Here is a 144,179-nt window from a genome sequence, read left to right on the forward strand (position 1 = left end):
TGTCTCTTATGTTACTCCATAAGAACTAAAGCAGTGGCAAACAATGCAGTATTAGAACAGGACAGCTGTTTTAATCACCAGGGACTGGGTACTGCATTCGCATATGACAAAGGTATAAGCAAGAAATCAGTAAAATATAGAAACATGTGTGGAACAGTAAAAAACACACACAATAAAGTCTTACAAAGTAGTAACCATTCGCACACTTCCCTAAGGGCGGGAGTGGTGAAGCGTTTATAAACTACAAGAAAGTATTTTGCAGGCAGCTGATATAAGATTTCTTAGAGCTGTAAAAGACTATACTAGAACAGACAGATTAAGAAACACTGACATTAGACACTAACTTAGGAAACAAAACTGAACACGGCAGGAGAAAATGACGTGATTATCATGACAGAATAACCAGTGTCGGAAATTGTATTCTTCAAGGCTGAAGAAGTCTGAGGAGGCCAAGGGAAGGTTGAATCCGTAGCTGGGAAAGCTAAAAGACTAAGTGCAGAAATAGAAGAGAACACATCTCGCAGTTCAGTACGCCGTCCGCATCGAAGTGAAAACATCAAAAGCGAAATTGGCATCGTGTACCTCCGCTCAACCTTCCAGAATTCGTTCTCCTGCATACCTTGCTGGACTGGAAGAAAGGAAAATGATGCAGCTGGTAGATGACTTACGCAGATGCTAGGAGATTGTTTCCAGAATAGGAGACATGCGCTGGCAGCAATAAATCTGTGAAGTCGAGTCACAGGTCGTGCCTGGACAGCTCAGCTGGTAACAGCAGCGCACACAAAAGGCAACGTTGCGGACAAGGTTACTGATCCTGCGCTCGATATGCTCGACAGCGCACGTCCAACTTCAGACTGAAAGATTCTTTCTGGGCAGGTCTGTGAGTCATGATAACACAACTGCACTGGATTAGAGGAGGCCTTACAGTATGTCGCAGTAGTTGTGCAATATTATTTGACCTTCGATGTACGAGGGCGCGATTGTGATCGGTAGCGTACAAACTGTTACAAAACCTACAGTAATGCCCGACCATTGATTCTGGCTGTTGTGTTTTCTTTTCCTACTAATGACTAGTTAGTCAATGTGGTACAGTGGCCCCGAATATTTGGATAAAACTAATCAGAGGACTTTATTTTCAAAACAAACGAGGTGCATCATGAGAGAGAGGCCTCAGCTAATATTGGAGCTCAAGGTCCTACTATGGATGCAGAGGGCCAGCGGGCCTCCGCTCATTAGGAGGGGCTAATTGGAAGCCATTGTTGACGAGACTCCCTTGACATGGGCAGCCGGTTCAATGAGGCAATTACGCCTCGCCTGTGAAATCGGCCGCACGTCGAAAACATGCTTCCGGTATCAGAGAATGTGTAGGTGTGGTCTCAGAAAAACCCGCGTAGGTCGAAAATGACATACTCTTCGTCCCCATTATTACCCGTCCTTCATTATTACCCGTGAATATGTTGCGGCTGCAACAAGTGGTAGCCATTACTAGCGGGCGTGCATATAAAAACACACACACACACACACACACACACACACACACACGCGCGCGCGCGCTCAAAGTAAGTAAATACACTCCTGGAAATTGAAATAAGAACACCGTGAATTCATTGTCCCAGGAAGGGGAAACTTTATTGACACATTCCTGGGGTCAGATACATCACATGATCACACTGACAGAACCACAGGCACATAGACACAGGCAACAGAGCATACACAATGTCGGCACTAGTACAGTGTATATCCACCTTTCGCAGCAATGCAGGCTGCTATTCTCCCATGGAGACGATCGTAGAGATGCTGGATGTAGTCCTGTAGAACGGCTTGCCATGCCATTTCCACCTGGCGCCTCAGTTGGACCAGCGTTCGTGCTGGACGTGCAGACCGCGTGAGACGACGCTTCATCCAGTCCCAAACATGCTCAATGGGGGACAGATCCGGAGATCTTGCTGGCCAGGGTAGTTGACTTACACCTTCTAGAGCACGTTGGGTGGCACGGAATACATGCGGACGTGCATTGTCCTGTTGGAACAGCAAGTTCCCTTGCCGGTCTAGGAATGGTAGAACGATGGGTTCGATGACGGTTTGGATGTACCGTGCACTATTCAGTGTCCCCTCGACGATCACCAGTGGTGTACGGCCAGTGTAGGAGATCGCTCCCCACACCATGATGCAGGGTGTTGGCCCTGTGTGCCTCGGTCGTATGCAGTCCTGATTGTGGCGCTCACCTGCACGGCGCCAAACACGCATACGACCATCATTGGCACCAAGGCAGAAGCGACTCTCATCGCTGAAGACGACACGTCTCCATTCGTCCCTCCATTCACGCCTGTCGCGACACCACTGGAGGCGGGCTGCACGATGTTGGGGCGTGAGCGGAAGACGGCCTAACGGTGTGCGGGACCGTAGCCCAGCTTCATGGAGACGGTTGCGAATGGTCCTCGTCGATACCCCAGGAGCAACAGTGTCCCTAATTTGCTGGGAAGTGGCGGTGCGGTCCCCTACGGCACTGCGTAGGATCCTACGGTCTTGGCGTGCATCCGTGCGTCGTTGCGGTCCGGTCCCAGGTCGACGGGCACGTGCACCTTCCGCCGACCACTGGCGACAACATCGATGTACTGTGGAGACCTCACGCCCCACGTGTTGAGCAATTCGGCGGTACGTCCACCCGGCCTCCCGCATGCCCACTATACGCCCTCGCTCAAAGTCCGTCAACTATACATACGGTTCACGTCCACGTTGTCGCGGCATGCTACCAGTGTTAAAGACTGCGATGGAGCTCCGTATGCCACGGCAAACTGGCTGACACTGACGGCGGCGGTGCACAAATGCTGCGCAGCTAGCGCCATTCGACGGCCAACACCGCGGTTCCTGGTGTGTCCGCTGTGCCGTGCGTGTGATCATTGCTTGTACAGCCCTCTCCCAGTGTCCGGAGCAAGTATGGTGGGTCTGACACGCCGGTGTCAATGTGTTCTTTTTTCCATTTCCAGGAGTGTATATTTGACCACGAAACTGGTTTTTCGTTCGAAATAATTAGAGAATTTTCCACAAAGCTTATTACTTGTCTGCAATTTCTGTGAAATTTAACAAGAGGAAGGGAATTAAGGTAACAGTAATAAATTAGAAACTTAACAATACATTTAGTTTATAATAAAAAATAGAAAGTATCTGATCAGTTTCCTGGTTGTGCATAATATGCCTTTATCTGCTTGAAACCCTTCGAATCGGACAACTTAACACGGAAAGTAGAATTTTTCAACTCTTCAGCCTTTGTTCTCGCCCCTCAGCCCTGAATTTCGCAATGTCCAAGTAATGGTATGATCTCCGATTGCAACACAATTCTTGAGCTGACTTTCAAAATATTAGAATTAGTAGGGACATACTGGTAAGTTTTGTACTATTCAACCCCACATTAGCTTCCGAGAAAAGCAGCGAACGGTAGACAGATGAGGTTTTGTTATTTACATATTTTATTTGAGTATTGATTCTACATGCCTTTAAACATATAATGCAAAAGTCTGAGGTAGTCTTGGCATTTTTCAACCTTATTTTGGTATTAAGGGAAATAATAGCAACAACAAAACGAAAATAGCTTACCTCAGAAAGTTTGCTTGGAGAGACGTTAACTGAGTAGGATGTTATAAAGCAGGTGACTGCGAGCTCCGCATTTGCTTTCCTATTTTCTGTAAAGAGAGTTATTTACGAGCACGTAGTGGAGATATACTTCAAAGAGAAAATGTTGCAATAACGTCAGACAGTATTTCGGGTAATAAACACCTTTAAAGCAGGGGCAGAACAGTGTATCCGATTGGGATACTTAGGGTCTCGTATAACTATTCAGCGCTTTCCACACGCCGTGCTGGGAAAGCATCTGCTCATCATCTGAACTACCGATTCTTTCAGTCTGTAGAATTTTGTTTCTGTTCTTATAGCAATCGTGCAGACGTGATTTTAATTTCATGTTGCCACGGATGTGCTCTTCCTTTACTGTCTGTCTGCTGCCGATGCGTTGTAGCTATCTGAGCATGCAATATAAGTTTTGAATCTGTCTAAACAAGGTAAGGAATTCAATTCCCCTTGTAGCATGTAATTACACTGGTTCTCCTCTTCATCCAGCGCTCTGTCGTACAATGAATCGCGAATCATTGTAATCTCCAGTCGATAAAGTCCAGTGCTACTTCCGGTTCCTGGCGTCGTCTACTGTTTAAAACTTTACCAATAAAATTACGTAAAACCAAAAACAAGGAAGGAAGATTAAGGTTTTAAGGCCTTGTCGACGGCGAGGTCATTAGAGATGTAGCACAAACTCGTATTGGACAAGCACTTTTCGATGGAAGCCTCTTGGTAAAGGCCTTTAATGATTTAAGCCAGGCACAGTAAACCAACAATTTAGTGCCCAATGATGTGAAACCCAGCACACATGCCCCTTCAGCGACAGGTATCTTTTGGTCTCCAACAGGATTATTTTCATTACATTGTCTGTTTTGAAGTTATATTATTTAGTTCTGTTCACTTAAATGAGGAACAAAACATGTAAGAGAAAAAAAACACATGTTACAGTTTGGGTGTTTAGTTAAAGAGCTCCGCGTAGAAACCAACCGTATTGATAAGAGAACCGGAATGAATCACCCACTAGGCAACGCTGTATGCGCTGTTACAATCCTTCTCCTCCCGAACAGGCCATGAAGGCCCAACGGTGCTGACGGCCTCCATGTCATCCTCAGCTTATAGGCGTCACAGGATGCGGATATGGAGGGGTATGTGGTCAGCACACCGCTCTCCCGGTCGTATGTCAGTTTCCGAGACCGGAGCCGCTACTTCTCAATCAAGTAGCTCCGCAGTTTGCCTCACAAGGGCTGAGAGCACCCCGCTTGCCAACAGCGCTCGGCAGACCAGATGGTCACTCATCCAAGTGCCAGCCCAGCCCGATAGCGCTTACCTTCGGTGATCTGACGGGAACCGGTGTTACCACTGTGGCAAGGCCGTTGGCTGTTGTGATCCTTACTGATAAATTAAAACTGCGCGCTGGACTAGATCTGAGTCCCAGTCCGACCCACAGTTTTAAACTGATGCGAAGTACAGTTAAATGTAGCAGTCAGAACTCCTCTTAACCCTTTAACTGCTCTGGACGTGTTAACGCGCGCGCCTTTGTACCTGTCCCTGTGTTCTGTGAACGTGTTTACGCGCGCCACCAGTCCTTCTACCTGGTACTCTGGACGTGTTAACCCGCAGACACGTTCAGAGTACCAGGTAGAAGGACTGCTAGCGAGCGTAAACACGTTCAGAGCACACAGGGACAGGTACAAAGACGCGGCGTTAACACTCCCAGAGAAGTTAAAGGGATAAATATTGGCTTTGATTTATCGGTAGGGTAGGGTGTGGCTTTTTGAATCAGGGAGGTAACGGGCTTCGGGGATAGGAATAAGGGAACATTCTACTTCTCAGTCCGCGGGTGCCGATCGGATGCCATTATGTTACAGGACGGTTGCTAGACAAGTGCACGAGCGGTAGGAAACTTTTTCCATATTTGTTTAATCCAGACAGTAGTCATTCAGAAGGAAATGGGAGAAATAAGATAGTATCGATTATAACAATCCTCCATGCAATACTGAATCTGCTTAAAACGAGAGATACCATCGAAATATACGAACGCAATTATAAATCTTTCCGTTACCAGTGATATATGATCTGCAAGGTCATCGACAGAACAGCTAGCGACATCCATTATAAATTTGAGGAACTGCTTACATTTAATAAATAATAAGAAAATGGGGCTGTGTGAATCAGTCTTCGTGAGGCGTTCTGAATCGGAATATAATAGGTATTATTTCTTCTACATTGAAGTATTCCTGTAGCCTAATTATATACAATGATCGCTCAGCCAGCATCACCAATTTGTTTTTTGTAAAATTTGCGACATCGCCTGGACACGTAAAGCTGATCATGGCAATGCTGTGAAGGGATTTCAGTGCAGGGGAATTTTCTCCTTCAAAATAACGTCGCACAAATTCATTCCTTCTTCCAAATCCCTGAATGATGAGCCCATTTTATTACCACAGAATCAAAAGTAAATCCTGGCCCCTCAACTCCTCCTAATCATCTAAGAAATTCGGGAAGTCGGAGCTTGGCAACTTCATCTCCATTATTTTCTTCCGTTTTTCCAACTCCAGCGAAAACTACCGGTACCACTCGTGCGTGGGGAGAGAAAAATTCAGTTTGCCATCTGTCTCTAGCTCATCTCAGTTCTCGCGCGACCGCTACGGTCGCAGGTTCGAATCCTGCCTGGGGCATGGATGTGTGTGATGTCCTTAGATTAGTTACGTTTAAGTAGTTCTAAGTTCTAGGGGACTGATTACCACAAATGTTAAGTCCCATAGTGCTCAGAGCCATTTGAACCTCAGTTCTACAAGGAAGAAGAGAGAACAGCATTTAGAAAACTCCAAAAGCAACAATATCAAGGGCTTGAGAAATACACTGGATGCTCAAGCGAAACCTTCAAATGCAGAAGAGGATTCATCTTCATCACCATCTGAAGCTGAGCCGGAGGAAGAAAACGTACGTTGTGGTTTCTGCAACTTAAAATAGGCATTCGTTGTGGGACACATAATCGTTCTTCAGCCCCTGTAGTTTCACGAAGGTGGTAGCGCTCTAATTAGCCTTCAAAATGGCGTCTGTAACGGAGTTAAGTTCCAAGCAGAGAGCTGTCACTGGGTTTCTTTCGGTCGAAAACCAGAGCATCACAGATACTAGTAGTCTCTTGTAGAATGTGTACGAAGACTGAGCAGTGAACAAAAGCATGGTGAGTCCGTGGGCGAGGCGACTGTCATCATCGCAACAAGGTCGAGCAAACCTGTCCGATAACCGCGTGCCGGCCGGCCACACAAAGCAGTGACTCCTGCAATATCGCAGAGTGCGGACACACTCATTCGAGGTGATTGACGGATCACAAACTAACATCCCACTGCACAACTGGACGTCTCTATTGGTAGTTCTGACACCCTAGTCCACCAATTGGGTTCTCATAGGCGTGTGCCCGCGGGGTTCCTCACCATCTAACAGAAAATCATAAAGAGCAACGAAGGGCCATCTTCGCGGAAGTGTTTGTGGGTTACTTGGCTAATCGTGGCAATTTTTTATCGAACACCGTCAGAGACGATGAAACATGGGTTCATAATGTCGGACAGTTGCCAAAATGGCAATCCATGGAGTGGCGCCAGACCACTTCTCGTCCGAATGAAAAGTTCAAAGCCGAACACTCAGCCGGTAATGTCATGGCGACGGTCTTTTGGGACTGTGAAGGGGTTATTCTGTATGATGTCCTCCCTCAAGGTGCAACGATCATCTCTGAGGAATGTCATACCTTCAGGAAAGTAAAGAAATGACTTCAGCGTGATCGTTGCCACAACAATTCACACAAACGTCTCCTTCTTCATGGCAATGCAAGTCCTCACACTAGTCTGCGCACCCGAGAGGAACTCCTAAAACTTCATTGGTCTGTTCTTCCTCACTCACCCTACAGCCCAGACGTCGCACCTTCCGACTTCCATCTGTTTGGCCCAATGAAAAATTCATTCCGTGGGAAGCAGTGCGTGGATGATAGGGAGGTTATTGATACAGCAAGAAGTTGGCTACGACGTCGACCAGTAGAGTAGAACCATGTGGGCATACAGGCCCTCCCAGTAAGGTTGCGTACGGCCGTCGCACTGAACGGAGATTATGTTGAGAAAAGAGGTCTTGCAACCAAAAGATTGGGGAATAATATGAAGTATAGGAATTCTGAAGAAAACGAACATGCTGTCAGAAAAAATGTGTTGAATTACTTGTTGAACGCCCCTCGAACATCATCCATGCACAGCCTCATTGGGCTGTCGATGCTCTCGAAACCTTGAATCACTTGAAAAGAGGCAGAATCGTGACTCGGCGAGCCACGCTACGCGCAGCTGCTATTCAGTAGTGTCCATGTTGTTGGGCCCATAGTTTACTGTACCGCTGTGAGATACGGCCATTTCAAAGGTATTCTACGCCAAATGTTCACTGTATTCAGTACCTTTCTCCATGTATTCCCGGCAGCGGGCTGAGAGGGACCTGCACACATTGGACAGCAGCATTTTTCCGTTGGGTTTGAAACAGATGGTCATTGACAATCCATGAAATTTGTCTCCAGCCGTTATAGTTCTGCTGCGTCTGAACACAAATCGAACTGTTCACGTCACAATTGGGGAAATTTCAGTTTCTGTTCGATCTTTCGATTAGTCCGTGACCTAGTCATTGTTCTTGGTACTATATCGACGACCAGTCTTAGCGTTTTTAATGCAATTTGTACTTTAATAGGAAAAATAACTGTGAAACATGGACTAAACTGCTTAGGTCATCGGTCCCTAGACTTACACACTACTTAAACTAACTTCTTCTAAGAACAACACACACAACCGTGCGCGAGGGAGGACTTGAACATTCGGCGGGAGTGGCCGTGCAGCCTGTGACAGGACGCCTCAACCGCGCGCGCACTCCGCGCGGCCCACGATCTAGTGATGTGTGATGGTACCGTCTCCAAAACTGTTTTTGTCGTAATTTATTCTCGCTATAGCAACTATAGACAGCTTACTACCATATAGCGGAAAGTGCTATGTTATCGGGTTCCGTTTTTAAATTTAGGATTAACAGTAAATTAACAGTCTTTAAATTATGGAAAATGTGCTATACTTTTACTAGGGAATATTAAAATACTACTCTTGCAAAGAATCTTGACAATAGAACAAAGTATTAATACGTGTAATTTTTATCTCCGAAAAACACGTTTCTTTATTTTTTCGGATTTCCTAATTATGACAGATGTGAAAATTACCGAACTATCAGCTTAATAAGTCACAGCTGCAAAATACTAACACGAATTCTTTACAGACGAATGGAAAAACTAGTAGAAGCCAACCTCGGGGAAGATCAGTTTGGATTCCGTAGAAACACTGGAACACGTGAGGCAATGCTGACCTTACGACTTATCTTAGAAGAAAGATTAAGGAAAGGCAAACGTACGTTTCTATCATTTGTAGACTTAGAGAAAGCTTTTGACAATGTTGACTGGAATACTCTCTTTCAAATTCTAAAGGTGGCAGGGGTAAAATACAGGGAGCGAAAGGCTATTTACAATTTGTATAGAAACCAGATGGCAGTTATAAGAGTCGAGGGACATGAAAGGGAAGCAGTGGTTGGGAAGGGAGTAAGACAGGGTTGTAGCCTCTCCCCGATGTTGTTCAATCTGTATATTGAGCAAGCAGTAAAGGAAACAAAAGAAAAATTCGGAGTAGGTATTAAAATTCATGGAGAAGAAATAAAAACTTTGAGGTTCGCTGATGACATTGTAATTCTGTCAGAGACTGCAAAGGACTTGGAAGAGCAGTTGAATGGAATGGACAGTGTCTTGAAAGGAGGATATAAGATGAACATCAACAAAAGCAAAACGAGGATAATGGAATGTAGTCAAATTAAATCGGGTGATGCTGAGGGAATTAGATTAGGAAATGAGGCACTTAAAGTAGTAAAGGAGTTTTGCTATTTGGGGAGCAAAATAACTGATGATGGTCGAAGTAGAGAGGATATAAAATGTAGGCTGGCAATGGCAAGGAAAGCGTTTCTGAAGAAGAGAAATTTGTTAACATCCAGTATTGATTTAAGTGTCAGGAAGTCACTTCTGAAAGTATTCGTATGGAGTGTAGCCATGTATGGAAGTGAAACATGGACGATAAATAGTTTGGACAAGAAGAGAATAGAAGCTTTCGAAATGTGGTGCTACAGAAGAATGCTGAAGATTAGATGGGTAGATCACATAACTAATGAGGAAGTATTGAATAGGATTGGGGAGAAGAGAAGTTTGTGGCACAACTTGACCAGAAGAAGGGATCGGTTGGTAGGGCATGTTCTGAGGCATCAAGGGATCACCAATTTAGTCTTGGAGGGCAGCGTGGAGGGTAAAAATCGTAGAGGGAGACCAAGAGATGAATACACTAAGCAGATTCAGAAGGATGTAGGTTGCAGTAGGTACTGGGAGATGAAAAAGCTTGCACAGGATAGAGTAGCATGGAGAGCTGCATCAAACCAGTCTCAGGACTGAAGACCACAACAACAACAATTATGGGTTGCAAACAAATCCTACAATTTAATAAACTCAAGACATAGCTTTTATTCGCTCCAAATGTTTCTTTCAGAATGGGAGAGTGCTGCATAATAGTCAGTAACTCTGTAGACGTTTCAGCGACAGCAAGAATGATGTTCAGTGTTTGTGCATTTTGATGCAGATGTCACAATTAAAATCTTCCAAGTATCATCATCGATACCTAAACAAACCTCATAACACCAGTGAATGTAACCTATGTATTTAATCCAGGTCTCTTTATAAAGTATCAGTTGACTACAAATGGTCGCACTCTCCGACCTCTTCATATTCAGGTGACGAGTTTTTCAACATGTTTTCATCAAGCGTGAAACGGAGTTACCGCACATGACTTGCCGTTTGTGGCTCTCTGGTTCTTTCTTACGAACACCTTCATTTGGCAACCTCAGATGTTGAAGGTATATCACATGCATCACGTGAAACTCCTGAGTAGGTTTTGTTGAAGGTGGTGTCTTTATTGTCGTCTTGGTTCAAATCAAATGGCTCTGAGCACTATGGGACTTAACTTCTGAGGTCATCAGTGCCTAGAACTTCGAACTACTTAAACCTAACTAACCTAAAGACATCACACACATCCATGGCCGAGCGGTCGCGCGGTTCCAGACTGTAGCGCCTAGAACCGGTCGGCCACTCCGGCCGGCAGTTAATGTTCACCAGTGCTTCAGGAGGTAAACTTTTTGAAGACAAACAATGTTTAAGAGGGCAGCCAAACAACGCTTCGTATGGAGATGTTTTAATTCCAAAATGTACAGTGCTATTCTTCATTAGTTGCACAAATCTTAATGCATGCTCCACTCCGCGGTGTTGTGCACCTGCTTCCATGTAGTTAGCATATTTTCTATGTCTTGATTTCCTCGCTCTACACATCCTTGGCTCTGAGTGTGTCTTGGTTTACCGTGGACGATCTTAAAACTGCGCCATAGTTCACCTAAGTTGCTCATTATTTTGTTAACGAACTCTCTACGATTGTCAAACTGTAGTACTGTCGGAGTGCCTCTTCAGCTGTTTTGGATTTCAGTGGCCTGAGAACAACGAATTTAGTGAGATGGAGCTGATAAACCATTACGAATTTGTAGTCTCCATTTGGTTGCGATTAGAAGTCGATGAGATCCACTTGACATATGGAATTTAGCTCCTTAAACAGCATTGCCTTCACTACTCTTCCTTGTTTCTGACCTTTTTGCCTTTGTAAACAAGACTCTCACAAACTAAGATAAATTTCGACATCTCTGTATGTTATTTTACAGAACATTGATTTCAAGCATTTCATCATTCGGTCGCGTCAGCTGTGGCCAATCATTACATGAGCATCATGCAGAATATCATACAGTTCTTCATCATAAACATAGTATTTAATCTTACCTTCTTCAGTTACAGATTGTATTAATTTGGTTACTCCATCCACTTCCAACGCTGCATATCTCTTCAAAAACTTCTTGTCGTTGTCGTCCCTCTTTCGTCCAGTCTTTAGTGATTTAGCCTTGCTGATAAGTGACTCGTACTTTTCTCTGTCCATGAAGACAGAATTCTGAGATTTCCCCTTTAAACTGTAATATGTTCCTATAACTTCACTGATGTAACCATAGCTGCACCGATGTGAACCGTAACTACTCTACTGTCAACCATAACTGCACTCATGTATATCATAACAATAACGAGCTGACGACAATTACATACATGCTGATGCGTGGTAGCATTGTTGGACGCACCGTTAATAGCCCGGGAGGCAACAACGATGGTACACCTTCATTACTGGATAATATGCTACTGTACACTTTCCATAGCCGAGTACAGTGATGGTTCACCTTCACTAGTGGATGTGTTTTTTCAGTTTATCGTAAGCTATCAGTATCATCGTAGTGATGGTGCACATCCAATAGGCAAGGATTACCTATCCTAATCTTCCACTTCCACTATAACAGATATATAGCGCTACTGTATTAGAACTCTCACTGCAGATTTATTCAAATACAACGGAAGTTTGTGCAGTGGTAAGATTTAATGTTATTTCCTTCTGAGTTCCACAAAACTGTCAAATTTTAAGCAGAGTCATAGCTTGTTGTTGTGGCTAGTTCGTAACTACTCGTGTGTCCCTTACACTCGCGCCTCGCGAGTCAGATGTCACGTGATTGTTCGACAAGGCTCGATTCTGCAACGAACACTTTTGGCATACAGGGAAATGTCGGACCACTTAGAACGCGTGCATCGTTTGCCAGCCCTACCTTGGAAGTTAGGCGCATCTTACGGCCACGACCCTTACGCCGCCTTAAATGGCTGCAAGTGGTACATAATTAATTGCAGGTACATTGGAGAATCTGTATCGATACATCAACAAATGGAGACACTTCATTCACGGTGTCGTCGTGGACATATCCGAACAAGAGAGCACGTTTCTGTCATTCTGTATGGCTCCACATTGATCCATCTTACTGCACTGGTTCCGTGCAATCGTCTTGCAGAAACGGAACAATTAATTACAATGAATATTAAGTTCGGGTATCTTGTTAATCGGAACGGCTGCACTAAATAGTTTCTCTCAAACGTCACAGATTTCTGAAGTTAGGACTGGATAGATAAGTACATATATACATATATGTTATACACATAAGGATGGCAAATGCCCACCTCTAGGTACTCTGCACATCAGTAACGGACTTATTCGCAAATACACTGGACAGCCAAAGAAATTGGAACAACTGTCTAATATCTTTCAGGCCCCCCCGCGAGCACGCAGAAGTGCCGCATCACGACGTGTCATAGACGCGACTAATGTCTGAAGTAGTGCTAGAAGAAAGTGACACCACGAACCCTGCAGGGCTGTCCATAAATTCGTACGAGTATGAGGGAGTGCAAATCTTCTGAACAGCACATTGCAACGCATCACAGATATGCCCAATAATGGTCATATGTGGGGAGTTTGTTGGCCAGCGGAAATGTTTAAACTCTGTAGCAATTTAGGACATGTGGGGTGTCGCATTGTCCTGCTGGGATTACCCAAGTCCGTCGGACTGCACAACGGACCTGAGTGGATGTAGGTAATCAGACAGGATGCTTACGTACTGTCACCTGTCAGTCGTATCTAGAGCTATCGGGGGTCCCATATAACTGCAACTGCACATGAGCCACTCCATTACAGAGCCTCCACCAGCTTGAACAGTCCCCTGCTGACATGCAGGGTCCATGGATTCATAAGGTTGCCTCCATACCCGTACACGTCCATCCGCTCGATAAAATTTGAAACGAGACTCGTCCGATGAGGCAACATGTTTCCAGTCATCAACAGTCCATTGTCAGTGTTGACGGACCCATGCGAGGCGTAAAGCTTTGTGTCATGCAGTCATCAAGGGTACACGCGAGTGGGCCTTCTGCCCCGAAATCCCGTATCGATGATGTTCGCTGAATGGTTCGCACGCTACCACTTGTTGATGGCCCAGCATTGAAATCCGCAGCAATTTGCGAAGGGTTGCACTTTTGTAACACTGAACGATTCTCTTCAGATGTAGTTGGTCCCGTTCTTGCAGTATCTTTTTCCGGCCGCAGCGATGTCTGAGATTTGATGTTTTACCGGATTTTTGACATTCACGGTACACTTGTGAAATTGCCGTATGGGAAAATCCCCACTTCTTCATTACCTCGGAGATGTTGTATCTCATCGCTCATGCTCCAACTATAACACAACGTTCAAACGCATTTAAATCTTCATAACCTGCCACTGTAGCAGTAATAACCGATCTAACAAGTGCGCCAGACACTTGTTGTCTTGTATAGGTGTTGTCGACCGCAGCGCCGTATTCTGCCTGTTTACATATCTCTGTATTTGAATACGCATGCGTATACCTGTTTCTTTGGCGCTTAAGTGTATATAAGGTCTTATGGTCCATCGACGACGACACTACACAGGGGACTCTGGTGTGGGTAGGGGAAGGACGGATGCCCTTTCTATGGAACCATGTAAGCATTCACCTAAAGAGACCGAAGGATGTGGCTGGACGTAGATTTGGACAGCCCTCCTCCGGAACATGACCTCATTGTCTATCTAACCTCTGCAGCACCATGCTCAGTCTGTGTGGAGGAACGTCAATAGAAAACTGAGACGGCAGATGTGCTGTAGTGGAACTAAACATCTTCCACGGTAACGCTAAACGTAAAAGATAGAATGCAGTCTCTATATTCGTTGTGAGACTAGGAGGGGAAGGGTTGCCAGGCCTTTCTCCCTGGCCATCTTTTAGCCCCGGGAAAGTTCTTCAGTACTCACTTTGGCAGCAGGGTGAATGGACCTGGGACCTTCCTGAACGAACTTTAACGAGCAAAAATGCTCCCCCTTATCTCTGAATTCGAGACTTCCAGCTCCAGAGCCTAATGCTCTGCCTGCTTTTTTTACCGAAAAATTTCGGTGGCCGACCCGGATTCTATCTAGCGACTTCAGGGTCTCCAAATCATTACTTTTTTATTTTTATTTTATTTTTTTAAGCCACAGTTAAAGAAAGCGACCTGGGCGGAATTCGCTACCACAATCTTCTGGTTACCAGTCACACTATCTACCGCTTTTTTTTTTTACTTGGATGATACAGAAAATGCTCGTACCGGCAGGAAAGAACGGACACAGTGAGCTTCACGCTGAGTGGAGCTAAGGCGAATCCCGAGGCCGAGCCACACTGGCCCCCCTCCCCCACGCTCCTGGCCACGCCTGTCATTGTGCTGGTCCGTCACAAGGTACCTGCATTTTCTATTTCTTAATTGTTATTTATTTATTTTGGATCTTTACAACTAATTACAAGAAAAATATACAACGAAGTCGGAGTTATTCCTACATGGCAAAAAGAAAAAAAGAAAAATTTCCAGTCGTTGCCTGCAACAATTTTTTGTTTATTTTGTTTTTACTAATTAAGACAGAAAACGAAGACAAACAGGGCAATACAAAAGCGATAAACTGCGCAACAACACCCCTGAAAAGGGACTATGATGAGAATACTATATGGACTGGTTAACTCAAACGATACTTTGACGACAAAATACAAGGCTCAATATACTGGCAAATAAGTCGCGAAACCGTGGCAGCCTAAAACACTTCCAATATGCAGTGGCCATATACTGATGTAAGGCGAGTGGGTCCCTGTTGTTCCTCCATCTACAAAGTAATGAACGTAGTGCTCTAACAACCATGAAATGCTGCTTTACTTTACTCTCGGAAAGTAGGATGAGTCAGGACGCAATAGGATATCAGCCGAAAAGACTGTCTCAGCGGATCGAGTTAGTGATGCTAATTATTTTTTAAGCCAATGACAGTACGCTTCGTGACTTCGTGACCATGACAAGTAAATGTACATTGTAGAGTGTCTGCGGTGGGACAAAAAATGTGTGCCACCACCACGGCCATTTATGTTTAACATAGACGCATTAAATGTCGTAATTCTCATCCCCTTATGCTTCGCTAAGAATAAAATTATAAAACTTAATAACATTCACCGAACAGCTATCATATCTTGTGCATCCCTACTTTACATAACATCAGGGAAGAATATATAAGTGCAGTGTCTGATCACACTTTCGCCAACTTAACCGGAAGATATCACCTCAGAGTTTCCTGCAGCCAGCCGCATGTGGGGCCATGCCATTATGAGCGATAAATTTTCTACCGTGGCGTGGCTCCCGTGAAATATGGAGGCAAGTAACACTGCTCGTATATTTTATTTGATCTGCCGCAACCATTCGCCATGGCGTGATGCATAAAATTTTACTGCTGAACAGTTCACACACAGAAACGCCAGGAATATTAGCTACGAGAGCTATTAAATCAACATCGAGAAAATGCATCATAGCTAAATTTATGTTATGAGTGGCTGTGATTTATTATTAAATTAGCAACATCCTTTTTTCAAGAACACATCTGGGCTTCAAGCGCTCATTACGGCACGTTTTCCAGCGTACTGTTCCCTATTTTTCATTAATGTGTTAGTTAAATGCTTCTTACTGATCTAGGTTCCCATCGTTTGATACTTGACTTTGCTGTCGGTTCGAATCTTAGTGATGGAAGATGCTCCCATTACGCAGCCAGACGTTTTGCCGATACCGCTGTTGAACAACGTCATAATCATTAATTGTCAGGTGAACTCCATAATCCATATGAATGCGGGGTGCAGATGCCATTTAGCACACCTCTATAATATAAAATTCTACGTTCTGAAAACTAACATCAGGACCAAATCTGAGGGTCCGTTCTGATGCTTGTAACACTGACTTGCACAAAGCATAAGCAAGCATAAGGCATGCTGTACGAAATCTACGAAGGGGGGCTGTTGTCACAAGCTAAGAGATTCATTTATATAAGCATGATATAAATAGTAAACACCTGACAAGAGGCCAGTACACTGATTAAAAATCGCTCTACCATCTCAATGGAATTAAGATCTGACCAGTGAGAGTCTGGTTGTCGGATTTACAACACTTTGTGTCTGTTTAATGTTGGAAAAACGTATGTATAGCTTGGCGACGTTTGTGTTGATAGGCTTGAATATTTTTAAATGGAGATTCAAACCACAGCGAATGTGATACTCTGTATGAAGCGATTCTAATAATTGATACGTATTTAATTCGGCCATGCAGTTTATTATGTTTCCCGTAGAACACTTTGCATAACGTTATAGATAGTGATACTTGCATAATTAACACTAATGGCTATATAAATATTGTTGAACATTGATTAATGCTGTCTGTATAGGTGAAGTAGCATAAAACTATTCGATTAAAATAAAACACACTCTATAACCTTCAATTCATAAACAGCGCAGGAAATGTCAGTGGCATACGTTTTGCAATCGCCGTACTATCTGCGAATGCCCTGGATTAAGCTGCTAGTCTATTCGCATACGCTAATTAATGAGGAATTGGGAGACAGTTGGTGAGAGACCGCTGACTAAGTACAAATGACGTATGAGAGTCTTTCTCTTTGTAGCTTTAATTTCATGGTGATCAAAAACATCGCCAGCAAAACATTGTACGCTATACAAGATAGATGAAAGGTCAGGTGTTTAATACTCTACACACGAATGGATCATTAGAGGCGACCGTCAAAGTACTCACCAGTGCCACCTATACAATGATATTTTGCCCCCTTCCGCATTGTGCTGGTGGAATATGTTGGACGCAAACTCAAACACAGTCCGAACGAGCAGGCGTAGTGGTGGGACTCTCGTCTCGTAAACGGGAAGACGGTCGTCCATTTCGTTGGCCAGATATTCTGATTCATTTTTTCCACGATTATCTGTGATTTACAGGCACAGGCCAATACGATTCCTTTGAAAGGGCACGGATAAATCTCTTCCATTTACTATTTTGAGGTCATCACTCCTCTGCATATTTTGATGTGGCCCGTTACGAATTAGTCAGCTGCGCTAGCTTCTTGAGCACTTGCACACAACGTCTCTAATTATTTGTTATTTGTATTCCAATCTCGATCTTCCACCACGGTTCTTGCTCTCTACAGTTCCGTATAATAACATGGAAGTTATTCCCTGATATATAGCACATGTCCTATATCCTATTCCTTACTCTTCCATATGTTCCTTTCTTCACCGATTCTGCGGAGAGCTTCCACCTAATTTTCGATATCCTTCTGCGGCTCCATTCCTAAAACAGTTCGTTTCTCTTCTTTTCCGGTTTTCCCACACTCTGATTCACTTTCATACAATGATGTGCTCCAGACTCACGTTTTCACTTCTTGCAGGCAGGAATGCCTTCTTTGTCTGTGCTAGTCTGCTTTTTGTGTCCTTGCTTCGTCCATCATGTTTTATTTTGTTTACGAGGCTGCAGGGAGCCCTTTACTTCATCTACTTAGTAGTCACCAATTTTGATGACAAGAGTCTCGTTATTCTCATTTTGCTACTCCTCATTACTTTCGTCTTTCTTCGGTTTACTCTAAATCCAGATTCTGTATTCATTAGACTGTTCATTCCATTCAACAGTTCCTGTAGTTCTTCCTCGCTTTCACTGATGATAGCAATGCCATCAGCGCATTTTATTATTGATATCCTTTCGCACTGAATTTTAATCCCACCTTTGAATCTTTCTTTTATTTCCGCCATTATTGTTCGATATGTACATTGAACAGAAGAGGCGAAAGACTGCATACTATCTTACTCCCTCTTTAATCCTAACACTTCATTCTTGGTCTTCCAATCTTATCGTTCACTCTTGGTTCTTATACATATTATATACTACATGTCATTCTCTATAACATACTTCAAATGTTCTCAGAATTTAGAAGATCTTGCACGATTTTTCAGTGTCAGAAGCTTATTTTAATTTGATAAATCATTAAGTGGTGTCCCGATTTTTCTTAAGTCTTGTTCCAATATCAAGTACAGCGCCTCAGGTACCCGTACCTTACCGAAAGCAAAACTGATCGTAATGTAGCAGACCCTCAATTTTGTTTTCCGTTCTTTTGTATATTATTCTTGTGAATAAATTGAGTGCATGTGCTGTTAATCTGATGGTGCGACAGTTCACGCACTTATCTACTCTTGCTATCTGCGGAGTTGAGTAGATGATATATTTTCGAACGTCTGACGGTATGTCTCCAGTCTCACAGATTCTAGCCACCAACTTCAATAGTAGTTTGATTGCCACTATCTCTGATGATCTGACAAATTCCGAAGGAATGTTATCAATCCCTTCTGCCATATTTCATCTCAAGTCTTCGAAGCTCTGTTGCATTTTGCCGCTGTTACTGGATCCCCTCTGTCTTCCACATGGACTCACAGTTGTTCTCGTGCCTCGTCAGCAGACAAGTCCTCCCCACTGTGGAGGCTTTAAGTGTACACCTATCCGCTCTCTCCTCTACGTCTTAAAAGTGTAATTCCCATTGCACTCTTAATGTTATTACCTTTTTGATTTCACCGAAGGCTGTTTTGACTTCTGTACACGCTGAATCAAGGATCATTTCTGTTTCGACTTTCTCGCATTTTTCCTGCACCCATTTCGTTTCGGTTTCCTTCCGTATCCTTCACGAATCTGAGCCTGAATTCGGAGAAATGCTACACCATAACCTTCTTTCCTTGCTTCCTTCGAATCCGGGACCTTGCACTGCACGGACAGTGATCCTACCGAGTGAGCTATACAGACATTTTGTCGTTTAAGCTTCAGTTCAGCCAGAAAATCTCTCCTGTTGCCTGAACTATAAGAAAACTGTCCTGTATGCCTTGCTGGACAATCGTTCCTGGAAGAAAGGATGTCAAGGAGGAAGGTTGAGTCTTTTACTCAGCAGCAGCGTCTGCGCTGTTTTGTAATCTCTAAGAATCTGAAAACTGTGTTCAGGACAGAAAATGAAACCCGACATCTTGCCGTGTACGTTTGATTCATGCCCATGGTAAGTTAATGGATAAATCAGTTTCAACGTAGTGATGTAAGCCATGCCTATTTGGCCTTTTCAGAACATCTGACGGAATCATCACTAACATTAGGGATATAGTGGTTTAAGACCCTCGTTTTAAGAAGACATCTCGCTTGATTAGTTTAATAGTATCCTGTATGGAGTTCATCATAGAAAAAAGCTTAGTGCATACTGCACTTGAGACCACAGTTCAATAATATTCGCAAAAGGACATTTAAAAGTTGCGTTTGGAAAAGCTGCAATGTAACCCGAAGTGCTTATGATCATCTTATGTGACTATAGACCAAACATGAATCAAGCATTGCTTCCCAGAGGCAAAATAGTAGTAAGACAGAAACAAGATTAATATTCCTCCTACGAAGAGGTCACTAGGTCACTAGAAACTGGACCAAACTCTCAGTGGAGGGAAGGACATCGGGCGCATCCTTTTCAAAACCAGTATCTGGAATTTTCCTTGAGTGAAATGGGGAAATACTGTGTGGGTGGATGTGAACTAAATGAAGCGAAAATACTTTTTTTGGCAGGATAAGGCCTGGTAATCCTATAGTGTTTTTCTTCTTTTTTTTACCCACTGGAACACATCCTAACATTATTTGGGAATGGGAAAAAGCCATACATTCTCCACGCACGAAAACGATCTTTGACAACTCCATTGCGATACTAACATTTTGCTCATTACGTGTTTGCTCCATTTCAGTATGGATTACAGGGCACGCCTTAAAGCACAGTAGTTACAGTGTTATTAAATGATGCGAGTAGGACAGTTTTTTATCAGTATGACTCCATTCATTTACTCATAAGAGAGGCATGTGTTGATCAGTTCACTTACATATGGTTAACTCAAGCTGAAGTTGGTGTGAGGCATAGCCGTAGGCGTGAGAACCAATGTTGACTGGGTTACTGTGGGAAAGGGCGAACGAAGTAGTCATCAAACCGCCAGTACTTACTGTTAATCAATAATGTAATCCCATAACTATCACACAGTCCTCAGGGAACCTCTGCTTAATTATTACACAAACCCAAGTACAGGGTGAGGCAAATAAAAGTGGTCCGGTCGAGTGAATACGATTGGACGTGAATGTATGCGTATAACCACATCCTGTAATGCACAGACCACATGTACGTCAGCCACGTGATCCACAGCGGTTCAGAGTGTAGTGCGGGCTGTGTCATTGTGAGTGAAGCAGTGCAAAGGGGACGATGGTACTTACAGTGGAGCAGCGGTTGGTCGTTGTGGAAAGTTGCTTGCTGATAAGTTTAGTGATGTCAAAGTGCCAACAAATAGTGCCATGCAGCGGTTGGATAGGATCTTGTATGAAAAAGTCAAAAAATATTCTGGAACGTGCCCGCACACCAGAAAACATGTCTGCAGTTGACCAGAAAATGCTTCAGAGTCCCACCAAATAAACCAAAGGTTGGTGCAAGAGACGAGCGTATCACCTCCACCTGGACACATTCTCTGGGACACTTTCATTTGCCTTCCCCTGTATATCATTATTAATGAAAACCATTTACGTTTGTAATACTAAGCCTTACCATTCAACATAGACAAAGATGTACTAACTGTTGCACAAAGTTTGAAGTACGTACGAGATTAACAGATGTGATAAGTCGGGACTTACTTATGTACTTCCTTACTTATTTACTTCTCTGGTGTTTCTCGACCTTGAAGATCGCGTTTCGACCTCACAATTTGCCTCCAGGGGCCGCGCTCTTCAGCTCTTTCTGTCCAGTTTGACTGAAGCATCGTAGATCTTTCATGACTTAACTACTTTTACGATTTGTACGACAGATTTTACCTCATACCGCTTTCGAAAGAAGTGTGTGGGATTAAACATATCGATTGGTTCTTCTAGGAACGTATGCTCTCTCAATTCTTCTGCACTTCAAGAACTGGGCCTTTGCCTGTTACGGTGCTCTCCTCTCCCTTGAACTTCCCAGACTTCTTCGGCCTACTGGTTTATGGCTTCTGACTTTTTAAGGTAGACCCTCGCAGATCATTCTGTAGAGATGTTCACACCATTTTCTCCTGGTTTCTTCAGTTTTGTTTCTTACGTTAAATGTATATAATTGCGTCGTGATGTCACTGTCTCTGGTCTGTCCACTCAGGCACAACCTTAAAAAGAGCACCATCTGAACAGACCTCGAAGACCCAACGATACCGACCGCCCGCCGTGCCCTTAGGCGTCACTGAATGTGGATACAGTGATGCATGTGGTCAGCACATAACTCTCTCGGCCGTTGTCAATTTTCGTGACTGGTGCCGCTACTTCTCAGTAATTAGGTGCTCAATTGGCCTCACAAGGGTTAAGTGCACCCCGCTTGCCAACAGCACTCGGCAGATCCGCACGGTCACCCATACAATTGATAGCCAAGCCTAACAGCAATTAACTTTGCTGATCTAATGGAAATGGTGTTGAAACTTCTTAATTTAATATTTTACTTGGACTGCAATAACTGGGAAGGTGAAACTTCTACGTCATTCAGTTCTGAAACTGTTGAGTGAAACTGATGTACTGTCACTTTGCTTGACTTCATCATTTGATTTCTGACCTACAGAATTATTCCTGACAAATACAACTCAAACGGAATCTGACTGCTCAAATAATTAACACAAAAGAATGGCCCTGAATTAGAAAAAATCCTAACAATAACCCATACATTTCATAAGTCACTTACCTCACAGAAAATCTTCATGACACGAACTACAGCGATACAGCAAGCACCAATACAGCCAGCTAAATAAAAGATTCTAACTGCTGTAGGCTCCAACTACTAATAGGCATGTGGTTAGCAAAGGAAAGATTTTGTTGCAGAGCAAACAATGTATTTAGCCAATTTTACCTTAATAATGTGACATCCAGTTCAAAAAATTATATAATCGTCCATGACATTCAGTTTCAAAAAATTATATATTCGTCAGTAATTTTAAGTCTCTATGATGGACACGTCCAGACCGTCCGCTCGCGCTAACACTTCAGCCCCCTAACCTTCATATCTGCTAACTATAAACTTCCAACCTCCATCACTGCTGGCTATTAACTTCCAACTGCCGTCACTGCTGACTATTAACCTCAATCTGCGAGTCCGACCAGCCACAGAGTCTCTTACAGAGGGCGCACAGCGCTGTCAGAGTTATTAATGTAGTCTATTGCGCTGCCAACATACAAACACATAGACAGGCTACTTACAGTTTTACCACTGCGGCAGGGCCGGTGGCTAACTAATGTCTATCACATTTCCCAGTTACTGTTCAGCAATCGTTTAATGAAACAGTAAAAGGTCTTTGTACGCTCGCCATCAACGTGGTTTACCAGTCCCTGTGCCGATAGGCCAACGCTATAGGCAACCCTTTCTTCTCATGCTTGCATATTAAAATATCAATCCTCAGTTATTTCCTATTTTTAGGTGATAATAGTATGTATGATATGAAATGTCTTTTCTTGATTACTCTTCCAATTCCTCCCTAATGAATACACATGGAGGCTGTGGAATGTATACATACACTTCAACATGCCGAAACGTTTTCAATCGGTTCTCTTTTTATCAAGGACCCCTAGTACAGGTTACTCTGAAACTGAGTGAAAAGCTTTCTCAACAGTTCTGAATCCCAAAGCATTTGGTAATTTGCACTCGTTACCCCGTTTGATTATTTACTTCATATCTCGTTAGTTGCCAATTGTACTATTGCTAAGCCAATTTCTTCTATTGCTTGATTAAAATCCAATGTCTTTTGTAAGCGGTTGGTGATCATTTTAGAGAATAGGTTTTAGTTCAAATGGTTCAAATGGCTCTGAGCACTATGGGACTCAACTGCTGAGGTCATTAGTCCCCTAGAACTTAGAACTAGTTAAACCTAACTAACCTAAGGACATCACACACATCCATGCCCGAGGCAGGATTCGAACCTGCGACCGTAGCGGTCTCGCGGTTCCAGACTGCAGCGCCAGAACCGCGCGGCCACTTCGGCCGGCTAGGTTTTAGTCTGTTATGGAGAGGAAGTCGACAACTCCACGCTTTTTGTGCATGTTGCCTCTCTCATTTCTTGTGAAATAGAATAATCGCAGCAGTGTTAGAGTTTTTCGAATTTCTATTCCACTACAGGCATTTCGTAAACAATTTTAACAACTCCATTTTCTGGTGCCTTGTATGCAGATTTAACAGTTTGTATTTCAACGTCAGCATCTCTAGGCGCCTTCTTATCTTCGCATCTCGAAGGGCTCTTGCATTACAACAGGAATATAATTATTTTCGTTAATAACCATCCGTATTTATGATTCTAAAAAGACTTACAAGGTAATATAGGAATGTTTGTATAATTTTTTCTATGTTATTAGTATATGACTTTGCATCCGAGGTGGCTAATTCACGCCTATGGGGCGGCGCTTATCTCGGAGGTAAGCCGGTTCGAATCCACGCTGTGGATGACGTTTTCATTTCATTATTTGGCTGACAAGGGGAGGGGAGGTGGTGGCGCAAAATTCCTGATCACCTGTCTTAAATTACAACCCTCTCCACAGTGCCTCATGAAGTGGTGTAATGTGACACTGTTTATGGTGATCCCTCCGTCGGATGGCGAAGCTAAACTCGACGGTCCCCTTGTTCTCTGTACCTTCTCTCATCATCTCCAACATGAACATCACACTACGCTAAATATACACCCATTACAGTCACCTACACTAACACACACGGTTTCTCAAACTTTTTGGGACCACAACCAATTACACTGAGACAGGGAAAAATGACGGGAAATGCATTTGCATTCTGATGCGGACATATACAGCGTCAATTTTTCACTGAAGCGTATCACATTATATCGAAGATATTTCTGTTTAGTTTCGTTTAACTCAGGCTGTTCTATCGCGCCGCTGTTAACGTTTGCTTCAACTTGTAGTTTTCTTAGTTACTTTGTTCCATTTGAGAATTTCTTTTGTTTTGCGCCGGTGGTCCTAGAGGAAGTTTTCACAGCAGTAAATTGTAATAATAATAGAGAATACAAGTCAATGGAACGTTTCTCAGGAAAATGAAAGGGAACTTCTACAACAAGTGGAAAAATTATATACAGGTGGTTTGGAATTACACCCAAAAAATCTGTTACCAACACATCCAAAAGAAAACTGAAAAAAATGAACTATGAGGTCATATTATTTCATGTTACTTGAGTCAGCAATGGAAATTATGAGTACTGTGTAAAATGAATTTGATACGAATTATTACTTGAAGTGCTATGAAATTTCACATAGATGATTAAGAATCCTTTCTTGTTCTGCATCTAAAATATGACTACGTGGTTGGCGCTAGGACTCTGTTCTCTTAATAGGAACAATTACGCATCGACGTACTTCATAGAGAGCTGTCATCTGAGAGTGGCACAATAGGTCGAAATCGGTCTCGTGTATGTAGCTGTTCATAACAGTCAAGGCGGCAAATACTGTCATTTCCAAAACGAAACCATAGAAGGATTTTATGTATGCCTGTCTGTAGGGCAGGCAGTGGAAGGCGATAAAACTGAGTGGGCGCAAATGAAATAAACAGTGTGCTAAAAACGGTCTGGAGTGCTTTTGGTATTGTAAATAAGAGTTTTTCAAACTAAATGTTGAATTTCTCTGAAATGGAAAGATTACAGTTAACATGAATTACTATTTCTGGCAATGAGACATGAATTTTGAATGCGAAAGCTATTCAAAAATTTACGGTTCCTTGGTGAGTAATTGAAAGAAAGCTATCTGGGAACTTCTAGCAGAACGAATGTTTGAACATACGGAATTGGTTCCCAAGTATGTGAGTCTGTCGAATACTTCTTCAGTAATAGAAACCAGTTCACTATCCTGGACGATAAGTATTCGTCATTCATCAGAGACTGGAGTGTCAGTAGGGGTGTCGCAGGGAAATGTGACAGGAGCGCTCTTGTTCTCTATACGCACAAATGATCTGATGGGTAGGGTGAGCAGCAATCTGCGACGTGTGGTGATGAGACGGTACAGTGTACGGGGAAGTGTCGTCGTTGAGTGACTGTAGGGGAATACAAGGTGACTTGGACAGATTTCTGTTCCGTGTGATGGATGGCAGCTTCCTCTAACAAGGAGACCCTCCATACTGTAAATCACGGATTTTGATGCGCTTCAAATACGTTGTAAAGGCACTTACCCTGAGTACCTGGCTATCAGGTTTCTAGCGACGGGCCTTGGTTTTTAAGAAAATCTATTTTGAAGTTCGTTGCGCTCTTTGTATACACGTAACATTACATATATTCCGAGGAAGTCAGCGTAGCGCATCGGTAAAGGTTCGCGGCCACCGCGCTGGAGGTACCGTGTTGGAATCCTGCTCGTGTACTTTCGTTTTCTTTTTTTTTTCTTTCAAAATTCACCAAATTTTTCAATTTTATTTAAAAGAATATCAACAAACAGTGTAAGGTGTGCGAAATTATAAAGATATATTCAGTTATTAATTTTTCTGTCATACAATATTACAAACTCTTATTTTTCATCGTCCACATTGCTTGATGTGCCACAACAATATTGTGGGCGATACTTATCATAGAATCAATCGAAGCTCAAATTTTCGCAGCACCACGTGCATTTTATGAAAGCAACCGTCTTGCAGGCGCATGAGCGATACCGGGAAACACAATTCTTTTGCGCTCAAAAAGATTTCTCTTTCATCCGCTAATTTTGATGCGAACCATGCGTATCTAATTAAACTCTCAAAATTAGGTGCGCTGAATTGATGTGGGATTAGCGAATGTAATTATAAATTTTATCGAATCTTCCCTAGAAGGGATCTCTTTATTGTCTTTCATCGAGTCGGGAGTATTTTGAATAATTTTCTTGAAGATTTTCACCTGTCGGTAAATATAAACATCGCAGGGCTGGCAATAAGGAGTGCACTTTGGTGGGACCACTTTTAGGGTGCAGCTGCTAGCTTTCCTTTCATCAGTGAATATCGTACAAAGTTGAATCGGTATCGCACCACACGAATCGATAATTCACAAAAAAAAAAAATTCTGTTCCATGAACGGAAGAACTACAGAACGTGAATTTCCCGGATTTCGTTCAGGACATGACTACATTTCTGTAATTCCCAGATAATTCGTGTAATAGTTTATGAACGTTAGGACCAAATATTCGGAGCTGTTCTTGTATACATAAAAAAAAAACATATGGGAGTAGGATTCGAACACGGTACCTCCAGCGCGGTAGCTGGGAACCTTTACCGCTGCTCTACGCTGACTTGCTCAGAATATATGTAATGTTACGGGTATACAAAGCGCGCAATGAACTTCAAAATAGATTTTCTCAAAAACCAAGGCTCGTCGCTAGAAAACCGAATAGCCAGGCACTCAGGATAAGTGCCTCTACAACATATTTGAAACCGATCAAAAATCCGTGATTTACACTATGGAGGGTCCCCTTGTAAGTGTAAACAAATGCAAGTGAATGCAGAAGAGTCGGAAAAACTAATCGGTCAGTGCACGACAGTGCCCGATATCGATGTGTTCCAAAAAGCTGCGTGCTAAAACTGGGTTTTTAAGGGGGTCGTACCTAGGGCTCTGTTGATCGCAATTATAAGGCGTCAAGTGTTTTCGATAGCCCTTGTTCTAGCGACCATTTATGTAACTATCGCAAGAAAGGGTATACTATAGCTATCCTACAGCAGAGTGTCAAAGCTTACAAACACTATACGCTTCCTCCAGTCCAGGCAAATTTAGAAAATCGGTTCCTCCTATTGTATTAGGTGTGGTATAGGGTGAATTTCAGGCGGCATATATAATCATGGGTTTGCTCATGGGCGTTTCCTAAGAAGGCCCGGAAAAACAAGTATTTTTGGGTACGAAAAGTATTGAGTTTGGGGTTGGGGGAGATGGCCACTTCCATAATTTCTATTCATGGTAGATCGTCTAAATGTTTGTCACGCGTTCTTAAGATGATCTCGGGGAATCCTGAAAATGTTTTAGATGTCACTATCCGTTACCGAAATCCAGAGGTTCAATATCCGTTACTGAAATCCAGAGGTTAAAATTTATTGTACTTACGCACCCAAAATATGCACTTAATATCCGGTCTGAGGCACAAATGTAATTTTAAATGACGTAGTGAACACATGGCAAGGGTTATATGGTCTTTCAAGGTTTCTGAGGTTACCGAACTATGTTTTTAATCAGCATTTTTGTCTTCATGACGTGCTGTCTACTTGGCGTCTCACGCGTATACAAATACGCACAAAGTGGTACTGCAGTGACAAAAAATAGGGCTAAAAAGGGTATTAACGTGCCTGAGAAAAACTTAAAATGACTGCCAAAAATTGGGTAAATGGTTCAAAAGGCTCTGAGCACTATGGGACTTAACATCTGAGGTCATCAGTCCCCTAGAACTTAGAACTACTTAAACATAAGTAACCTAAGGACATCACACACATCCATGCCCGAGGCAGGATTCGAACCTGCGACCGTAGTAGTCGCGCGGTTCCAGACTGAAGCGCCGAGAACCGCTCGGCCACCGCGACCGGCAAAAATTGGGTAAAACTGTAAAGACAGCAAATACAGGAAAATATTTCAAGCAATATTTTTACTCTCTTAAGACACAAACCATAAGCGGGACGTTTTCGTTGAACTGCGATCCAGAAAAATATAAAGCAATAGATTTTATGTTAGCATTATATATACGTACTTACTGGTTGCTTACATGTGTCAAAGTATATAAATGTGTCGAAGTTTATAAATACACTGTCAAAACATTACTGACGAATGGAATTCGTTTTATATAAGCAGCATGCCGTGCTGCAGCAAGAAAAATGCGAATATGTTCTTCTTTAAAAGATCTGACAGAGAAGTGGGGAATCAGCTGCATTATTCCTCAGTCCGCCATCCTCACCAAAATTACTGGCATGTGAATGTATTCCTGCTTTTTTATGCTTAAGGGGAGTAGCAGAGCTACAATGACGGTCGAAAAGAGAGAATCAGTGCCAGTAGAAGAGAGAGAAAGACTGTGATGGTGGGAGACAGAAAGTGGCAGTGAAAGAGAGAGTGTGATGGATGAAGACAATAGCACTGCAAGCGAGAGAGGGGAGAAGATATTGATGGTCAGTGAGAGACAGTGGCAGTAATAGAGAAATAGCGGTTGATGGAGACAGAAGCAGTTGGAGAAAAGAGAGGGTAGTCGGTGGAATTTAACACGAAGGTACAGGGGAGGGCGCATATTGTACCGAAATTTAACATATGCTTACAGGGGAAAATTAATTTGCTTACTCCAGAATTTATGAGATGCCGATGTATGTTGGAGATGGTGGCAATGGGAAATAAAACCAAAAGGAGGCAATACAAGTGTAGGAGCAGACAATGGCAATGATATATATAGTGTAAATGAATCGGAGAAAAATGAGACTGTGCGAGAGAGACGTAATTGTGTAGATAGTGGCAGTGGGAGGGAGATGCTGAGTGTGAAGGATTAACTACTGTTCAGTGTTAAAAGAGGGCAAGTTTGTATTTGTATTGAGCAAGGCGGACTGAAGAATGAGGCAGCTGGTTCCCCACTTTCCTGCCAATCTTTTAAAGAGGAACATAATCTACTTTTTGTGCACCGACAGGGACATTTTTTTGCTGTTCCTGTAATGTTCGAAAACAGTACTAACGGTGTGCTGCTTGACACACTCGCGTCGAATAAATATCGAGGCGTAACCTTGCAAAGCGGTATGAAATGGAACGACCAGTAAATGTCGGTAGTAGGGAAGTACGTTGACATTGGGTTGTTGGGAGAATTTTAGGATAATGTATCTCATCTATAATGGAGACCGCGTATAGAACACTAGTGCGATCCATTTCTGTGTACTGCTCCAGTGTTTAGATTATTCACCAGATAATTTTAAACGAAGACATCGAAGCAATTCAGAGATATGCTATTAGATTTGTTAGCGGTGGATTCGACCAACACGCAAGCATGAAGGAGATGCTCCGTGAACTCGAATCCTTGGAAAAAAGACGACGTTCTGGAAGCGAACAGTGCTGAAAAAATAGAGAAACTTTGAATTTGCAGCAAATTGCAGAACAATTTTGCAACGCACATTTCGTGTAACAACCGCGAGGACGAGCTTAGAGAAATTAGAACTCATACGAGCACATAATATTGTTTAATTGTGAGACCACAGCCTCTATGTATTTCATAAAACATTGTCCGTTTTAGGCTCTAACTTAATCCTTTAGATGTTTTGCTAATGGCCAGTTGCCACTAAGGCTTCATTATCAAGCACCAATACAAACCTGTCAACTGCAAAAGAGTATAATACATGGATATTAACTTCGACCTGAAGTTATACTGTACGTGGATCTCCCACATATTTTACTGTCTTTTCCGTCGTATGTGATATAAAGGACGCTGCAATCTTCACATTACAACTCATGTAACATGGTGCATAATCTTACTGCATATGTAAGTAATGGACAGTACCTTACGCCGAATTTACGACTTTGCCGTTTATTATGTTTGTAAGATCTTTTGACTGTTATGTAGTTGAAATGTTCTTATAAGTGCTGAATAATGATGCCTTAGTTAAAACTGGCCAGCAGCACAACAAGTACGAGATAAATATACAGACTCCAATGGACAACGTTTCCTTTTATGATATAGAGAGTCGATATTCCATTCGCTCCGTTTGCGAATGGAACAAGAGAGGGAATGGCTAGCCGTGGTGCAAGGGATCCTCCGCCATGCACCTTATGGTGGCTTGCAGAATGTGTGCGCAGACGTAAAAACAGGAAAATAATAAATGTATTATGGAACAGACTGGAATAAAAGACAGTAATAAAAAGGAAATGGAAGCTGCCGAGACATGCAGCCAAGAAATAGGATGATAGATGGGCCAAGGAAGTACTATGCTGGATTCCATTATATAAGAAACGACGAAGGCGACGATGAAATTGAGTGTAGATAGATGTTACTGAAAGACATGCAGGCAGCAATATACGTTCTAGGCTTTTTTGAAAACGTAGAATTTCAATACGTAGTAGTGCACACTAGTACCAGCTGCATCATGGCGATTACTTCTGTCATGTGTCATAACACATATAAAAGCTGTGCATAGCACTTTCAATAGCACTAAGGGGTACTTCCAGACAGTACAGACACTCTTAAGACCATGATAAACTCAGACGTCCCGTATGTGGCGGGGCCTACATTTTCGAAGGCGCAGAGTTCGAATTCATAGAGCAGATGTCTGAATTTTAAGGCTGCTACAAGTTGCCAGTGGAAGCAAGTATTATGACTTCAAAATCAGCAACCATTTAAGAGCTACTGAAGTGCGCAGTAGGTACTGAGCACTTATATCACCCCCCCCCCCCCACACACACACACACTCACTTCCAATATCGTCTAGTTACTCCATGTCACCTGAGAACCAAATACATTAGGGATGTTTCAAACCTTCTACAGCCGCCGCAATCGACTGTTGGTGATGTGGTTATTAGTGCAAAACTATGCGAAGAAACAATCACTATTTCTGAGGGTGGCTGTATAAAGATCAATGGAAGAAATCACACGTGAGTTCCCTATCTAAATCCTCGCACAAACGAAAAAATGGCTGACATCGAAATAAGTGTCCAACGAATAGAAAAGCAACTGGAATCACTCAACAGAGGAAAGTCCACTGGACCTGACGGGATACCAATTCGATTCTACACAGAGTACGCGAAAGAACTTGCCCCCCTCCTAACAGCCGTGTATCGCAAGTCTCCAGAGGAACGGAAGGTTCCAAATGATTGGAAAAGAGCACAGGTAGTCCCAGTCTTCAAGAAGGGTCGTCGAGCAGATGCGCAAAACTATAGACCTATATCTCTGACGTCGATCTGTTGTAGAATTTTAGAACATGTTTTTTGCTCGCGTATCATGTCGTTTTTGGAATCCCAGAATCTAATCTGTAGGAATCAACATGGATTCCGGAAACAGCGATTGTGTGAGACCGAACTGGCGTTATTTGTTCATGAGACCCAGAAAATATTAGATACAGGCTCCCAGGTAGATGCTATTTTCCTTGACTTCCGGAAGGCGTTCGATACAGTTCCGCACTGTGGCCTGATAAAGTAAGAGCCTACGGAATATCAGACCAGCTGTGTGGCTGGATTGAAGAGTTTTTAGCAAACAGAACACAGCATGTTGTTATCAATGGAGAGACGTCTACAGACGTTAAAGTAACCTCTGGCGTGCCACAGGGGAGTGTTATGGGACAATTGCTTTTCACAATATATATAAATGACCTAGTAGATAGTGTCGGAAGTTCCATGCGGCTTTTCGCGGATGATGCTGTAGTATACAGAGAAGTTGCAGCATTAGAAAATTGTAGCGAAATGCAGGAAGATCTGCAGCGGATAGGCACTTGGTGCAGGGAGTGGCAACTGTCCCTTAACATAGACAAATGTAATGTATTGCGAATACATAGAAAGAAGGATCCTTTATTGTATGATTATATGATAGCGGAACAAACACTGGTAGCAGTTACTTCTGTAAAATATCTGGGAGTATGCGTGCGGAACGATTTGAAGTGGAATGATCATATAAAATTAATTGTTGGTAAGGCGGGTGCCAGGTTGAGATTCACTGGGAGAGTGCTTAAAAAATGTAGTCCATCAACAAAGGAGGGGGCTTACAAAACACTCGTTCGACCTATACTTGAGTATTGCTCATCAGTGTGGGATCCGTACCAGATCGGGTTGACGGAGGAGATAGAGAAGATCCAAAGAAGAGCGGCACGTTTCGTCACAGGGTTATTTGGTAACCGTGATAGCCTTACGGAGATGTTTAACAAACCCAAGTGGCAGACTGTGCAAGAGAGGCGCTCTGCATCGCGGTGTAGCTTGCTCGCCAGGTTTCGAGAGGGTGCGTTGCTGGATGAGGTATCGAATATATTGCTTCCCCCTACTTATACCTCCCGAGGAGATCACGAATGTAAAATTAGAGAGATTAGAACGCGTACGGAGGCTTTCAGACAGTCGTTCTTCCCGCGAACCATACGCGACTGGAACAGAAAAGGGAGGTAATGACCGTGGCACGTAAAGTGCCCTCCGCCACACACCGTTGGGTGGCTTGCGGAGTACTGATGTAGATGTAGAGTTCCGAAGTGATACCAGCAGTCCAGCTAGCACAATTACTGTGAGAAGGGAGTTAAAAAAATGGGGTACGGTGATCGAGCAGCTCCTCACATATCTGTAGTCAGTGCTAAGAGATGCTTGAGGTGGCGTAAAGAGTGACGCCACTGGACAGCGAATGACTGAAAACGTGTGATTTGATGGATCACACAATATTCTGTGGTAGTCAACTGCGGAGTTCTTGCTGCCACTTTGCTACAGTACTGTAGCTTATCAGCGGTCGGCGATCGGTTATTGAAACAAATGTGCGCATGTGACCGAAAGCTTCCAGTTTTCAATGGATTTCTGTTCATTAAGGACTGCAACGAGTAGCCTGGGTCGGAGAAGCAAGTAAAAAATATGGAAGAGATAAGCGGTTTAACGGTCTCTCGAGGCAGCACTCATACTGCTCCCAAGTTTCGGTTGGTACTACATGTTGCGTAGATCAAAACGAATTCAAGAATAAGCAGTATATGACTGATTAAGAATACTTTGCCTATAGGCAGATACAATCTGTTCACCTAAAAATAAGTTGAAACCTCCTGCAAACAAATCTATGCTCTGTCATTGGTTATCAGCTGCAGTCCTCAAGCATCTAAGACCATTGGAAGTAGGCATTACTTACGTTTTCGTTTTTAGTCACCAATAATCTGAGTGGTTTGATGCAGCCCGCAAAGAATTCCTGTTGTGTGCCAACCTCTTCACCTCAGAACAGCACTTGCAATCTACGTCCTCATTTGTTTGTTGCATGTATTCCAATAAGTGTCTTCCTCTGCAGTTTTTACCCTCTGCAGCACCCTCTACCACTATGGAAGTTATTCCCTGATGTCTTAACACTTGTTCTAACATCATGTTTGTTGTGACTGACAATTAGTAATTTTTCACAAACACAACTTTTATTGGCGTAAGCTCACAAGATTGGTGACTGAACAACAAACCAGAGGTAACAATAACGATGCAAGTAAAAGTCTCTTAATTGAGGGAAACAAAAGTTCACTTCCAAATTTTCACACCCTATTAGGAGTCCAATTCAGAGACGAAGACGTAATCAGCAGCGGTCGAAGTACACAGGGTCGGCATCCGGAGTGAATTGAACTGGTTCTAGTCAGATTTTGGCGTAGTGATACTTCCCGCATGCCGTGACTCGAGCTCCGAGCTCCCCCTGCACGGAGTAATGCTCGGAATGTCTGTTTCCATTATCTTGTATGTAAATAGCCGGTGTTTACCATGGTGCTCTTGGTACGCCTTGGCCATAGACAACGCCGTCCTCTGTGGTGTAATATGGGTTGCCGGCCTTCATTGACTACCTTGGCTCCGGTATAACAATGTCCCTTCTTCTTGTCAGTATTTTCCATATGTTCCTTTATTCGCTGATTCTGCGAAGAAGCTCCTCATGCCTGATCTTATCAGTCTACCCAGTTTTCAACATTCTTCTGTAGCACCGTATCTCAAAAGCTTCGATTGTCTTCTGGTCCGGTTTTCATTCACTACCGTATAATGTAGTGCTCCAAACGCACGTTCTTAGAAATTTCTTCCTCAAATTATAGCCTATGTTTGATGCCAATACACTCCTCTTTGCCAGTAATGCCGTCTTTACCTGTGCTATTCTGCTTTTTATGTCTTCCTTGCATAGTCCGTTATGGGTTATTTTGCTTCGAAGGTGGCAAAATTACTTAATTTCGTCTGCTTCGCTGTCAACATTTCTGATCTTAAGTTTCTCACTATTCTCAATTCTGCTACTTGTCATTAATTTTGTCTTTTTACGGTTTACTCTCACTTCATATCCTGAACTCTTTAAGCTGTTCATTTCATTCAACAGATCCTGTAATTCTTATTAACTTCCACTGACTATAGCTATGTCATCAGCGAATATTGTCATTGATATCTTTTCACCCTGAATTTTAATTTTAAATCTGTCATTGAATTTTCGATATATAGACCGAACAGTATAAACAGAAGATTGCATCTCTGTCCTACACCCTTTTTAATTCGAGCACTTCCTTTTGATCTTGCAGTCTTATTTATGTACAAGGTATTTATAGGCATTCCAACTTGAATGAATCTGTGAACATGCTACAGCATCGAAAGTAAACATTCTTTCCTATTCACTGCGCTATACGTCGAAGCCTTGTAATCCTTAGATCAAATTTACTCGGACAGTCGTTTTCGAAGTGCGAGCCAGTCGCGCCCATATGAGCGATCATTCGTGTGCACGTCTCCGAGTGTAGAAAAAGCTACAGATTAGGTAGCATTCCAGGGAGCGGGTGGCTTGGGTGGAGGAGGGGGGGAGGGGAGGATCGTAGCTTCTGGCATGGGCTCAGGATGACGTCATTACGCTTCTGGAAGTAGCAGTTGTGCGTAATAAGTTTCCACCGTACATACTCGGAAAATCACCTACAGATTTACTAATGCGTTCTTGCCACTATGTTATATATGCACAACACATAACATTTCGTTATTTGATAGGGTAAGGTGGAACAATTTCGATACAGGTACAATTCCGATCAACATAAGGTTTCGCGCAATTTGTCAGTCTCGTAGTGTTGGTAGCACTTGCCTTTGTATGGCGTTGTAGTGCAGCGGGTTTCTACAGCTCCTCCTGTTTTTTCCAAGAATACATCACTTTATGCTGCGGAGATATAAATTTTTTCCTATTAAGAGGTAAGTGAAGCCACTTAATCTAACGCGCTCTTATACTTAATCTAACGCGCTCTTATAAATTTTCTAGTTTCCACGCGCTTGCATATTAGTGAGGTTAGAAACTTTTTTTCCTTTCGCGCGTGTTCTGAGGCACCTGCTGAGAAAGCCTCTGTGGCATGTGGTGCCACGTTTTGGGACAATTCACTACTATTTACTCGTGATTTCACTCGCGCCACGAGTACATTTTCGATCAGAAAAATGGAACAATTTTGATACCCTAGTAAAATTTCGATCAATGCAGTTTTTTACTTTAGTCCGTCATGAGTGGTTACCATAGACATATTATATACAATCATTGCAAATAAATTCTGTATATTTAAACATTTTCCTTCGCGATTTTTTAAAGCCATCTCTTATTTTCTAGATGCCACAAAAACGAGCAGAAAAGAAAATCTACAGTAAATGGTGTCCAGCTGCATTAGATGGGGCAATAAAAAGTGTAATGAGTGGACATTTGAGCCTTCGAGCTGCTTCAGAACTATATGACATTCCTTTCAGCACTTTACATGGTGAAGTGCAAATTAAAATGAAAATGAAAGCTGGATTAACTCCAACTAGTCCTATAGAAAACGGAATTTGCCAACCAACGGTACACAGTTCTTAAATGGAAGATGTTTGGTCCAGAAAGCTTTATTTCTTGATCAACGAGGATTGGGTCTGTCGCCACTCCAATTAAGAAAAGGTGCATTGCGGTTAGCTGAGAAAAATAATTTGAAATATCCATGGAACTTGGAAACCAAGGTTGCTGGAATCGATTGGTATAGAGCATTTGTTAAGAGACATACTCAATTTAGCCTGAGAAAACACGAGGCTCTTTCGCGAGCCAGAGCTGAAGGCTTAAATAAAGCAGAAGTAAGTAAATATTTTCAAAATTTAGAAGAAATCTTAAAGGAATATGATTTGTTTGATAAACCAGAGTGTATTTATAATATGGATGAATCCGGCTTTCCTCTTAACAACATATCCATAAAAATAGTAAGTCGTAAAGGAAAGCGAGTTGTTTCACTAAAAAACGTGGAAAGAGGACAAAATGTAACTGTTGCTGCGTGCATGAATGCAAGTGATACGTATTTACCACCAATGGTAATTTTTAAAGGAGTGAGGAAACGCCCTGAATTTCAAGATGGCTTACCTCCTGCTTCCATTACGGAGATGAGTGACTCGGGATACATTAATGAAGAATTATTCATGGTCTGGCTTCGACACTTCAAGAAATGCAAAACAACGGGTAACCCTATTACACTTCTTATTATTGACTACCTCGACAGCCATACCAGCTTAGATGCTGTAGAATATTGTCGGGAAAATGAGATAGAATTTTTTGGATTGCCTCCGCACAGTACACATGTACTGCAACCATTAGATAGAACTTTCCTCAAGTCCCTACAGGCTCATTATCATAGAAATGCAAGTTACTCGATTCATTGCAATTCCAATCAAAACATTACAAAACAATGATTCTGTACTATTTTCTGTGATGCCTGGAGCAAAACTGCGTCCGTTGGGTGAACAGTCAAAGGGTTCCAATGTACAGGAATAATGCCCTTTTGCAAAGACACTGTTCCCGAGGAGAAATTTGCAAAAATGGCTCTGAGCACTATGGGACTTAATTTATGAGGTCATCAGTCCCCTAGAACATAGAACTACTTAAACCTAAGTAACCTAAGGACATCACACACATCCATGCCCTAGGCAGGCCAGAGAAATTTGCACCTTCAACGTAATTCGGGGCTCCTGCTCCGTCATTATACACCAGTGAAGCTACTAACAGTATTATGGGAGAAGAACCCTTATCTTCAAAAGATGTAACTGAAAAACACGGCAAATCCGTAATGCCAGGGTCCAGTACCATTTCTCAGCACGTTGCTGTCAAGGGCATTTTGTCAAGCTGAGAGAAAAAATTGTCATCTCGGAAGGGCAAAACACAGACATCAGCTAGACTCACTTCAGATGAAAACCTGGAAAACTTCCGCAGCCAAAGAAAACTTTTTCAGTAGGACACAGGGAGAGCAATGAACAATGCAACAAGAACAATAAACAGAAATTTGCCAGCCGGAGTGACCGAGCGGTTCTAGGCGCTACAGTCTGGAACCGTGCGACCGCTACGGTTAGGTTTAAGTAGTTCTAAGTTCTAGGGGACTGATGACCTCAGATGTTAAGTGCCATAGTGCTCAGAGCCATTTGAACCATAAACAGAAATTTACGTCTGTGAGTAATGATGAAATAAGTGTACCAAGCTTCAAATCGCCAGCAAACAACGAGAATAAAAGTGCATTTTGTTTATTGAATTATTATAGTGCAGAATTAGTAGCTAAGGGTGACTGGATTCGCTGCCAAAAATGCAATGTTTGGTACTACGAAGTATGCGTTGGTACCCGAGGAAAAAAGTGCTTTTTATGTGGAGGATGCCAGTGATCAAAATTGCACCAGGAAGTGATAACAATTGAACCTAGTGTGGTACCGTGTCGATCGATTTTTCTCAATTTTTTAACTTTTTTTGTGTTTATACCAACATTTTTAACCATCTAATATCTTCATTAAACATCTAAGAACAAGTGCCAAAGATAAAATTATTTCTTTTCTGAATGAAATGAAATGTCGTGTGGCTAGGGCCTCCCGTCGGGTAGACCGTTTGCCTGGTGCAAGTCTTTCGATTTGACTTGCCCGTCGATGGGGGTGAAATGATGATGATTAGGACAACACAACACCCAGTCCCTGAGCGGAGAAAATCTCCGACCCAGCCGGGAATCGAACCCAGGCCCTTAGGGTTGACAGTCCGTCGCGCTGACCACTCAGCTACCGGAGGCGGACTCCTATCTTAATATATTTCCAGTTACAATAACATTTGTCCGAAATGATTGCAATTGTACCACCTTACCCTATAGCACGTTCTGTTGTAGTTCTAATGGCCAGAGGGTAATTCATGGTTGCAAAATACTGACATGAATTATTTACTGAACGATGGACTAATTTGTAGCATCTGACATGGGGAAGATCAGTTTGGGTTAGGGAGGAGGAAGACAGACCAGCCGAGCAGTGGAACTCCCTGGACGTGGCGCAGCGCCCTCGCCGGCGGCGTGGGGGCGTGGCGGCCGCACCATTTCCTGCGGCGGGCCAGTATAGGGGCCACGCCCATGTCTCCAGCGACCAGCAGCGGCAGTGGTCGCGGTAATTCCCAGCCGCCCGCAGGCAGCAGCCGCGTCGCGATAAATTAGTCCTCGGCCGGCCATTACCGACATGAAAGGTCGCTCTTTATTACCGCGCTTCCTCGACGCCATAATTTTGTAAATGGACCAACAACGACCGCCAGTCGCCGCACTCTGGGGACCTTCCGCCACAGACTGGCCTCCAGGCGGCTGCAGGTAGGACAGCGACTGCCCGCCTGCACGCGATCGCCAGTCAGTGCACATCACTCTTTACCTGCGCACTACTCTAAATATTTCATGGCATTAAGCTGGTCTTGTTGTTGTCTTCAGTCCGAAGTTTAGTTTGAACCAGCTCTCTATACTACTCTATCCTGTGCAAGCCTCTTCATCTCTGCATAAATGCAACATCCATTTATTTGAACCCGCATACTGTACTGAAGCTTTGGCGCAGAATTTTTAAACACCCCCCCCCCCCCCCCCCCCCACACACACACACACACAAACAAACACTCACTTCCCACTATTGCAAAATTCTACGATTCCTTGGTGTCTCAGGATGTATTTCATCAACTGAACCCTTCTTTTACGCCGGCCGGGGTGGCCGAACGGTTCTAGGCGCTACAATCTGGAACCGCGCGACCGCTACGGTCTCAGGTTCGAATCCTGCCTCGGGCATGGATGTGTGTGATGTCCTTAGGTTAGTTAGGTTTAAGTAGTTCTAAGTTCTAGGGGACTGATGACCTTAGAAGTAAAGTCCCATAGTGCTCAGAGCCATTTGAACCTTATTTTACTTAGGTTATGCCATAAACTACTTTATTCCCCCAATTCGATTCAGGACCCTGTCATTTGCCAATCGATCTCCCAATATAACTTCAACAATCGTCTATAGTACAACATTTCGCATGCTTCCTTTCTCTTCTGCTCTGAACTGTTTATTGTACATATTTCACTTCTGTAAAAGGCTGCACTAATGACAAACACTTTCATAAAAGATTCCCTAAAACTTAAACTGATATTAGATGTTGCCAAACTCCTCTTTCCCAGCAGTGCTTTTCTTACTATCGCAGTCTACATTTTATATCCTTCAGTCACTATCAATTACTTTGCTGCCCGAATATCAAACCTCATGCATTACTTTTAGAGTCGCATTTCCTACTCTAATTCACTCAGCGCCACCTGATTTGATTCCACCACATTCAGTTACCTTTGTTTTATTTTTGTTAATGTTCGTCTTATATCATCATTTCAAGACAGTGTCCATTCCGCTGAACTGCACTTCCAAGACATTTGCTTTCTCTGACAGAATTACAGTGTCGTTGGCAAACCCCAAAGTTTTAATGTCTTCTCCTTGAACTTCAAATTCCGTTCCCGAATTTCTCCTTCTTTTCTCTTACAGATTTTTCATTGTACAAGTTGAATAACGTTGGTAATAGGCTACAGCGCTTCTCTCTCCCTTCCCAACTACTGCTGCCATCCCATAACGTTCAACTCGTACAACTGCTGTTTGCTTTCTATACAAAGTCTAAATAACTTTTTCTCCCTGTATTTTATCCCTGCTAATTTCAAACTTTCAAAGAGATAGTACAGTCAACATTGTTAAAAGCTTTCTCTAAATCTACAAATGTTACAAACGGAGATTTGCCCCCCTTCGAACTATTTCTGGAGTAAGTCTTAAAGTAAGAACTGCCTTACATGATCCTACAGTTCCCCGGAATCTAAATTAATCTTCCCCTATATCGGCTTCCATCAGTTTTCCATCCTTCTGTAAATAATTTCTGTCAAAATTTTGCCGGCCGCTGTGGCCGAGTGGTTCTAGGCGCTTCAGTTCGGAACCGCGCCGCTGCTACGGTCGCAGGTTCGAATTCTGCCTCGGGCATGGATGTGTGTGATGTCCTTAGGTTAGTTAGGTTTAAGTAGCTCTAAGTCTAGGGGACTGATGACCTCAGATGTTAAGTCCCATAGTGCTCAAACCCATTTGAACCATTTTTTGTCAATATTTTGCACCCATGACTTACTAAACTGTTAGTTCATTGGTATTCACGCCTGCCAGCGCCTGCCTTCCGTGGAACTTCTTCTCTAAAGTCTGAGAGTGTTTCGCCTGTTTCATATACCTTGCACGCTAGGTGAAATAATTTTGTCATGGCTGCCTTTCCCAAGAATATCAACAATTCTGAGGGAATGTCGTCTATACCGGGAACCTTGTTTACACTTCTGTGTTTCAGTGCCATATGCTTTTCGCGGTATCATATTTCTCATCTCATCTTCACCTAATTCTTCTTTTCTTAATGTAATATTGTTCTGCAATATTATTTCCCTTATACAGGCCCTCTGTTATTTGTTCTATCTCTCAGCTTTGCCTTCTTTGCTTAGTACTAGGTTGCCATCTGAACTCTTGATATTGATAGAGGTGCTTCCCTTCACTCCAAATATTTCTTTAACTTTCCTATAGGCGGCAACTATTTCACCCCTTGTTATGCATGCTCCCATAAACTTAAATTCGTTCTCTAGCCATTCCCACTTAGCCATTTCCCACTTTCTGTCAATCTCATTTTTAGACTTCTGTATTCCTTTTCGCCCGCTTCATTTGTTGCATTTTTAATGTTCTCCTTTCAGAACTGAATTCCATACGTCTTGTGTTATTCAGGGACTTCTACTAGGCCTTGTCGTTCTACAAGGGATTTCTACTATATCATGTTCTCCACAGTAGTTGGAGGGGCAACAGTTTGTGGGACTGATTGGTCACGCATTATAACATTAGTTAATATTAGACGCAGTCTAAGCGTCGTAGCTTGAAATGTTAGATCCCTTAATCGGGTAGGTGTGTTAGAGAATTTAGAAAGGGAAATCCATAGGTTGAAGTTAAATACGGTGGGAATTAGTGAAGTTCGCTGGCAGGAAGAAAAGAGCTTCTGGTCAGGTCGGTACAGGATTATAAACACACAATCAAATAGGGGTAATGCTGTAGTAGGGGTAATAATGATTAAGATAATAGCAAATGAGGGAATGCTACTACAAATTGTACAGTGAATGTATATCTTATAGATTCTTGGTCGTGGTCCATAAATCTCTTCAGTTGCTAACGTTTCGTCCAGAGCTGATACTGGACATCGTCAGAGGTGCTCCAGGTTCCGATGACCCTTGCTGACCCAAGTGTTAACTGCATAATATATCCGGTCGTCAAAGCCTTCACTATTTGAGCATAGTGAGCGCATTATCGTAGCCAAGACATACACGAAGTCAAAACCCACCACAGTAGTAAAAGTTTGTATGAATCTACAGCCGCATGTGATTAATCGATTGAAAAAATGTGTGATAAGGTAAAGGAAATTGTTCGGATGGTTAAGAAAGACGAAAATTTAGTTGTGTTGGGTGATTAGAATTCGGTAGTGGGAAAAGGAAGAGAAGGGAAGTTAGTAAGAGACTGGAAGAAAGGGATGAAAGAGGGAGTTGCCTGGTAGAATTTTGCACGGAGCGTAACGTGGTCATCCCTAACACTTGATTTAAGAATCATGAAAGCAGGTTTTATACGTGAGAGAACATGGGGACACTGGAAGGTTTCAGATTTATTGTATAATGGTAAGACAGAGATTTCGAAACCAGGATTTAAACTGAAAGACATATCCAGAACCATATACGCACTCTGACCATTATTTATTGTTATGAAATGCAAATTAAAACTGAGTAAGTTGTTAAAAGATAATAAGTATGGATCCTGGATAAGTTCAGATTTTTGAGAGTTTTTAGAGTTTTAGAGGCAGCATTAGGTCATTAACCTATATCCTGTTATTGCGGATCTTCGCTTACCCTTTTAGATGGCATCAATAACAACGTCCGGTCACCAGTTACGTCCACGTTTCTTCCTCTAATACAGCACATTTTTGCACCCACATTCTTAGTACAAGTGTTTAGATGCACAGCAAAAAGACACAACGTACTACACGGACAGTACAACTGCGTTACAGTGGAAGTTGCGTGACTTTGGGCAGGTACTTACTCATTCCATTCGTTCCCAGCCTCAGTTAGGAAACAATACATTGCGCCACAGAAACATAGTATTATAAGTTGACATATTGAATGCTTGATCCCCTAACATCTGTCCTCCAATGGAGCGGTCCGTGTGCTAGAATGAGATTGCATACTTATGCTCAAAACCCCGCGAAAAGTGCCAACTATGCTTGTTGACGAATAGCTATAACTGATAAAGAGGAAAGTAAAATATAATACTGACAAAAACTGTTCAGTAAACAAAGGTCTGCAAATGAGATGTTCGTGAGATAACTGCGAATGTGCTTACTAGTCACCACATACTTCACACAACGCGACGAAATTTACGAGTTACGCCCTAACTAGGCTTAAAAGTCGTATTTTACGCGTATGAATATACTTGACACGGTTGTGTACATTTAAAATTACAGTATGATAAAAAAAGTCGCAACTGTGACTATTAAATACTCAGCTGTTACTTCCGAACAACTGCTGTATCTTTCTATGGAAATTGTGTCTGCCCTTATCTCCGAGCAATATTCTTTTTAATTTTTTGTGTTCTTCCATTTTATGTACATGGTAGAAATTTTATGACCTCATTTTCTCTGATTACATTTTAATTGGATTTTATAGTCATTCACAGCTTGCTTACATGCCATACCATTTTATTCCCTAGCTGGCTGACACAATCTGTTACGAGGAACGTTCGTTTGGAGAGGAATGTGTAGCTGCTAAGAGTGAATTGTAATTGTAAACTAGGGAACAGATCTGCATGACATGCGAAAGAGGTCAATGACTAATAGTGTTCCTCCTGTTACCTTGTTGGTCTAGAGATTGAACCTGAGCATAAGTTATTTAACTCAGTTCCTTCCTGTAATATTTCTTACTGCCAACAAACGCTCTTGTTTCGTTTGCTACTCAAAAATCCGGGATCGAATTTGACTTTGAAACGTGTTAACAACGGACCTTACAAATCTAATTTTTTAGCTAACTTAATAATGATAATTACACTGCACACACTCTGTAGCCTACGTTCAGTATGATATAGTTTTAGAGTGATTAGTTCTGTTTGTATGAAAGATGATAATACAGAATCCTGGTGTTTACGGAAGCAAAGATTCATCAGGGTAATAAACTGGTCATGCAGTTCCTCACAACTATTAGACATAGCTAAAGTACTACTTTGTTTTCTATTCTAGATTCAACGTTGGCTTCATTAGTTTACAAACAGTAGAGCTGCAACATCAGTATGTGTGCTGTAAATATGAGGCATACTCACTGTTTTCTTTATTTCGTTTCTTTTTTGCTAAATATTTGTTTCTTTATAAGTTACAGTGCTACATCGTCGTCAGCAACAACTCGCTCGATTCCGAGAGCGTACAGCTTCTTCCTGTATGTTATAAGCATTTCAATCAAACTTATGGATGTGTTTCAGGTGGCTAAACAGATCAGTCCTGGCATAAAACATGCGTCCACATAAATCGCAGTGAAAGTTTGGAGGAGGGCGGGGTTGTAACTGACAGAGTTTTCTTGTTTATCGGTTGGTCTCTCAGTGTCTGAGGCGTTCTCCTTCAAACCAGTTGATAGCAGCGGATGTAGTGATCTTCCACAGTGAGCGGTCCAATGCACATTCTTCTCATGTTCTTACGTTTATGTCAGTTGTCTTGATGATGTGTTTCATCTGGGCCTTAAGGCGCTTGAGAGGGGTTCTATGGGGTCCACTGCCAGAGCAGAGTTCATCGTAAAAGATTTCGCGCGGAAACCTTGTATCACTCATGCCAATAACATGGCCTAACCATCTCAGTCGATGGTCGATGGTGGTTTCCTCAATGCTGTTTAGATACGCTTTCTCGGGAACGGCTGGGTGTGTCATATGGTCCTCCCAATTAGTGTTAAAGATGTATCTAATTTTTTGTTGGTGTCAGCGTTCAAGTTTCACAACAGCTACACCGACAACCTTGAATGTAATGTTGTTAGGCTAGGAAAGTGAGTTGTCGTCTTCAGTCCAAAGACTCGTTAATACAGTTCCCCGCGCTAGTCACTCCTTTGTAAGTCTCATTATATCTACGTATTTGCTGAAATCTAAATCTACTTAATGCCGTTTCCTGTACTAAATCCTGTCTCCTTGTATAATTTATATCCCTCACACTTCGTTCCACTAATAAATTAGCTGTTCCTTGATGAATTAGGGCCCATCCTATCAAATTGTTCCTTCTTTTGGCCAGTCTGTGCTATAAAGCTCTTTCCTCCCGATTTAGTCTAGTGCAGCTCTTTTACTTATACGTCTTACCCGTCTAATCTCCAGTTACATCTCTTCTGTAACACCAATTTTCCAATGCCTCTGTTTCCTTCCTGTCTGCATTGTTTATTGTCCTTGCTTCACTTTCATATAAGGATACATTCTAGGCCATTACTTTCATTAAATAGTTCCTAAGACATAAATTTGTATTGTGTGTTAACTTACTTCCCTTTTTCAGTAGAAAATCGGGTAATAAACCGAAATCTTAATCATAACACGTGTAAGTTTAATGAATAATAGGCTGTAGACAAATAAGAACCAGTGTACTTTCTATTTGCATTGCCTGTAAATTTACTTTTCTTGTCTCTGTTGAAAAATACCCCTACATTTTCATATTATCATCTAGAGCTTTCAGTCGAGTTGGCTACGTTATAAATTGCAACCTCGGTAGGCTCTATTCATGAGATACAGCGTCACGATGTTGCTAGCGTGGAGAGAGGAGCGGTGACATTTTGTATACGAGTTTCTCAAGTAATAATAGTACTTTTGCCACCTTCCCGCCCCAAGCCAGTTGAGAGCACAGGCTAAGAGCTTTCTTTGTGTCCAGCGACGTAACTTGGCGCCCTCGAGACAAAATCTCTCTCTCTCTCTCTCTCTCTCTCTCTCTCTTTCTCTGTCTTTCTCTGTCTGTCTGTCTCCCGCTGCCTCACTGCGGCGCAATGTTCAGAACTGTGAATAATTCACGAGAAGCAGCAGGATCTAGCTCCCTTTGAATGTGGATGCTATTGCCTGGTGTCTAAAATTTCCAACTAGCAACGTGTGTCTGGATGCAATTCCGGCTCCCATCTTGCAAAATACCCGAGTGAACACCTGCAAAAGCCCGTATCAGTTACTCGTTGCACAAATAAACGTATAATCTAATGAACTAGCCGCTGCTCCACACTTAGAAACAATGCTGTACCATTAATTCTCGTGAGTATTCTACCCAGTCACTATATACTCATCTGTATCTCAACTTGAAATCAGCAGATACCTATAAAACGCTTTGTTCAAGACGCTTATATTGTACGTGAGAGTTTCTTGTTGTTTCATACAGAGCGCAGAGTCATTTTGAAAACCATTAACACGCATCTACGCTATCATTCTGCGCTCACGTATTTGTATAAAGTAGGCAAGAAAAGTTATAGGCTGGTGAATGGACGGAGTCCGTTAATCAAGACGTAATTACCCATAGCCGCTGAAATGTTTTCAGGGGTGCTCCTGGAAAGTGTGATACACTATGCTTACATGGCCTCCCAGACCGTGTTTTCTCAAACAGTTTTGCCAATATCGCTAATCTTTGGCCACATAACGTTCCATTATCGATTTTCGAAATGCGTGTTTGGCTGCCAGATTTCAGCTTCCTGAATTGTTTTCGTACCATGTCAACACTTTGCCGAATTTGAATTTTCCTTTGGATTTATCGGCATTTGCGCCGTGCCTATTCAGTTATCTCAAAAGTATAATGTCAGTTACGACGATATTAACGTAAGAACAACACAACGCCCAGTCCCCGAGCGAAGCAAATGTCCGACCAGCCTGGGAGTCGAAACCCCACTTCGCTTTGCGGTCCGCCGCACTGACTGCAATGCTACCGAGGTTAAGGAGTTGCGACTGTACAGCATTGCGCTCCCGCTGCACAGCAATGTCTGCAGGGCTGCCTGCTCGGCAGGCGTAAATGGCGTAACGATAACATAGTTCCGATCGAAATCTACAATCATTTATGGAAAGTAGGCGACTTCCCAGACGATTGGCGCACTTATGTAATTGTTTCCATACTCTGTTCCGGAAAAGACCCTGATCTGGCTAATTAGTACCGTCTCATTGCTTTTTCTTCTTGCGTGCTTAAAACATTAGAACAGATTTGGAGAACGGAAACATGGTAGGCTATATTCGTTTTATTATCTGTGCTATCAGTCGATTTCAACCTTGGTTATTTTCAAGCACGTATCTTAACCTTCCAGTTTCATTTTACATTGTAATACATTGCTGGTACATATCGACAGGAATACATCTTAATTTTGTACGGATATGCCCCATACCGGCGATATATTACAATGCAGAATGGAAATGGAACCTTAAGATACGTGCTTGAAAATGATGCAAGGGTGAAGTCGGTCGATCGTATAGTAATAAAAAGAATACAGCCTTTTTGCGCTGTTTTCATTCTCAAAACACGTTGACTGTGGACTCCTACAAAAATAAAATTCTAAAATTAGAAAACTTATTGAAACGCTGATTGGAGTGGTGGTTAAAGAGGAACTCCCATCTGTCCAGCTCTCAGTACAGATTCCGACAAGGAAGAGGCATTAGAGACACCATTAGTCTATTAGCTACGAACATAGAACGTGCTTATGCTTCTAATGGGTACTTCACACAACTGTTTTTCGGTGTTTCCAGTGTCTATGACAGGGTAGATGTGAACGTTCTGACTCGGAAGCTTCAGTCAATGAGTATGCTAGATTTCATTACCAGCAACCTTTTCTCTCCCTTACGGCAATGTGTAATCCGTGTTAGACAATATCTTGTAGGGACCACGTCTGATCTACAGATGACTGCATCAAGGCCGCATCTTAAGTAATATTCTTTATGCAGTGTACTCGTGAGAACTTGGCATAATCTTTGGTCCTTCTGTAAAAATCCTAATATACGCCGAAGAAATCTGCACGCACACGTTTGTTCTCAGCTTGAAGATGACTGTAATGTGGTTGGATCGAGAGGCGGATGTGCTGTTCCCGTGGACGAGCAGAATAGGACTCAATTTGGCAGTCTTCTGTGGTTTCTTTACACGGCAGAGACGGACGATAACATCGCCTGAGATGCGCTTGGGGCCTTCTGCTATTCCAGTCAGGAGTTCAGTCAGATGGCTTGGACTCTGTCGACAGCAGTTTGACGATTGGAATATTTGATCTCCACGGTCGTCCGATCACTCGGTATCCTGCGCATAGTGGGGAGCTGATGTTGTGGTCCTACTCACTCTTTACCGAGGCATGATTCGGTCTATGTTGGATTATGGGTGCACGTTGTATGGAAATGCCATGACTTTTCCACTAAAAAAGAACTGTACTCCTCAGTAACAAACCATACTAATCTGTCGAGAGACAATGAATTCTACATCTTTGAATGCGCTTTTGGCGGAGCAAGGGAGATGCCCCTTCGATTACGAAGGACTTTCTTGACTCAGAGGCCGGCCGTTGTGGCCGCGCGGTTTTAGGCGCTTCAGTCTGGAACCCCGCGACCGCTTCACCCATTACTAAGTTCACAATTTCTTGATGCTCCTGGATATGTCCTTCAAACCGTCCCTTTTTTTTCGTCCATTTGCCCCATAAATATCTTTCCTCCCCAGCCCGATTCAGTACAGATTATTTTAGTTATCCTACATACCAAACCAAACATCAGCGTTGATTTGCAGCACCAAATTTCGAAAGTTTCTCTTCTGAAATACCGTTCCTTTTTAATGACCTTCGACTCTTTAAGTCGAAACAGCACACCCGATGTAAATGAAATCCACCCAGAGTTATTGATCTTCTTGGGCACCTGTCCCGTGTGGCATTTGGGTTTCTGGACAATGAAAACATGTGTAAACGTACACGCATCACCAAGCACAGCCCGCAGCAAGCAGCTTGGAATTCTCGTCGCAAGTAAGGTGAATGGTGTGGTACCACGTCATTGTATAAAATACTTTAACCGTAAATTATAAAACCAACGTTTCAATCGTATGACAACGGCCTTCGACAGCGCAAGAACGGTTTTGGTGGAGGAAGGGCGCTTCTATTTACTGCAGACGATCGGTGTCAATACGATATATTTGTGAAACTTTTGACCTTAGAATATAACTGGCACATCTTGATCAAAGGGTGAGGTTAGGAAAGAAGCTATTCTTGGGCTAACCGGGTTGTCAGTGACTGGTGACAGTCTGGAGATCAGCACTTGGTTTGCGGTGGGCATGTTTTCCTTCCTGGTGAGTGCGGAAATGCAGTCCCTCTGTAGCTGTCTGTTCAGGCTGTCGCGTACGTGCCCGCTGAGGCTTCTGCTCCGAGACCGCTCGCGGCCCGTTGGACATGGATAGCCGGGACGCAGGACGCCGAAAGTTAGTAGTCGTCCTTCCTGTTGATGATGTCAGTCTGCTTAATAAATTTGGAAATTTGTGGTAAGGTCTTATGGGACCAAACTGCTGAATCCATCGGTCCCTAAGCTTACACACTACTAATGCCCGAGGGCGACAAGGCGCCTCACACCGCGCGGCTACCCTGCGCGGCTCTGCTTAATAATTTCAGTCGCTTCTCGAATTTTGCGTTTGAGCATCCACGGCTCTTCCGCTAGCACACGGGCTTCCTGGAAAATGATAGGCTGCCTACAGTCACAGCGGAGTTCCGCTGTAGTCGATTTATTGTGCTGTGTTAATCGCTCATAGCGTTCATCTTTTGCTGCTCGTGTGCTAACTTGTCTACCTGCCTCTCCTATGTAGGCATCTCCTCAGTCACAACGCAGTTCATATACTCCTCTAGTCTTTAGTTTGTTGACTGCATCTTTAGTGGAGTCTATCATGTTGTGGACACTTTGGCTGCTGCGGAAAATCAGCATGAAACCACGTCGGCAGAGGACGTTGCCTAGCCGTTCACTGACGCCCTTCGTATACGATAGGTCCACTCTCTTCTTTGCCTTCCACTCTTGGTTGTCTTTCGTATAATGTTTTTGTCAAAACCGTTTGCACGAAACTTATGGTATAGCTCCCTCAGCTCTTCTTTGATGTTGTTAGTGTCACTTATTCAGTCGGTACGGGCAGCCAACGTGTGTGGAACTGAATACTTCTGAGCAGGGTGATGGGGATCATCGGGTGCAGGTAGCGATATGTGTAGGTTCGCTTCCGGTATGCTTTGTGTTCCAGTGTACTATCCGCAATTCTATACAATTCCACGCCCAAAAATCGTAACGCACCGTTGCTTTTGATTTCGCCAGTGAACTGTACATTCTCATGCAGCCTGTTCAAACGCTGAAGGAAGCTTCTCAGCTCGGCATCCCCGTGCAGCCAGATAACGAAAATGTCTTCTTTTCAGCAAACGGCCCTAGCTTCTGCACCGTTGCGCCCCGTTGCTAGCTACGGGGCGTAGACGACACATTCGATATCTGACCACACGGGGAGGTGGAGCTGGGAAGCGGATGTGTGTTTAGTCCTCGAGCATATGCCATATCAAGGTTCTTGTTCGGCAGAGCCCCCCGACTACCAAGTCTTAAAATTTCCTTGTGCCGCGCAGTCTCGTTGCTTCTGAAAATTACAAGCTGTTTACCCGCCACAATAAGGGCGGTGGTCGAAGAAGTCAACCGGCTGTGGTCCCGTAAGTTGTTCAAATATTTTTTTACGCCGGTACGAACTCGAGTTGCACACTACTCAGCTAGCTCACTACGGTTTTAGAGAGCTATAGCTTTGCACTGGTACAAGGGAGAGAAATTGTCCTTATATACGCGTTTTCTGACGCTGCTTGCAGTGTGTGACTTCACTGTATATGCTTTTGCAACATTAGTTACAGTTTGCAGCTAGAGGACCTCTAACAGAAACGAACGATATCTGAGCAGTGCAGTAGCAAGACCGTTGCAACAGTGCTGCGCCCTGCTGGCTCGTTCCAGCCGAATGCATTCCGTGGCATTGCCGGCCGCCTCCAGCGAGAGTCTTCCTTTCCTTTCTTTGTCCTCCTTTCTGTAAGCGGCCAATAACGAGGACAAATAACACAAATTACGTTAGCATTCTTCGACAAAATGCTTGTGAAACGAGCTGCTTCCCGAAACACGCCGCAAACTGATACCACAGCGTTCGATCTGGCAGTGGGTGGCGTGAAAATACACTACGCAATACAATTAAAGTACTACTTTTTTGGAAACCCCGCAAAATTCTCACATTGTCACGTAGACGTATGAAATTTGGCTCAAAAGTGCGTACAACTGTCTTCTGTAGTGACTCAAAATCGTGTTTCCATGCAGTGCCACCCTCGGGCTCTGCGACGCTTCAAATATAAAGGTATCGACAACATGCGAAAAAAAGGCCAGAGCTCAGAAGTTCATGTGACGTATAAAATGGGCCACTGACGTAACATTGGGCCAAATTTCACCACAATTCTTCCCGAAGTTGTCGGTCTCCAACAGGAAGAATCTATCTTTTCCATTTCTCTAGGGTGAACACAAGTGCTAATTCTTCCAGTGCATATTCAGAGTACTTCTTTTCTAATGGTGCTAATGTTACGTAACCATTTTTATCAAAAGCGTCTCGTATTATAATTAAACTCCAATAAATTAATAAATCCTCCCTTCCTAAATTAACCCCCAACTAGAAATGAAAGTAGAAGCATGATCACAGTTAATGTCAGTGATTGTCGTATACAGTTACTGCACTTCCACATTAAATTTTTCTTTTGGAGGTCTGTTTGTGTGTAGTTGTTAATCATACTGAGCGCACGTTGCCGGCCGGAGTGGCCGTGCGGTTCTAGGCGCTACAGTCTGAGCCGAGCGACCGCTACGGTCGCAGGTTCGAATCCTGGCTCGGGCATGGATGTGTGTGATGTCCTTAGGTTAGGTTTAATTAGTTCTAAGTTCTAGGCGGCTGATGACCTCAAAAGTTAAGTCGCATAGTGCTCAGAGCCATTTTTTGAGCGCAGGTTGATTAGAAGCCTCCAAATCAGGGAGATAGACAGTGTCTGATCATTAAGAGGGATTTGTAGGCCTTTTCAAATGAGAAACATAGCCAGGGGAAGGTGGAGAACAGGTAGAAACTTAGGAACAGTATATTGCGTGTGGGGTGAACTCCGCCAAACAGGCACCGTCTGTTTTCCGTCCTAAATGATGAAAATCCAATTGTACCATTTTTTTTATGTGGGTAGCCGCTGGCGACAAGAAGACGCCCTGCTAGCATACAATGAGGAGTCGCAGTTTTTCTGCACCCTACTGTCTGTGGGAAGCCAGCATTCTGGGAAATACTAAACTCAAAGCAATACAAAGATACGATCTCTGAAGTGGCATCAGACCGGAAGCCACCCGGTCCTCTGTGTTTGAGAACACTTGATCTGCAGTCATCAGGCTGGTGTTAAGTTAATTGTCTTGTTAATCACTGTAAAAAAATAGTAAGAGGAACTACCATTGGATAATACCAATAAAGAAGAATAGAAACCGCTGCCGGCCGCGGTGGTCTCGCGGTTAAGGCGCTCAGTCCGGAACCGCGCGACTGCTACGGTCGCAGGTTCGAATCCTGCCTCGGGCATGGATGTGTGTGATGTCCTTAGGTTAGTTAGGTTTAAGTAGTTCTAAGTTCTAGGGGACTGATGACCACAGAAGTTTAGTCCCATAGTGCTCAGAGCCATTTTTAGAAACCGCTGTGGAGAAGACCTAGTTGGTTAAGAACCAAGATAGGACAGATGGTGCGAGTCAGGAGCTACTTGTTTTTGAACTCCAGCACTAGAAACCCACACTTGTTAATTACGTTTAGACTAAGTATGTATGGGAGGCCGTTTCATTATTACAAGAAATTGGATTGATCAACACTTGGATGAATCAACATTTTCACTTCTACCTCATTGACCAACCGTTACCATGTTATATTGTTTTCATTCCATTATAATTTTTACTAATATTTAATGAACATGGCGAGTTTATGTCCTTGGGTGCTTGTGTTTAACCTGAAGTCCACAGAAAATTGTAATAAATACTGTTTTACGGCGACAGCAGAAAGATCGCTGGTTGTTAGCGGAAATTATAGGATGAATCATCCACCCAGAAATACGTTTAAACCTTCGTCCAGTTAAACTGGTTAGGAGCCTTTACGCTATATAAAATGTCAACACTTTTCTTGCTATTTTCTCGTCGTCACTTAAACTGAGTACAAGTCCCTCGGTAGATCAAAGGGTTCCCTACTACTATCATACCAAACACGTGACGTTAAAACATGATGCACGTTGAGAGTGATGTCACAAACATAGCATTCCAGTGGATCTTTATGTCACAATAGATAAGCGTGTGTCTTTGGGCAGTGTCTAGAGCTGCGCCCAACAAAAACTATTGTCCGGTAGTTTTGTGCAGTACCTAAAGGCCGTAGTAAATGGTGGCAGTATTGCTAGCATATTTACAGAAATGAACATTGAGGAAAGTGTGGGAGAGGAACTGGTTCAAATGGTTCAAATGGCTCTGAACACTATGGGACTTAACTTCTGAGGTCATCAGTCCCCTAGAACTTAGAACTACTTAAACCTAACTAACCTAAGGACATCACACACATCCATGCCCGAGGCAGGATTCGAACCTGCGACCGTAGCAGTCCCGCGGTTCCGGACTGCAACGCCTACAACCGCACGGCCACACGCGGCCGGCAGAGGAACTGGGAGCCGACGGCTTCTTGTTTTATTTTTTCTATGTCTGTTTGTTTGCTTTGCATATTATTAAAACCGCACATCGATCAATGTTAGTCCATTGTGTCATTTATCTCCTAGAAAAATATAAATTGCGTTTTTTAAGTAAAAAATGCTGCTTGGGCAACTTCTGCGCTTTTATATAACCAAACCAATTACTTTTTACACAAGTACACTTTACATGCTTAAACATAAAAAATCTGTCCAACTATAGTTGTTATTGTGTACTCAATAGAATGTTAGTCATCATGATCGAAGACAAGATTTTACTGTTATCATTAATAAGTGAGAAAGTTGTGTAGCAATACAAGAAACATATTGTATATAAGCTCAACGAAGTATTGAAGCGGTGTTTCTATTTTTTTTTTGGTTTGCACTTTTTTAATTTTATCTCTCTTTCGAGGATATTTCGTTTTCTAGCGCTACGTGATAAATCTGTACTGTTTTATTTACTAGAACATCCCTCTGTTTTATGTTACAAAGCAACATTTTTCGAATAAAACCTGAGTTGAACAATGACAACTACAGTTTTGCTATAAAGACTTTATTTTTAAGTAATTAACAGGAGGATGACTATGTAGAACAAAAATGTTCCATAGGTTAAAGGGCCCCTCAGATATCCTCAATCTGTTTCTAGGCACTTCACTGCTTCCGCTTTCTAGTGGAGTCTACTAAGACACCGATCGCAGCCGGCCGTGGTGGCCGAGCGGTTCTAGGCGTTACAGTCAGTAATGCGCGACAGCTACAGTCGCAGGTTCGAATCCTGCCTCGGGCATGGATGTGTGTGATGTCCTTACGTTAGTAAGGTTTAAGTAGTTCGAAGTTCTAGGGGACTGATGACCTCAGATGTTAAGTCCCATAGTGCTCAGAGCCATTTGAACACCGATCGCAAACGCAAACAAAGCAATCGAGATGACCAAGTGGTTCTAGGGGCTTCAGTCTGGAACCGTGCGACCATTACGGTCGCAGGTTCGAATCCTGCCTCGGGCATGGATTTGTGTGACGTCCTTAAGTTCGTTAGATTTAAGTAATTCTAACTTCTATGGGACTGATGACCTCAGATGTTAAGTTCCATAGTGCTCGGAGCCATTTGAACCAATTTTGAAAGGAAGTGCCCTACAGTTGACTCTGCTTTGGAGCTCCACATTTCTAGCCTTCTGGCGGAACGGACCAAGCCCTCTGTAGTGAAAACTTCGTCCACTGACCCTGAGCTGATGCACTTCAGTGAAACATGTCACAGTGCAAAAACACAGTTCGAGGTCGACAGGCTGGTGAACACTGCTGCACCACGGCAAGCAGCGTGGCCTCCGCTTAGTGCACCAGATGTTGCACTACAGTTCACCACTTGGAACGTGCGGCTCGGCGCTCTTCATCACGTACGGGGCTGGGAGCCGCGCTGGCCCGGAGGCGGGGGAACGTGTTTCGTGCGATGCGCAAATTGCTGGTAGCTGTGAGCGCCAGCGGAAGTGATTGCTTCGCTGCAAGTACTTTTCGTGTTTCGCCATAGCCCCACTGGCGTTGGCAATAAATTTTCGCAGGTCTTACCAGGACGATGTTTCATTTTGTTTTGTAAATCGGTAGAAGAGTGATACATACTTGGGGAAGTGCTGTTCCGTCGGCAGTGGTTATTTGAAAAAAATTCCCGTCGTTTGATTTATAAAATGTTTCTCCAACCGCTTCATTTTACGAGTAAAACGAGTAGCTGCGATGTTGTGTCACAAAATGGAAGTTTCTGATTTTATTGTCAATTATAGTTTATCAAAGCACACAGACCTTCATATGCATCATAAATATTTAGTTATGTTACCATGACATCACTCAAATGCACGTGAGATTAATAACCCCTGTCAGCTTGAAACTATATGTACATCAGCTAACAGCACAAAATGTATATTCATCTGTATATTTAAAGCATTAACCAATGTATTTACTCCAGCCTTTAGGCAGTTATTACATGTAACAGATATAATCCTAAGAAACCATTCTTTGAAAGTTTGCTCTCATCCAATTACTCCTTCCACCCTCTCTCTCCCTCTCACTTTCTATTTCTCTTCCTCTCGCTCTGCATCCAGCCTTTCATTTCTGTCCGTGCATCCCAACCAAAATTGTTATTTGCGTATAAGTTTACCACTGTAGCCAACAGAATTATTGTACTAATAGGTTGCAACATGTCACCTTACTATATAAACGAGTATAAAGTTTAAGCTACATTAAATTGAGGTAATCGGGTTTATATACCACTTGAAATATATCTGTTACAATACATGTATTAACCACCTCAAAACTAAGATCTCCAAAATTCTATACAATTTATTCTGTAATAATGTTGTTACGATGTGTAGTCTTTGTACTTGTGATAATGTTTCTCTTCTGCTATATGATCCTTGCATCTAATAGTTTCCCGACGCCATATTTGATTACAAAATATGACATTATACGTGTGATGTGTTAAGACAGTGAAAGGAACCTGTGACCACTGGAGGTACCGTACTCTATTTTACTTATTTCATTTTTATCGTTATATATACTGCATGGGGGCTTAATTAAATACTATGCAAATAATTTTAATTTTAGTCGCTGTATGTCTGATTACGAGGTCTCGTAAACGATTGGCCCTGACTAGTATTAGTATGCAATCTGACTGCATAAAATAACAACCAAGAATGAAAGGAAATTTCCGTTACCACAATTAATTAATTAAGTCCCCAGCAACTATAAAAGCTACGAAACAAAAACTACGAACAACAAAGCACAAGTGTAACTGTTCTGTGTGTGGAAGTGTGATTCAACGTACACATCTGGCACGGTTCTTCCTCAAAAAGACAAGATATTTTAAATACCATTTACACTGAATTAATTAAATAAAACTGAAACACTATACTTGCACATAGAAACCAGAATTACACTATAATACATGAACACAAGCCAGATGCTTTGTTGACTGAACCTGTGACCAAGAGGCATTATTGTTTAAGACATTTGAAATAAAAATAAAAAAATTATTGCCTTCATATATATTGACGAAACATACACTCTGATCATTACAACATCCGCAATCGAACAGCATCGGCTGTATAGCCCATCAGAACAACTGCATACAACATGCTCACAACATGCTCACAACTAGTCACGGCTACATCGGAACTCATACTGCCCACTTCTCAATATGCACTCTCCACGACGACTTCTCGACAAAAACTGCCAGTGGAGGCGGCTGAATAATACTCTTTGGCGCAATCTCTGGTGCTGTGGCTCAGTGTAGCCACCTTTCATATGCCCCTCCTCCACGGGCTAGAATTTGATGGTATTTTTGCCAGCATTGGTGGTGAAAATACCACCAAATTCGTCAAAAAAATACAGACAAAAATAAAAGATAATATTAATAAGTAAATATCACATAACTAAATAAATTTTGGCTTTGCACTGACCCTACAATAACCTAATATATAAAATACAGTAAGGAATACAAATGATTGCATACATATGATTTTACATAATAGTTTACACAAGTATCATGTGGTTAAACAATTCAATCAATAGCGTCAGCAATGACGAATAGGTGCATGTAAGAGTCTCATAACATCTCATATACAGTAAACACACAAAAAATCAGTTTATACAAATATTCACATAAAATCCTTTCAATAGTTCAATAAACAAGTAGAACTCCTCAGAGTAGTTGACAGTTCCAACAGTAGCACCCAGCAATGATCAACAGGTGCAAATAGCAGTCTCATAACATTTCATCAGCAGTATTTAAACAGCTTCAACAGTGGCACCCAAAAATGGCGAGCAGGCGCAGACACCAACAAGTGACATTATCTCAGTAGAAGCAGTCCATTAGTGGCACCCAGTAATGTTGAGCAAGTGTAGACACCAACAAGTGACATCATTTCAGTAGAAACAGTCCGTAAGTGGCACCCAGTAGTGTTGAGCAGGTGCAGACACAAACAAGTGACATCATTTCAGTAGAAGCAGTCCATCAGTGGCACCCAGTAGTGTTGAGCAGGTGCAGACACCAACAAGTGATATCATTTCAGTAGAAGCAGTTCCATCAGTGGCACCCAGCAATGTTGAACAGGTGCAGGTAACAGTCCATAATATTCACTATCACTAATTAGCCAGTTCATCAGCAGAAATTAAACATCTCCTAGTGGCACCCATCATGTTGAACAAGTTCACGTAACAGTCCATAATTTTCACTATCACTAATTAGACAGTTCATCAGAGTTTATCAGCAGAAATTAAATATTTCCAAGTGACACCCAGCAATGTTGAATAGGTGCAAGCACGAACAACAGTTTGAAGGCACACACAATTGCTTTTACAAAATTATTATCAATGCTCTTACACTAAACATACAAATTATAATAAACACACAATTGATATCAGATAATTGTCATATTAACTATTACAAATACACAAATATCAGTAAACCTATAATATTTATGGGTGTCAGTGCAAGCCACAACAAACAAGTAAAATAATATTTAGGAGATAGGTCGGTACCAATTATTTGGGATTAGGAAAGGAAAACACACAAAACACACTCACTCATCTTTCATCCACATTAAGTACTACTGTGTAATTGAATAGTGTTAACTGTGTAAATGCAATTCTGTCCAAAATTTTATGTTCGACTTGTGTATCAAGTAGTAGTGGCAGCAATGTATAACAGTCAATAATAGTTAGTCAACGTCGTAGTCATCATGTCAAGACCAATGTTTGCCAAGCCAGATCAAAATGTACGGTTGCTGAACAACTGTCAGTGTGCCAAGATATGCAAATGCTTCCTCTCTCCAAAAAAAATATATATACTGCTTAGTGATTTAACAAAGTGTGTGTGTGTAGACAATCTTCTTTCCACTTGAGTGTTCTAGTCTGCTATCTTCATCCTCCTTGTTCCATATAAACCAACAAAAAAAATATGCTCCTCACTTACTTTACCTCTTATCCACCAAAACTCCAATAATCATTATCATCACATAATCTTAATACTTCAATAATACCTTTATGTCGATACATATAAACCTTATCATCAATATCATTTACCTTACTTCTTGTCCACCAAAACTCCAATATAAACCTTATCGCCAATATCATTTTACTTCCATAAGAACTCTTTCCTCTAGTCAGTCTCGTCGAACAAGTACAGATAAAATCCTACAGCAAACTTCATCATCCAATACAATCTGAAGACACAATGTCCACACACAACCTCTGTGTAATCCATCTAACCCAAATCTTCTACTCATTATGAATCATAAAATACATTTTGGTTACCTTGTCCATCATTAAATAAAAGAAATGCCTACATGACCTCTAACAGCCTTTAGTTTGAATAACTTTCAGTAAGTAAATACGAGTACGGAGTGTGAATGATAGTAATAATTCACAGTGTGTACACTACTTTAAGAATCATGGCAAATCAGAAGCAAACATGTGGAGTATTTCTTGTGTCAAGTGTCACTTGCTATTTCAATTGCTCACGAAGAATGCAGTTTAATAACTGTCAATGGTCTAAACCTAGTGTTGGTATGTCATGTCGTTAGCTTCCTTCCTATTAGCATAAATTTATACAGCTTCCATAATACCTCCAGCTCATGTGACTTCAATGAAGTTTCTTGTACCAACGTCGTTCGTAGAATTATAGCAGTTCATTTTCTTATCTTAAAATATAAAGCACTGATCGTAAGCAAAACATGCAATAGCGAGTAAATATACCAGTAGAGAACAGAATGTCAATGTCAACAAGTGGATGCAGCACAATCCCTACAACGAGGCTCTGCCAAGCGAACAATCTATAATTAATACCATAGTGTGACCTAAACTCCATGTTCGTACACAGTATATCAGCATTTCTATATACCAAATTAAAGAGTAGTTATGACAACAAACAGAAATGTATAAATATGCAATCCATCCGCAAAGCAGCAAATATATATCTTACATAATGAACAGGTCATTAGCATCATATCAGCATAAGCAAATAAATGTTCATATGTAATCTTAATAAGTAAACATGAAGGCGCAAGCAGATAAATCACAAAGTATAACTTACATACATAACCACAGTCAGCACAATTAATCAGATGACAATTATAATTTAAATAAATAAGCACAGCAGGCACATAATTAAAAAACAAATGTGACATCAGTGAAAAAGCATAGCAGCCATGCAATGCATAATATACACAAGTAACAACCCTGTTCATTAATAAAACATTGACAAAAATCAGCAAATGTACGCAAGCACGTCGCTTCACAAGTAAATTCATAGAACATAAAATTTTGCACAAAGTATAAATCACGTAATCGCGAGCAGCAAATTACGTCTAAAGTACGTACCTAAGTGGAAATACGTTACGTGAAAAATAAACTCAAATAATAGTTACCTTTTTAGTTTATTAGTTTCTTCTTCGAAATTACATTCTTCCTGAAATTTTCTCGATAGCAAGTCCTCTTAACGTCGGACACACACAGAATTTACCTGAAGTTCTTAAATATTTTATACAACCGTATCCTGAAAAATACTGAACGTTAATAACATAATTTATCAAGTCACTATAGCTTTATACTGAATTTATTCGAAGAAATTAGACTGTGTATTTGTTTACGGCTGTCAGTGCATTCGTACTGAGCGCTCGATCACCTGTAGGTACGCGTGACGTAGGAAGTAATTGTTTGCGGTCAACGACTGCCTTGTGCGGCGCGCAGACTTGACTGTTGCTTTGAGTATGTGCCGCCGCCGGAACACGGCGCGGTATCCTTGTATTCTCTGCGTGTTTATTTATAACTGTTGGTTTCTCGAAAGTATGTCATTCCACAAAAATTTTAACGTTCGATATGTGATGTATTCCCTTAGAGCGCCGAGATTTAAGAGTTTCTACTTCGACAGTGTTATCATGAATAATTTTGCGAATCCTATATGGACCGTTATAAAGCAGAAAAAATTTGCGACACAAGCCCTTTCCTTTGTGAGACAAACGGTGAGACTTAATTAACACCTTTTGACCAACTGACAAGGTTTTTAAACGACCAGGACGTTTAGCTGATTTCTCTCTTCTAGCAGCCGCAAATGCAATATTTTGCAGAGCCAGGTTCACAACTTCAGAATGCCGCAGTTTCCGTGTAGGCGGAAAAGGAACGATTTCAGGAATGCGATTTGTCGGTGCTTTGTTTTTTAATATCAATATAGGCGGTAAAGAAGTTGAATCATTAGGGAGTTCATTCAGAATGTTTTGAAAGATATGAAGAAACTGATCCCAAGTTCTGTGATTCTGATGACAATAAAGTCGACACAATTTATTGATTTCCTTCATCCATCTCTATGAAGCGTTAGAATGAGGGTGAAAAAGTGAAATGAAAATTGGTTTAATCTTACGACGCCGTAGAGTGCGAAGCCAAATTTTAGAACGAAACTGTGATCCATTACCTGATATAACTTTGTCAACATGACCCACTTCTTTAAGAAAATGTTTGATGAAAGCATTAGATACTGAACGAGCTGTTGCTTTGCGTAAAGGTGTAAAACATACATATTTTGATGTTAATTCCACTGCTACCAAAATGTACGCAAAACCATTAGTAGAACGAACCACTGGACCGAACAAATCGACTGCAGCCATCTCCTTTAATTTCGCTGGAATGATAGGAAACAACGGTGCTCTGTGAGAAATAGTTGGCGGCTTAGCCTTTTGACATAATTTGCATTTGTCAAGAACAGATCGGCAATAGTTCTCTGCACTACAACGCCGTTATCTTCTATCTCTTGAAATAAGTGTGCACCTAGGCCTTTGTATGATGAGTCCATCGCCAAACAAAAATCTTTAGATAAATCCGGATGTGAAACAAGTGGAGCAGCAACTAAAGCATCACCAAGTTGTTCAAACTCTGATTGAGCTTCCTCATCCCAACACCAATTAGAATTCTTTCCAGACAGTTCACATAAACGAGGTGTGGCCAAATTGTCCAATCTAACAAAGCATCTAAGAAAATTACAGACACCAAGGAAACTACGAACATCACATTTTGCAGTAGGAACAGCATAATTACGAATAGCGTCTAGTTTTTCTGGATCAGGAAGAATACCTTCTGTAGAAATAATATGACCAAGAAATTTCACCTGCGAACGACCAAATTCAGATTTTTCCAAGTTCACTGTAATGCCAACTCTTGCAAAAATACGTAATAATGAATCCAAAATTTTGTTATGCTCACTCCAAGAACGTTTAGCAATAAGAATATCGTCAACATATGAAGTAATATTGTCACGAAGATAAACAGGTAAAACTTCATTTAAACTCCGAATGAATGCTGCAGAAGATATAGTAAGTCCAAATGGTAATTTCCGAAATCACTTTTGGGTAAAATAGTCATATCCGGTTATTCTTTACCGACTCTCTAGATAGATTGATAGTTGAAGAATTGTTTTGATAGATGCAAAGAATAGTAAAAGAGTAGGCAGCGGTGCAGAAAACTAAAAGGGAAATAGCACCACTACAGCTCGGGGCCCTGTGCACGCTACGGCACATATTCACTTAGTGTAGTGAATCCCCTGAGGACTTTAATAGCCGCACATAAATTCCAGTTTGTGACTTAGTGGCCAATTTGGTGGAAGTGCGTACAGAAATTGATCTAACCATGAACATGGATGTATGTCATTCTTAGAATTGCGAAAGATCTTAAATTTCCGAACAGTTAAGAAGTGTTTATAGTCAAAGTTTTCTCCACGTGGCGGCAAAGACCTGCCGCGTCTGTCCCAGTCCGAATGTCGATTATTGTCAAGTTCGCGCGCCTGGCACTGTCTTGTTGATTCTCGTAAATGAAATAAATTATTTTCTTCAAACCCCTCTGCTATCTGTGATTCTACATTTCTTCTGCTGTCTTTTCCTACGATTTCGCCTTCAATTTGTTTGACTTGCTTTCGTAATGCCTCAAATTCTCCTTTAACGCGTTCATTAAATTTTCCCTGATTTTCAACATGTTTATTTATGTTCTGGTACTCTTCTGTTTCTGCAAATGGCAGTGGAGCTGTATCATCTGAATCTCTGTCCCCATTTAAACTAAGACTTGTCAATTTATCTGCAATCTCCTCAACTCTTTCCGATAAGTCACCTTTTTGTTCTTTCTGTTTATTTATGTCTTCTGTAAGTGTCGCGACTCGGGTCTCAGTATTGACACATTTAGTAGATAACTGTTCATATTGTTGTGTTAGGTTATTGATTCTGTGATTTGGTACGGATTCCTCGATTCTCTCAAATATTTCTTCCTTATTGTGTGCACGTTGTAAATTTAACTCTGAAAATTTTTGTACTATCACGCGATCTCTTTCTTCCTGTTCTCTAGCCTGTTCCTTTTGTCTAATTTCTATTGCAATTAATCTGTTATTGTGAGCATTCAAAATTGGTTGTAGTTCTTCTCTAATTTCTTTCTTTAATTCATCTTTCATGTTTTTGAAACATATCCCTATTCGTGAGTCTAACCGTGTTTCCACTGTTCCCATATCAGTTTCTAACCGTGTTGCCACTGTTTTTAATTCAGATCTTAACTGTGATCCCAGTGAGTCTAACCGTGTTTCCATTGTTCCCATACCAGTTTTTAATTCAGATCCCAAATTTAATATAGCACTCATCAACTGCTCCATATTAACTTGTTCGAAATTCTTTTCGCCCCTAACATTTCCCATAAAACTAACTTCCTTCGTCATAGCAGTAAAGCTATCTGTGTTCGATACTATTTCAGAATCTTCTAGCGTAAAATCTCGTATTCTGAACATTTTTTGATTGAGTAAAATTTTGAACTGGTTCCGGACTATTCTCCCGACTTATTAAATTGTTTTCTACTTCATTATTCATCATACTGTTCTCCTGTGCTGGCGAGTTCGCCATGTTAACAATTTCGTCATTCTCACTACCGATCATTTTTGCCTTTTTCATCGATCGCGTAATCATTTACAAAACATACAAAACTCGTCACTATACGAAAATTACACGCAATGTAACACTTTATCACCAACAATACCATTCACACGAAATGCTTCCCGACAAACACGCCTAACAAACAGTTGAAATCTTCATAATTGCACAAAATTGTCAAATGCGTATGCAAGACATCAAAAATTAAATTCTGCAAAAATATCATTAGAAGAATGACAATTCTCAAATCTACACATGCAATATAGACAATTACTAAACTACCATTTACTACAACAATACTACTGTCTGCTATTTTTACTATCAGAAGAATTCCAAGGGACGATCCTAAGCAGCGGTCGCCACGTGCATGGGTGCTTATTTATATAGAATGCAAATGATTTTAATTTTAGTCGCTGTATGTCCGATTACGAGGTCTCGTAAACGGTTGGCCCTGACTAGTATTAGTACGCAATCTGACTGCATAAAATAACAACCAAGAATGAAAGGAAATTTCCGTTAACACAATTAATTAATTAAGTCCCCAGCAACTATAAAAGCTACGAAACAAAAACTACGAACAACAAAGCACAAGTGTAACTGTTCTGTGTGTGGAAGTGTGATTCAACGTACACATCTGGCACGGTTCTTCCTCAAAAAGACAAGATATTTTAAATACCATTTACACTGAATTAATTAAATAAAACTGAAATTCTATACTTGCACATAGAAACCAGAATTACACTATAATACATGAACACAAGCCAGATGCTTTGTTGACTGAACCTGTGACCAAGAGGCATTATTGTTTAAGATATCTGAAATAAAAATAAAAAAATTATTGCCTTCATATATATTGACGAAACATACACTCTGATCATTACAACATCCGCAATCGAACAGCATCGGCTGTATAGCCCATCAGAACAACTGCATACAACATGCTCACAACTAGTCACGGCTACATCGGAACTCATACTGCCCACTTCTCAGTATGCACTCTCCACGACGACTTCTCGACAAAAACTGCCAGTGGAGGCGACTGAATAATACTCTTTGGTGCAATCTCTGGCGCTGTGACTCAGTGTAGCCACCTTTCAATACGTTTGGTTTCTTGTCAAAAGAAACCCAAAACCATGTTCTGAAATAGTGTTTTGTTTCTCCCACTAGACAGTGCCACAAGTTCCTCCAAAAAAATCATAACACTACACACTGACACATGTTATACTAACAAATGTAAATCCACCTGATGATGGAGATTTAAACCTTTGAAACGCGTCGTGGATATAAATAAACAGTGACTGGTAACAGTACATTTCTTGTTTCATTTAATCCACGAAAAATTCACCCTATAAAGCTATGAAAGTAATTGCGTCTGCGTCAATTAGGATTACGAGAGGGCCCGGACCCCAGTAATGAAGCAAAGGCTATTTCATTTAAATGCTTTGTTGTGCGGGACCATAGTCTGAAGCCTAAAGAGGCTGCGCTAAAATACCGCCAGAGGTTACAGCAACGGAAAGTCTCAGATAGAATCACGGACCAGGGACCAGGGACGACCTCAGGCGGCCAAGTGTCTTGAGTCTGACTGGCGGCGAGGGAAAAAGTGGAGGTATTCATATACTTAGGGGAAATGATCAACACAGTACACAGTATGTGTTATGGAATTGTCTTCCATGGAGAAATACAAAAAGCACAAAAAACGAAGATGCTCTGTGCATTTTGCACAGTAAGTTGCTGCAAAACGCGCTATTGCCTTTCCAGTAACAAATTTCGTGTGTCGTTAATAATAAATAATGTGAGTAAAAACGTCAAAGATATACAATAGAGGCCCACACAGGCATTGATCAGTTAGACATGGTAGCTACTCACACCTTTGTTCAAGAAAGACAATTCCGATTTTTTTCCAGGTAAGTATTACAAATTTCCAGTTAACACACTCATTTCTTTCTCATATATCATTACTACTGATGTAAAATGCTTGGGAAATTTGGAACAAATGCCAAGGATAATTTCGTTGGCAAATGCCCAAACTTCGTGAATGCCCAGGCATTTATGAATTTTAAAGGTTAATTGATAATTGAGGTTTTTAAAAGAAATTAAGCTGATATTTTGTGTTGTAAGAGATGCTTTGCAACACTGCTTCTTTAGCGGTTGGGTAACAAAGCTGCAATTGTTGCTTGAGACTTAGGGGAGAGTTATTACGGGAAACGAATTGAACTGTAATCACGAATATTTACCGCTTTAATGAGGTTAATTCTTGGGGTGGTATATAATAAAAAAAGAAAACAACACTCATGTTTAAAAGTAATTTTTGAAATAAAACATAGTTTTTATTAATTATTTAGCCTGTAGGAGTTATTTGTACTTATTCTAGACTACTGAAAAAAAATGTAAAAAATGTTCTCAATCAGTTTCTTGGTCTACGTAAGGTGAAGGAGAATCATGTAGTTTCAGCTCTGCCTCAGGTTGTCCTGAATCTGATTCCTCGCTGACTACGGGTTCCTTTCCATCTTGACTTACTTGTACTGTTCAGTACGGGTTTTTCCTTGGGATCAACAGGCTTAGGTCGTGATCCTGTTCCATTCATCAACTTCCAGTCGTAGGAGTGGTAGATTAGTTTTGCAGCTCTCTCTGTTGTGAGTCTGTTTCTTCTTTTACTATGGATCCATCTAAAAGTGCTGAAGAAACACTCTGTAGCAGGATGTAACTGAGGTGCCCAGAATTTTTAAGCAACTTTTGTCAATTTCCAAGTTCCTCTTAAATCTCGCCACCACAATAAAGGATTTACACTATGATCATTATTTTCCTGAGAGCATCTCGATAAGCTCCAGGTTACTACCTCGTACTGCTAAATGAAGATTAGCTGCAAGGTTGGTAGAAGAGAGACCGAATTCCTTCCCAGATTGCGGTTTATATAAGATTGACTTTTCTTCTGCAAATGACAGTGAATAGGACGACAGTTTCCCGTTGAGAACTTCTTCCAATTTATTGACTTTGTGGCTATTTTGTAAAGTCGGTGCTCATTTAAATGTAAAACTGTATCAAATTAACGGCTAGGTTCATGACCTCTATCAATCCTCAACTCTCATCCATAAAACATCTTTATCCAGAACTCTCTTTCTTATTTCAGGCTGCAGGCATGACTGCGCCTTTTCGTTTACAACTAACGTTTGCAAGACAACTGCAAACTTTCAAGACGAAAAAGATGGCTCCCCATCTCGTTTCTCCTGGAAACTTCAGTGAAATCCAATCTTTGACTTTTTTAAAGCTTATATTTCTGTGGCTATGTTTTGGTTTTTTGACATCCTCTGCTGCATTTACCACGAAAGTTTCAATCGTTTGACAGTCTAAAATGTCTGAGCACAAGTTTAATAGGTGAGCTAGGCACCCAACTGGAGCAATGTGAGAGAAATTACCCTCTACCAGATTCAGTGTAGCTTTCATGTTTGCAACATTTTCACCTATCATCACCAGAAACTTTTCTGGACTATTATTCTCCAGGACATTTGTGATCAGCTGCGCAAGGTACTCGGAATTGTGGCTGTTGGTTTTAGCCGTGACAAATTCAACAAAAAGTGGTTCAGGCTTTAGAACTATGAAGTTAATAATGGATTAGTTTTTGAGATTGCTCCAGCCATCAACACTGCAGATGAAGATTTCTTGCCGCCTCTAGGTGCTTATTTATATGATCTTGCATTTCTGTGTACTGCACATCTAAGCAAGTAGAGGATAGTCGATACCTTGAAGAGAACTCGAAGGAAGGCCTGATTCTTCTGAAGAAATCTATCCAATGCGAATGTTCTACCGTGGACAAGAGAGACCCACTGACGAATGTCGTTTTGGCTAAGCTTGGACGCAGCAGCTCCTGAGAAAAGAAATCAAGATACTAAAAGACTAAATAAACGTGTCAAGCTGAAATTAAAAAGCACAACTAAAAATCGTACAATTTAATAAAAATCTTTCGTTTATACCATTCCACAAAAAATTAATATAAAAAAATTACAGCTGTCTGAAAATGAAGGTAAAAATACCCCTAGGTCAACATTATTTGTCAGGTTATCAGATAAATTTGTAACGGTTAATCTGCAACACTAATTAAAAATTTTTATCATCTATTTAAAGTAAACCTTACGTTTTGTTTACTTTTAATTATAAAAAGCGTTTGGATAGATAATAGTAGGCCTAATGAGGCCTTGATTTTTAAAGGCGTTACCCTAGCCTACTTAACCCTTGTGTGCATTAAATATTTGCAATTAAATTGCTTTTGCAATCAATGAAATCGACATAGGACGAAATATTCTTTGGAGTTGAGGACGAATCATGTTGTGGAAGAAGCTCTCTAGATAAACTTGTTTTAAATTATCCTGCTGAGCTTGGTCCTGGTCCTGACTTGTTGAAATCTTCCACTTTAACAACGAGCGTTTATAAGGACTTTCCTTGTGAATAGGCTTCTCAATCACTGTACCTATCTCAGGTACTTTTTTTCAGATCCTTATAGCACTTGAAACACTTTATGACACGGTTTTCCATTTTATTGGAATGTGATTGATTGTATTTCTTAAAACAATATTTACAATACACTTCTTTCCCCTTTAAATTGAAGAATTTGCAAACATGCCATTATTTCTTAACCATCTAGAATTTGGCCAATAGCCTATTGTCTTCAACACTTTAAATAACAGAAAGACGAGGTAGTGTTGCTTCCCCCTCAACCATACAGACGTGAATGGCTGTCACATGGTCAGACCAGTGTTGCCAATTCGAATTAACTAAATAACCCACAGAATTGCACGAATTACCTGAAATTACCAGCTATTCTACATCTACATCATTACTCTGCAATTCACATTTAAGTGCTTGGCAGATGGTTCATCGAACCACAATCATACTATCTCTCTACCATTCCACTCCCGAACAACGCGCGGGAAAAACAAACACCTAAACCTTTCTGTGCAAGCTCTGATTTCCCTTATTTAATTTTGATGATCATTCCTACCTATGTAGTTTGGGCTCAACAAAATATTTTCGCATTCGGAAGAGAAGGTTGGTGACTGAAATTTCGTAAATAGATCTCGCCGCGACGAAAAACGTCTTTGCTTTAATGACTTCCACCCCAACTCGCGTATCATATCTGCCACACTCTCTCCCCTATTACGTGATAATACAAAACGAGCTGCCCTTTTTTACTCTCTTTTGATGTCCTCCGTCAATCCCACCTGGTAAGGATCCCACACCGCGCAGCAATATTCTATCAGAGGACGAACGAGTGTAGTGTAAGCTGTCTCTTTAGTGGACTTGTTACATATCCTAAGTGTCCTGCCAATGAAACGCAACCTTTGCCTCGCCTTCCCCACAATATTACTTATGTGGTCTTTCCAACTGAAGTTGTTCGTAATTTTAACACCCAGATACTTAGTTGAATTGACAGCCTTGAGAATTGTACTATTTGTCGAGTAATCGAATGCCAACGGATTTCTTTTGGAACTCACGTGGATCACCTCACACTTTTCGTAATTTAGCGTCAACTGCCACCTGCCACACCATACAGCAATCTTTTCTAAATCGCTTTGCAACTGATACTGGTCTTCGGATGACCTTACTAGACGTTAAATTACAGCATCATCTGCGAACAATCTAAGAGAACTGCTCAGATGGTCACCCAGATCATTTATATAGATCAGAAACAGCAGAGGTCCTAGGACGCTTCCCTGGGGAACACCTGATATCACTTCAGTTTTACTCGATGATTTGCCGTCTATTATTACGAACTGCGATCTTCCTGACAGGAAATCACGAATCCAGTCACACAACTGAGACGATACCCCATAGGCCCGCAGCTTGATTAGAAGTCGCTTGTGAGGAACGGTGTCAAAAGCTTTCCGGAAATCTAGAAATACGGAATCAACTTGAGATCCCCTGTCGATAGCGGCCGGTACCTCGTGCGAATAGAGCTAGCTGCGTTGCACAAGAACAATGTTTTCTGAAACCACACTGATTACGTATCAATAGATCGTTCCCTTCGAGGCGATTCATAATGTTTGAATACAGTATATGCTCCAGAACCCTACTGCAAACCGACGTCAATGATATAGGTCTGTAGTTCGATGGATTACTCCTACTACCCTTCTTAAACACTGGTGCGACCTGCGCAATTTTCCAATCTGTAGGTACAGATCTATCGGTGAGCGAGCGGTTGTATATGACTGCTAAGTAGGGAGCTATTATATCAGCGTAATCTGAAAGGAACCTAATCGGTATACAATCTGGACCTGAAGACTTGCCAGTATCAAGCGATTTGAGTTGCTTCGCAACCTCTAAGGTATCTACCTCTAAGAAACTCATGCTAGCAGCTGTTCGTGTTTCAAATTCTGGAATATTCCATTCGTCTTCCCTTCTGAAGGAATTTCGGAAAACTGCGGTCAATAACTCCGCTTTAGCGGCACAGTCGTCGGTAACAGTACCATCGGCACTGCGCAGCGAAGGTATTGACTGCGTCTTGCCACTTGTGTACTTTACATACGACCAGAATTTCTTTGGATTTTCTACCAAATTTCGAGACAATGTTTCGTTGTGGAAACTATTAAAGTCATCTCGCATTGAAGTCTGTGCCAAATTTCGCACGTCTGTAAATTTTAGCCGATCTTCGGGATTTCGCGTTCTTCTGAACTTCGCATACTTTTTCCGTTGCCTCTGCAACAGCGTTCTGACCTGTTTTGTGTACCATGGGGGATCAGTTCCATCTCTTACCAATATTCATTTAATATTTCATCTGTTTTTTGCAATAATAACAATAGCACTAATATTTACTTAGAATAACTGGAATTAGAGTAAAAAAGTTGATCCCTAATGATTTGAATTAGGTATATGTCATGTGCCGATTCCTATTCTACGATTCCAAGAATCGCCGATTCTCTGGGAATCTGCTAGTATCGGAATAGAACAATTCCAGCGTCTTGAGCATTGATCCTTTGTTATTAAATCTTTTTTATGTTAGTTTCCTCAATTTTTCTTCATAGCAGTGTAGTTATACGAAAGTAGATAAAGAATTGAGCAGAATAGAAAAATATAGTCTGTCACAATTGTCGCTAGATCTGACAAAGCTTTTTTTTGTTTGTTTTTTTCACGGAAAACAGTTTAACATTTAAGGATACATTTATTATCAAGAAACACATGCCAGCAGTTTTATACATTTAATAATAATTTTGTTATCAACAATCATTTGTCAATAATAATCCGAGATTTCATACGGGTTATAAGGGGTGTCACATTACAAAGCCATGACTTAAGGACAGTGTTCTTACACAAGATTATCACTGCACAGCCAACGCACTTGCCGCAGTGGTAACACCGGTTCCCGTCAGAACACCAAAGATAAGCGCTGTCAGGCTAGGCTAGCACTTGGATGGCTGACCATCCAGTCTGCCGAGTGCTGTTGGCAAGCGGGGTGCACTCAGCCCTTGTGAGACAAACTGTGGAGCTACTTCATTGACAAGTTGCGGCTCCGGTCTCGGTCTCGTGAACTGACACACGGCCGGGAGAGCGGTGTGCTGACCACATGCCCTTTCATATCCACATCCAGTGACGCCTGTAGGCTGATGGTGACACGGCGGCCAGTCGCACGCACGCGCGCTCGTGAGAGAGAGAGAGAGAGAGAGAGAGAGAGAGAGAGAGAGAGGAGCAGAACTGGTGAAAAGAAAAAGGACATTATAAATGATAATCAGCTGTGGCCAGTATGGGCCCTTCCTTGGTGTAGCAAGTGGAAATGACAGTATAGAAATAAAATGCTGCTCTCTTCTTTCCTTTGATTCTTAGCATTAAGCGTAATGAATGAGATACATAGGTTTAAATGTAAACGTTTACTAGTATTTAATTATCATCCCATCCTTTATTTTAATTGGTAAGTTATACATTCTAGCAGTAAAATCTTTAAAAAGTACTTCTTTTATAAATGCCCAGATTTTGTGCATTTACGACTGCTTTGGAGAAATTCATGGGAAAATGGCCATTTATAAATGTGCTGCCCATTGTGCATTTATCCGGCCCAACGGATAACGTTGTGGTCATCACCTACAAGGGTATGGATCTTAACACTACAAAAAAGATTTAAAGTGCAATGTATATCTATAGTTGAAAGAAAAATGATGTGGTCAAAAACCCATATATAATATTTTCTGGCTGACAATCGCTACAAAATGATGAAAGGAAAAATGTTTATACCTTACTACCTTCCCGCTGTTCATGCAATAAAAGTCCCGCATAAGGCATGACGTTATAACTTATTACTTATTTACTACGCAACTGTAATCACGACGCACTGTATGCACAAGCACCACTGAATGTAACGGCAAAATTATATCATTGTACCACACAACGATAACGAGATATGGCGTCATAAGCAATGAATGCGTGAATAGCTGTCGCGTAATACATGATGTTTAAATTTATTACTTCCTTGCTACTCTCTCTATTCGTAATAAATTTCGCAGACGGTATATGCATAAGTCACTCAACGTACCTACAGGAGATGTAACCTCACAAACAGTGAGATGCGTGAAAAACTGCATGAATTTCAAATTTATTACTCCGTTACTATTAACTCCATTCGCTACACATTTTGCAGACCGTATCCACATATGCCGCTTAGCGTACCTCCAATACTATGTACGACACACAGTTCAGGAGATGTGAGGTCATAGATATTAAGTACGAGGCCAGACGCTGCCCGTATGGGCGTAGGATGGAAGTTTAGGATTAACGTCCCGTTGATATCGAGGTCATTAGGGACGGAGCACACACTCGAACTGTGTCACGTATGGGGAAGGAAATCGATCGTGCCCTTTCTTAGGAACCACCCGGCATTTACCTGGAGCGATTTAGAGAAATCTCGGAAAATCTAAATCTGGTTGGCCGGATGCAGATTTGAATAGTCGTCCTCCAGGATGTGAATCCAGTGTGCTAACCACTGCGCCACCTCGTTCGGTGTATACGGGGGTAGACGCACAGCTATAAATAAATACCTGGGCAACGCTGGGTTCCTCCGCTAGTAAATGATAAAGGCCGCGCAAAATAAAACCAAAATTATGAAACTGGAACAAACCGACTTAAGACTGGACAGGCTTATACAACACAGTATGATTTTTCCCCGGAGAGAAACACTTTAATTGCTGTTTTCAGTTAAAAGCAATGCTTGAAAGTTTCATGTACATAAGTCTCAACGGTTTCTTGAAAAATACGGCTCACAACTCGAAACACGCAAAATGTCTGTTAAGAAATTTTCCACAGGTACAAAATTTCGAATTTTTCAGTTACGTTTGAAACCGATACACTGTCACAGCGCAATTATCTGATTTGTAAAGCGTTTATTCGTCTTTCGAATACCAATGTTTTTTTTGTACTCCTTCCTAAAATTTTCAAGCGCCTTACTTCCAACTCATTCACTTCCATATACATATACATATATATTTTTCCGTTTTTCTGAATTACTCTGTTCCTCTGCACGATGTTCTTCTTTGAGCTGATTACAATAAATGTTCCAATGAGTGTGAATTCCTAAGGGACCAAACTGCTAAGGTCATCGGTCCCTAGACTTACAAACTACTTAAACTAACTTATGCTACGAACAACGCACACATCCATGCCCGAGGGAGGACTCGAACCTCCGGCGGGAGGGGCCACGAAGTCCGTGACATGACGCCTCGAACCACGCGGCCACTCCGCGCGGCCTGATTACAATAGTCTACATGATGTTAGTCTATTGCTAGTGCTGTGAAAATGGTTCAAATGGCTCTGAGCACTATGGGACTTAACATCTATGGTCATCAGTCTCCTAGAACTTAGAACTACTTAAACCTAACTAACCTAAGGACATCACACAACACCCAGTCATCACGTGGCAGAGAAAATCCCTGACCCCGCCGGGAATCGAACCCGGGTACCCGGGCGTGCGAAGCGAGACCGCTACCGCACGACCACGAGCTGCGGACGCTAGTGCTGTGAAGAAGGGACTTTGGTACTGGAGACATTAACGATAACAATATTCCAAAAACCTATGTTCCTTCACTGAGGTGACAGAAGTCATAGGATACATTCTAACATCGTGTCGGACCTCACATTTCCCGGCGTAGAACAGCAACACGACGTGGTACGGACTCAACAAGTCGTTGGAAGTCCCCGCAGAAAAACTAAGCCATGATGCCTCTATAGTCAATCGCGAACGATTGTGGCCCCGTGACATTGTGCATTTTCGTCATTGTATTGGAACCTGAAGTCAATGAATGGCTGCATATGGTCTATAACTAGCCGAACAAAACCGTTTCCAGGTAATAATCAGTTCAGTTGGACCAAAGGACCCAGTCCGTTCCATTATGGAGCCAACACCAGTTTGCATAGTGCCTTGCTGATAAATTGGGTCCATGGCTTCGTAGGCTCTGCGTCACACGAAGCCTACCGTCAGCTCCTATCAACTGAAATCGGGCCCATCTGACTAGGCTGCGATTTCACAGTCGTATGGGGACCAGCCGATGTGGTTACGAACGCGGGAGATGAGCTGCAGGCGATGTGCTGTTGGCAAAGGCATTCGCGTTGACCGTCTGCTGCCATAGTTCATCAACGCCAAATTTCGCCATACTGTCCTAACGGATACGTTCTTCGTACGTTCCACATTGATTTCTACCGTTATTTCACGCCGTATTACATGTATGTTAGCACTGACAACTCCACGCAAACGCCGCTGCTCTCGGTTGTAATATGAAGGCAGTTGGCCACGGCGTTTTCTGTGGTGAGAGGTATTGCCTGAAATTTGGTATTTCGGCACACTGTTGACTGTGTGGATCTCGGAATATTCAATTCCCTAACAATTTTGGTTATAGAATGTCCCATTCAAGTAGTTCCATTTAGCATTCCACGTTCAAACTCTGTTAATTCCCGTCGTGCAGCCATAATCACGTCGAAAATGTTTTTACATGAATCGCCTGAGTACAGTTCGGCCAATGCACTGGTCTTATGCAGCTTGCGCACACGATCCCATTGCCATCTGTATATGGGAATATCGCTATCCCATGACTACGTCATCCCAGTGTACGTGTAGCACCAGATTTCTCGCCCGTGTCTTCAAAGCGGTTGGCTCTGAAATGGTTCAAATGGCTCTGAGCACTATGGGACTTAACAGCTGTGGTCATCAGTCCCCTAGAACTTAGAACTACTTAAACCTAACTAACCTAAGGACATCACACACATCCATGCCCGAAGCAGGATTCGAACCTGCGACCGTAGTAGTCGCACGGTTCCGGACTGCGGGCCTAGAACCGCGAGACCACCGCGGCCGGCTTCAAAGCGGCATTCACCTTTTACAGAAAAGCCCCTTTCGTGTTAGCATTCGAATGGCAGACACTGAAAATTAATTTCACGGCAACCGTCAGAAGTTCATATTTATCATTAAGGACTTCCAGAAATGATCAACTCTTTTCAGAACGACTGTATTCTTTAAAAGAACTGATAACATGTGGCAGAAGCCAGGTCCTTGAATTCCCGCATTACATTATCTGATGCAGGGGATTATTTTCTATGGAAATACGAAGTAGCTTACCGACACGTGATTTTGCCGCACTGATGACTGACATAACCAAACCTGGGTCAAGACATCTAATGGCGAGTTTTCGTGAGTAGGTTACGGGTCACCTGTTATTAATATTGATGAGAAATGTTCGAAGACTCGTCCTGCATCCCCGTTCAAACTTAGGAATATCGATAGTTTTTACATCCGAACTGGTTTTCTTTTATTCTTTACGGGTATCAAACCCTAGAGTTCCTTTTGTGCAGCTAGTAGATTTTTTTTCTTCTTTGGTTCACATAACTCGATTGACGTGTTTTTTTGCTCTAGTACTTCCAGCTTCGTAAAATGTTCTAATATTGTCTTTGCAGTAGATACCAGAGCAGTATGGAGAAATGTATTTAAAGGAGTATCTGCCTGGGAATCTGTTTGGAAATGTTCGGTTCGATACCGCAGGCTAACGACTTCAAGAAATCAAGTTTGGAGTACAGCAGTGGATCATATCATTAATGAACGTACTAACCAACATGAAACCAATGGCTCACGAGGGAGTTTCTAGCCCATAAGCACAGCTGCAATTTTGAAACGTGGGTAATTTATGCGAAATATTCATATAATTAACAATTCATGAAGCACAATAAAATCAAATTACAATTCTAGGTTAGAAACAGACTTCCCTGAGATTTTACGAAATTCTCTGAGATTTCCCGGATTTTTCCAGGCGAAATGTAATATTCTGAGAATTTCAGGTTTAGCAGAAAATTCGCCAGCCTTTTTGCGCGTTCATACCGGTCAAACCCACAAATTATAGAAAAGAATAAAAAAATTCAAAAATATTGTCTTTGTTTGTTTCTTCTATCCCATGTAGCACGAATGTACCTAGGCATGTGATGGTCCTACATAAAAGAAGTTGGACAACGTGTCTGTAAATTTAGAGAAAATAATTAGGCTACTAAAACTAATTATTTTCATTAGTGTTATTTGATCCTATGAATGCGTATCAGTAAATGACAAATGCTCCAACAAATCTTTCTCTAAAACGTAATTCCACTGTAAAAAAGTTGTGTGCTTTTCTAACGTCATACATTCTTTGCCCTGTAATCCTAAATCTGTGAGTGGTCGCAAACGGCTTATTGAAATGAGAATGCTGCGTATCCTGCATAGAAGACAGAGCAGTTATCCACTAAAGACTGCTGCGAATATGAGAGCTACTCTCAAATGCCTTAAAATTATAGTAGAATACACATTACACTACATTATGTAGTCATTATGTTAATAAGTTGCAAATTTTAGGAGTTTTATGTACAATAAAAATTATCAGTTGAACTCACAAATTTTCAATAATGTAATTACATTACCTACACTACTGGCCATTAAAATTGCTATACCAAGAAGAAATGCAGATGATAAACGGGTATTCATTGGGCAAATATACTAGAACTGACATGTGAATACATTTTCACGTAATTTGGGTGCATAGATCCTGAGAAATCAGTACCCAGAACAACCACCTCTGGCCGTAATAATGGCCTTGATACGCCTGGGCATTGAATCAAACAGAGCTTGGATGGCGTGTACAGGTACAGGTGCTCATGCAGCTTCAAACCGATTCCACAGTTCATCAAGTGTAGTGACTGGCGTATTGTGACGAGCCAGTTGCTCGGCCACCATTGATCAGACGTTTTCAATTGGTGAGAGAACTGGAGAATGTGCTGGCCAGGGCAGCAATCGAACATTTTCTGTATCCAGAAAGGCCAGTACAGGACCTGCAACATGCAGTCGTGCATTATCTTGCTGAAACTTAGGGTTTTTCAGGGATCGAATGAAGGGTAGAGCCACGGGTCGTAACACATCTGAAACGTAACGTCCACCGTTGAAAGTGCCGTCAATGCGAACAAGAGGTGGTCGAGACGAGTAACAAATGGCACCCCATACCATCACGCCGGGTGATATGCCAGTATGGCGATGACGAATACACGCTTACAATGTGCGTTCGCCGCGGTGTCGCCAAACACGGATACGACCATCACGATGCTGTAAACAGAACCTGGATTCATCCGAAAAAATGACGTTTTGCCATTCGTGTACCCAGGTTCGTCGTTGAGTACACCATCGCAGGCGCTCCTGTCTGTGAGGCAGCGTCAAGGGTAACCGCAGCCATGGTCTCCGAGCTGACAGTCCATGCTACTGCAAATGTCGTCGAAATGTTCGTGCAGATGGTTGTTGTCTTGCAAACGTCCCCATCTGTTGACTCAGGAAGCGAGACGTGGCTACACGATCCTTTACAGCCATGCGGATAAGATGCCTGTCATCTCGACTACTAGTGATACGAGGCCGTTGGGATCCAGCACGGCGTTCCGTATTACCCTCTTGAACCCACCGATCCATATTCTGCTAACAGTCATTGCATCTCGACCAACGCGAGCAGCAATGTCGCGATATGATAAACCGCAATCGCGATAGGCTACAATCCGACCTTTATCAAAGTCCGAAACGTGATGGTACGCATTTATCCTCGTTACACGAGGCATCACAACAACGTTTTACCAGACAACGCCTGTCAACTGCTGTTTGTGTATGACAAATCGGTTGGAAACTTTCCTCATGTCAGCACGTTGTAGGTGTCGCCACCGTCGCCAACCTCGTGTGATGCTGTGAAAAGCTAATCATTTGCATATCACAGCATCTTCTTCCTGTCGGTTAAATTTCGCGTCTGTAGCACGTCATCTTCGTAGTGTAGCAATTTTAATGGCCAGTGGTGCAGAACCGGCTTGTTCCGAGATTACTAAACCCGCAATAACGCATAACAAACGCCGCAGCTTCCTCTCGCAGTTGTAAATAAGATCTTGAATTAGAAAATTAATCAACGAGTGGCGGAGGGTTCGATCTGTCAGATTTACAATTTAGAAATATGAGGAATGTCCACATCGCCTGTGGCTCTGTTCGTATTCTATACGATCCATTGACGGCGAAATCAGAGCTATAAAAATTACAAGCGTACCTGGTATTTCAGAATAATGCAACTATTCAGACCGCCCCAAGCTGTTGACACAACATATAGAACAATCGCGGTTAGGCATCACACGATAACAAGCAGAAACTATGTAAAATTACCCCTCCAAAAAGTGCCCAGTAGTCATGTAAACATAACGACGACGAAACATGTAACTACTTAAGCGCTTTCTTAAACAAGCATTCAGTGAGCATATGTATCTAAACAGCTGATTCGCACACAACGCAGAAATACCCCGGCAAAAGAAAAATACCAGTAAGGACAAAAGATAGGAACTTTTTCCTTAACGCATTTGCAGCATCACAGATGTTCGCAGTCTTGACACTGAATACTGTAAACGGTAATCAGAAAGAAACAACGCTAATTACGTAATACAATATACAAGCCTAAAATGAATCTTCACTTCCAGAGAACACTCCTAGGTGCAATGCAGCACGATCCTGATCAATATGCAATGCCAGATTTTGTGAAGCGCCTATAATCTAAAGACGAAACAAAACGGAACTTCAGAAGTTGAGGGGGCATGAGAAGTTACTGCGGTGACTGCAAAATAGAGTCAAAATTACAGAGAACTTGTTAGTATGAGCCCAATTACCACTGCGATGTTGCAATCCCTGTGGCCTGGACGCACACACTGTTTCGTTTGGGAATAATGTCATAAAGACGTCGTATCTTCTCTTGATTCAAGCTGACTCACAACTACAATGATGGAAAAAAATAATCACAACACCAAGAGGCAGCTGTCTGACATAAAGGATAGTTGGTAGGTGTGTTTCTACATCTCAAAGATGATGTCTGTTTAAATTTCGCGTCAGTAGCATAAGTAGCGCCTCTATGAGGATACAAAAGAGGTTTGCTTTAAATACACACTGTAGCGATCGTGGGCAAAAGTTAACTTTGAGATGGTGCTTGGAAGTTGATATTAGTCAAGAATGCCTTTAAGACGACAATGACGCCACTATGAACACCTCACTGAGTTTGAACGAGGTTGTGTAGTACGGCTACGAGAAGTGGATATACTGCAGAGACACTTCGCAGGAATGTAAACCACTGTGCATGACCACTGTCAGCGGTGGTCACGAGAATGTACGGTCGAAAGAAGATCGGGCTCAGACGGACACTCAAAACTACCAGTAGGGAATACCATCACCTTCAGCGTATGGCTCTGACTCATCGTACTGCATCTGCAGCACCAATTTGAACAGCAATTGGCATCACAGTGACACAACGAACTGTTACAAATCTGTTACTTCAAAGATAGCTCCGGGCCGGACACTCTGTAGTGTGCCTTCCACTGACTGCAAACCACCGCCATTTGTGATTTCAGTTATGTCAAGCGAGAGCTCGTTGGAGGGCAGGTTGGATGTGTGTTGCGTTTTCTGACGAAAGTTAGTTCTGCCTCGGTGCTAGTGATGGTCGTCTGTTGGTTAGACGGAGGCAAGTTGAAGGTCTACAGCTAACCTGCCTTCGTACTAAACGCACTGGACCTATACCTGGAGCTCTGATCTGGGGTGCGATTTCGTATGAGATCAAGAGCACTCTCGTGGTTATCCCACGCACTCTGACCGCAAATTTGTACGGCAGTATGGTGATTGGAGTTTTTGTGCTGTCATTCATGGACATCATTCCAGGGGGTGCTTTCAAACAGGATACCGCTCGCCTACATACCGCTGCTGTAATCCAGGATGCTCTACTATTTGTCGACATGTTGCCTTGGCTTGCTCGATCACCACATCTGTCTCAGTTCGACAACATGTAGTACATTATCGGACGACAACTCCAACGTCATCCACAACACATCACTGTATTCGCCAAGTGCAACAGGCATGCAACTCCATCCCACACCTGTAATCCGGCACCTGTACTTCTGGCTGTTACACAAGTTATAAACGTACCAGAATTTCACATCTGAAGTGGCTTATCTCGCGCTTGCACTAGCCTGTGATCTTGGCATGTTAACCAATTAAATATATTACCTAGACAGATGTATTCCAGAAATTTCATAGCTCTACGTTAATGATTTGTTGGTGTTGTGATGTTTCTCCATAAGTGTATCGCAACCAGTCCTTGATTTCCTCCATGTAGGCATTGGCGCTGGTTGCCACACGTTCGCCGGCCGAAGTGGCCGTGCGGTTAAAGGCGCTGCAGTCTGGAACCGCAAGACTGCTACGGTCGCAGGTTCGAATCCTGCCTCGGGCATGGATGTTTGTGATGTCCTTAGGCTAGTTAGGTTTAACTAGTTCTAAGTTCTAGGGGACTAATGACCTCAGCAGTTGAGTCCCATAGTGCTCAGAGCCATTTGAACCATTTTTGGGCCACACGTTCCGTCGGGGCATACCTGAGTGCGTTGCTGAATACTGTAGTACCTCAGCATCACGCAGACATTTCAGACACTTGCCACTTGTGGACGAGCATGGTCCTGCTGAATAATGGCACCACAGTAGAGTTGCACGAGAGATAACACATGAGGATGCTGAATGGTAGTGACGCAGCGTTTTGCCGCCAGTCCCTCAGTCTCTACCAGCTGCAGGGCGTATTGTGGGGAACGAAACGGCGGATATGTGGCAGTCAGGGATGCGTGTCGTGATCCTCAGTTCAGTGTGTCATCCTCCCTGTATGTTATCGTGTCGCTGTTGAGGTGCAGAGTAATGCGTCGATCGGAGGATGAGTAGCTGGAAATGACAGACAATAAGCTCCGTCTGCTAAAGTGGCCGTGACGTAACTTCTTCTAGCCACACAGGCAGGACGAGGTCCTTACTTGTCTTCACATAAGACACAGCTCTATGACGCATGGCTTCTTTCTTCGGTGTGAGGACCCTCCTCTGTATGGTGCTTGTGGCGTACAAGCATTGTGCGCCACGTTTTACTAGACTGTGTTTTATTTTCAGACCAGACGGCAGAGGCAAATTTCCGACAGATATGCCGTCTGTTTAAGTGACGAACGAAAAAGGTTACTTTTAAGATTTTGTGATTTGTGACACTAACGTGATTTGTCAAACCTACGTTTTTAATGCGTTATCAGGGTGGCTTGCTCATCCATGTTTTGGTAAGTTATCAGCAAGCCACATACCGGTGTGAATCTGTTTTAGTTTTCCTCTAGCCTTCGCTGTGTTTTAATTGACAGTTTTCGAACGTCCCCCCATCTGTATGTTGTTTACCATGTTGTCGTCAAGCGTGCTGGAGCGGGCGATAATGGGTGAGATTGGGAGAGAGTGAGTGACTGCGATTTTATCTCAGTTTACCATTTATTTCTTTTATCTCGTATTCTATGTTTCAGCCACACTCGTTTCTATTGATTTCTGATAGCCTCGACGTTGAGCGCCCCCTAACCAACACCGACTCAAAGGAAGGCCTCGGCGCTTGTTCGTGACGTCACGTCAGCTAGGCACGGCGAACGCCAGGTCTGTTGCAGGCATATTCATAGTGGTGGTATCCCCCTCTCTGACACAGGAAAATGTGAAACTATTGGCGGTAGTTGACCAACACACATTGTTCTGAGAGATTTCGGCAATCAATTAATTGTGCAATTCGTTACACTTCTTAACAAATAGTGTACTCCTGAACTTAAATTTCCACCTGTTAAAAGGATTGACAATCAAAAACAACTTCATGGTCTTTACCTTATTTGTAAATCTGAGGAAGTTACGTTTGTACTGGGTTGCTTTTACAAGAAACTGTGAGCATATTGGTGCTCTTCTTTAGGTATCTTGGTTGACTATGGGGTGAGGAGCACTGAATGTTAATGAAATATCTTGCGATTGTACACGTTGGGGGAGTGGGTGGGGGACAGAAGAAGAGGCAAAAGAAAGGTTCTTGTTTTATCAAATAAAATTATCTTATAAAGTTTCTCCTTTCAGTTGCAAGAGGGGAATATTTATCTTTTCTAATGTGCATGTTTAAAAATTTTAAGCCCAGCGGTATTTTCGATGTATGAAGCTATTTTCTTTCCTGTTTAGAATTCCTTTCGTTGAAAACGACTGTAATCTAATGACTGGTAACAGCTGGACATTTACACATGTAAATTAGTTAACATTTCCAGTGACGATGTCGAACAAAAATAAATAAATAAATAAAAGAAATGAGTTCATTGTAAGGGGGTTGGGGTAAGTTTCTATAGCAAAATGGGTCAAGTAAATATAGTTACTTGAATGTAAAATTTCCGAAGCTTGCAATGGGGCAAAGCATTTTCTCATATTGATCTACGTTTGTTTCGACAGGATTCAGTAATACAGAACTATGATCTTCATTTGTAGCTTTACGATAGTAAGAAAATCTTTCATCTAAATAAAACTGCAGAATCCAAAACAATACCAAACATTTTGTCCAAAAATAAGAGATTCATAGTGATAAGCAGGCCCAGGCGTTTCTGCCTGTAACAGACCTGGCGTTCGCCGTGCCTAGCTGACGTGACGTCACCAACAAGCGCCGAGGCCTTCCTTTGAGTCGGTGTTGCCCTAACCCACAAACACACACACACACACACACACACACACACACACACACACACACACACACACACAGTACTAGCTGTTACATGAAGTCATACTCGATGGCTCTTCACACCATCATGCCAGGCGTAACACTGTGCTGTACACCTAGAGATCAATGGAAGAATGGAACCTCTCCCCAGTTCACCGCTGTGCTCGACGGTTCCAAACGCAGCCGTTTGTATTACGATGTTAACTGCAGTCTACGCTTGGGACAGTAAAAGACGAAGGAAGATTAGGGTTTAACAGCCCGACATCGAGATCGTTAGAAAGGAAGTACAAGCTCTGATTGCTTCAAGGACGGGGAAGGAAATCGGCAGTGCCTTTTCTGAGGAACCATCCCGGCATATGCTTGGAGTGATTTAAGGAAATCACCGTAAACCTAAATCACCGTCGTCCTCCAGAATACGAGTCCAGTGTGATGACCACATCGCTCCCTCGCTCGATACATGTGACACATAATTCCCTAGTCTCCGATCAGTGGGTGGCAAATGACACAGAAAACTTAGAGGTCCGTCACCTTTTCTCGGAAGGCAAGTGAGATATGAATTGGTTCCGATGTGCTTGGTGCACAATGCATTGCTCCTCCCTTGTGGTTGCCAGACGTGGTCCACTGTACCTTGAAGATGGGTGAGCCTGACCTCACGTTCCCTTGCAGTTGATCAGACTACTGCCACATCAGAATGCTGTACAAATCTGGTGAAGTGGAGATCCTTATAGAACTCTTAACTGGTGCTTACAATGCTGTCTCACACGACTACTCGCCATGTCTATGCCTTTCACAGTGATCACACTCCTGTAGCTGTTTATGTCATTTATATACCCTACCGAGACTGTTAGCAACACTAAACACGAACGACGATCACTCTGGCGGACGTACTACTTGTCATAGAGGATTGCATTTCTCTTCATTTATATACCGCCGATGGTATGTAGGTGTCAGAAGGTAAACTGACATAAAAACAAGTCTTCTGCGTGCTTCACTTATTTGTCACGCAGTGTAGTTCTTTCCCGTGGAGAAGAAATACGAAAGCATTTTTAGTTGTTCCGAAACGCGCTATTGTTTCCAGTTCTAATTTCATATGGTCTTAATAACCAAATACTATAATCTGATTTGATCCATTATAAATGTTTCTGAAAGCCTGAGACTTTGAAAATAATAGGTTTGTTTATAGATAACTCATCTGCTACCAGTCACGATTTTCTTTATTTTATTTTTCGCACGACGCGTTTCGGGAAATGATTCCCATTTTCAAGTGCGTACTTCTGTGTTTGTTATGTCATTCCTACGTGATGTTGTCGATGTGTGAGATTCTGCTTCATTTTGTTGACTTTATTGCAATATATAAGAAAACACGCGATTTTTAGTTGGTTGTCGATCTTTTTGTGAAGTTAGTGGCGAAATTTAGAAGAATTTGTACTTACAGTTTCCTTATGGCCCATTTGTGCAGAGTCTCACACACACTAAACATCACATACAACTTTTGCACAAATGGACCATAAGGAAACTGTGAGTACAAATTCTTCTAAATTTCGCCACTAACTTCACAAAAAGATCGACAACCAACTAAAAATCGCGTGTTTTCTTATATACTGCAGTAAAGTCAACAAAATGAAGCAGAATCCCACACATCGACAGCATCACATAGGAATGACATAACAAACACAAAAAAAACCACTTGAAAATGGGAATCATTTCCCGAAACGCGCCGTGCCAAAAATAAAATAAAGAAAATCGCGATTGGTGGAAGATGAGTTATTTATAAACAAACCTATTAAAATACTATAAATAAAAACTTGAAAGGCGTATATCACACACAGGTGTTGATTAGAACGTGCATTGATTGTTTAAAGGTTCACAACATGAAAAAGAAATAAGAAATTCAGCAATATTGTTTGTCTGCTTGTTGGTTCTACCTCGTGAGCTACGAATGTATCTGTGTAGGTGTTCGTGATACATGCAAGAAGTTGGACAATGTGTCTTTAAATTAAGGGAAAACATTTAGGCTGCTAAAAATAATGATTTTTTAAAATTTAATTGGTCATTTCAGCGCTTATTGGTAAATGAAAATCAAACACATCGTTTCTTATTGGTTATTCCAGTGTGATAAACATTATCGTCTTTTCTAACGTAAAACTGTCATTGTGGGTTGAGGTGTGTGCGTGTGCATTTGAGGGGATTACTGGAAAAAGTTTACACGGTGCTCAAATGTAGACGGTTAACGAAGTTACGAGTGTACGGAGTAGGCACTAGAGGTGACTGGTTCGAAGACTTCTTAAATAGGAAAATCCTGTACGTTGTCCTCTGCTGCAAATGTTCAGAGACATGAGCATCTTCAGGAGTGCCCCATGGGAGTGTGACAGGACCACTCTTATTCTCTATTATACAGAAATGACTTGACAGACAGAATGAGCAGCAATCTGCGGTTGTTCGTTGTACGGGTGTTTTCTGTGGTGCACAGGAAGGTTTCTTCGTTGAGTGACTGTAGGAGGATACAAGATGACGTGGAGAATATTTGGAGATGCTGTGATGAATGGCAGCTAGCTCTAAATGTGGAAAAATGTAAGTTAATGAGGATGAGTAGGAGAACAAACCTTGCATGGGGGCTTATTTTAATATATATAATTGAAAATGATTTTAGTAGCTGTCTGTCCGATTACGTAAGTCTCGTAATCGGTTGGCCCTGACTAGAATTGTTACGCTATCTGACTGCAGAGAACAATGTAAGAAAATTTCAGTAAACACAGTTAATTAATTAAGTCCCCAGCAACTAAAAAAACCAACAAAACCAATAAGCACAAAAGTAACTGTTCTGTATGTGGGAGTGTGACTCAACGTCCACATCTGACACGGTTCTTCTCAAACAAGACAAGAATTCTTAAATACCAATTATACCGACGTGACAAAAGAAATTTAGAAAAACTATAATTACGCAAGAAAACCAAAATTCACTCTAATACAAGAACACGAGCCAGATGCTTTGTTGACTGAACCTGTAGTGACACATTATTTCAGATACACAACTAATAAAGGAACATTATAAATTTTACCTTCATATATATTGACGAAATGCACTCATTACAATAACACCTGCTATCTCTCCCATCAAATAACTGCATAAGACATGGAACTATACTCTTTACTACAACATCTTGCTCCAACTTCACAACAACCACGAGCTCTCGACAAAACTGTCCTCTACGATCTCTTCACAAGCACTGACCTCTACGATCTCGTAACACGCACTGTGGAGGCGGCTTAATAGTACTCTTTGGCGCACTCTCTGGCGCAGTGGCACAGTGTAGCCACCTTTCATATGCCCCTCCTCCACAGGCCAGAATTTGATGGTATTTTTGCCAGCATTGGTGGTGAAAATACCACCAAATTCGTCCACAATAATACAGACAAAAATAAAGATAATATTAATACCTAAACATCACATAATTAGTTAAAATTTTGGCTTTGCACTGACCTTTTACTAACCTAATATATGAAATACAGTAAGCAATACAACTTCTTTTCATACATGTGACTTTACATAATAGTTTACACAATATACAAAAAATCAGTTTATACAAATGTTCACATAAAATGCTTTCAATGATTAGTTTATACAAAAAAAAGATACTAACAGGTGACATCTTTTCAGTAAAAGCAGTCCATCAGTTTCACCCAGTAATGTTGAGTTGGTGCAGACAGCAACAAGTGGCATTATTTCAGTAGAAGCAGTCCATCAGAGGCACCCAGCAATGTTGAGTAGGTGCAGACAGCAACAAGTGACTTCATTTCAGTAGAAGCAGTCAATCAGTTGCACCCAGTAATGTTGAGCAGGTGCAGACACCAACAAGTGACATCATTTCAGTAGAAACAGTTCCATCTGTGGCACCAGTAAAGTTCAAGAGGTACACACAGCAACAAGTCACATTAATTCAGTAAAAGCAGTTCATCAGTTGCACCCAGCAATGTTGAGCAGGTGCAGACAGCAACAAGTGACTTCATTTCAGTAGAAACAGTCCATCAATTGCACCCAGCAATGTTGAGTAGGTGCAAACACCAACAAGTGACACCATTTCAGTAAGAGTAGTCCATCAGTGGCACCCAGCAATATGAGTTGATGCAGACAGCAACCAGTGACTTCATTTCAGTAAAAACAGTTCATCAGTTGCACCCAGCAATGTTGAGTTGGTGCAGACAGCAACCAGTGATATCATTTCAGTAGAAGCAGTTCGATAAAATTCACTAGCACTGATCACACTGTTCATCAGCAGAAATTAAACACGACCAAATGTCACACATCATATTGAAAAGTGCAGGTAACAGTTCAGAATATTTATCTTCACTAATCAGACAGTTCAGGCATGAACAATAGTTTGAATGCACATACAGTGCTTTTACACTAAACATACAAATCATAACAAACACATAAATGATATCAGATAATTGTCCTATTAACTATTACAATACACAAATACCAGTAAACCTATAATATTCATGGGTGTCAGTGCAAGCCACTACCAACAAATAAAATAATATTTAGGAGATAGGTGGGTAGGATTAGTAAAGGAAAACACACAGAACACACTCACTCATCTCTCATTCACCTTAAGTACTACTGTGTAATTGAATAGTGTTAACTGTGTAAATGTAATTCTGTCAAAATCTGATGTTCATCATGTGTATCAAGTAGTAGTGGCAGCAATGTATAACAGTCAATAATAGTTAGGTCAACGTCATAGTCATCATGTCAAGACGAATGTTTGCCAAGCCAGATCAAAATGTACTGTTGTTGAACAACTGTCAGTGAGCCACGATATGCAATTACTTCCTTTTTCCAAAAAAAAAAGTATATACTGCTTAGTGATTTAACAAAGTGTGTGTATAGACTATCTTCCTTCTATTTTAGAGTTCTAGTCTGCTATTTTCATCCTCTTTGTTCCATAAGACCAACCAAAAAAAATATGCTCCTCACTTACTTTACCTCTTATACACCAAAACTCCAATAATCAACAGCATCACATAATCTCAATACGTCACTAATACTTCTTCAATACGTCGATACATATAACTCTTATCATCAATATCATTTATCTTACCTCTTGTCCACAAAAACTCCAATAATCAACAACTTAATATACTCTCAATACCTCAATAATACGTCGCTACATACAAACCTCAGCACCAATATCATTTCACTTCCATAACAACTCTTTCCTCTAGTCAGTCTCCTTGAACAAGTACAGAAAAAATCCTAATGCAAACCTCATCATCTCATACAATCTGAAGACACATTGCTAACACACAACCTCTGTGTAATCCATCTGACCCAAATTTTCTACTCATTATAAATTATAAGATACATTTTGGTTCCTTGTCCATCATTAAATAAAAGAAATGCATACCTGACCTCTAACAGACTTAGTTCGAATAACTCTCAGTAATTAAGTACGATTACGGAGTGTGAATGATCATAATATTTCACAGTGTGTACCCACTTCAAGAATCATAGCAGAAGCAAACATGTGGAGTTTTTTTTGTGTCAAGTGTCACTTCCTATTTCAATTGCTTACGAAAAATGCAGTCTAATAATTGTTAATGGTCTAAACCTAGTTTCAGGTCTGTCATGTCGTTAGCCTCCTTCCTATTTGCATAAATTTATACAGCTTCCATAAAACTTTAGCTCATGTGACTTGAATGACTTTCTTGTACTAATGTCGTTCGTCGAATTATAGCAGTTAATTTTCTTATCTTAAAAATATAAGGCACTTAGCGTACGCAAAACAAGCAATAACGAGTAAATAGACCAGTAAAGAACAGAATGTCAACAAGTGGATGCAGCACAATTCCTACAACGAGGCTCTGCCAAGCGAACAATCTATAATTAATACAGTAATGTGACCTAAACTCTATGTTCATACACAGTATATCAGCATTTCTATATACCAAATTAAAGAGCAGTTATGGCAACAAAACAGAAATGTGTAAATATGTAATCCATGCAAAAAGCAGCAAACATATATCTTACGTAATAAACAAGTCATTAGCATCATATCAGCCTAAGCAAATAAATGTTCATATGTCATCTTAACAAGTAAACATGGAGGCGCAAGCAGATAAATCACAAAGTATAACTTACATACCTAAACACATCAGCACAATAAATCAGGTTACAATTATAATTTAAATAAATAAGCACAGCAGACACATAATAAGAAAATATGACATCAGTGAAAAAGCAGTGCAGCCAAGCGATGCATAATATACACAAGTTACAACCCAGTTCATTAATAATCATTGTCAAAATCAGTTAACGTACGCAAGCACGTCGCTTCACACGTAAATTCATAGAACATGAAATTAGCACAAAGTATGAATCACGTAATCGCGAGCAGCAAATTACGTCTAAAGTACGTACCTAAGTGGAAATTTGTTACCTGAAAAATGAACTCAGTTAATAGTCACCTTTTTAGTTTATTAGTTTCTTCTTGGAAATTACATTCTTCCTGAAAATTTCTCGATAACAGGTCGTCTTAACGTCGGACACACACAGAATTTACCTGAAGGTCTTAAATGTTTTATAGAACCTATCCTGAAAAATACTGAATGTTAATAACAGAATTCATCAAGTCACTATAGCTTTATACTGAATTTAGTCGGAGAAATTAGACTGTGTGTTTGTTTACGGCTGTCAGTGCATTCGCACTGAGCGCTCGATCAGCTGTAGGCGCGTGACGTAGGAAGCCATTGTTTGCGGTCAACGACTGCCTTGTGCGGCGCGCAGACTTGACTGTTGCTTTGAGTATGTGCCGCCGCCAAAACACAGCGCGGTATCCTTGTACTCTCCGCATGTTTACATGTAGCTGTTAGTTTCTCACAAGTATGTCATTCCACAAAAATTTTTACGTTTGATATATGATGTATTCCTTTAGAGCGTCGGGATTTAAGAGTTTCTACTTCAACAGTGTTATCATGAATAATTTTGCGAATTCTATATGGACCGTTATAAAGCAGAAAAAATTTGCGACACAAGCCTTTTCCTTTATGAGACAAACGGTGAGACTTAACTAACACCTTTTGACCAACTGACAAGATTTTTAAACGACCAGGACGTTTTGCTGATTTCTCTCTTCTTGCAGCCGCAGACGCAATATTTCGTAGAGCCAGGTTGACAACTTCAGAATGCCGCAGTTTCCGTGAAGGCGGAAAAGGAACGATTTCAGATATGCGATTTGTCGGTGCTTTGTTTTTTAATATCATTATAGGCGGTAAAGAAGTTGAATCATTAGGGAGTTCATTCAGAATGTTTTGAAAAATATGAAGATACTGATCCCAAGTTCTGTGATTCTGATGACAATAAAGACGGCACAATTTATTGATTTCCTTCATCCATCTCTCTGAAGCGTTAGATTGAGGGTGAAAAAGTGAGATGAAGATTGGTTTAATTTTACGATGCTGTAGAGTACGAAGCCAAATTTTAGAACGAAACTGTGATCCATTATCTGATATAACCTTGTCAACATGACCAACTTCTTTAAGAAAATGTTTGATGAAAGCGTTAGATACTGAACGAGCTGTTGCTTTGCGTAAAGGTGTAAAACACACATATTTTGACGTCAACTCCACTGCTACGAAAATGTACGCAAAACCATTAGTAGAACGAACCACTGGACCAAACAAATCGACTGCAGCCATCTCCTTTAATTTCGCTGGAATGACGGGAAACAACGGTGCTCTGTGAGAAATCGTTGGAGGCTTAGCCATTTGACATAATTTGCATTTGGCAAGAACAGATCGAATACGTTTTTCCATATTACTGAAGTAACAATTTTCTCGTAATTTATGAAAGCATTTTCGGGAACCAAAGTGCGCATAACTGAAATGCGTATACCAAATCAATTTATTGACCCACTCATCAGGAATACAAACTAGCCAAACAGAGCTGTCGACCGATTTTCGTTTAAAAAGAACTTTCCAGATAGATCGCAAAAACGAGGTGTGGCCAAATCGTCCAAACTAACAAAGCGTCTAGGAAAATTAGAGACACCAAGGAAACTACGAACGTCACGTTTTGTGCTAGGAACAGCATAATTACGAATAGCGTCTAATTTCTCTGGATCAGGAAGAATACCTTCTGTAGAAATAATGTGACCGGGAAATTTCACCTGAGAACGACCAAATTCAGATTTTTTTTAAGTTCACTGTAATGTCAACTCGTGCAAAAATACGTAATAATGAATCCAAAATTTTGTTGTGCTCACTCCAAGAATGTTTAGCAATAAGAATGTCGTCAACATAAGAAGTAATGTTGTCACGAAGATAAACAGGTAACATTTCGTTTAAGCTAAGAATGAATGCTGCAATAGGTACAGTAAGTCCAATCGGTAATTTCAAAGTCACTTTTGGGTACAATTAGTCATATCAGGTTATTGTTCACTTACTCACTAGATAGATTGATAGTCGAAGAGTTGGTTTGACAGATGCAAAGAATAGTAAAAGAGTAGGCAGCGGTACAGAAAACTAAAAGAGAAATAGCACCACTACAGCTCGGGGCCCTATGCTCGCTACGGCACATATTCACTTAGAGTAGTGAATCCCCTGAGGACATTAATAGCTGCACATAATTTCAAGTTTGTGACTTAATGGCAACTTTGGCGGAAGTGCGTACATAAATTGATCTAGCCATGAACATGGATGTATGTCATTCTTAGAGTTACGGAAGATCTTAAATTTCCGAACAGTCAAACAGTGTTTATAGTCAAAGTTTTCGCCTCGTGGCGACAAAGACCTACCGCGTCTGTCCCAGTCCCAATGATGATTGTTGTAAAGTTCGCGCGCCTGGCGCTCTCTTGTTGCTTCTCGTAAATGAAACAAATTATTTTCTTCAAACCCCTCTGCTACCTGTGATTCTAAATTTCTTCTGCTATCTTTTCCTACAATTTCGCCTTCGATCTGCTTGACTTGCTTCCGTAATGCCTCAAATTCTCTTTTCACGCGTTCATTAAATTTTCCCTGATTCTCAACATGCTTATTTATGTTCTGATACTCTTCGGTTTCTGCAAATGGTAATGGGGCTGTATCATCCGAATCTCTGTCCCCATGTAAACTAAGATTTGTCAATTTATCTGAAATTTCCTCAACTCTTTCCGATAAGTCACCTATTTTTTCTTTCTGTTTGTTTACGTCTTCCGTAAGTGTCGCGACTCGGGTTTCAGTATTGTCACATTTGGTAGCTAGCTGTACATATTGTTGTGTTCGGTTATTTAATCTGTCATTAGGTACGGATCCTTCGATTCTCTCAAATATTTCTTCCTTATCCTTTGCACGTTGTAAATTTAACTCTGAAAAATTCTGTACTATCACGCGATCTCTTTCTTCCTGTTCTCTATCCTGTTCCCTTTGTCTGATTTCTACTGCAATTAATCTATTATTGTGAGAATTCAGAATCGGTTGTACTTCTTCCCTGATTTCTTTCTTTAATTCATCTTTCATATTTTTGAAACATGTCCCTATTCGTGAATCTATCCGTGTTTCCATTGTTCCCATATCAGTTTTTAATTCAGATCGTAAAGTTCCCATCTCTGTTTTAATTGTTCCTATCTCTGTTTTTAATTCAGATCCAAACCGTGTTTCCATTGTTCCCATCTGTGTTTTAATTGTTCCTATCTCTGTTTTTAATTCAGATCGTAACTGTGATCCCAAATTTAATATTGCACTCATCAACTGCTCCGTACTAACTTTTTCGAAATTCCTTTCGCCCCTAACATTTCCCTCAAAACTAACTTCCTTCTGCATAGCCATAAGGCTATCTGTGTTCGATACTATTCCAGAATCTTCTGTCATTAATCTCGTATTCTGCAAATTTTCTGATTGAGAAAAATTTTGAAATGGTTCTGGACTATTTTCCCGACTTATTACATTGTTTTCAACTCCATCATCCACCATACTGTTTTCCTGTGTTGGCGAGTTCGCCATGTCAACAATTTCGTTATTCTCACTATTCATCATTTTCGCCTTTTTCATAGATCGCGTAATCATTTACAAAATATACGAAAGATTCGTCACTGTACGAAAATTACACACAATGACTCTTTATCTCCAACAATACTATTCACACTAGATGTCTCCCTCAAACACGATTAACGAACAATTGAAATAATTACACAAAATTGTCAAACGCGTATACAAGGCAATAAAAATTAAATTTTGAAAAATACCATTAGAAGAATGCCAATTACCAAATCTACACACTCAATACAGACTACAATCACTAAACTCAAAATTACTACAACAATACTACAGTCTACAATTTTCACAATCAGAAAAATTCCAAGGGACGATCCGAAGCAGCGGTCGCCACGTGCATGGGGGCTTATTTTAATATATATAATTGAAAATGATTTTTTAGTAGCTGTATGTCCGATTACGTAAGTCTCGTAATCGGTTGGCCCTGACTAGAATTGTTACGCTATCTGACTGCAGAGAACAATGTAAGAAAATTTCAGTAAACACAGTTAATTAATTAAGTCCCCAGCAACTAAAAAAACCAACAAAACCAATAAGCACAAAAGTAACTGTTCTGTATGTGGGAGTGTGACTCAACGTCCACATCTGGCACGGTTCTTCTCAAACAAGACAAGAATTCTTAAATACCAATTATACCGACGTGACAAAAGAAATTTAGAAAAACTATAATTACGCAAGAAAACCAAAATTCACTCTAATACAAGAACACGAGCCAGATGCTTTGTTGACTGAACCTGTAGTGACACATTATTTCAGATACACAACTAATAAAGGAACATTATAAATTTTACCTTCATATATATTGACGAAATGCACTCATTACAATAACACCTGCTATCTCTCCCATCAAATAACTGCATAAGACATGGAACTATACTCTTTACTACAACATCTTGCTCCAACTTCACAACAACCACGAGCTCTCGACAAAACTGTCCTCTACGATCTCTTCACAAGCACTGACCTCTACGATCTCGTAACACGCACTGTGGAGGCGGCTTAATAGTACTCTTTGGCGCACTCTCTGGCGCAGTGGCACAGTGTAGCCACCTTTCAACCTTTAATGTTCGGATACAGTATTACTAGTGTCCTGCTTGACACATACACGTCGATTAAATAATTTCGGCCTAACGTTGCAAAGCGATATCAACTGAAACGAGCATCTAAGAGCTTTAGCAGGGAAGGCAAATGGTCGACTTCAATTTATTGGAAGAATTTTAGGAAAGTGTGGCTCATCTATAATGGAAGACTGCGTATGGAACACTAATGTGACCCACTCTTGAGTACTGTTCGAGTGTTTGGAATCGCCACCAGGTCGTATTAAAGGAAGACATCAAAGCAGTTCAGAGGCGGCTCTAGATTTTTTCTCGTAAATTAGATCAACATCTGAATATTACGGAGATGCTTCTTGAAGTGGGAATCCCTGGTAGAGAGACAACGTTGTTATCGCAGAACACTATTGAAGAAATTTATAGACTCGGCATTTGAGCTTCACTGCAGGACGATTCTATTGCTGCCAAGGTACATCTGGCGTAAGAACCAAGAACGTAATATAACTTAAATTGGGACTTGTACGGAGGCTCATACACGGTCGGTTTTGCATCGCTCTGTTCGCGAGTAGAACTGGATAGGAGACAAGTGGTGGTGCCATTAACCCCCCGCCACGCCCCATACTGTGACTTGCAGATTGCGTACCTAGATGTGGACGTGGCTGCAGATGCAACTGCTCCTTGTCTGCCGTGCGTAGATGGCACCACAATTCACCCGTAGAGACTGCTGAGAATGTGACAACTCTCACATACCGTAAAACTACAGTGGATCAAATATTCTACTACACTACGTGATCAAGAGTATCCAGACACCCCCAAAAACATACGTTTTTCATATTAGGTGCATTGTGCTGCCACTTACTGCCAGGTACTCTATATCAGCGGCCTCAGTAGTCTTTAGACATCGTGACAGAGCAGAATGGGGAGCTCTGCGGAACTCACGCACTTCGAACGCGGTCAGATGATTGGGTGTCACTTGTGCCATGAGTCTGTATTCGAGATTTCCACACTCCTAAACATCCCTAGGTCCGCTGTTGCCGATGTGATAGTGAAGTGGAAACGTGAAGGGACACGTAAAACACGAAAGCGTACAGGCCGACCTCTGTTGGCTGACAGAAACCGCCGATGGTTGAAGGGGGTCGTAATGTGTAACCGGCAGACATCTATCCAGACCATCACACAGGAATTCCAAACTGCATCAGGATCCACTCCAAGTACTATGACAGTTACGCGGAAGGTGAGGAAACTTGGATTTAATGGTCGAGCGGCTGCACATAAGCCACATATCACGCCGGTAAATGCCAAACGACGCCTCGCTTGGTGTAAGGAGCATAGACATTGGACGATTGAACAGTGGATAAACGTTGTGTGGAGTGACGAATCACGGTACACAATGTGGCGAGCCGATGGCAGGGTGTGGGTATGGCGAAAGCCCGTTGAACGTCATTTGTCGGGGTGTGTAGTGCCAACAGTAACATTCCGAGGCGATAGTGTTATGGTGTGTTTTTCATAGAGGGGGCTTGTACCCCATGTTGTTTTGCGTAGCACTATCACAGCACAGGCTACATTGATGTTTCAAGCACCTTCTTGTTTACCACTGTTGAAGAGCAATTCGGGGATGGCGATTGCATCTTTGAACACGATCGAGCACCTGTTCATAATGCACGGCCTGTAGCGGAGTTGGTACACGACAGTAACCTTCCGTGTAGTGGACTGACCTGCACAAAGTCTTGACCTGAATCCTATAGAATACCTATGGGATGCTTTGGAAGGCCAACTTCGTGCCAGGCGTCACCACCGACATCGATACCGCTCCTCAGTGCAGCACTTCGTGAAGAATGGGCTGTCATTCCCCAAGAAATCTTCCAGCACCTGATCAAACGTATGCTTGCGAGAGTGGAAGCTGTCAACAAGACTAAGGGTGGGCCAACACCATATTGATTTCTAGCGTTACCGATGCAGGGAGCCACGGACTTGTAAGTCATTTTCAACCAGACGTCCGCAAACTTTTGATCACATAGTGTATGTTACACGTTCATATTGTGAATATGTTGCTACTGTTAGGAATTCTATGTAAAAGAAGAGTTATGAATTGACATCTTATAAGTTTTCAGTTATCTAATGATGTGATCTAGAAATTTTTCCGATATTACGATATCAACGTTTACAAATAAAGAAGATGGTAGGTTTCACTCGCAGTCGTAAGAAAAACCTTGTGTTATAAAGCTATGACGGGATAACTTTTATGTTTCATGAGCAAACAACAATTCTTCTCGTTTATTCCGTTCGCACTCCGCCTCTTCTACGGTTGCAAACAAAACCATAATTTGTTGATTTTGCTCCACCTAATTTGCCGGAACTTTGACCGGGATGCAGCCAGCAACTCCTGTGGTTGCGTGGCGAGGTATTTGGTGGTCCGTAGGTCTTGGTGCGCCTCCTGGTGGTCTGGGGGTATACGTGAAAATGCCGAGTGGTTGTTACAGACCGCGTCAACGTTGCTGTCCGTGACCCGCGCGTTGTAGCTTTCATGCGGCTGGTACCTTTGGGCGCCGTACCACCATCCTTATCTTACCGTGAGGTGTCATGTTTTTTTTTGTGTGCGTGACTTCCAGTTATATTTGAAAATCACTAAATAAAAATTCAGCGTAGAACAATAAAAATTACTGGAGGTCTTTCAGTCACTGCATATTTATTGAGTTTCCTGATAAAGCCTGTAACTATGATTGTGGCTTGCACTCTCAATGCTGCTGGTCCGCCTGCTTAGCTGAGTGGTAATGTGTTTGCCCACCATGCAGCTGGCCTGGATTCGATTCCCAGCTGGGTTGGAAATTTTCTCCGCCCGTGGACTGGGTGATGTCCTCATAGTCATCACCTCATCGTCACAGACATGCGAGTCGCCCAGAGTGGCGCCACCTGCAAAAAGACTTGCAACCCGCCAGCCGAACTTCCCCGTATCGAAACTTCCAGCCAGTAATGCCACACGATCATTTTTTCTCATTGTTATGCATCACCCAACAGCATACAGAAAGTACAGGGGATAGGCAAAATAATGTTAACACATGTACGTACTTGGGTTTATTAATAATGGGTTGCATCCCCAATTGTCCGTAATACAGCTGCGATTCTTCTTGGAATACTGGCATATAATGATTGTATAGTCTCCAGTGGAATGTTGTGCCACTCGTCGATCAGAACATCTTCTAACACCTGTAGTGAAGAGTGAGGCGGAAATCTACTCCAGAGTGTGCTCCAGTCCGGGGACTGAGCTGGCTAGGGAGGACGCCGCAGTTCATTTGCATGCTCCTCAGACCTCAATTGTACTGTCCTGGCTGTGTGAATGGGTGCATTACGGTCCTAAAATATGCTCGTTGTTGGGGAACAAAATTTGAATCATGTGGTGCACCTGATCACCTAAAATGTTCACAGAATCGTTGGCTGTAACCCGGCCTCTAACAGTAATGACGGGACCAGCAGAATAACATGATATGGCTGCCCACACCATCACACTTCCACCTCCATGCTTAACCGTTGGAATCAAGCAATCATGATTGTAGGCTTGTTTTGGCGTTCTCCAGACGTAAACCTGGCCCGATGTTGGAAATAACGAAAACGTTGACTCGTCAGACCATATGACGCGTTTCCACTGATCAACTGTCCAGGATTTATGCTCCTGACACCATGTTTTAAGCTTCCTTGTGTTGGTTGTCGTCAGTACTGGTTTCGGTATAGCAGTTCGTCCATGAATATTCGTTTTATGAAGTTCTCGGCGACGGTGTCGATAGATACAGGGTCTCGAAGATGGCTATTGAGCTCAACGGTCACATTCATCTTAGCCGTCGTAATTTTGTGTTGTTTTGACACAGTTCGTGTTAGCGTACTGTCATTTATAATCTGTCATTTAGTTATGATTTACGTCCACTATTACGTTTACAGTATTTAACCGTGAATTTACTTTCAAAACCTTTTCTTAAGAATTTACTTTATTTACTAGCGATTCATCAAGAGGATTAACACATTTAATCACACTATGTGAACCTGGAAGTAGTTGCCAATTGGTAACTTATGAAACAAATTAAAATTTTTTAATGGAAATTTTATTCGTAAAAGCCTTTTTTTTTTAAACAGATTTAAAATTATAAACAGAAACCACCCTGTAAATATCAAGTTACAATTTATTCAGAGGCAGAAATAACTTTTTTTTTCTTGACAGTATGAGCTTTCGGGCTGAGAACCTTGCCGCTCCCTTTTAACACGGCCGCAGTCACGACCGCTCACAACAACCTCTGAAAGACTACACTGGTGCATAATTGCAACACACCAGATTACTTTAAACCAAAAAATTTTAACAACTCACACATACACATAAAATATGCACCCCGTAAGAGGGATGGAGATTGTACAAAACACTCACATTAAAAATTATTTGCCACTGAAAGTGCAACTTGTTTTTAAAAGAACTCTTACGGTGGAAGGATGGCAACTTTATACACTAAAATGACCATTTAAATAAAATCCATGAAATGCAGTTTTACATAAAATGTACCGACATGCTCTATATTACACATATACCACCTCGCAAGATGATAGGCAAGATAAATCGGAGACTTAAATAGTAACATAGTGAAAAAATCGTGGAACTTAAAACAGAGAACAAAGGGATGATGATGCTAATAAAATACATACGAGTCAGACAGGTAAAATAATAGACAGACAATTAAAAACCACGGCGACAGTCTGGATTCTGTTCGCAAAAGATATAAAATTCACACCCAGCGACAGAATGGTTTATCTTTGCAACACTAGAAAGACGAACAACACTGAACATTCACTTGAACACTGCACTAAAAAGTTGGCAAATGTGACATACCACAGCCGAGAGGAGGTGGGGGGGGTGGGGGAGAGGGAACTGGACAGATGATGGGAAAGGGTGGAAAGAGAGGAAAAGCGAAGGGGGGGAGGGGTGAAAGGAGCCGATGGAGGATGAGGACCCATAAGAGGGGTGGGGGTACTGAGCAGACGCGACAGGGAGTGGGGAAGGCAGAGTAGGGCAATACAAAAGGACTCAGGGGGGGGGGGGAGGTAGTTGATAGGAGGGATAGATGGAGGGAGAGAGGGCATCATCCAGGAGGGGGAGTTGATGGAAACCACCTTGGGAAAGAAGATGAAGGATGTAGAGATGGAGGGTAGGGGGACACAACAGTGAAGGCGTGGCAGGGGGCAAGGACGGGAGAGAAGAGGAGCAACCAGGGGGTGAGGGGGATCAAGGCGGCGGGAGGTGTAGAGTATGCGGGTATGTTTGAGGAATAGGAGTAGGTGGGGGAAAGGAACGAGGTCATAGAGGATCTGCATGGGGGATGGGAGGCGTATATGGAAGGCTAGGTGGAGTGCATGACGCTCAAGGATCTGGAGGGACTTACAGAATTTGGGGGCGAGGGGGCAGAGATCTAGGTGGGACTGGCATAACAGAGGATGGGACAGATTAAGGATTTGTAGGTGTGGAGGATGATAGAGGGGTTCAACCCCCATGTCTGGCCAGAGAGGAATGAGGAGTCAGAGGCGGTTGTGGGCTGTGGATTGGACGGAGCGAAGATGAGGGATCCAGGTGAGGTGACGGTCAATGGTGAGGCCAAGGTAGGTGAGGGTGGGGGTGAGACAGACAGGACAGGCACATACGGTAAGGGAGAAATCCAGGGGCCGGAAGGAGCGAGTGATACGACCTACTACAATGATTGCCTGGGTCTTGGAAGGATTGATTTTCAGGAGCCACTGATTACACCCTGTGGCAAAAAGGTTCAGATGATTATGGAGAAGGCGTTGGGACCGTTGGAGGGTAGGAGCGAGGGCGAGGAATGCGGTGTCATTGGCATATTGCAAGAGGTGTACTGGAGGGGGGGGGGGGTTGGGGCATATCTGCCGTGTTCAGGAGGCAGAGTAGAGGGGAGAGGACAGAGCGCTGGGGCACACCTGCAGAGGGGTAGAAGGTGTGGGAATCAGCATTACGGATTGTAGCGTAAGAGGGGCGGCGGGAGAGGAAGGAGGCCATCAGACGGATGTAGTTGACAGGAAGGGCGTAGGTTTGAACAGGAGACTGGGATGCCAGACAAGGTCGTAGGCCTTTTCGAGGTCGAGGGAGACAAAAATGGCGGAGCGACGGGAGTTAAGCTGGAGGGAGAGAGGTTGAGTGAGGCGGAGGAGTTGGTCATCGGCAGAGAAGGACGGTCAAAAGCGACATTGGGTGTCGGGGAGGAGGTGGTTTTGGTGGAGGTGGTGATGGGTGCGCCGGATAAGGATGGATTCCAAGAGCTTGCTGAACACCAATGTGAGACAGATAGGACGATAGGAAGAGGCATCAGATGGAGGCTTGTTGTGTTTGGAGAACATCAGGATACGGGAGGTTTTCCACAGGAGTACTGCCGAGCTCATCGCGCCCCTAAAATGCACGTGAAGAGGCGACCTTTCCCCTTTCCCACCAGAGGGAGACACCAGAGCTGCGATTGCCACAGCGGCGCCACAGCCAGAAACGGAAGGCGACTGCTTCACACTACGCGCTGCGGCGCTCTCTTCAAAACAGCACATTTTACCACGGCTCAAGTGTGATGTCTTTCCGTGTCTTGTGTAGGCTGTCATGACTGTTGAAACAGTTGCTCTTGAAAAATTCAGTGCGTTGGCTGTCTTGGTTACTGATACTCCAGCTAATCGGGCCCCCACAATCTGCCGTCTTTGGAACTTCGTTAGCTCTTTCATTGCACGTCCATCTCGGCCTCTGAATGCAAATACGAAGCGTGCACTTCTCGTAAACAACCTGCACTAATGCCTAGTACGTACTGAACATGCACAGTCCACCGCGACACGTGCCTTACGTGGCCCGTCAAACACAACCATCCCATTACTACCACTGTTCACATTATTTTACCTCTCTCCTGTATATAAAACTGTCCCCTCGAAAGTGTGCACAAAATTCAAACAAAAATACTTTCTTGAAAACAAATGTGTTCGCAATACTGGTTCATAACGCTGACAGCACCCGACACGGCGATATCTGAGCCTAAGAAACATAGCAATCAGGATAAAATACAGAAAACTTTCATTCATGCATTTGTGTCAGCACAAATACTCTTCATTCATATGTTCGCAACCAGAATGAACAACGCCCACTACGTAATGCAGTTGAATGGGCTTTACAGAAACTTCACTACCAACGAAAACTGACAAGGGCAGTGCAGCACGATTCTGTTTAATATATTTCGGTAATCAGTCATATAAAAATTGTCTTTATCTGAATCTTCAGGTAAGCATCTCAGTTATGAAAACAACAATGGCTCATTCTCTTTATTGTTATCCACGGCAGAGGAAGAGATATCAGGCAAGGGCAAAATAGTTCATATGGTACTACAAAGTTAGTGCTCGCTACAGTCACTATGTTCCGAGATTAAAATCGTGTAAGTTAATGAGTGGTTAGTTTACAAACAGAGGTAGTCGTAACTGAATTACAGCAACTTCCGACATGTTAGCCGGCCGGTGTGACCGAGCGCTACGGTCGCAGGTTCGAATCCTGCCTCGGGCATGGACGTGTGTGATGTCCTTAGGTTAGTTAGGTTTAAGTATTTCTAAGTTCTAGGGGACTAATGACCTCAGATGTTAAGTCCCATAGTGCTCAGAGCCATCTGCACCATTTGAACCGACATGTTGCATTGGCTGTTGTGTCGCAGGAAATACTGACGGCCCCTTCGATCTCGTGAATAAGCGAATCCTTGAACGTTCTTCAGTCCTGGTATGAGCGACTTCCACGTACAGATTATCCTCTTGATATTTCATATTTATGAATGACCACCACTCTTATAATAGCAGCTACAGTGCAATTGTTTGAACAGTTCAGAACTCTAAACTTGGGATTTTTATGGTTGTAGTGGCTTGGGGAGGGGGGGGGGGGGGGGTGCGTTCCGGAGCTTTAGAAATTAAGCCGTGACAACATGAGTAGAGTTAACGCGCCGCAGACTTGTGAAGTTTCACATATTAACAATTTTGACAAAAACAAAACAAAACCGTTCATCTCTTAAGCCTTACAAGGGAAACTCCCCGTCGCACTCCCTTCAGATTTAGTGGTCAGACTGCCCATTGGACAGCCCGTCAAAAACTGAACACAGATCAAGCGTGAAAATGGGAAGAAGATGTAATGAAGTGTGAAAAAAAAGAAGAAAAAGAAGTGAGCGGGCCAAAAACAAGAAGTGCAATATAAAGGAGCAGGCAATACAAATGGCGTTATGGTTAAGTGGTTCGGTGCTGGACTGCCAATCGGTCGAGCCATGTTCAGGCCTATCTCGTGCAATTTTGTTTCTCCACTGTTCGCTTTATTCAAATTTGTGTCTGTGTCGTAGCGTAACGTCCGTTTGTAACAGCGACGTGTAAGGAAGGGACCTACAATGACTGTTGATTGTGTACATCTACTCTATTACTAGCAGGAATGGAAACTGCAAACGTTTGATGACAAAGTGACAAGTCAACCGAATCCTCCACCGAAAAACACGTCTGGTATGTCATACACGGCATTGGTGACAGTACGAGTGTCATATGATAGGAATCCCTTACCGACGTACCTAACTTTTATGCCTTGTGAGTGAGTGAGATATGCCCCCTTGCCCGATTTAGGTTCAAAAATGGTTCAAATGGCTCTGAGCACTATGGGACTCAACTGCTGTGGTCATAAGTCCCCTAGAACTTAGAACTACTTAAACCTAACTAACCTAAGGACATCACACACATCCATGCCCGAGGCAGGATTCGAACCTGCGACCGCAGCGGTCGTGCGGTTCCAGACTGTAGCGCCTTTAACCGCTCGGCCACTCCGGCCGGCCCCGATTTAGGTGTTCATATTCCCAAGGAAAAGATGGAAACACACTAGTTTCTCACATAAGCTGGAACAAATGAACGCAACTGTTCGACTATCATACAACTTATGCGTACTCTGACAAAACGTATGATTTTAACGTTGCGTTCCGTTTCGAAGTTTTTGCTCTTGAATTCTGTTGTTGTAACATAGTTCAAACCCGTTTACTTGTTTTCATTTCTGTGACACTTCTTTGTGGCATCTCGCCTGCTCTCACTGTTCCTCACATTTGCTTGCGACGGTAGCGTATTCTTACCACATGACTCACATCCTACAACCAATGTATGGTATGACAACTGTTAAAACTGCAGAAAGAGAACGAACATTTCAGTGGCCGGGCGGACAGTTCATAATATTGTGAGAGAAAGAAATGGCACCAAGTAGTTACGAGCACGGCTTGCCCGCTTAGCAATCCAATACCGTAACGACTTAACCACGATGCCATTTCTTTTCGTGGCTGCTTTATATTGCAGTTCTTATTCTTGGACCGTTCACTGTTTCTATTTTTTTTTTTTTCACAGTCCAGTTCACGTCATTCCTGTTTTCATGCTTGACCTGCGTTCCGTTTCTGACGGGCTATCCTGTGGGCCATCTTACTATTAAATCTGAAGGGGGTGCGATGGGGAGATTCCCTTGTCAGTATTACAATATGTCAAGGAACGTTATCAGACTGTCTCAACTTGTCAGCAATGTACATCCCAGGTTTGAAGCCATTCTAAAATGTGACGATCCCTAGTTTCTATTTATACCCTTTCTTAGTGTCTATCGATTTATCCTCACGTAGGTTTAATAATCATCATCAAACATTTACCATTTTGAAGGACATGAAAAAAGAAGGAAGCCTCTTTTGAAGCCGTTGGGTGACGTTTCGGCTACGTTTCCTTCTGTGGATGCGAACTGTATTGGTACAAGTGGAGGAAACGAAAGAAAGATTTTTTCTTAGTAACTCTTCTACCAATCCACTTGTGGCAAACTATTTTAAACCCTCAACACAACCCCGTTACAATACACACACACACACACACACACACACACACACACACACACACACACACACACACACACATATTCATATCGCAAATCCATATAACTTCACCCAGACCACAGAGTATGACATTACATACAAGTAAATGGTTACAGTTACATTGTCTACGGTATTCTTCAGAAGCAGCACGACCCGTAAAAGGCTCTCACTTAAATAACATTTCCTGGTATGCAAAGATATACTATGTCATCAAAACTATCCGAACATCTGTCTGAAAATGACTTACAAAGTCGTGGCGCCCTGCATCGGTAATGTTGCAATTCAGTATGGTGTTGGCCCACCCTTAGCCTTGTTGACAGCTTCTACTCTCGCAAGCATACGTTCATTCAGGTGCTGGAAGGTTTCTTGGGGAATGGCAGCCCATTCTTCACGGAGTGCTGCACTGAGGAGAGGTATCGCTGTCGCTCGGTGAGGTCTGGCACGAAGTCGGCGTTCCAAAACATCCCAAAGGTGTTCTATAGGATGCAGGTCAGGACTCTGTGCAGGCCAGTCCATTACAGGGATGTTATTGTCGTGTAACCACCCCGCTACAGGCCGTGCATTATGAACATGTGCTCGATCGTGTCAAAGATGCAATCGCCATCCCCGAGTTGCTCTTCAACAGTGGGAAACAAGAAGGTGCTTAAAACATCAATGTAGGCCTATACTGTGATGGTGCCACGCAAAACAAAAAGGGGTGCAAACGCCCTCCATGAAAAACGCGACCACACCATAACATCACTGCATCCGAATTTTACTGTTGGCACTACACACGCTGGCAGATGGCGTTTACCGGGCACTTGCCATGCCCACACCCTACCAGCGGATCGCCACATTATGTACCGTGATTCGTCACTCCACAAAACGTTTCTCCACTGTTCTATTGCCCAATGTTTACGCTCCTTACATCATGCGAGACGTCGTTTGGCATTTACCGGCGTGATGTGTGGCTTATGAGCAGCCGATCGACCATGAAATCCAAGTTTTCTCACCTCCCGCGTAACTGTCATAATACTTACAGTGGATCCTGATGCAGTTTGGAATTCCTGTGTGATGATCTGGAGAGATGTCTGCCTGTTACACATTACGACCCTCTTCAACCGTCGGTGGTTTCTGTCAGTCAACAGATGTGATCGGCCTGTACGCTTTCGTGCTTTACGTGTCTCTTGACGTTTCCACTTCCCTATCGCATCGAAAATAGTGGACCTAGGACTGTTTAGGAGTGTGGAAATCTTGAATACAGACGTATGATACAAGTGACACCGAATCACTTGAGCACGTTCGAAGTCCGTGAGTTCCGCAGAGCGCCTCGTTCTGCCCTCTCACGAGGTCTAACGACTACTGAGGTCGCTGATATGGAGTACCTGGCAGTAGGTGGCAGCACAATGCACATAGTTTGAAAAAGTATGTTTTTGAGGGTGTCCGGATACTTTTGATCACGTAGTATAGTAAGCAAAGACGTGAGAGGGGCTGCCTTCAGCTGCAATGTTAATAACCTTAAATAATGATCAAAAATTTCTGGCATAGCTTTTCGGCAGAACATGTGAAAGTTCTTATGGAGTAATATATCGCTTTCTGGCGGTCTGGTTGTTCTAGCAGACCGGCGCATTTTTCAGTTCTATCACTAGACGACTCATTATAGTTGTGAAGAAGAGCTAACAAATCTTGAAGTAAAAAATTAATCGTACAAATATTTCAGTTATTAATGGCAAATACAACGGATCACGGTCCAAGTGAACTTCTACAGTCCTTAAGTTTTAGCATCCGCGCAGTGCTTGACCGAATGTTCCCTACCAAGAAAAAAGCGACGACAACAAGTCAAGAGGTAAAAATTTAATTAATTTCCACCCTAGTCCGATTAACGTCCTACAGCATAGGAATCCGGAGCACCCAGCAACGAGGAACACCAGCGTTTCCTTTACGGGAGTCGTGAAACAGCATTGAATATACGTGATAAAGTATGGTATCGCATTCAGTAATTGCGCTACCGTAGGCAGTCAGTTTGAAACAGTTCTGTAGTGGGAGTATGGGTACCGTTCACCTTTTCCTTAGTTACCTGTCACAATTATAGGAGTGAGCTTTAGTTGTGTATCTAGACCGGTGAACATTGGATTCATTTACCCACGAACTGCTTTACTTGAATTCGTTGAGGCAGCAGCCTGAGATACGTAGCGTTTCCTTGAAGCACCTTCCAGAATAGAACAACACATCGTGGAGGTCGCTGAGGTGCAGGAGCGCGCAGCCACCACTGCTTCTCCCGGCTTGACTCGGTCGGCTCCCTTAGGCAGGACCACATCTCGGCATTCGCTGGCCGCTCTGTTATCGATCGACTCGGGCCGACCAATTCCCCTCGTCATTGTCAGCTAAACGCTCCTCTTCGGCGCACTCCCTCTGTCCAGACTTATGCCACGGCACGACGCAGAACGCTAGGAAATCGCTCCAAAATTGTTGCCGTTCTACAGGGTCCGCCCCGGAATTGCCGTTCTTCAGGGTCCGACAAAAAGACCTCCAGTGTATGGATAATCCGCTGTTTGACCTGTGATGAGGATATTGATGTGGAGGCGGCATCGAACGATAGCGGTATATACCTGCCATTTTCAGCAGGCGCGGTGGCTTGGCTAGGTGAGCGTCGTGACTGTGTTGTGGAGGAGTGTGATAGTAATGGTAGTTCTGTGATTACTACTCTTCGAGAATTTCGCATTCGGTTCGAACTTATTCTGTTCCTGAAAGAGAATATTCGGGTTTGGGTATCGGATTACAGAGCATTATGTTCCGCACCGAAAAGAAAATCTAATGACCGACTTCGGACTGTAAGAACGTCGGGAGAGGGCCTGTGCAGTAATCTCCAAAGCGTTCAGCACTTAAACATGCAGCTGCCCTCTGGTTGATAGTAGGAGTGTAAGAAGAATCCTGCGCAGAAATCTTCACATGTACCCACCCTAAACTATGGTAACTCAGGAATTATGTGAGGCAGATTTTGAGCTGTGCACTCCTCTTGGCGCTCTTATGACTTCTGATTGTGCACACTTCCAGTCGCGATATACTGTAAGTATACAAAATTTCCGCTGCTGGGCAGCAGAAAACCCTCAAGAGCTTCACCATCGTCTACTTCTCAGCCTTCGTGTGACACCTCAGTGCGCCGTTGCTGAATTTGGTGTTGAGGTATGCATTTTTTCGAAAAAGATGACTTAACGATATCGATTTGTTCTAACAGCTACTGTCACGTGATAGAGGCCTTTCTCCACTCTAAGTTGAGCCAGTTTGGTTTGAAAAAGACCGAGCCACAACTCAAACTTTTCGGTATTCTCTAGAAAGAACTTTATAGGTCGGGCAAACACAGCTAAAAACTTGTACATGATGTGAAGGACAATCAAAAATTTAAAATCAGGGATGGTAAAATAGTCGATACTAAAATACCTCGAAGATAGGGCAGTGCCACCGGCCTTGACACGTCATAAGTAAAACATCGGCTGTCCAAGTTACCGACTTACTTACTTACATACTTATTTACTTACATTCCTTTGAAACCTTGGCCCTGTTTGTCACCTGCCTCCTTTCTTATCTGTCCATTGCTTTCCTTCTCCACTGTCTGATTCCATTGTTTTGCGACACTCCTCTGTATCTTCAAACCACCTTTTCCTGGGTCTTGCAATTCTCCTTCTCCCTTCCGGCTCTCCTATAAACACTCTCTCAACACTTCAAGTTTTTGGCATTCTCTGTACGTGTCCAGCCCATCTTATTCTTGCTTGATTGATTTTCACTACAATAGTCATTTATCCAAAAAAATTTGTAGTTCTGAATTTGTTCTTCTCCAGTTTCCCATCGCCCCAAACATGTTTCTGAAAATCTTCCTTTCCCACCTCAGTAACCAGCCTTCCTCCTTTGTGGTCATTACCCAGCCTTCCGATGCATGCTTTACAATAGGTCTTAATACAGTCAAATACATTTGGTTTTTTTTGTATTACTACTAACATATCTCGACTTGAATAGATCCTGTAACGAGTAATAACATCGGTTTCAAATGGTTCAAATGGCTCTGAGTACTATGGGACTTAACATCTGCCGGCCAGTGTGGCCACGCGGTTCTAGGCGCTTCAGTCTGGAACCGCGCGACCGCTACGGTCGCAGGTTCGAATACTGTCTCGGGCATGGATGTGTGTGATGTCCTTAGGTTAGTTAGGTTTAAGTAGTTCTAAGTTATAAGGGACTGATAACCTCAGATGTTAAGTCCCATAGTGCTCAGAGCCATTTGAACCATTTGAACTTAACATCTGAGGTCATCAGTCCCCTAGAACTTAGAACTACTTAAACCTAATTAACCTAAGGACATCACCTCATCCATGCCCGAGGCAGGATTCGAACCTGCGACCGTAGCGGTCGCACGGTTCCAGACTGAAGCGCCTAACATCGGTTTCCACTTGTTATTATTTCTTGAATTTCTGCTGCTGTCCTGTTATCTGGACTGTGTGGCTGGTCCCGGCGGAGGTTTGAGTCCTCCCTCGGGCATGGGTGTGTGTGTTTGTCCTTAGGATAATTTAGGTTAAGTAGTGTATAAGCTTACGGACTGCTGACCTTAGCAGTTAAAGTCCCATAAGATCTCACACACATTTGAACTTTTTTTTGTCTTATCTTGTTACTATCGAGACTAGGTACTTGAATTTTTCCACTCTTCGTTACTCTTTCCCATTTATTTTTTATTGAAGTGTCTCCTCCATCCTCATCAGGATCTCCCATTACCATATACTGTGTTTTATCCATATTAACTTCCATACCTAACTTTCGCGGTGCTCCTTTCAATGCAGCATAATTATCCCTCAAAGCTTTAATATTCCTTGCAATTAATGCTACGTCATCAGCGTATGCCACCATCTGGACCTGCCGGTTAAATATTGTTCCTCCAGAGTTTGTTGGCGTTTGCCGATTTACCTTCTCTATTGCTAAGTCAGAGGGTAGCGCAGAGATCACATCTCCCTGCCGCAGCCCCCTCCCCACATGAGACTCTACTGAAAACTATTGCTCTATTTTGACGTTGCAAACTGTCGCTTTCATGGTCATTTCGATCAGCCTTACTAATTTTAGTGCGATTCTAAAATCCTTCATACTTTGGAGAATATTATTCCTGTCTGTTCTATCGTGCGCTTTTCAGAATCAATGTACATCTCATGCAGTTGTTTGTCGTATTCCTAAAATTTCTCCATCACTTATCGTAAATTAAAGAAAAAGCCTGGTCTGATGTGGATCTGTCTGTCCTAAATCCAGCCTGATAGTCCCCCAGTATCATTTCCACCCGGTATTCTAGCCAAAAGGCTAAGATCTTACTAAATATCTTATACGTAGTATCTAAGAGAATATTCCCGAGGTAATTGCTGTACTCGCCGGCCGCTGTGACCGTTTGCGAAAATGATTAAATTCAAATAGTCTTGTCTATCAACAATGTCACTTGACTAGAATACAAATGAGGCGCTCAGAGCCATAAGGGCCAATCAGAAGCTCGAATAAATGCCACTGTCTCACAATCGACGATGATGTCCTTTATGGTTCTCAGCACCTTAAGTGGATTATTCTGTGATTAAGCCCAAAACTTCATGTACCACATCTCATTCACAATCCCACAAAATAGGCTTTTATCTCAGTATAACTGTAACATATACTGATGTCCGATCTAATTTTAGTATATAGTTTATGATTTCGCTAATTTGTGAGGTGTGCTACCACCTAGCGGGATTTATGGCGAACGTAGACAAGTCTGCTGCAGTACGCTACCACTTTGTGGCATTGATGTTAACTAGTAATTGATTGGTAAGGGCTAGCAGCGCACGCTGAGAACCGCGCACATTGATAACAAATCTGTATGTATTTGGCCCGTAAGGCAATTACGTCACGCCAGTTGTGCAGAAGCTCCTTAAAATGTGCACAAGTGAAGGTGTGCTCACGACTATGATGCCAGGTTTCACTGCACAGCGTTGTAACTTTAGTGCCGTATATTTGAGATTATCGCATCTACATTACGTTTAACAGCATTCAAAGAAAAATAATCAATAAATCGGCAAGGGTGTTGACGTGCTCTTGTACTCCTACACAGCAGCCGCCACTGGATAAAACCACGTCCAGACGCCGTGGGGTTGGGCGGCCACCCCTCATTACAAAAAAATGGTTCAAATGGCTCTGAGCACTATGGGACTTAACTTCTGAGGTCATCAGTCCCCTAGAACTTAGAACTACTTAAACCTAACTAACCTAAGGACATCATACACATTCATGCCCGAGGCAGGATTCGAACCTGCGACCGTAGCAGCAGCACGGTTCCGGACTGAAGCGCCTAGAACCGCTCAGCCACACCGGCCGGCCCCTCATTACAGATGTCGGACGTCGCAGGCTGAGCAGATGGGAAAACAGGACAGGTGGCCAACTGTAGCGGAACTAACATCAGACTTAAATGTTGGACAGAGTACAAGAGGGTCTGAACACATAGTGCACTGGACACTCATAACGATGGGTCTCCGCAGCCGACGACCCATTCATTACCATAACGACCTCAGCAACTATGATCGAAATGGCAAGTGACTATCGGCACTGGACGTTGGTGCAGTGGCAGAGCGTTGCGTGGTGAGATGAAACCCGATACCGTCTTCATCATGCCTATGGGAGGACACGAATCCGTCGTTTTCCGTCCGGGTTCCCGAGTTTCGAACGCGAGGTGCAAAAGTGTGAAGCCACGGCGTTAGCCACTGTGTCGGCACTTAGCTTGAACTGTTTATTTGCTAAAAGGCACATAGATTACCTCGTACACTTTGACAGTAAATTTCCTCAGAAACGATTGAGTATCTATGGATAAGACGAGATGCGAGTTCGCTCATCTTGGCCCCTCTTGCACTGAGCAAAGTTTGTGGGATATCGGGTTATAGCATTTGCCGTGTTGTCGTCGTGAGTTGTTATTGGTATGCGGGGAGCCTTATCCTGCTGCAGACTGCCGGCCCCTTTGTGAATACCTTCATAGTCAGCTCCAAGCATTCACCGCGGCGCACAAAGATATTGAGCATCTTTGGTCGGAATTTAAAGGTATTGTTCACAATAGAGAGAAATATGTGCCTGGCAAAAATATAGGGAAGGAAAAGGATCCACCTTGGTTCAACAAACATATTAGGAAGTTGCTGAGAAAGCAGAGAATTTTGCACAGTCGTTTTAAACATAGTCACTGCCCCGCTGACAAACGGAAACTATGCGAAATGAAAGCAGCTGTCAAAAGGTCAATGAGAGTTTATTTTAACGAATTTGAGAGCAATATTTTACCTGCAGCTTCTGAAAATAGCCCCAAAAAATTTTGGGCGTACGTAAAATCTATAAACGCTAAAAATAATTCAATACCTTCTCTTTCTGACAGTACAGGTAATGTAACGAATGATGATAAACAGAAGACCGAAATTCTAAACCTAGCTTTCAAAAACTCGTTTACGGTAGAGGAATACAGCACGATTCTCTCTTTCAGTTATCGAACAAACGGAAGGATGGCCGACGTAGTGTTTGGTGTATCTGGGATTGTAAAATAGTTGAGATCTTTAGACGCCAGGAAGGCATCTGGCCCAGACGATATCCCCGTAAGATTTTGACTATGCTACAGATATAGCACCATTCTTATCCATCATCTATCAGAGACCTTGAAACAGGGGAAAGTTCCACGGGACTGGAAGAAGGCCCAGGTCATAGCAAACTATAAAAAGGTAAGAAAATCGGATGCACATAATTACCGGCCAATTTTACTGACATTGATTTGTTGTAGAATCATGGAACATATTTTGTGTTCAGACATATTGACCCTTCTAGACTCTGAGAAGCTCATTTGCAGAAACCAGCACGGTTCTAGGAAGCAGCGGCAATGCGAGCGCAGCTAGCCCTCTTTGTGCTTGATATACAACAGGCTCTAGATACCGGCTCCCAGGTCGATGCCATATTACTCGACTTTCGAAAGGCGTTCGACTCAGTTCCACACTGTCGCTTGCTCCAAAAAGTGCGCGCTTACGGTCTATCTAATGACATACGCGGTTGGACAGAAAGTTTTCTAACATACAGAGAGCAGTGTGTCGTCCTGAATGGGGAGTCTTCAACAGAAACAAGTGTCCCAGGGCAGCGTAATAGGTCCTCTGCTTCTTACGATTTACATAAACGATCTGGTTGGTGGTATTGACAGCGGCATTAGACTGTTTGCCGGTGGTGCTGTAGTCTACAGGAAAGTAGTGTCACACGAAAATTGTGAACAAATCAATGGCCGGCCAAAGTGGCCGTGCGGTTAAAGGCGCTGCAGTCTGGAACCGCAAGAGCGCTACGGTCGCAGATTCGAATCCTGCCTCGGGCATGGATGTTTGTGATGTCCTTAGGTTAGTTAGGTTTAACTAGTTATAGGTTCTAGGGGACTAATGACCTCAGCAGTTGAGTCCCATAGTGCTCAGAGCCATTTGAACAAATCAATGAGGATTTGCAGAAAATAAATGCGTGGTGTAATGACTGGCAGTTACCTCTGAATATTGTGTAACCTACTGCGTATAACAAAGCGAAAATCCCCATCAATATACGAGCACAGAATAAATGCCCAGTCTTTGGAAGCGGTAACATCCGTCAAGTATCTGGGTGTGACTATTGAAATGATCTCAAATGGAACGATCAGATTACTCAAGTAACGGGTAAGGCGAACTCTAGATTGTGATTTATTGATAGAATCCTGAAGCGATGCAGTCCTTCAACAAAGGAAATTGCTTACATTACTTTAGTTCGTCGAGTCTTATTGTTCGTCTGTATGAGACCCTTACCAGTTGGGTCTGATTCAAGAGATTGAGAAGGTCCAAAGAAGAGCGGGAAGATTCGTGACTGGTTCAGTCAGCCATCGCGAGAGCGTTACAAATCTCATAGAAAGATTCAAGTGGGACGCACTTGCAGATAGACACGCGCTAAACGGAAGAGGCTGCTCACTAAATTCCAAAATCCGATCTTCGCCGAGGATGTAGAGCATATATTATTATCACAACCTGCCAAATAGCGCAATGATCACCATTCGAAGATAAGGGAATTAGAGCTCGTACTGAGGCGTTCAGACAGTCGTTTTTCCCTCGCGCGATCCGCCGGTGGAACAGAGGGTGGAAATACGACTTTGGCGCGAATAGTGCTCACCGCCACGCACATCTCGGTGGCTAGCGGAGTATATGTGCAGATGTAGATGACGGAGTCGTCGGCACCCTCACTGGACTCGAAGAGTCCTACTGGAATGTTGAACCAGATACTCTTGCGTCCTGCCGCCAGGTCGAATGTGACACTTTCGCGTCCCATCAGCGAGTGCAGCTCTTGCGTTGTTCGCTTAAGCCTTGAACATTTCTTGCCGCCGAAAGGTACCAGTCGCCAATCGCCAAATACAAGTGATTGTTGGGGGCAATCCTCGTGACTGCGCCGCAAAGATTCCCGCCAAAAATAGGTCTGATTTTCGAGTCTACAGTGACAACATGAAACTCTCCTCTCTATAAAAAGGATTGATTTCAACGCTACTATCTGACATCACACTTCTTTAAGCCAAGCGCACGTTCTCCCGCCAAAGTTCATAGCCTCACAGCTCGAGAAATTCAGAGAGGACCGCGACGAGGCTAGAGGTTGTTTCCTGTGTCCTGCGCTTTCTAAATCTACATCTACATTGATACTCTGCAAATCACAATTAAGTCCCTGGCATATGGTACATCGAACCACCTTCGCCGTAATTCCCTATTGTTGCAATCTCGAACAGCATACGGATAATAGGAACACCTATATCTTTCCGTGCGAGCTCTGATTTCCCTTATTTTATCACAATGTTCATCTTTCCCTATGTAGGTCCGCCTCAACAAAGTATTTTCGCATCGGGGGAGAAAGATGGTGATTGAAATGTCATGAGAAGATAGCGCTGCAACGAAAAACGCCTTTGTTTTAATGATGTCCGCCCTAAATTCTGTATCATGTCAGTGAAACTCTCTCCTATTTCTCGATGCTACAACACGCGCTGCTCTTCTTTGAAATTTCTCGGTGTAATGCGTTATTCCTATCTGGTAAGGATCCCACACCGCGTAACAGTACCCCAAAAGAGGATGGACAAGCGTGGTGTAGGCAGTATCTTTAGTAGGTCTGTTGCACCTTTTAACTGTTGGAAAGGTGGTAATAATTGTAATTCCAAGGTATTTAGTTGAATTTACGGCCCTTACAATTGGCTGATTTATCGTGTAACCGAATGACGAGTCCAGTCATATAACGAAGGCGATATTCCATAAGCACGCAGTTTCACTACAAACCGCTTGTTAGGTGCAGCGCCAAAAGCCTTCTGGAAATCTAGAAATACGGAATCGACATGAAATCCTTTGCCAATAGCACTCAACACTTCGTTTGAGTGAAGACCTGGTTGTGTTTCATAACAACAATATTTTCTAAATCCGTGTTGATTATGTGTCAATAGACCGTTAACTTCGAGGTAATTCATAATGTTCGAACACAGTATGTGTTCCAAAATCCTGCTGCCTAACGACGTTAATAATATGGGCCTGTAAGTTAGTGGATTACTACAACTGTCTTTCTTCAATATTGGTGTGACCTGTGGAACTTTCCAATATGTGGTTGCGAATATTTCGCCGAGCGAACGGTTGTGCATGATTGTTAAGTATGGAGCTATTGCATCAGCATACTCTGAAAGGAACCGCATGGTATGTAGCTTGGACTGGAAGACTTGCTTTGAGGAAGTGATTTAAGTTGCTTCACTCTCCCAGGGTATCTGCTTCTAAGTTAATTTTCAAAAGACGTCAGAAAAAACGGAAAGGCTCACCTGATTCTCGTACACGGCACCCTACCTCCCTTGGCCGGGCCTTAGACGCAAGCAGTCATCTGGGGGAACAATGCTACTCCTGTGGGTTCGTGGCCGATCTCATTTCTAAGAACGCTGTGCTCCTGTCCACGGGTCACCGACGTGCTTGGCCAAAATGTTTCCTGTTGCTCTGCCTCAAGTCTACTGCTCTGCACGTTCGCAAGCACCCCAGAATCATTCATATTCCATTAAAAACCGTCACCGGGTTGATAAAAAGAGATATACAAATTATACAGTGCACACTACTCTGTCACTGTGTTTTATAACGTCAGTAACATTTTTATACCGATTTTCCATGTTACAGAGTGACAAATACTCTGAAGAGCCAAAGAAACTGGTACACCTGCCTAATATCGTGTAGGGCCCCCACAAGCGCGCAGAAGTGCAACAATATGACGTGGCATGGACTCGACTGAAGTAGTGCTGGAGGGAACTGACACCATGAGTCGTGCAGGGCCTCCTATTAATCCGTAAGAGTACGAGGGAGTGGAGATCTCTTCTGAACAACACGTTGCAATGCATCTCAGATCTTTTGAATGGTGTTCATGTCTGGGGAGTTTGGGTGCCAGCGGAAGTGTTAAAACGCAGAAGAGTGTTCCTGGAGCCACTATGTAACGATACTGGACGTTTGGGGTGTCACGTTGTCCTGCTGAAATTGCCCAAGTCATTCGGAATGCACAATTGACATGAATGGATGCTGGTGATCAGACAGGATGCTTACGTACGTGTCACCTGTCAGACTCGTGTCTAGACATATCAAAGGTCGCATGGCACTCCAATTGCACACTCCACACACCATTACAGAGCCTCTAGCAGCTTGAACAGTCCCCTACTGACATGCAGAGTCCATGGACTAATCAGGTTGTCTCCATACTCGTACACGTCCATCCCCTCGATACAATGTGAAACGAAACTCGCCCGAACGGGAAACATGTTTCCAGGCATCAACAGCCGAATGTCGGTGTTGACGGGCCCAGGGCGAGGTGTAAAGTTTTGTGTCGTGCAGTCCTCAAGAATGGCCCATCGCCCCCGAAAGCCCATATATATGATTTTCAGTTGAATGGTTCGCACGCTGACATTTGCTGATGGCCCAGCATTGAAATCTGCAGCAATTTGCGGGAGGGCTGCACTTCTGTCACCTTGAATGATTCTCTTCAGTCGTCGTTGGTCCCGTTCTTGCAGGATCTTTTTCCAGCCGCAGCGATGTCGGAGATTTGATGTTTTACTGGATTCCTGATATTCACGGTACACTCGTAAAATGGTCGTACGGGAAAATCTCCACTTCCTCGCTACCTCGGAGACGCCTTGACCCATCGCTTGTGCACCGACTATAACACCACGTTGAAACTCACTTAAATCTTGATAAGCTTCCTTTGTAGCAGCAGCAACCGATCTACCAATTGCCCCAGACACTTGTCTTGTATAGGCGTTGCCGTCCGCAGCGCCGTATTCTGCCCGTTTACATATCTCTGCATTCGAATACGCATGCCTATACCAGTTTCTGATTACTGATGCAACCACCGTGAAAAACCATTGCCTCGTTTCTCTGTCACTACACGTATGCGGACCAGGCGGTGTGGTAACTCGCTCATGCCATCACTTCCACGAGATGTCACTCAAACCGCTAATTAATTCAGGAACAGACGATATACATACTCCTGAGAACTTTACTGTTATGCACTGCTTAAATGATTTACGTTCTATGAAATCAATGTTATTTAGTCACGAAGGTTTTCATCTGAATGTTTACGATATCAGCAAACAGTGGCCTGTATAGGAAATTACCGATGTGCCTCACAAGCCACGCAATCACCTGTGAATGGGGGGCGAGGGTCCCTAGAGTAAAATATTTACACCCCTAACCTTATCAGGTCATTCTTAGTTACCGGGCTGATTTAATAATTTTGTTTCTACGTGGACGCATTTTTCAAAAGAAAAAAAAAATTCCGTTTTGGGCTGTAAAATTTTCAGTTTATTTGCTATTGGCCAATTTCGAGTTTATGGTCATTATCAAGATACAGTCAAATTTATTTATTCAATCGTATGGATAGGGCCCCCCCGTCGGGCAAACCGTTCGTCGGGTGCCGGTCTCTCAATCTGACGCCACTTCGGCAACCTGCTGTCGATGAGGGTGATAGGATGGTGATGAGAACAACACAACACCCAGTCCCTGGGCGGAGAAAATTCCTCGACCCAGCAGGGAATCGACCCGGGCCGAGAGGATTGACAATCCGTTACGCTGACCATTCAGCTACCGGGGACGGACTACAATCAAATATCTCTAGGCAACAAATCGCAACAGATGTGACATACAATCAAACCAGCAACCGACATCTGAAACCACTTATCAACAGCTACATGATCTGTATAAAACAGAACCACGGACCACATTACTTAAGTACTTGTTTAACTTCCACGTGGGATGGTGGAATGATTTGTACGCCACATCTGTTGCGACAGTGGTATATGGATACTGCCTGATTATGACTGTAAAGTCGAAATTGGGCAATAGCAGAAAACATGAACCTTGTACAGCCCAGGGAGCGCACAATGTTTTCTTTCGAAACAAAAGAAAGAATGAAGCACAAGCAGTTCTGAGATACCAGTTATCGACTCTTGCTGAAACACTGTGCCACTACGTTGTCTATTGGCGGACGACGTTGCAACCGTTTTTAATGCAACTACTATACCCCAGGTGGCATTTGTCATCATAGGATCAAAATTGACGTCGTCTATGTGGTGCAGCCTCCACAGGTGACGATACAGGCTCCGCCTCTCGCATCCGGTCGATCGTCCAGATGGCGAATAATATCCTGGGACGCGTTAAGCGTAGCCTGCTCAACCTATTCACGTAGCTGTATGAGAGCTGCTGGATGACCAGTCGCACGAGGCTTTTCTCGCCTTGTCATATCCCACACGTACTCGGTTGAAGATAAGTTCGGAGTCGGTGCTGGCAAGGAAACTTGGCACACATCTTGCAGAACACGTCGACATTCAGGGGCGGGCATTATCCTGTTGGAGCAACATGTCATGCAAGAACGGCAAAAGAACGAGTGTAACAACATTCTGCACTTCATGAGCACTGGTTAGCATCCCTTCCAGGAACACCAAAGTTGAACCGGATTTGTGACTTATCTCGGCCCAGACCATAAGGCCTGATGCGGGACCATAGCGTTTTGGATGACTGTACGAGACAGCATTCATCAGGTCTACGTCGTACGCGCGAACGACCATCACTTGCGTACAGGCAGAACCTGCTTTCATTGCTGAAGATGACGGTGCGCCATTCCATCTTCCAAGTGATCTTCGCAGCAGTTCGTGTTGACGCGTCTGGGCTCACAAGCCCACTTATCCGTACTATGCTAGCTGTTCAATCTTTAATTACTGTCCTTACAATATGCCGCAGCCGTATGTGCTGCGTAGACAACCAGAACCTTGTCTAGGGGTGTGACAATGTTGACGTGACCACAGCTACCAGCAGCGTTGCACAACTGACGCAGCACGTCCAACTTGTGCGGCAGTTCACCAATCGGACCAGCACGACACTCCGAGGGACAAATTCGACCCCTTTCAAACTCCCCAATTGGCTGTAGGAACCTCGAGTGCGTTTTGGGTGGCATGGTTGCCTGCTTGTTTCACACGTTTGCTCCACACTGAGTCTTCTGGCTGTGAGAATTCCCTATTAAAGAGTACACGCAGGTGGCGCTCTGGTAACTGTGCCACTACGTTGTCTATTGGCGGACGACGTTGCAACCGTTTTTAATGCAACTACTATACCCCAGGTGGCATTTGTCATCATAGGATCAAAATTGACGTCGTCTATTCAGGTGAAGTAATTTTTTCCATCAGTGTTGTTGAGTGGTACTTAAGATAGGTAAATAAATTAGTGAAATCAATGTGAAGTGAAGTAGAAATTAGAAAATAAATGAAAAAGTTAGTTTAGTTTAGAAGAATTACACACTGGCAAACAGCGGGCAGAGCAGCAGTGACAGAAGAGCCAATGACCATGAAGTCAGCACGTTGAGGAGAAGCCATCACCCTCCCAACATAAGCAGAAGCTGTCGATTCAGCCGTCAGGGCCTCGCCCGACCGGCTCACGTGTTTCTCAATTGTCACATGTGATCAAAGGTCCTCGCCTACATTCCAACAGCCAATGACCGACGTTAAGAAGGTTCTTAGAGAAGCTTATCAACATGACAGAAGAGGCAATTACCGTGAAGTCGTTCACCTCCAGTGAACTGAAGTAAATAAATACGCGAGACACAGTGGGCCCGACAGGAGTAGTTTTCAGTTCAGTTTTGGAGCTGAAAACCGTCATTCAGGAAGAGACTACATCGTACACAGAAGCACCTAGTCCGCCGCTGTGATGGAATAGCAAGCCGCAGCCTCACCGCCAGAAGACAGAAGTAAAAGGTATTTGAAGACTGATTTTTACGTATCCGGGTGAGGATGGGAAGGAGACGGCCTCTCATCAGCAGTCACCTGTGAGCTGGTGATGAAGATCTGACAGCCGAAGTCTGGCAAGCTGGAGTCCGTTTTTCGAGTCCGGGACACTGGCCTTCCCCCGCAGCGCCACTCCACCGGCCGACGCACAACACCGACATACGCGGCCGCATAGAGAAGAGAAGCACTAGGGCGCCACATCCAAGGTTTCACCATCTGATTCACGACTACGTTCTCAATAATTAAACGGGCCACATCGCGATGCGCGTCTCCAGTCAACTGGGCGAAACAGCGACACGAGATATACACCGCCAGGCGTAATCAGACGCCTTGCTCACGCAGCAAGGCTTCGCAAACGACACAGCTGCCGCTCTCCCACCCAGAACAGTCCAGTAAGGAAACCGTTGTACAAAACTTTCAGTAAAAGTTATCTTACGTAAAAATGCTGTTTCATTCTATCTCATACCCGAGACAAAGAAAGAACCCACCTTGCCCACATGTTGTTAAGAGAGAAAAAGTAATTTATTTAGTGCTTTTCACCCTGACGTAATGCTTCACAATCAAATGCCCTTTGCAGTAATGCTCATCCTGACAATTGACTAGCATAGAAAAGAGAAAACTCAATTACAGTGTAGCTTGCCAATAGTGAGCATAACAAAGTACATTGCGTAAAACAGTTTACATTTATGGGCTCAACAAATGTTTTACTACAACTGAGAAAGTTAAAAACTGAAAATTATGAGGCGATTTTGTTTTGCTTGTGACATGTAAACGAGTAGGTTTTAGATATGGTTTACCAGAATCTCCTTTACGCTGTCTACAATTGAATACAAAGAAATGATTGTACTGTGAAAGACGCCAAAAAACTGTGCCGACACCAGCAGAGCGCGGAGACACTTGCTGAAGTCACTAGCGTGGTTTCAGTCCGGCGTCAGCCGCCTCCTCTTGCAGAGCCCGTGCTGACAGACGCCCATCGTACGGCGGCACAGATAATAGCGGACTCGAGCGGCGGATGGCAGTCGCCCAGCAACCTGTTGATCCTGCGCCCTTCATCCGCCGCGAGGGCGATTCAGATGTCATCGCGAGCCGCGTGGCGTGGGCACAGATGAGTGAATGTTCGTGCTCCGGTATCATTAGGCCTCGCCCGCCTGTTGCATGTGCATCTTACACAGTATCGCGGTCCTTGCTTTCTGTAGTCGAATTTTATCTCTAGCGTAGCGTACAACGCTGTACTCCAGCGGTACAATTTCAGGATTTACTCGTATTCCGCAATTCCATATTAGGTTCTCACCAGGAATAGTCGTCTATGGGAACTGGCCGGAGCGCAGTGGAGTAGTCATCCTGAAACTTCACGTCCGCAGCTCGTGGTCTCGTGGTCGCGTTCTCGCTTTCCAAGCACGGGGTCCCTGGTTTGATTCCCGGCGGGGTCAGGGATTTTCACTTGCCTCGAGATGACTGGGTGTTTCTGTTGTCCTCACCATTTCATCATCATCATCTATGAAAGCGGCGAGTTTCGATTGAGCAAAGGTTCGGAATTTATACGGGCGCTGATAACAGCGCAGTTGAAAGCCCCACAAACGAAACGTCATCATCATCTGAAACTTCACGTACCTCTGCAACGGCACTGTGCTGTTCAGTGGCAGAGTATGCATGTCCTGTCTGGTATAATTAATCATATGCCGAACAGGTGCACGTAGATTTCAATGATACCCGCAGAATCGTAACAGGTTGCTTCGAATCCACTCCAGTTTAATGGCTTTATCATATCGCAGGAATACCACCACCTTCCGGCTGCGCGGGATTAGCCGAGCGGTCTAAGGCGCTGCAGTAATGGACTGTGCGGCTGATCTCGTCGGAGGCTCGAGTCCTCCCTCGGGCATGGGTGTGTGTGTTTGTCCTTAGGATAATTTAGGTTAAGTAGTGTGTAAGCTGATGACCTTAGCAGTTAAGTCCCATAAGAATTCACACACATTTGAACATTTTGAACCACCACCTTCCGTTCGAAGAGAAATAGTCGAAAGAAAGAAAGAAATAAAGTGGTGTGGGAGAGAACGCATCTTCCGTAAGAGCACGAACCGCACCCACAACGACTGAAGTCAAGTGGGAGTTCGCTATGAACATAACGGCACTTGGAACTACTGCTGAAAAATCTATGTTGGAACTATGGAGGGCTACGACCTACCTTATCTCTGCTGGAATATAGTTTCAGAAACCCTACCACCTGGCTCTGATGAGAAATGGACGACTTGTAAGTCGATGGAAAGACTGAGATATGTAGTTGGCAGATGTAAGGTTAAATTGGCAACACGGGGCTACACTGATCAAGATGATATTCAGTGCGATTGTGGAGCAGACCAGGCTGTTCATCCTATGCTTTAATACCGACTGTGTCCACTCTCTTGCATAGAAGATGTACTTCATCAGGGAGCTGAAAATGCATTGGAGTGGCCAAGAGTTGGGCAAAAGTAATATGGTTATTACTGTGTATATAATATGTATGTTTCCGGTACGAGAATTAAAAACAAATCTGTTTCATAGCCTCCTCAGCACGAATGCAGCCCAGTAACTCACATAGAGAGCAACTACAAGTCATCTCATCGCAATAGCATGGCGAGGTCTCCCTTACTCTAGGGTCATCGATGTGCCAACTCTAAATTAAAAACATTCACCAACTTTTGCATCTACTTCTATACCTACATGACTGATCTTCCATTCAGTGCCTGGCAGAGGATTCTTCGAACCAAATTCCGACTATTTATCTAGTGTTCCACATTCTAACAGCACGTGGGGAAAATCAACACTTAAATCTTTCCCTACGAGTGATTTCTTTTATTTTATTACAGAGATAATTTCTCCCTATGTACGTTGACGACAGTGAAATATTTTTGCGTTTGGGGGAGAAAGTCGTTGATTGAAATTTCGTGAAAAAAATCTCACAGCAACGATAAACGCCTTTGTTTTAGTAATTTCCACCCCAACTCGCTTATCATATTCGTCACACTCTGTCCCCTATTTCGCGATAATACAAACCGAAATGACCTCCTTCGGACTTATTCGATGTGCTCCGTCAATCCTATCTGGTAATGGCGCTATACGACACACTTGTACTCTTGCAGAGGATGGACAAGCGTAGTGTAGGCAGTCTCTTTAGAAGACATGTCGAGTCCTCTAAGTATCCTGCCAATAAAGTGCAGTCTTTAGTTTACCTTCCTCCAAACATTATCTGTGTGATCCTTCCGATTTGAGTTCTCCGTAATTATAATTCCTAGTACGTAGTGAAATTGATAGCCCTTAGATTTGTGTGATTTACTGTGTAACAGAAATTTAGCGGATTCATTTCGGTACTTACGTGGATGATCTCACACTTTTCCTCGTTCAGAGACAAAAAAATGGTTCAAATGGCTCTGAGCACTATGAGACTTAACTGCTGTGGTCATCAGACCCCTAGAACTTAGAACTACTTAAACCTAACTAACCTAAGGACATCACACACATCCCGAGGCAGGATTCGAACCTGCGGCCGTAGCGGTCGCGCGGTTTCAGACTGTAGCGCCTTTAACCGCTCGGCCACTCTGGCCGGCGTTCAGAGACAACTACCACTATCTGTACCATACAGGTTTGTGACGTGGTTATGGCCGGACGACGGGAATTAAGACTTTGAACATGGAATGGTAGTTGGAGCTGGACGGATGGAAATTGCCATTTCGAAAATCGTTAGAGAATCTAATATTGTGTCAAGAGTGAGCTAAGAATATCAGACTTCTGGCATTTTGGTATAAGATTTTAACTTCTGATGACTTGATTAGACTTTAAATGACAGCGTCATCTGCAAACAATATAAGATTGTCTCCTAAATCGTGCATATACACTGCTGGCCATCGTAAATGCAACACCCTGAAGGAAGCATGCGAATCAAGTGAAATTTACACCATGAGTTTGCAGCGATGAGATATGCAACTGATTAGAATTTCAGCGCAGACGCACATCACGCGCGCCTGTGGTGCCACCTCATAGCTCCATTTAAGGCTTGGCGATTTCGACGAGTGTACGTTCGGCACCTGTGTTGACCTTGTGGTTGTTTCACACGACGATCAGTTATGCCTCGTAGACAACAGCGAACATCTTTTGATCAAGTATCCTAGCTCGACAGAGGAAGGATAGTGGCTTACCGAGATTGTGGATTATCATACAGAGAAATCGCTAGTCGTGTTGGACGAAACCAAACAACTGTAATGCGGATATGTGACCGTTGGATGCAGGAGGGTACGACGGACCGACGTGGTCGATCGCATTCACCTCGGTGCACCACTGCACGTGCTGATAGGCAAATTGTCCGCATGGCAGTGACGGATCGCTCAGTGACATCCCGAACCATAGCACAGCACATTGCGTCTGTAACGCATCATCCAGTGTCTGCGCGTACCATTCGACGCCGTTTACAGCAGAGTGGTGTGTCCGCAAAACGTCCATTGCTTCGTCTACCATTGACGCAGAACCACAGACGTCTCCGTCGCCAATGGTGTGATGACAGACGGATGTGGACGGCAGAATGGAATGACATTGTCTTTACTGACGAGGCACGCTTCTGTCTGCACGACCATGATGGTCGGATTCGAGTGTGGAGACACCGTGGAGAGAGGATGCTGGACAGCTGCATTATGCACCGCCACACTGGTCTTGCACCGGGTATTATGGTATGGGGCGGTATTGGATATTACTCTCGCACGCCTCTAGTACGCGTTACCGGTACTTTAAATAGCCGGCGGTACATATCCGAGGTGCTGGAGCCAGTTGTCCTTCCTTACCTTCAGGGCTCGGCCACAGCCATATTTCAACAGGATAATGCGCGACCACACGTGGCACGCATTGTCCAAAGGTTCTTCGTCAATAACCAGATTGAATTGCTTCCCTGGCCGGCTCGCTCTCCGGATCTTTCGCCGATAGAAAACATGTGGTCCATGGTTGCTCAACGAGTGACCCAGATTACATCCCCAGCTGCCACACCAGATGATCTTTGGCAACGTGTGGAAGCTGCTTGGGCTGCTGTACCCCAGGAACACATCCAACGTCTCTTTGACTCAATGCCGAGACGTGTGGCAGCAGTGATCTCCAACAATGGCGGCTACTCTGGCTACTGATTCTGGCAGGAACCACATGTCACAGACGTCTGTAAACGTAATCATTTGATACTTGGTCAACATGTTATCTACAAAATAACTCTTGTTGTGCTACCTCTTGTCTTTCTTGGTGTTGCATTTACGGTGGCCATGCAGTGTAGATTAGGAACAGTAGAGGACCTATGAACTGTGGTGATGTTACGGTTGATCATTTGGCAGATATGCACCAATATACTCGCTTTTGAGAGACGTGACACATAACCACATAGGGCATTGCTTAATCATGCGACTACATTAAGCAGCGTTCGCTGCGGTGTTGTGTTAGGCCCGGTAGTCTTATTACTCATTTATCTGACAATATCGTTTTCTTACGTTACTGTACACGGAATTCTTTTTTCATACGGTCGTAAACTAAAATTATTCCTTACCTTCAGTTTTGAATCCGTAAATATTTTTCATTAATAATCGGAATACTTAAATGGATGCAGACTTTTTTCATTGTTGGAACAATCATGAAAGCGAATATATATACGACGTAAATCCTATATTGAGTATAACAGGACTTAAAATTAATTATGTCTCTTTCCCAGTTATATTAGTTAAGACGGAATCTCAGAGATAATCGTGGAGCTCTTCTTCTTCTTCTTCTTTTACTTGATCAGTAGTTGAGAAATCTTTGCCTCTTCTTATAACTGCGTTAAAAACCAAAAAGTAATTGAGTGTAATAAATAAATTTGAAAACATTAATAATGGATGCTTCCTTTTCAAACGATTACAGCCGGCACTGTAATTTATTTACCCTGGCGATGTGCATATATATGTCACATAAAAGCTGTACGTGTAATCTCATGTGTTATTAACGGATAACTGACACCTTCAGGCAGGCATATAATACGTTACAGTATTTCATATTTCATTATTAGTGGCATTGCAGTTACTTGGAATGTACAGCACAAAGGGCGTTCAGAAAGTTTTGCACAGTCGTCTCTAATTTTTTTCAATTTTTTGCAGGAGTAGAATGAAATTTTTTGTGAAGACACTTGGGACATTTAGCTAGACACTGAGCCTACTCAATGTAGCATCCATCAGCTGTTACGCATCTGGCCTAACGTTCTTTCCATTATGTAAATGCACTCTGGTAAAATTCTGGGTATTGACTTCACACCATCGCTTGACACAGGAAATCAAATGCTTCCATACGACCAAAGAGGTAAAAATTATACGGAGCCAAGTCCGGACTGTAGGGAGGATGAGGAACAATTTTACAACCCCTTATGTTCTCCCGCGTCATGAGGGCTACATGGTGCTTAGTATTGTCATGGTGTAGTCTGATGAGCTGACCCTGAACTGTGGTCTGTGGGTCTTGATGGCATGTCGCAGCTTGTCCAATGACAAACAGAAACGGTGACGGTGAACTGTGGAGCCAGGTTTCAAAAAGTCAACGAAAATAACACCACACAGATCCCAGAAGAAGGAGGCCATTAGCTTTCTGCCTGCTGTTCGTGAAAGTCTTGGTCTCTTCTTCCGAGGGGGAACCCGGATGACGCCACTCCATTTATTGGGTTTTGCTCTCATGTTTGGACAAAAACAACCATGTTTCGTCCTGGGTAATGACACTGTTTCCATTCTTCAATAAGGGTCTTCATGACACACATCCTTCCCCATCGTTTTAATTTCTCTTGTCAGTAATCTAGGCAACCAACATGCACAGATTTTTCTGTACCCTAGTGACTTTACCAGTGATACCACACTACCCAATGACAAACGAGTCATTTCAGCAAGCTGTCGTGTCGTCACACAAAAAAATTGCTCTGAGCACTATGGGACTCAACTGCTGTGGTCATCAGTCCCCTAGAACTTAGAACTACTTAAACCTAACTAACCTAAGGACATCACACACACCCATGCCCGAGGCAGGATTCGAACCTGCGATCGCAGCAGCAGCGCGGCTCCTGACTGGAGCGCCTAGAACCGCACGGCCACTGCGGCCGGCTGTCGTCACACATTTGTCATTTTGGATGATATGATCAGTGGTCTCCTTACTCACATCACTCACTGCCGTCGATGTTCTACCGCATCGTGGATTGTCCAGTAGAGAGGAATCACCTCCTTTAAACCTCTACAACCACCGCTGGATACTGCTGCGATCCACTGTGTTCTCCCAATAAACAGGGAGCAACCGATGTGGCAGAGTCATCGCCGGTATTGAAGAGGAACTCCATCACTGTCATCTACTTCATGCTCCATTATGGCTCACCTGTAAATAAAAGAAAATGCTGTAATATACCAGCTTATAGCTAAATGCTCCTAGTATATTCACAAAAAATTTCATTCTCCTTCAGCAAAAAAATAAAAATTTGAGATGACTGTGAAAAACTTTTTGAACACCCTATGTACAATTTAATTTCCATTTTAATGCAGTAGACGCGAATGTCTACAACACTCACGCTCATTGGCTGTGGCTGACGCCGTTGCAACGCTTCTCCTGGCTACAGCTACAACAGCTTATCCCAGACGAGACAATCCAATTGCAAAGCTACAAGTCGCAAGGAGAATATTATTAATGTGCAATCGAGGTAAACCTGTTGCTACGAAGCCAGCTGAGAGCAAATACACGACCTTAAATTTCAGAGTGGCTCTCGCAGTCAAGAGTGGTGAGACATGCACTCTTCCTTTTAAACACTAATCGAAGTGTAGATCAGTTATGAAGCCCTTTCATGAGCATAGACATTAAAGCACATGAAAATAAATAAATCAACAATAAATGAACAGTGAAAACTAAAGAGTAAGCGGTATGAAATAATCCCGTGGGGTAACAAAGTTGGTCCCGGCAGATTACTTAAACTTTTGACCATATGGTTATCGTGAGAAGGACACAAATATATGCGAACTGTGGCCTGACATCGATTGATAATTTAAGCCAACAGTGATTCAAGATGGCAACGGTAATATAGATTCGTAGTGCAAGCAGCGCATTCACAGACAGTACCAAGTATAGAATAAGTGGTTAGACCTGCGAACAAACATCACGAAAACCTACAGCCAAACTCACAAGGTTCAAAGGCATACAGCCTCAGTTTTTTGAGGTCCGAGAAAAATACTAAGATTTCAACTCGTGGCGCACAGTACGAACAAAACGCCTTGTCAAATAAACCATTCACCATCAAAAGTGTTCTGGCGTAACCAAAAGCGCCGGAACGAAGACGAAGAACGCAAGAACAGCGAAGGCGGTGAAATGACGTCGGCTAATGGTGTGCTGATTAGGACCGCGCCACGACAGGAGCGTCACATGCAAGAAGTGAATATAAGCGCCGCTCCTGCCACCCTCGGGCGGACATTAGCTCAAAGGTGTCATCAGTAATGTGTTAGAGTAAATTTATATCGAGAGATGTATTGAGGTCCCTCAAGTATAAGACGTGTTGTATCTGATATGTGCTGGATATATACTTATTCGGTATGAGCAGTAATGATTCTCTTTCAATCTACGAGATACTATGATGTTTGCTAATTGTAAATGGAATCTCATCAGAAGTTGGAAATAATTAAGGTAAATAATGTGTTTTGTTACTAATGCAATGCACGTATTCGTAAGTGATGGTTCAAAATGGCTCTGAGCACTATGGGACTTAAAATCTGAGGTTATCAGTCCCCTAGAACTTAGAAATACTTAAACTTAACTAAACCAAGGACATCACACACATCCATGCCTAAGGCAGGATTCGAACATGCGACCGTAGCGGTCGCACCGTTCCAGACTGAAGCGTCTAGAACCGCTCGGCCACAAGGGCGGCACATTAGCTCAGATCGGTTCAGTATACGGCCATTAGTGGACAGTATAGGCACAGTTGTAGATCGGCACTCCCAGATCAGTTATCAGTGACGCGTGTCAACTTTCAGGAACTTTGCATACAGCCAAGGACTCAGTTATCTTGCATGTTACCCATCTTTAGCGACACCTTTGTAAATAGAAGTTACGTATTGTCAACCTGCTTTATAGAAAGAGAACTACTAATGCTATTTGCTAGAATTGATGAATAGCATTCCGAGAACGCATCATCCCTTTGGCACCCTATACGAGACGAGTGGGTAAGACCCAACTAAAAGAGCCCAAGCTCTGCCTTGCTCGCTTCCTTAAAACTTTGGTTACATTATCATTACGTAAGTCAAATATTTTTCAACCTGACCAGAATTCATGAAAACTGGACATTATATAACATTTACACATATCGTACTGTGCATTACATACTTTTTGTAAACTTACGATCACATAATACTGGCTCTAAATCTGGCAGTAATAATTAGCTTTTTTGCCCCATTCGGAGCTCCACTTAAACTAGTCGAAACGTTGTCTTTACTCACGATGGCACTGCAACCATACACTAGTGAAATGGCGGTTTTATAAACATAAAGATATTGAAATATTGCTAAACAGATATAGAAATTAATGAAATCATCGGCGGGGATTCTCTCGATGCCGTTGGTTAAATGTCTTCAAGTTGAGAAATCTTTGTTTAGGTTCAAAAATGGCTCTGAGCACTGTGGGACTTAACATCTTAGGTCATCAGTCCCCTAGAACCTAGAACTACTTAAACCTAACCAACCTAAGGACATCACACACATCCACGCCCGAGGCAGGATTCGAACCTGCGACCGTAGCAGTAGCGCGGTTCCAGACTGAAGCGCCTAGAACCGCTCGGCCACACCGGCTGGCCTTTGTTTAGGCACCTATCTTTATGTTATTCTGAAATTGTTTTACTCTATTTACTTATTTGTTTAATAATGATAGTGACTTGCTCTCTTCATTTGTGGTATCAAAAGTTTTAAAGCGACGTATCATATGTATACATTGCGTGCCTGCCTCATTAGTTATAGATTTGATAAACGGTATTAATATCAAACGTTAATAACTTTCTTAATAATAATTTTACTGGCGGAAAAATACTCCTATCGCTGCACAAAAAAGGTGAATATGCTTCTCTTATTAAAAAACTAATTGGAAAGTGGTGTACCAGCTGCCTCATTTTTCCTTCCTCAGCATCTTCAAAAATTTGAGCAAAAGTATTGGCATGCGAACATGTCGGTGCTCTTTTTAGCATACAACTGATCACTCATGCACACAGGCTGCCCTAACTGTAAATCGCTCATACCCACTAGTCCATCGCTTTTTGAGTCTTTTGTCCCCTTCCACTCGCAGCTGCCCATTCTCACTCTCTCATTCGACCCAAAACATTGTCATTATCTCTGTCTCTGTAACTGTCACTGTCTCCTGTCTCCTGTCTCACAGACACAGTCTCCTTCGTTCTATCCTACTACTAAGTTCTCCTCTCACTGTCACTGTCACCCTTTTCTGCTCTCTTGCTGCTGCTATCTCATTTATTCCTTCCCATTGCTGCTGCCTCTTCTCAGTCTCTCTCTCTCACTCTCTCTCTCTCTCTCTCTCTCTCTCTCTCTCTCTCTCTCTCTCTCTCTCTCTCTCTCTCTCTCTCTTTTCCTCGCTGTCATTGTCACACACTTCGTCTCGCATTATCACAGGCTGTCACCTACTTCTACTTCCTCCTTCTCTTTACTCCTCTCCGACTAGGACCGTATCCTTTACTCTTTCCTATTTTGTTCTCTCCCTGTCTACTATGTTTCACTGCCACTATAGCCCTCTCTATGTCTCACATTGCCATTGTCTCCTTCGCTTTCTCTATAGCACAACCACCATCTACTATCTTCCAGTATTTATTACTTCTCAATCTCTTTCCCGCTACCACTGTAAACTCTCCCTCAGCATAAAAAAATCTAATATGTTTGCCTACCAATATTTATCCGAACGTTTTCATAGTTGCTGAGGAAGGGAGAACGATGCAGCTGGTACCGCACTTTTCAGTCAGAGCCTTTTAATAAAGAGGAGCCGGCCGCGGTGGTCTAGCGGTTCTAGGCGCGCAGTCCGGAACCGCGCGACTGCTACGGTCGCAGGTTCGAATGCTGCCTCGGGCATGGATGTGTGTGGTGTCCTTAGGTTAGTTAGGTTTAAGTAGTTCTAAGTTCTGGGGGACTGATGACCACAGTAGTTAAGTCCCATAGTGCTCAGAGCCATTTGAACCATTTTTGAATAAAGAGGAGTATAGTCACCTTTCTTGCGCTTCAATAGGAATATTTTTTTCGCTGGTTCCCTTCCTTTCCGTGCCACAGAACTGAATGTCACTCATATGAGATGAACCTTATGGGTCGGTAAAATTATAACACTGGAATTTACGTGCACAAAAATTATGCATGTGCTCCAGTACTATAACGTGGAGTTCCAAGAACACTTCTTAAGACAACGCAGACACTTTACATCATATTTCTCCGTGCTAGGTCACTTCGTAATCTACGTTTTTGCCTCACACCGCATATTACGTGCCCAAATGGAATAACTTCGACCCTCTGTATCTAGAAAACGGATAAAGATATGTAGAAAATTTTCAAGGTTGTTCGAGACCGGAATCTTAGGAATATATCGTAAAAATTACAGCCATTTGCTCTGCATAGCCATCTTGGCATCCGCTACTGGTGTTTGACCCACTGCTGACGGAGAAAAAAATGGTGAAAAACGCTTTTTTTCGTCGTGTGAGGGGGGGGGGGCGGCTCAGGAACCTCCCATGAGTATACACAACTGCATTATTCATTCAGTTATTCTTTCATCCATGCACTCATTCATGGGCATATCCGTTAGTTTAATTAAATAATGGGTTTATCACGGGTATACACGTCATCAGTTGACTGATTTAATTTTTACGTGCATATTTTACGTCTAAGAGTTGTGTTACTTTGAACCTCTGTATCTACGAATGGGATAAAGATATCAAGAAAATATTCAAGGCTGTTCGATATCGGGATCTTAGGAATATATCATAAAAAGTTTAGCAGTTTTCTGTGCACAGCCATCTTTGAATATTCGCCTTGGTTTTACTTGGCTGGTGACGGTGAAAATATGGAAAAAAATCTCGTTTTGCAGTTTCCCGGGAAACCACGCATGAACTAATGGTGGCACCATAAGTCACATCAAGCCCACTGTACACCACATCAAATGCAAAAAGAACCAACCGAATTTCTCCATTTGCCTAAGTGGGATGGAGTGTGTAATATTCATACCTTGACTCTGTATGATAAGATAGTGGCACTAAGACGATCCTTCTGTTGGATATACAAATGGTCCATAACACAAGGGCTGTTCAAAACACTGGGCCGTAACTTTGTTACCAATAGAACCCGAGGTATGAGCGCCGAAAATTTCCGTTTTTATGCATGGCGTTTTGGACCATATTCATCAACATGCTGTCGCAGGCATACCGAGAGACATGATATACACTGATCAGGCGGAACGTTAGGACCACCTCCCTAATAGCCGGTATGTCCACCTGTGGCACCGCTAATAGCGGCGATGCGTCGCGGCGCGGCGCGGCATGGAAGCAATGAGGCCTTGGTAGGTCGCTGGAGAAAGTTGGCACCGTGTCTACTCACACACGTCACTTAATTCCCGTAAATTCGGGGGAGGGTCGCGCTGAGCTCTGACGCCTCTTTCAGTCATATCCCGGATGTGTTCGATCTAGTTCAGATGTGGCGAGATGGGGGGCCAGCACATTAACTGGAACTCGCGAGTATTTTACTCGAACCACTCCATCATACTTCTGGCCTTGTGACATGGTGCATTATCTTACTGAAAAACGCCACTGCCGTCGGGAAACAGGATTGTCTTGAAGGAGAGTAAGTGTACTGCAATCAGTGCACGATACTCCTTGGTCGTCATGGTGCCTTGAAAGAATTCCACTGGACCTATGAATGACCACGTGAATGTTTCACAGAGCATAGTGAAGCCTCAGGCAGCTTGTCTCCATCCTGCAGTGCAGGTGTCAAGGAGTTGTTCCCCTGGAAGACGACGGATTCATGCCCTCCCATCGACGTGATGAAGAAGTTGTAGGGATTCATCAGACCATGAAACGCTCTGCCATTGCCACGTCCATTGCCGATGGTCACGTGCCAATTTCAGTCGTAGTTGCCGATGTCGTGGAGTTAACATGGGCATACACATGGGTTGTCGGCCCATCGTTAGGTGTGTTCAGCTGACTGTGTGTTCACAAACTCTTGTACGCACTGAACTGCTGAAGTACTGACTGGTAGTTCCGCAACAGTTCGCCGTCTGTCCTGTTCTACCCGTCAGTCCAGCCTACGAAGTCCCATATCTGCAATGAGGGGTGACTGCCCAACCCCACAACATCTGGACGTGGTTTGACCTTAGTTTCACCGCATTTTGAAGAATCCACAGCACTCTTCGAACACCCGACAATTCGCGCAGTTTCAGTAAATCTCGTGCCGAGCTCCGGGCCATCACAATCTGCCCTCGGTCAGACTCAAGTAGAACGCGCGCCTTCGCCATTCTACACACAAATAGCGCGCTTACTAATACAAGCACAATGCATGTGTTTGACGAGTAATCATTCCTCGCCAGGTCACGCTACTATCGCCTGGACAGGTTCACGTCGATAGCAGGTCGGTGGTCATAATGTCCTGGCTGATCAGTGTACATCTCAGTGAGCATATCACATGATCGCAAATCAGAAACTATCTTTAGATTTTCCGTAGTATTTCTGTAGCAGTTGAGGTATTTTCAGTGAATACGTTTATCACCTTAACTTGTTCAGATGACACGTCGCCCGAGTTTCCGCGCTACTACTGCTTGCTACTACTTACCACCCAGCACCTGGCCTACGCCAATGCTTGCCACGATCGCATGGCCGCTCTGCCTAGCGTCAAGCCCGACTTATCTATCCCAACCATGTCACGGTAACCTGCCAACCACAAAGAGCTCAGCCCAATGCTCAACACTTAACAGTCTCTTAGCTGGCTAGCCGCTAGTAGTGCCACATCGTGCTAATAGCCGCCTCAGCGTACGTTATACGATTGTTATTGGGTGGATGCACCGATTGTATCGGGCGCTTCGCATAAAGAAATGCAGATTTGTTAAGTGTGAGTTTCAAATAAACAACTTAGGGGGCCCCGCACCAGTTGAAATCATGAAACTTTTAATTTTTTTTATCAGTCTTAATCTACGGAATTTCCCCTTTCCAGTGATACATAATACATACGCTGAGGTGAGAAAATTATGGGATAGTGATATGGACATAGACAGATGGCGGTGGGATCGCGCACACAAAGTACAAAAGAGCAGTGCATTGGCGGATCTGTCATTTGTACTCAGGTGATTTAGGTGAAAAGGTTTCTAACGTGATAATGGCCGCAGAACGAGAATTAACAGACTGTGAATGCGGAATAATAGTGGCAGCTAGAGGGATGGGACGTAACATTTCGGAAATTGTTAGGGAATTCTACATTCCGAGATCCACTGTCAACGGTGTGTCGAGTACACAGAATTTCAGGCACGCCCCCTCACCACAGACAACGCACTAGCCAACATCCTGCACTTAACGACCGAGAGCAGTAGTATCTGCCTAGAGTTGTCAGTGCTAACACACAAGCAACCTTGCGTGAAATATATGCAGAAATGAATGTGGGCCGTACGACGAACCTATCCGTTAGGACAGTGCGGCTAAATTTAGTGTTTACGTGGAACAGACTAGGTCCTCTGGTTGAACTGAACCGTTGATTGATTGGAAATAGTTACGTTCGGCTACTTGGAGACCATTTGCAGCCATTCACGGACTTCATTTTCCCGTTACAATGTGCCATGTCACCGGGCCACAATTGTTGGACACTAGTTCGAGGAACATCACGTACAGTTAAAACGAATGATTTGGCCGCCCGTATCGCCGGACATGCATCCCATTTGTGCAACATTATCGAGAGGTCAGTTTGTGCGCAAAATCATGCAGCGGCGGGCCTTTCGCAAATATGGACGCCTACAGAAGCAGCATGGATCAGTATTTCTGCATGGGACTCCCAGCGACTTTTTGAGTCCATCCCAAGTCGAGTTACTGCACTACGCTGGGCAAAAGGGGGTCCGACACAATATTAGAAGGCATTCCGCGATTTTTGTCACCTCAGTCCATATATTATTGTCTTATTTCTGGTATATCGTTCATTTGAACATAACTGTGAGGGCTTGACCATTTTCCAAGAATCAATAGAAGGAGGTAAGATGTGACATTTATTTCGGAGATGGGGGTTCAAAAGCTATCAAGGCAGTTTACCGAGCGAGGTGGCGCAGTGGTTAGCATACTAGATTTGCATTCGGGAGGACGACGGTTCAATCACGAGTCTGGCCATGCTGATTTAGGTTTTCTGTGATTTCCCTAAATCGCTCCAGGCAAATGCCGGGATGGTTCCTTTCAAAGGGCACGGCCGACTTCCTTCCCCGTCCTTCCCTAATCCGATGAGACCAATGACCTCGCTGTTTGGTCTCTTCCCCCGAACAAACCCGAAAGCGGTTGATGAAGAAAAGCTGAATGAAGGAAAGTAATTCTCACGAAACTGGCGTGCACAGTTCATGTACAAAAGCGAATGGGCACGACGTTGCGACTATTGAAAACTGCGTACAATGGAAAGAAACTCGATGATGGGACAGGGTAAGATGGTAAGAATAGAGTAACAGTATCTGCCATAGATAAAATTCAAAATTATTATGGTATGGCCACCAGGCAAAATGTTAGTTACCTCAAATATATGAGAAAAGGTGTATGGACAGTTCTGTTTCACCTCTATTCAACAGACGACAAAACCGTTCGTAGCCTACGCCCTCTAGGAAGTGGTTCATGGTGCAAATGCAACAGAGCATAGCAGAACGGTGAGAAATGTATTCACAATGCAGTTACACCTTTTGCCATAGTGGAGGTCTTGAAAGAAACTTTCTGAGATTTGTCAGATGTAAGACTCTTGAAGGAATGTCTTCATGGCAGCATCCAAAATCCTAATGAGCCCATCAACACCGTAATCTGGGACAGAATTCCCAAGACAGTGTTTGTGTCAATTAGTACACTGCATTTTGGAGTTTTTGGTACGCTGGCAGCGTTCGGCGAAAGAAATTTAGCAAGGTATGAAGTCCTGAAAAGACTGCTACAAACTACTGATCGGTTCAAAGTGAAACGAATGTTAAATTTAGATAAAGAAAGAGTTAAGGCATCGGACTGAGCTATTAGAGTCCTTGAAACAAGTGCAAGATAACGCCAGACGAGCGGGGAAACATAACATTGCAAGATGAGATGAAAGAGGATGCAGCACCTCATCCTATGCAGCTGGAATGCATTGACAACTTCAATGGCTGTTTCCCATAAGTTGTAAACTGTACTTTTCCTTGGCTGCTACTTTGCAGGAATTGATTCAAAATTACAAAATAAACTACTCTGGCTGGCTGGGGTGGCCGAGCGGTTCTAGTCGCTTCAGTATGGAACCGCGCGACCGCTACGGTCGCAGGTTCGAATCCTGCCTCGGGCATGGATGTGTGTGATGTCCTTAGGTTAGTTAGGTTTAAGTAGTTCTAAGTTCTAGGGGACTGATAACCTCAGATGTTAAGTCCCATAGTGCTCAGAGCCATTTGAACCATTTTTGAGCCAACTACTCTGAGCACTGTGCATATTTTGATGTAGGGGTTTTCCCATATTCTGTATCTCAAAGAAATTAGTGCCTTACGTACACGGAAAACTGCAGACAGTTTATTTTGATGTTCACTTTTTACAAAATAATTATTACCTTAAAACCAATAATGTTTCTTCTTTGCGTAATGGAGCACTTTACTGTATATTACGTAGTAGTTTGTCTTCTCGCTTGTGATTTTACTCGTACTGTAATGGTTTCGTAGCGTCTCTCATTACTCAGAAGCGGCGATGATTGGCGTGCACCGACACGAAAAGGACGTTACAAAGGAAGCGACTGCTCCCTTCCTGTGTTTCTTTGTTTGTTTGTTTACGACACGACGCAATTCTTGACTATTAAAACCGGCTCCCACTCATAAAGCTGGATGAAAAATTCCGCAACGGCAATAAAGAGATCCGCCTGTTGGAGACGGACGGACCAGCGAGTGGTGCTTCTGCCAGCGCCTAAGAGTCAACAAAATGTCATCACAAAACAGACAGAGAGAGCATGGCAAACAGACCCAGAGGAGTCTGTTTGTACGGCGCGAACTGTTCTGTTGACGTCGCTATTCTAATTCAGCATTCTGTCAACGCTCGCGGGATGAAGGCTCTCGGCTCCTTATTCCATGTTACGTGGACGCGCTCCTCAGTAAATTTCAAGCCTCGTCAGTGTCGGAAGCCAAGAAATACACATAAAAGAGCAATCGATCAAAGAGCGCAACTTCATACCGACTCTTACCCTGAAACGATGATCAATCAATTGAGCATCAGACGCTACAAAAAATTTAACGAAGGAAGTTACTGATATTCAAAGTTTTGCGAAACGATAGTATGTGAGGTGTTTTGCACAATGCATTGGACGCTTGAAACCAAGTGCTTTAACCTACCACTTCTCTAAACACAGTTAATAGAGTCAGTCACACCTATTCCCCTTTCCTTCAGCGTTCTTCTTTTTAACTCTGAGTGAATTCATAAGATGCATGAGGAAAGATGCTGGAATCGCATGTGAAAAGAATTTGTCTTTCCCTTCACTACTTAAATAGATATCCGCGTGTAAGTTATTAGTACGTTGATAACTATTCCTCCTGCCTTCTACAATAATTTTGTACATTTACTTATGCCCGGTTTCTGAAGTAAACAGTCATCTTCATACATGTACGACGTCCGTTACATACATAAAAGTCTGTAGTTACCTGCACAATATTTTTCTCGTTCTTAAAGAATATTAAAGTTCACCTGAGTAATACCTAACTCAAAAACGTTTAACACGAGTAACTGAGTATATTCGTAATGTAATACAAGTCTTTATTGTGTTACTTTGGATATGATCGTAGCCGTATTCACTTCAATAACCTCATTACTGTCTTGATTCTTTTCCTGCTAGTCTCCGCTAGCACCATCATATATCATTTCCTTAAAAACATTTTGTGAGAACTATATAATTGATACCATGCAAGCAGTTTGGGTTCTGTTTTCCTTTAAGACTTGGTACAGTGTATGAGGATATCACATGTTTTTATAATTTCTTTAACATTTTTATACTGTCTTTTCAGTAAATCGTGTAGATCCGATATTCTAATTTTATTCAGAGATTTATGTATTCTAACAGAAAAATTCACACTTTTAGCTTTTCTGTTACGTTTATTAATATCCTGTTTTTGCGGTAGGCTACTAAATATCAATATTTCTAAAGCGTTAATTCAAGAAGTAACACAGAAACGACTGAAGCTTGCTAATGGCAAGCACTAGAAAAATAAAGTTTTGTAACTAAAAGCATCGAGCCTCTACCCACCGTTCCTAACTTTCGTTTCTTGTTCCAGGTAAGCCACCCAGATTGATGATGATGATGATGATGATGATGATGACACCATGCTACAACAACGTGCAGCTGTACTGACGACCCTCGCAACCGATGAAATGCATGTCAGTGATGGACTCATCCAAAATGACATGTGCGAGCCGCTAGACAGATAAAGCAGCGTACAGGTAGGACGGGAACTCTAATCGAACGATTGCTATAAAAAAATACACCGCCTAACAAAAAAAAGTTAAGCACTCAGAAAATATGGTCGGACGCAACTATAACTTTTTGTAGACATGTACACCATCAGCGGCTATGTAAATGATTAGTGTTGCAATTATTTGTGAACGATGGAATGACCATCAAACTGCATTAGTGGTGTTCGCGTTTAATGTTGTTATCAAACATGGTAGGTTACACAGTGTGTACATAAAGTCCGGGAACACTTTCAATTATTTATTACACAAGAACCAGACAGTGTACAGATATTATAGATATGTCATTTTGAAGAGAAACCCTGAAAGGATTTTTTCTTGTCTACCACCATAGCGTAGTTTGGTAATTTGACAATTGTCAGTGCTAGTGTAATGTTGTAGCATTAATTTGTTCTGAAAGCGGTGCTGATATTCAAGATAATAAAAGCTGGTTAAAAGCCGTGAGCTATCTGGGGAAGTTATCCTTGCATTACCGAGCAACTGTTTCACCAGGTATCCAGTCTAGCTTACCAAATTGCGAACCAGACTAACATTAATTATAAACTTTTAATAGTCATCTTAAGACAACCGGTGATATATATACATAAAAAGAAAATTTAAATGAAAAGAAATAAATCAGTTTATATTTGGACATTTATTTTAACTTTGATCATTGTTCCATTAAAATTTCAGCATATTAAAGTTGATTCATAACTAAACTGGTGCCTTATTTAGGATTGTGAAAATGTGAGTTGGTAAACTTATGGAACCCATCAAATATAGAGCCAAGATTGGGAGACTGCATACAACACTGCATTCATAAAAGAACACACGAAGAACGTTGAAACATATGCAAGAGGAAATTGACCATAACCAACCGATTCAATTTTCACCCAAAGAAGTTACGTTCGTAGCGCAATCCTGTCCATCATGAAATTACCACACACTGGTATACTAAATTCATACTAACTCTCTGTGAAATCTTCCCGAAAAGAATAGCTGAGGGCTACTTTGATGATTACACTACAGGCTTCACGTGGTCAACTTGTTTTACACAAAGAATGTAACTCCACAATAATTTTGATAATTAAAATAAATTACATCGAAACACAAATTACAAAAGAAAACCTCGAACTGGTTACTATCGTCTTACTATTAACCTGATGGGTCAAACAATTGTATAAGCACGTGGTACTGATCTCACAAAGTACACCCCACGTGGGTTGAACATCAAGAAAAGTTGCTATATTGAAAAATATTGTCAAGACGAGACGCTATCATCTCACGCACATTCGCATTTAAGATTGATGATCTTAGAGTTACGGATCATCCACACGTGGTTCCACTTCACTCACAAAGTAGTGACAAAGCGACTACTGGAAGATATCCTGAACTTCACACTCGAATTACACTGCATTGCAATTTAAGATAAAATTAGATATTTTAGATCCAAACCTGAAATAAAGGTGATTAAATTTTCAGTTGGGCTGAACTCAAAAACTCCATTGTCCTACGGACTTAGCAGAGACGTGCTTAGCCGGAGATCTTACCACTTCAGACGCTCACTGCGGACAGACTGCCTGGGCCCCTACCAAGGGTGCTTAACAGATACAAACGGAAGTGACCAGAGGGGCAGCTTCCTATACCAACATGACAACGGACGGACAGGTCCATACTAAGAGTAGAAACCTCTCTGCTTTTAGAAAGCGTAGATACGTGTTCCGACGTTGGTCCTACTGTTCTCTAGCAGACAGGCTAGTCTGCTACCATCAAGCATGCAACTAGAAATACATTTGCTCATTCATCCTCTCACACAGACGGGAAGGGGGATGACAGTATCTTATCATATACAGTATATACAAGAAAGCGAATGTAGGTTCCGTATGAGACTGTGTGACATGAATTACATATGAACTGTTTTTTAAACTGTAGTAGTGTGACAGATCGTTCTTGTTTATGTGTAAAAGTAACACGTTCCACTGCTCAGTCTCCTCCCAGATAGTCAGAAACACCACAGTAAATTTAGAAATGGAATGTATGCCGTAAATGACAACAGTTTTAAGAAATTAACATGAAAGGAATCCAACAGAGAGCTTTCACTAGTCGCAAACATGGCGAGTTCAATTGCTGAGCGAGCTGTTTCATGAAATAGCCTTCCCGATCACCAGATCTCAATCCGTGTAACTTTTTTCTGTGGGGCACATTAAAGATCTGGTGTATGTACCGCTTCTACCACCTGATGTAGCAGAGCTCCGGGAGAGAATGCGGGAAGCGACTGCCACAGTCGACGATGCCATGCTGGGACGGGTATGGCAAGAATACGATTATCGTGTTGACGTCTGCCGCGTCACTCATGGTTTGCATATCGAATGTTTGTAAAAAGCTTTCAGAGTTTCTCTTCAAAATACAATATGTATTACATCTGTACAGTGTTTAGTTCTTGTGCAATGTGCAATAAATAACTGAAAGCGTTCCCGGACTTTATGTACACCCTGTATAAGGGTCGTGAAGAAAGTCATATGATGAGCGATCACTGTGAAGGACCCAGAGAAGTCACGAATCCGTGTGCGACAGCGTTATCAGCACCTGACAGAGTTTGGAAGGGGCCTCATTGTGGATGTCCATTTGGTCGGCTGGCCGAATCGTGCAATATCCAGATTTGTGGGGCATGTGGATGTGCATGTTAAACTGCATATAAAAGTGAGAGCAATGACACGCCTCGTGAACGTTCCGATCGAGGACGCCTGACCACCAATATGGAGGATCGCCGTATTGTGCACCAAGCACATGATAACCCTTTCACATCTGTGCCTCCAATTCGAGAACGAGTAATGGGTTCCCTGAATCATTCCATATCATTTCACATAACTGGTCGGGGCTATAATTTTTTACTATCAGCAGCGAGACTATAGAATTACTATCCTATGCGTAGGTTACCGTTACCAACACCATACAAACAGCTGCGTTTGGAGCAGTACCGTGAGGATGGAGCTTAGGCTGCTGATTAATAGTATCGCTTTACGTTTAGGGATGAATCGCATTTCTACACGACTCCAAATGATCATAGTCATTGCGCACGGCAGCGACATGGGGAGATGTCCCAGCGCGATGTCCCACTCTTCCAATGTTCTTATGAGGTACAGTGGTATTATTCCTGGCTTCATGGTGTGAGGAGCCATCGGGTATGACTTCAGGTCAAAGATGATAGTGAGTGACGAAACTCTGACGCACAACGAAATTACGTTGGCATCCTAGGACCTTGCGTATTATCTCTCAAGTGACATGGTGCCATTTTTCAATATAGCAATGCTCGTCTTCGCATGGTATGTGTCTGTGAACTATCAGAGTGACGTTGAGGTACTCCTGTGGGCACCAACGTATCCAGATTTTTCCCCAATTGAACATATGTTTGACTAGCTCGGACGTTAACTCTGTCACATTGTGTATATCCAGGGTATAAAGGACCATTTACATCATTTCTGTGCCAGCTTGCCTCAGGAATCCGTCCATGTATCCACACCGGAGGTGGTGCAATATCTTGGTCGTAAGTGGTTTCATACTGCCAAGTTCTTTGTAAATTCGACTCGATGTTGTAATCACTAAAATAACAAAGACCCTCTAAAACCGTGAAGTTTCATTTCGTTTCGTGAGACTACAGTTGGGCGTCTAGCATACCCGTGATATGCTGACAAGATCTGGATCATGTGAAATACTCAGAAAAATTAATTTTAATAATAAACAGCCTGAACTGGAACTAAGTTCAGCACTCGTGGCTGTCGTATCGCGGTCACGAAGTGGGGCCGAGGCAGTGTCAGGTAAGTTTTACAGTCTGACGATAATTTATGGATTTATAGTTTTAGCTTGACGATGTCCACTATGGATAAACGATAGATACTGTTATTCTGAAGAAGGTTGGGTTATCCCGACTGAAACCTAGGTAAATTCTTGGTAAACGGTGCAACTGAGGCTGTTCATTATTAAAATTAAAATTAATATTTATACAGTTGCTGACAGGGCCGCGAAATGTTGAAAATATTTAAACTCAGAAAAATTTCGCACAATGGAAATTGACAAACATCTGAATCTAAACAGGGGTGACCCAATCAGACATTACGTGCAGGTACCACAGCTCACACAGATACAACGAGAGAAGGGTTTCATCAAACTATGAAATGAAACAAAAGGTCACTGTAATGTCCTGTTTATTACTAAAATGCATTAATTTGTTTCTTATCATTAAACATGTATAACAATTAATAATATAATAAATTTCCCAAAGATTCAAATGAATTAGTTAAGAAACATGCTAAGACCTTGCTACAGGTAGGTAGAACGGGAAATGAAATGACCAAATTTGCTAGGTTCACGAAAACCCCAAATGATTGCCGAAGTAACCAACAGACTGTAGACAAGAAGCCAGTAAAGTACATACAAACACCAATATCCTGACCTAAGTGCTTCCTGAGTTTATCTAGCAGGGTGTGTGAAATAGTTTTAGAAAACCATGACTAACTTGCAACGAACAACTCTCCAGTCTCCTCATCCAGCTCGCTCAAGCACGGTTTATTCTTAACATCGCTCTAAGACTCAAGTGCAGAGGATGGCTGCAGTGATAGCTGAAAGTTATAGTCTCAGCCGTGGCATCTATGATCAGCTCTAGGACGTCGTCCTCCCTCTCTGAAGGTCTAAAGTAAAAACCTCTCTTCCTCTGATGACTTAAGGCGAAGTGTGTTTGCGCTATGCTACTCAAAATGTTTGCTGGTTCTGCCAGCACCAGATTCTCTTCAGCCAATCGCTGTAGACCTTGGGAACTCAGACCGATGAAAAACTTAGAATAATAACAACAGTTTCCCTTCTTTTCAAGAATATGCTGTGATTAACTAATACTTATCATTTACCTTTCAGCGGGTGGCAGAAAGTAGAACTTTGTCCCGCCATCGGAGTGTGTTCTCGTTTTAGTCAATGACAAGGCCAGCATGTACGCACTCGTGAGTCATCCTCCCCATTTTGGTTACCCATCGCTAGATTGTGTCACAAAACTTAAAAAACTCCTGCTGTCCTTATCTGAGTCTAGCAGAATCTTCACAGCCTGAGTGCATCAAGTTTCCCACCCCATTCCAGATTAGTCTCTTTTCAAAAGCCTTCTTTCCTCGGCTTCTCACAATGACAGTTTACACCCAGGCGAAAGTCAGGAAGTCACCTTCAGGACTCTGTGAGGCTTTCATCTGCACATGGGATTTTATCTCTGTCAGCGCCTATCCATACCGAATACCTGCTTTGGGAACAGGCCCTTTCAGCTAGATACATTTCTATCACACACTAACGATTGGAAGCCGTACCACTCACTTTCCCCCAGTCTTCTGGCTTGCCAACTTCCAGAGTAAGATTACATGTATCTTCTGCCGAATCGATATAAAACTGATAAATGCTTATTACTTTTGGAATCACTGGTTTTTATTTAATTAACTTCCGCATTTTCATGCATCAGTTGTAATTTGAATTTAATTCGGATAGAGGACTATTAATTAGGTTTCAGAATAGTTTTGGAAAACTGTCCTGTAACATTTTCTTCCTTTCCCTCCGCGTACTTTTTTTTTTTTTTTTTTTTTTTAGCTCCCGTCAGATCACCGAAGTAAAGCGCTGTCGGGATTGGCTAGCACTTGGATGGGTGACCGTCCGGTCTGCAGTGTGTTGTTGGCAAGCGGGGTGCACTCAGCCCTCGTGAGACCAATCGTGGAGCTAGTTGACTGAGGAGTAGCGGCTCCGGTCTCGTAAACTGACAACGGCAGGGAGTGCAGTGTGCTGACCACATGCCTACGGGTTGAAGATGACGCAGCGGTTTGGCATTCCGAGATCTGTTCGGGCGGAGTTTACTTTTGGTTTTAGTTCAGGGTATATCTACACTTTAGATTAGCAATATGATACAAAACGAGAGGAACGTGTGTGATAGCTTCTAGAAAGATTCTGTTGTGATTATCCACTGTTCTTTAGTAGAGACATCACTTCTGAAGACATCTGATAAAATGGTGCCATTAAGAGTCTCTGCAGCGAAGGATCATTTGACGTGTTAGGAGATACAACAAATTTACAATTACGTTCATTTACGATAACGTACTGTTTAGTTCCACAAACGTCCATTATTGAATGACCAGTACCAAAGAGCGATTTATTAGTCTTTCGTGAAGCTGCATTGTGTTATTGTGTTTTACATAACATGGTGGTCAGAGGTATGCGGAACGGAAGCCAGTTCTGTAGAGAGAACTGAAGGCATGATGTCATTACTGTATGCGGTTACCACTGCTAGAACTTCATATTGCCCTCATTCAGACTTGTTCCGGTCGTAAAATGCCAACACAGTCGCTCTCCCAGGATGGGGTAACTTATTTCGGCTACAGACAGTGTTCCGGTTATACATTTGCCATAATTATTGCCGGTCCTTGTGGCCGAGCGGTTCTAGGCGCTTCAGTCTGGAACCGCGCGACCGCTACGGTCGCAGGTTCGAATCCTGCCTCGGGCATGGATGTGTGTGGTGTCCTTAGGTTAGTTAGGTTTAAGTAGTTCTAAGTTCTAGGGGACTGATGACCTCAGATGTTAAGTTCCATAGTACTCAGAGCCGTTTGAAGTATTTGAACCATAGTTATTCTGCAGTATCCCAAAAATATATGATCCTTCCATACTCTGCAAAACACTGTGAAGTGCATGGCTGAGGGTATCTTCAACTGTACCACAATCCATATCCACCTGATCTGTACTCTGCAAACTACCTTATTGTTTGTGGTGGAATGTACTTCAAGTACCACTATGCTCTTCGAATTTTACCTTCCTCATGATACACAACTCTTTTCTGATACAGCCTGTCACTGGATTTCAAGCATGAGATTTGAAAGTAATCTGATCTGCTAACTTATTTTACACACACACGGGACAAACTCTCTCTACACTGCCGGAAAAAAATGCAGCACTCTCAAGGACGAGGCCATTTTAATGACAAGTGAGGTGACAGGTAGTTCGTCGCTGTAATAGTACATGATAACAAATTCAGACCATATGGAACTCACAAGCCTCAGTACAGGGCTCGCAAACAGTCGCGTCAACACAAAGTGTACTCCCCTCTGACG

This window comes from Schistocerca piceifrons, chromosome 3 (assembly GCF_021461385.2).
Source record: "Schistocerca piceifrons isolate TAMUIC-IGC-003096 chromosome 3, iqSchPice1.1, whole genome shotgun sequence".
Lineage (NCBI taxonomy): Eukaryota > Metazoa > Arthropoda > Insecta > Orthoptera > Acrididae > Schistocerca > Schistocerca piceifrons.